This window comes from Rhinolophus sinicus, linkage group LG05 (assembly GCF_036562045.2).
Source record: "Rhinolophus sinicus isolate RSC01 linkage group LG05, ASM3656204v1, whole genome shotgun sequence".
Classification (NCBI taxonomy): Eukaryota; Metazoa; Chordata; class Mammalia; order Chiroptera; family Rhinolophidae; genus Rhinolophus; species Rhinolophus sinicus.
The window spans coordinates 128,557,194-128,701,372 of record NC_133755.1 but is presented as its reverse complement, the minus strand read 5'-3'; the positions used below and the strand labels follow the sequence as shown (position 1 = coordinate 128,701,372).

General features: G+C 35.4%; 2 protein-coding genes across 2 annotated transcripts; both read right to left on the bottom strand.

The window, feature by feature from the left end:
* Positions 1-35,454: 35,454 nt before the first annotated feature.
* Positions 35,455-70,144, bottom strand: FHL5 (four and a half LIM domains 5). The gene is made up of 6 exons (XM_019743389.2): positions 69,911-70,144; positions 49,737-49,907; positions 48,721-48,895; positions 47,636-47,805; positions 43,788-43,974; positions 35,455-38,885 (listed from the first exon to the last, which is right to left on the bottom strand). The coding sequence occupies exons 2-6, from the start codon at positions 49,893-49,895 to the stop codon at positions 38,722-38,724; spliced, it is 855 nt and encodes a 284-aa protein (XP_019598948.2). The 5' UTR covers positions 49,896-49,907; positions 69,911-70,144; the 3' UTR covers positions 35,455-38,721.
* A 6,271-nt stretch (positions 70,145-76,415) lies between these two features.
* Positions 76,416-112,389, bottom strand: UFL1 (UFM1 specific ligase 1). The gene is made up of 19 exons (XM_019743420.2): positions 112,217-112,389; positions 110,918-111,063; positions 109,839-109,867; positions 109,100-109,197; positions 108,444-108,558; positions 105,487-105,617; positions 100,528-100,586; positions 91,685-91,831; positions 90,228-90,403; positions 88,846-89,025; positions 86,989-87,109; positions 84,558-84,674; positions 81,465-81,582; positions 80,160-80,326; positions 79,945-80,075; positions 78,974-79,054; positions 78,578-78,663; positions 77,897-78,077; positions 76,416-77,058 (listed from the first exon to the last, which is right to left on the bottom strand). Exons 1-19 carry the CDS (start codon positions 112,291-112,293, stop codon positions 76,840-76,842), a joined length of 2,379 nt encoding a protein of 792 aa, XP_019598979.2. The 5' UTR covers positions 112,294-112,389; the 3' UTR covers positions 76,416-76,839.
* Positions 112,390-144,179: the final 31,790 nt, after the last annotated feature.

The following is a 144,179-nucleotide window of genomic DNA, read 5'->3' as shown; positions in this document are numbered from 1 at the left end:
TGCTACACTCATGCATTATCTTTATCAAATGTGAGGATAAAGTTTAACAGTTCTCAAAAAATGTACCTCTTCTGCACCTGTTCTTAGGCTATGTCAGTAAAATGAGATGATATAACTAGAAAGAAGAAGACATTGGATCTGGAAAACAGAGATCCAACCCAAGAGTTAGAAGAAGGAAATCACCAGTAGGATGGTGAATGGAGACGTAATATTGGCAGCAGTGCAGCTGGCCTGGGGTGGGACTGGTGGTGGCTCCATGGAGCAGGTCAAAAGTCTTCATGGAGCAGGTCAAAAGTTCCACTGAGAGAAGTCCAGTTGAAAGGACAGCTGAGCTGTTTGAATGTATTGAGAAGATACTGACACAATAGGGGAGAATTTGTAGTTGAATTCATGACAGAAAAGTTAAGCAAATGAAACTTCAGAGGAAGCAAACTGTTCAGAGAAGGGAAAGACATCATGTTATGCTACAGAAATCAATAAAAGCATTTACTTAGTCAAAACAATGTAAACACTGATACAACCAAAATTGCAATGTATCTATATTTGAAGAAGGATGAAGATTGCAAAATATGTGATGAAAGCTGGGGAGAAAGAGAGCTAAATCTTCATCTATTGTGAGAAATTGATAGTCATAACTAATATTAAAAATTCAAGCAGGAGTGATATACACAGATTCCTTAAAGTCAAGGACACATATATGCCAAAAGAATCACTCAGAAGAGCTGAAAATAGTTGGCTCTGGAGATCAGGGAAAGGAAGAGAAAGGGAGTCTAAAATTAGGTGAAAACTTGAGTTAAGGCAGGAGCAATGAAGAAAGGAGATGTAAGACTAGAATGAGAGAGATGTGGTAAAATTAAATGTAGAGGACTGGGCAACTGGTGGGTTACGGAAAAAGTCAGAAAAGGATGACAGGTTTCAGCCAGAGTAACTGAGAACACAAGGGAGTCACTAACAGAATTAGGAAATCCGGGGGAGACAGGGGTTATAATGGGGGCAGGAAAAAGGAGATAATGGAATATAACAGAAATGTAATGACCTGGAAGCATAAAGATCCTGATTCTGCCACTTTGCCTATTGGCTGTGGGCAGAGCACCTAACCTCCATGGGTTGCAGCGTCCTTATCTATAAAGCAGGAAAAACAGTAGAGCATAGTGGTGAAGAAGCCAGGCTCTGAATCTGGATTACTCAGGTTCAAATACCAGCAAATCCCATACTCCCAACCCATTTACTAGCCATGTGGGCGTTGGCTGGAAAAAAAAAAAAAAAAAAAAAAAAAGTAGTTCAATACATGTTTGTTTTATTGAATGCCCAATTACTCTACAATCCAAAAACATTGATCTATGTGCTTGAGGATAGCTGGAAAAAAAAAAGTAAATGACAAAAAGAAAAACAAATACAACAGAATCTTTGGGCTAGATTGGTTATAGGAATAACCAACCACAAGTTAGAATCTGACAATATAGATTTACAGTAATTATTATGGCATATTAACGGTCCTATGGTAATTAACATCTCAGCCTTTCCTTTCCATTTGATCATTTCGTGCTTCTTCAGAAAATATTAAAATATGTCATCATTCAAAAATGTTATATGTTAGAAATCAAGTACAAGTCATCTATTTTACCCTCCAAAATGGTCATGTAATCATAATTCTGGGCTTTGAAATTGTGCCTTTGCAGAAGTGGGGAGAAAAAACAGAAAAATTTTCATGTCCTGCTAATGTGTCACACTAAATGGGCCAATCTTAGAGCAAAAGACATGCAGACAAAGGGAGGCACTTCAAGTTTTACTGCCCACCAAAAAACTAAGTTCTGCTTCCAGTAAACCATAGTGAAATACCAAGGTATGGAATGTATGCTCTATTTTATACTCTAGGTTTGTGGCTTCTGGCAACAATGCATCTGGTTCTAGGTATTAAACCGATACTGATTGGATTAAACCAATACTCAGCACTAATGATTACTAATCATTAAATGTGCTGAAGAGATGTGGCCCAGACTAAGCTAGTGAGAAGGATTAGAGTGTCCTCCAGTAAGAAACAATATTTTGGTTATTATTCCAAGTCTTTTTGCAGTAAATAATGAATGGGTTATGTCCAACGAAGCACAGGCAGCGTTCTGGGGAAAGGGAGCATTGGCTTTGGAGGTAGAGAATTCATCTGCTTGGTGTCTCTGGCCAATACTTAAAGCATCAGTTTCCCTCATCTGTATAACGAGGATAATAATACTTTGCAGGGTTATTGTGAAGCCTAAATCATTAAACAAACAAACAAACAAACAAACAAAATGGACCCAACTCAGAGTCTGACATATATTTAGAATTCAATAAATTTTAGTTATTTTGTCTATTTCTCTGTGAATAGAAAAGAGAAACAGTCTTAGGCAATGACTACGGAACTGATTTTTTGTCTACCTGAAAGTGGAGAGGAATTTACCTTTGTAATCACATCAGCCCTTTTCCATTTTATTATGGCCAGAGAGGTGATCATTGCATGTTGGCCCTGCTAGCTTGAATCTCCATAATCATTTTTTCTGGCGGAGGGCTGAGAAACACCATCTTGGTAGCATGCCAGGCACTCTTGCTTGCTCAGTTGATGTTAATTAATCCTCAGTAGCAGCATTTTGGCAACAGATCTTGACTCGTGTGACCTTTCATGCTGGATTAGGAACTACTCTCGGATGATTCCTTTTCTCAGCCAAGCCCTTAGAAACCTTCTTTGGCTGTTGGCAGAATTCCATTCTACAGTTTCCTGAGAAGTCTGAAGTTGGCACCTTAAATGTGTTATTGCTAAATAAGTGGAATGTGAGACATTACATATCCCATTTTGGTGATGGAAGATACCCAAATAATTGTTGTAAATATGCCAAAATTCTCACTCCGATCTCTGCGGAGGCTCAGGAGGGTGGATTCAAGAAATCGTCTCCTTCCTGCTGCCTCCAATCACTCACAAGACCTGTGGTTACTCTGCGGGTCCACTTACGGTGACAAGGGTTCCTGCTGGCAAAACAACTGCTTCTCTCAGAGGATAAGCAGCTTAAACTCTATGCCTTGGGTGGCATTGGCTTTACATTAGTATTTAGTGCCCTCTCACTTTTTCTCCTGCTGTTTATGAAAAGGTTTCTTATTATGTGATTTTATTCTGTATTTGAAATGAAAGCAGCAGGAGTCACAAAGCTGAACCAAGGAGCTGACACTTCTAGCCCTACCTGGTCCTCTTTCTGCCCAAGGTGCCAGGGTCCCTGCACCGTTTGTGGCAAGGAAGGAGCACCGGAGGTTCTAATCATCTTTTGCATTCTTACAACTACATTTTCTTGTATAAGATATTTAATGCAATTTAAAAATCGACTGTGAAGATAATTCTCATGAAGTTGGTAATAATAGTTATTATTTTGTAATTGGAGAAACTGTTGCTACTATTAGGTTGTTGCAAAAGTAATTGCTGTTTTTGCAATTATTTTTAACCTTTTAAACCGTAATTGTTTTTGCACCAACCTAATATTAATGCTATTTCTTTCCTGGAATTACACAGCACTTATTACAATGTGTTGAAATGGTCAGTTTACTTTTCTCTCTTCTCCACCATATTATAAGATTTGTTTCATTTTATCCCAAGCATCTGGAACTGTGACTGGTACAAAGTAAGCCATTCAATAAATATTTGCTGAATGAGTGCGTGATGAGGTCTTATGCAAGTCGTGGGACACGAATGATCGCAATGTAGCCCAAAATTTAGACTGAGTTTGATGAAAATTTGTATTTTTCGCATATGTTGTCCTTGCCTCCAACCTGCTCTTGGTTAACTCCAACTTTTCCTTCAGATAAAGTGTTTCTCAGGGAAACCTTTTTTTTTTTTTTTCACGCTCCTTATCTTTTATGCTTTATAAATACAGAGATCATGGTTACTTTTGTTATTTTTGCCCAAAATTCTATTGAGAGCCTGGCATGTTATAGACACACAACTATCGGATTTGTTGAAAACTACGCTGCTCTGACTGCTCCTCTGTTTTCTGCAACCTATCCAGTTGTGTGGGCACACGTCATGCTTCCTTTCCATCACTTCAATCATCTTCTTGCTGGACTTCCTACATCCACCCACTCCCCATTAAAATTGGTACTAGGCACAGCTGCCAAATAATTTTCACCAAGTTGTGCTTAGGCCATAAACTTTCTTTCCATGCATTCCTTTCAAATTATTTCTATTTATCAACTTATAAATAGGACTTTTAAGTTTTACACCAGTTGCTCTCCACAATCTTTTAAATTCTCATTTCTCCATAGAAATTCTTTCTATTGCTCACCCATTTTTGCTTTGTGTTTAAATTTATACATCCTTCTCTCTCGCCATACCCAGTCTTTTGCCTTTCCCTCCATCGTGAAGGTTTAGGTCGCAAAGTCATGTTTATAGTGCATATTCCATGTGCCTTATATGTGTCAAAAAGACCTAAGAAATAATTTATTGTCCATGGAGGGTGAACTCTCCATGGAGGTAATATAAAAACAGCAAATAATATGAGAAATAAACCACACAGAGTGACTTGAAATTATTGAATAATCTGAATGAAACTCTAAAATAAATGTATTTAAACTGATCATAGAAATAAACAGCTTTCCCTTGCAGCAGGGAAAGAGGAAAGAAGGAGGAATCATGGTGTAGGACCCCCCACTGTGCTGTATCACTGCTACCTCACTGATTCTCTGAGCTGGAGTAGCGCTGGATGGAGGTGTGAGTCTTGGAAGTGAGTGGGAACATGTGGGGGTTAGGGTGGTAGATAGGTAAATAATGGCAGATAAGGATAAACTCAGTAATGTTGGTGGCAGCAGTGATTTGTTGCTGGAAACAAGGGGACCAGAGCCTGGTGAGAATATTCAACCACAGTAGAAAGAAATCAGAGGTCTTGTTTAGTATAATAATCTCAAGATCCATTTTTGTTGTCACAAATGGCACTGTTGCATCTTTTCTTACGGCAGACTAGTATTCCATTGTGTATATAACTCAGACGGGAAAAGTCGGGAATCATGATTTCAATGATATATGGAATATAAAACTGAAAACAAGATAAACAAATAAAGAAAACAAAAACTCATAGACATAGACAATAGCTTAGTGGTTACCAGAGGGTAAGGGATGGTAGATGAGGGTAAATGGGGTCAAATATATGGTGACACAAGGAGAACTGACTCTGGGTGGTGAACACACAATGTGTTGTATAGATGATGTAATATAGAATTGTGCACCTGAAACTTATATAACTTTACTAACCATTGTCACCCCAATAAATTTTAATTAAAAAAAAAGAAATCAGAGGTCTGTCCTTGAAATCGTGGAAAATCTCTCAGTCAAGCTATCTTACTAGAAATTGTATACTGCTCAAAATGTGTGATGATGTCCATGGTCTATAATATTTTTTGCTCTTTTGAGATAGTAGTTTGCCTTCCAAAAAACAACTATTGCTATCTTGAGACTATAAGATGGAAAGTACACATTTCATTCACTGGGGAATGTCAGTGTACTGTTAGACTAAAAATATTAACTATCCAGATAGTTTTTCTTCTCAAAGGAAATTATAAATATTAATAGAATTTGTAAATTTTATAATGAATGTAAAAGAAGATACAATATTGAGCCATGAAAATCCTGACTGTGTTTCCTGAAAATAAGACCTAGCCAGACAATCAATTCTAATGTGTCTTTTGGAGCAAAAATTAATATAAGACCTGGTCTTATTTTACTATAATATAAGACCAGGTCTTTAACATAATATAATAACATAATATAATATAATATAATATAATATAATATAATATAATATAATATAATATAATATAATACAATATAATATAAACCAGTTCTTATATTAATTTTTGCTCCAAAAGACACATTAGAGCTGATTGTCCAGCTAGGTCTTATTTTCAGGGAAACCTGGTGAGTAGCTGTTTACAAGTGTAGGTACCATTGATGAGAAAAATTTCAATATTATGACATTTTTAATTACCAAATCTTTGAAAATCTATGATGTAGATTCAGCAAAACGTATAATCAACTTATGTACCAGATCAAATTCTTTTTGTGTTTTTTAGTTGATGGTCTCTGAAAAGTTGTTTATTAATGAACTTGGGTTTAATGGATTATTGACATTAGACACAAGGTGTAGGAGAGAATTGGAAATGCGACTTTCCTCCATCTCCATAGAGCTAAGGTTCTTGTGGTATATGGCTTTATTGTTCCTAGCTTTTCACCCCTTTTTAAATCCAGGCCCTTTTCCATGTTGAAACTGGATGAAGGGCAATGATCATTGTGGCAGGCTTTTGGCTATGAAAATCAGAATTTCTTTATAGATCAAGCAATTTTCTAGTAGGCTGCCAATATATGTCATTACCGGGGACACATTTATCTCCTAGTCATCACCAAACATCCCTATGGGTCAAAATATTCTAACCACTAGTAGGTGTCTGAGCCCTTTATATTTAAAGTATCTACCTTGTCTTTGGCAGTAAAGTGCTGCAGTTTGATCTCTGCTACATTGAAATCTCCCATGTAATGAGGGAACCCATCTCAATGACATTATACCAAAGGTTATTACTGGTCTAGAAATGAGAGAAAATACAGATTTTTAAAATTAGTTTCAGGTGTGCAAACAGTGTAATGGTTAGACATTTATACCCCTTACAAAGTGATAACCCCCCACCCCAAGTCTACTATCCCTCTGACACTGTACTTAGCTATTACAATACTATTGACTATATTCCCTATGCTGTACTTTACATCCCATGACTATATATATAGTATGTATATATACAGAGGGTGCCAAAAAAATGTATACACATTTTAAGCGAGGAAAAAACTGTATTAATATATACCAATAACAAAAGATGAATACAAGTCATGTTTGACTTCTACAATTGCAAGAGGTGCTCAAAATGGTTACCATCTGCGTCCAGACACTTCTAATTATGGCGAACTACTACTTGAAACTGGACCAATGAACTGGACCAACATTGAAACTTGAGCAATGTTGACCAAAGTGTTAACATCTCTTAAAATGTGTATACATGTTTTTGGCACCCCCGGTATATATATATATATATAAGTATAAATAAGTATATAAATATAAATTGGTAGCTACAACTATATATATATATTTATAGTTGACATTCAATTATATTTTATATTAGTTTCAGGTATACACTGCAGTGGTTAGACATTTATACAATCTGTGCGGTGATCATCTTAATAAGTCTAGTATGCATCTGACACTCTACATAGTCTTTACAACATTATTGAGTATATTCTCATACTGTATTTCACATCCCCGTGACTAATTTGTAGCTACCAACTTATACTTTCTAATCCCTTCACCTTTCTCACCCATCCCTCAACCACCTTCTTATTAGCAACCATCAGTTTGTTCTCTGTATCTATGAATCCATTTCTGTTTTGTTTTGTTTGTTCATTTATTGCAAATACAGATATTTTTAAGGACATCCTCACTAATATATTTCTCAGAGTTGGTGACAGGAGTGTCTTCTGGGCCTTCTCACAGGAAATTGTTGGTGTGTGTGTCTGTGTGTGTGTGTGTGTGTGTGTGTGTGTGAAGCTTATACAGGATAAGTCCATTACAACATTTCTGTCTTCCTCAGTCTGTGCATTCCTTTCCCTACTTTGTGCTGGGAAAACACTGGCATCTCAATTTCATTAAACACACGCTACCACTGAGTCCAAATTTCAGTCAACCAATTAAACATTTTAGCTGTACAATCTAACACATTAAACTCGATATCTCTAGGAAGTGCCCTCATATCAAAGAATTCAGCATGATATAGTATTACAATCTGTCCTCCTTGGAATAACAAACAAAAATTTATTCACATACATATTTTTCAGTATTCTCCAATATACATTATCAAAGTATTGCAATTATTTTGGTATAAAACTGCTTCCTCTTGGGTCATACTTATATCGACCCCCTGGAGTCTGTAAGTTTATATTTGAACCTAGTTATGGCTCTTGGGGCAAAGCAATGGTTTGAGTGCATCTTGAGCCGGACAGGCATCCCTAGGAAGACATCTGTCTCAGGTGAGGTTATTGCAGGGTTTACAAGCAAAAGAAGGATACTCAGGCGAAGCAAGCTCATTCTCCTGATAAGAAAGGACGACTGACTCAGGCTTTGAAGATTCTCAGTTTTGTCTGAATCAATCCAGACACTACCATTCAGTTTCTAAATGTTTCCAAACACTACCAGTTTCTAAACAGTCCCATTCAGTTTCTAATTCCAGACACTACCGTTCTTTACTAAACAGTGCCCCAAATTTTACATGAGACACTTGGCAAAGATTCAAATTAAACTATTTTTGTAATTTTGCAACCCATATGTTACATTTTATATGTAATTTTAGTTAACAATTATTTATGTTAAAATTTTTTAGTTCAAATGACAGGTGTGATCTGTGTCTCCTGACCGGAACCTAACGAATACAGAACATAAATTACAAAATCATTTGCTAAAACACTGACTTAAAGTTAATGTCAGAATCCATTTAGAAGGACATTATACTGGTAATGATAACAAACAACATGGACTGAGATACGCGATAAATTCTATTGCATCCACTTAAGTTTTTACATAAAGAAAATGTCAAGCTCAACTGAAGTCACAGTCTGAGGACGAGAGAGTTCCGTAGCATTCCTAAAAGAATCTTTAATTTCTTTAAGTTACATAGTAGATATTGCTGGAAAAAAGTCTCTCTCCTGTAGTCTCATCTTTTCCCCTCTAACATCCACTATTGGTAGAGCCGAACATCAAGTCAGCTGGCAAGGAAGAAACGTAGTATGCAGATTTCAAATCAGCATTATAAAGTAGGGGAAAGACAGCTGGATTTGGTTCTGAGAGCCAACCAGAAAAGGGCTTATAAAACAAACTTATAATGGTACAGGTAAGCAGCTTGAACTTGATAGAAGTAAATCTAATTCTAACTGAAAAAAAATATTTCTCTGTGATTCATGAGCTTCAAGATTTGTGTAGAAAGAGATAAAGAAGAAATTCATTATTTAACCACTCAATTTTCTAATTATTTTTCTTTTTAAAATTTATTGTGTTTATTTTAATTAAAATTTATTGAGGTGATAATGGTTAGTAAAATTACATAGGTCTAAAGCGTACAATTCTGTAATATATTATCTATATGTCACATTGTGTGCTCACCACCCAGAGTCAGTTCTCCTTCCATCACCATATGTTTGACACCTTTTACCCTCTTCAATTATCCGCCCTCCCCTGTTACCCTCTGGTAACTACTGAACTATTGTCTGTGTCTATGAGTTTTTGTTTCTTTCTTTGTCTTGTTCCTTTGCTGCTTTCAGATTTATATCCCACATATCAGTGAAGTCATGTAGTTCTCGATGTTGTCTGTGTGACTTATTTCACTTAGCATAATAATCTCAAGATCCATCCACGTTGTCACAAATGACACTATTTCATCTTTTCTTTTGGCAGAGTAGTATTTGATTGTGTATATATACCACATCTTCTTTATCCAATGATCTATCGAAGGACACTGGTTGTTTCCATGTCTTGGCCACTGTAAATAAAGCTGCAAGGAACATTGGAGCACATGTGTCTTTATCGATGAATGTTTTCAGATTTTTTGAGTAGACCCAGGAGAGGGATTGCTGGGTCATATGGTAATTCTATCTATAATTTTTTGAGGAACCTCCACACTGCCTTCCATAGCGGCTGCAGCAATCTGCATTCCCACCAACAGTGTATGAGGGTTCCTTTTTCTCTACACCCTCTCCAACACTTGTTATTATTTGTCTTGATGATATCTATTCTAACCGAGGTGATATCTCATTGTGGTTTTTGTTTGCATTTCTCTGATGATTAGTGATGTTGAGCATCTTTTCATATGTCTATTGGCCATCTGTTTGTCCTCTTTGGAGAAATGTCTATTCAGGTCCTCTGCCCATTTTTTAATTGGATTTTTGGTTTTTTTGTTGTTGGGTTATATGTGTTCCTTACATATTTTGGATATTAGCCCCTTGGAGGCATTGTTTGCAAAAATATTCTCCCATTCAGTTGGTTGCTTCTTTATTTTCTCAGTGGTTCCTTTTGCTGTGCAGAAGCTTTTAAGTTTAAGTTTGATATAGTCCCATTCATTTATTTTAGCTTTTACTTACCTTGTCTTTAAGATCAAATACATAAAATCCTTTTTGAACTCAATGTCCATAAGTTTAGTGCCTATGTTTTCTTCCATGTAGTTTATTGTTTCAGATCTTTTGTTTAGGTCTCTGATTCATTTTGAGTTAATTTTGGTACATGGTGACTGAGCAGTCTAGTTTCATTCTTTTACACGTGGCTTTCTAATTCTCCCAGCACCATTTATTGAAGAGACTGTCTTCTCTCTATTGTATGTTTTTGGGTCCTTTGTCGAAAACTATAAAAATTGTACCCTTAATAGCAGTGATACATATAGATCACCACTTCATGGAATTTCAGAGATGGAAAATATTTTTTGGTTTTCTAGCCCATCTTCTTGTCTTTCGCATGCCTGGATTACAGGTATTGATATTAGCCCACTGTATTCAAGCCAAATTCTTTGTTTGTTTTGAGAGAACATGCCCATATGAGAATGAAATAAGGACCTAATGAGAGATTAATTAAGTCAAGTCAATTTTTGTTAATATTTATCCACCAGCTGGCTGTTTTTTTTGGGCAAGTATATTGACTTCTTTAGCTCTTGGTTTCTTTATCTGGTAAATGAAATTGTTGAGGTCTACTACCTTTATGACTCCACACCTATGAAAGTATCTCAGAGGATGTCCTCTCTTTCCACTGGGATTAGAGGAGGCATCTCTTACAATAATGAGTCAGAACCACATTTCCAGTTAACTGATTTACTGTCAAGCGGTAAAGAGAAGAAAAATTATTTTCAATGACCTATCACAACCTTTATATTTTGAGAAAGTACAGATGCACCAGTGTTTGTGGGTTTTATAGTAATGAGTCAGACTATCATGTGTTGGGATTTTTCAACGGTCAATTTTAAATGTATGATAAATGCTACTATAGCAGAATGGGAAAGCATTTAGTTCATTAAAAGACAGAAGGAGCAAGATAGTAAATTTCTTTTTTTAGATTGAACTGTAGCATTTGTGGATTTCTAAGGTATCAAACTTGACTGTTTGTGCATCCATATTCATGATGCTGTGTTTTATCTGTAAGTGCTACCCACTTACATTACTTTAGATGATCTTGTTAACACCCTGGCAAACAGTGAGCTTCTCATCTATGTGATTCTGAAATGTGGAACAAAAGATTTGGCGTGGTAGGGAGGGTGGTAAAAAGAGGAAATAGAGGGGGAGGGCTTCTATTAATGCTCCAATATCTACATGAAAAGATTTCAATGGTCAAAAATGAGTCTGAAATTTGGGAAAAATAATGGATAAGATACTATAGCAATTGGGGTATAGAATATTTAATTCACTACGTTAAATTGAGTTATTTCAGAGTACAAAAATATTTTCAACTATATTAGAGGTGTATTTCTCAAAGATTGTTTGGGTTCCTTAAAGGCTGCATTTGACTCTTTATTTAAAAAGACATAAATCTGAGCTCACTGAAGGATCAGTTATCACTCTTTTGACCTAGGACTTTAGTTTTGGTTACGTTATTTTCTACCATTCTCGTACAAAGAAAAACATTTTAATATGATGATGAAAATATGATGACACAGAAATTGGGTTTTGGTGACATTTAAGATTATCTCTTCAGCATATTGTGAATTCAGAAATTCACAATAATAACACAAGTGCTTGCAGCAAATTTACTACACTTATTAATTTAATTCTATTTCTGATGTTTAGTCATCTTTTTTTTTTCCTTTCAAAATGCTGGAGTCTGGGGTAGATTGTGTTTTGCTGTAAGGAAGAGAAGAAAATCATTTTTAAATATTGATCATAATCTATAAAATAATTAAGGTTTTTTTTTGCAATTCAATAATATTAGTAACATTTTTTTTAAAAAAGTACATTAAAACGCATCTAATAAGAAAAATGTCAGTGAGGGATTATATCATTAAATTGCTCACTAACTTGATAAAAATGAAGTTTGGATCTTTCTTCCACTTTGTATTATGTTTGACAGAATAGATGGCAGGTGTAAATTATTTCTATGTTCAATTTGAAGAGCATCCAGGACCTCTTTTTCCAGACAGCCCATAAAGGCCTACTACTGAGCTCTTCTGGTTCCATTTTGAGACTGAGATTGTAGAGTTCTTGAGAAAATAAATGAAGAGTGAAAACTTGGTGTAGAGACTTCTGATTTCAACATTTGTCATGCAAAGCATCCATTATTCTTACCAATGTAAAATAAGAAGTCCATACCCCCATTTATTCTGCTAATCATTTTCTCCACTGAGTCAAAAGAGTCTCATGGAAATTGAATTTTTATGGTAGCCTCCAGAGGTACTGAAGTGACAATGATATCTGTATCCTAGATAAGAACATCTGTTACTGACAAAATGAATTACTATGACTAAAACTCAAATGAATCTCATTTCTACTTCCTCACTACCTTCATAATACTTATTTTATTATTGTTGCTTGTTTGATTTTCTGCCTATGACAGTGTAAGCTAAGTAAGGGCAAGATCTATACACAAGTTGTTTTACACTGTTTTCATAGTACTTACTACAATGTCTGGTTCATGGTAAATTGTTAATGAGTATTTGTTAAATGTTATGTCTCGGGAGTAAATAAATGAATAATGTTATGATCTCAACTGCTGAAACAAAGCACTACTAAATGGGAGGCAAATTTTATTAAATAAGAGAACTAAAGTGCACAGTAAGAATTATCAAATTATCAATCCTCGACCAAGGGTCAATGGCTGAGCCAGTAATATTCAACCTATTGGAAAATTCTAAAACTTAGTAATTTGTTAATCATCTTTTGGAAAGCACTTATTGAACACCTATTAGTACGAGTTCCTAGAATAAGCTCTAGGACAACAATTCCCAATAGAAGCAGTATCACCTCCCTCCCTGGTGGTGTTTTGCCATTTATGGGGTATTTTTTTGTTGTCACAATCATGTTATTTAGTGGTCAGGAGCCAGTAATTCTAGACATCTTTCAATTTATAAGACAATGAAGAATTGTTCCACAGGATTTCTAAATATTTTGTACATTTATGTACCATATTTTGTTCGATATAAGATGCCATTGATTTTTTTAAACTGTTTAATTTCTATTTTTATTATTGAGGTTTAAATAAGTATTGCAGACACTCTTTTCACCACACATATTGTACACCAGGAACCAGGAACTGTTGTGTGGCTTTATGCAACTTACTTCCTCTCTACGCCTCGTTTTTTCTTTCTTTTTTTTTTAATTAAAGTTTATTGGGGTGACAATTTTTAGTAAAGTTACATAGATTTCAGGTATACAATACTGTATTACATCATCTATAAATCACGTTGTGTATTCACCACCCAGAGTCAGTTCTCCTTCCATCACCATATGTTTGACACCCTTTACCCTCTTCAATTATCCACCCTCCCCTGTTACCCTCTGGTAACCACTGAACTATTGTCTGTGTCTATGAGATTTTGTTTCTCATTTGTTTGTCTTGTTCTTTGTTGTTTTTGGTTTGTATACCACATATCAGTGCAATCGTATGGTTCTCTGCTTTTTCTGTTTGACTTATTTCGCTTAGCATTATAATCTCAAGATCCATCCACGTTGTCACAAATGGTCTTATTTCATCTTTTCTTACTGCTGAATAGTATTCCATTGTGTATATATACCACAACTTCTTTATCGTTTCATCCATTGAAGGACACTTTGGTTGTTTCCATGTCTTGGCCACCATAAGTAAAGTTGCAAGTAAAGCCACACTTGTCTTTATGGATAAATGTTTTCAGATTTTTTTGGTAGATACCCAGGAGAGGGATTGCTGGGTCATATGGTAATTCAATTCTTAATTTTTTGAGGAACCTCCACACTGAGTTCCATAGCGGCTGCACCAGTCTGCATTCCCACCAGCAGTGTATGACGGTTCCTTTTTCTCCACAGCCTCTCCAACATTTGTTACTATTTGTCTTGTTGATGACAGCCATTCTAACTGGGGTGAGGTGATATCTCATTGTAGTTTTTATTTGCATTTCTCTGATGATTAGTGATGTTGAGCATTTTTTCATATGTCTATTTGCCATTTGCATGTCCTCTTTGGAGAAACGTCTCTTCAGGTCCTCTGCCCATTTTTCAATTGGATTGTTGTTGTTGTTGTTGTTTTTTTTTTGTTGTTGTTGTTTAGTTTCATGAGTTCCTTGTATATTTTGGATATTAGCCCCTTATGGGAGGCACTGTTTGCAAAAATCTTCTCCCATTCAGTTGGCTGCCTCTTTATTTTGTCGATGGTTTCTTTTGCTGTGCAGAAGCGTTTAAGTTTGATATAGTCCCATTCATTTATTTTAGCTTTTACTTCCATTGCCTTTGGAGTCAAATTCATAAAATGCTCTTTGAACCCAAGGTCCATAAGTTTAGTATTAGTATTACTAATTATTTAGTATTAGTATTTATGTTTTCTTCTATGCAGTTTATTGTTTGAGGTCTTATGTTTAGGTCTTTGATCCATTTTGAGTTAATTTTTGTACATGTAGACAGATAGCAGTCCAGTTTCATTCTTTTGCACATGGCTTTCGAATTCTGCCAGCACCATTTATTGAAGAGGCTGTCTTTTCTCTATTGCATGTTTTTTTCTTCTTTGTCAAAAATTATCTGTCCATATTTATGTGGCTTTATTTCTGGGTTCTCAATTTTATTCCATTGGTCTATGTGTCTGTTTTTCTGCCAATACCATGCTGTTTTGATTATTGTTGCCTTGTAGTACAAGCTAAAGTCAGGGAGTGTGATACCTCCAGCATTGTTCTTTTTTCTTAGGATTGCTTTGGCTATTCGGGGGCTTTTGTGGTTCCATAAAATTCTGATGATTTTTCTGTTCTATTTCTTTAAAAAATGCCATTGGGATTTTTATGGGAATTGCATTAAATCTGTGTATTGCTTTGGATAATATGGCCATTTTAACTATGTTGATTCTTCCAATCCATACGCATGGAATGTCTTTCCATTTCTTTGTGTCTTCTTCAATTTCTTTTAAAGATGTCGTAATTTTCAGCATATAGGTCTTTCACATCCTTGGTTAAGATACCATTGATTTTAAGATTCACAATCACTTTATGTATAACTGAGAAGGCAGTAATACTACAGGTTAAACTATGAATGCTAGGAGTTAAACAATGCCTTTACAAAATGCCTTTATATTTCTGCATGAAATATAAATCAACAGCTCTTGTTCCTTTGAAATTCCTTGTACTTGTTCTGTGAAATCTACAAATTTACCTGTCATCTGTTGAATTGAGTGGCATGTGATAGGCAATCCTCGTACATGTTTCATTAAGAAAATATAAGCTACCATCTATTTATGGTTTCTTTCTTTCATCAAGAAGGAATGTACTCTTCCCTTTCAAGGAAGCAATTTAGATTTTCTTTGGAAAAAATAATATTGAATGATGGTCATTCTTATAATGAAGAATATTTTAAAATTTCAAAATGATGCCCCACTACACTGTTTCCATGCCTGTGAATAGCTATTTTTTCCAATAGTAAATTATGGCATATTTTTTAAATTGCATTTTATATAGTAATTAAACTCAGTACATGTAATACCCACAAAGCAGGTAACTCAATTGAAGTAATGACACTATGAGCAGCTGATTAAGTTTGCTGATGTTGACTGCCATCTTGTTGAAAGAGACTGTAAGAAGCCATTGTTAGATGCATTCCCTAATTTCAAAGCTGTTAAAAGTGAGGGAAAAAATGTACCCAGAGACAATAGGTGAAAGATTTGTTTTTGTAGTAATCTGAGTCCAGAGCCTACTCCATTTGATTTATGTATGCTGACTTTTGCAATAACGCAAATAGTATGTAAATCACAGTAAGATTGTACCTTGCTTTGTTCAGAATATACCAAGAGTTGTTCATCATTTTGGAAAGTCAGGTCACTGATAGAGAAGATTTGTGGTATTTGAGTCTTATACCACACATGTATAACTGACTATATTCAATACAAATCTTCACACGTTTGGAAATATCTAACTAATTCAAATTTTGTCCTGTTCAAGGATTTACATATTCACATACAACCTCCTTAATTATAAATAATTTCCTCTTGTTACTCCCTTATACTACAGTGGGGCATTTTGTTGATTTCTTTAGAATGCAGACTGTTACTTTATTATATTTATAACAATATTTATAAAAGATACATAATTTCAAATGACTGTAACCACATTATATATTATGATTGATAGTTTGTATATGTTGAAATAGTTATAGTGTTCAAATAATACTTGAAATTCACTGACATTCATCATACAGATGTAGATTTGAAATGTATCATCCACATGTTATTCTAAGGTTTATAAACTTTTAATCTGACTTTATTCATATTCTTAGGATTTTCACACATCTTAATGAGTTAATGAAGTTCGAGGATTTTTTTTTCCTAAAAGAATTGGCCTTTTTTACTAATACCATTTCACCTAAAGAAGCTGTTATCAATGATACATAGTTTCTGATAGGATACTGATGAGTTTTGACCTAGTTCTTCTCTCATTGAAAGCAAAAGCAAAAACTTGCACGTAGGCAACCAGGACACCTCCTAAAGACTGACTAGATCCTCAAAACAGAACTCCTTCAAAGGCATATCAGATAGCCATTCTCATTTTAAGAATCAGATGAAAATTCTGAATCAGGCTTCAATCTGAAAATCTTCAGCTTCAAGTCACTAATTATCTCAACGTTTTGAAGCTTATGAGCTTGAGAAAAGGTCTAATTAATTTTCAGTGGTTTAATGGGATTTGAGTAATAATGAGCATCTCCCAGAGTGTGTGTGGTCACTTGTCTTCAGGTCTGTGATGTGTGGGATTATGTAGGTGAAGCTGAAAGACCCCTGGGGACCCATGCCTCCTGTCCTGGGTAAGATTCATCGTTCACTGTAGACCTGGCAACTGGCATGACACCAGCACAATCAAAAGGCGATTTTAAGCACACTTGGTGATTCTTTTGTCATTGGGGTTGGTTTTTATTGTGTCAACAACCTTTGGCAGTTGGTCTGCTCCTCGACCTGTATAATCTGAATTCATGTCTTTGCAATCTATCCCAGTGACTCTACTGAAAAGCTGGTTCCTAATCTCCTTCTCCTGGTAGAGAATCCTAGACTGTGCAAAAAGATTTGGGGATCCATTGGCCTCTGATGTTTACTCCCTTAGAAGACAATTCTTTAGCACGTGTGGATGCCTTGATAAACCTCAGTAAATCCTGCAGAACATTCTCTCAGGATACACATTTGTTTGTCAGCCAAGGAAACTCCTCTGTTGGGTTGTATGATGCGTACACACTGAACACGGACAGGACACTGGTGTGTCCACCTTCCTGAAGCTGCAGTGAGAAAGAGCTCGACTTTGCCAGGATACTGCATTTGGCTGTGGGGCACAGCTCTGGTTATGGGTCCCAGCAGGCAGGTGTCAGGAGTCTGTGCTCGCTCCTGTGCAGCAGGTAGCATTTCAGCCTGCTGCAAAGGCCATGGGGCCTCTTGATATTTGAATGTATGTTTATGTAGGTTGCATTAACTATAGGTTTTATTTCAGGAAGGGAAAGAGACTAAATATACTTCTTGATAGGAGGACTTGGTCAGATAAATTTGGGAGCTACTGAACTATATTGGTAGCCAAAATAAAATAAAATAAAAAAGAAGGTTTGGAATATAAAGGAAAAGAAATTTCTCAAAAAAAAAAAAAAAAAAAAAAAAGAGTAGAAAAATTAGAGAAAAGAAGATATTTGGAAGATAAAGTTTCACATCTGACTAAGTTTCAGAAGTAAAGAAAGAAGAGTGAAAATGGGAGGAAGAAAATGATAACATGAAATACAAGAAAATATTTTAGATTTGAAAGATATGAATATCCATATTTAAAGGCCTTACTTACCAAGTTGCCAGTGCTAAGAGTGAAAATAACCCACACTAGGGCACTTTATATTGAAATTTCAGAGCACAGACACAAAGAAAATTTCAGGACACAGATATAAATATCTCCTGAGTATTAGGCCACAGGCAAAGGACTGGGAATCAGAAGAGCATCAGACATGTCAAGTCTGGAAGCAGTGAGACAATAGAAGGTGTTTCTCAAAATACTGAAGGAAAGTCTATCTACTTACCTACCTAAGTTAGCTAGCTGGCTATCAACTATCTATTGCTATCTATCTCACTGAGAACTTTATACTTAAACTTCCAAAGAAAAGTAGAGCAGACGAACACCTATTCAGAAAGTTTACCTACCAGGCAACATTTCTTAAGCTACCAATGGGGGTGTGTTCCAGCAAAATGAGGGAATAAATCAAGAAAGAGGAAAACAGAATCTAGAAAAACATGTCTCTAACAAAGAAGAATAGCAAAGAGAAGTGCCAGAATAAAAACTGTTCAGTAGGTCTAATACAACCAATCTTGTTGGGAATAGGAGAATGGAGTCCTCCATGTTGGAGAACTCCAGGAGAAACATAGACCCAATAGAATGCATAAAATAGTAGGTAATAAATTAGAGATAAAAGAAAATATTAAAGATTTTACATGGAAATTATGTAAGTAAAAATCTTTATTGTAATAATAAAAGCTCTATAGCATCTTGATAATATTCTTCTGTACAATGATTTCCTGAGTCATATTAATAAATTGATTCAACTGAAAGTAGCTTTTGACTATATTCAAAGAATAGGAGAGGAAAAGTGGGGGTATAAGAACTAAATACACACCAGTCATCAGTGGGAATCAGTAATATCTAAATTATTTATAGATCTAGATTTAGATGTATAAGCATATGTAGCAGCGACTTTTAGTTGTCATTGCAATAGGCTGTCTCCCTTTCTTCAGTGGTACATGGCTGGCGAGTGCAAGCACTACGTCTTCACCCTCACTTGCCACTAGGATGGAGTTTTGGCTAATGAGATGTTACGCATAAGTTTAAGTGACAGCCACCTGGAATCTCTCTTAAGGGAGAGCATGCTCACGTGCCCTGTGCTCCTTCTTTGTCTTTTTCTCCATCTTATGGTCTGAAACATGGATTCTACCTCAGACTATGTGGACAAAGATCATATTCTAGTGGTGGTGGAACATGAACTGGGAAAAGTCAGGGTCCCTATACTGCAAATCGTTTATATAAGAGAAAAACAAGCGAATGAAAAAACAAAAAGCCCTGTTCTCTTCTTTGAGGTATTGCTTCGAGCTTGTCAGAACCAAACCTAACAGTAGTTCAGCATATTACAAGAAATACGGAACAAACATCCAGAACCAAATGAAATGATTGTCTCTAGGGAAACAATGGCTGTCTCTAGGGAGCAGGCTTGGAGCTAGGAAGGGCCAAAGCAAGGAACTGTGGCTTTCCTTTATGAGTGTCAGTCAAAATAAGTTCAATATGAGATTGATACTTTTGTGTACTTAAATTAGTTGACTATCAGCAATTTTATATAGTTCAGTCTAATAGGTTTTTTAAACCAGGTGTGTGTATTGGTATGATTAAAACATTTGTAATCACACAAAAAAGAAAAATGAGACTTGGGAAGTAGACAGGCATCTAATCTTGTACATCATGGTAAGGAGTTTGCAGTTCAATGTGATCATATTGGTGTTTTGGAGGTAACTCCTGTAATAATGTGGGGATTAGAGCTTAAGGATCTAGGATCAATAGGTGTACCACAGAGAAAGAAAGAGGATTTTATAGTAATCAAACCACAGATAATGAAGACTAAACCAAGGCTATTGCACAGAGGATCTTGTCAAGAAATACTAGAGAGCTAGAAGCATTAGCTCTCAGCCAGAAGGAGAGGGTGGGAGATGCAGGAGAGGCAGTGCCAGAACGTGGTGAAGCCCCAATCTCTGAGTCCTTCTGTCTCCGTCTGTCACTCCATGTTTGACTTTGGCGAGGTCCTGTAATGATGCTGTGCTTCCTTACCTATAAAATGGGCATCATAATAATACTTCCTTCTGAGAGTTGTAAACGCAACATGCAAGAGCACGTCATGAAAAACTTAGCAAAGTGCCTGGTGCACGCTAAGTGTTGAGTGAATGACGGGTTGATCACTTCAGTCTGATACATTCATAGAGAGGACACACAGGAGGTGGCTCAGATGACAGAGTGGGAAGATCTTACATTCTATTCTGGAATGTGGAGTTTGAGCTACTGGACCTCCAAGTGATTTGTCTAATAAACAGGATTTATAGGAGAGAAATTAGCCTGCAAATAGGAATCATTGGTAGCCAGGAATTGGTCCAGGAATTTGGAGCTATGAGAATGATTTATTTCTGCATCTAAGAGTACTGCATGGAGTGAAGAGAGGGTGGAATTAAACAGGGGAGCACCAATATTTAAAGGAAAGGGTGATTTCAAAGCAATTAAGAATGAGAAATCAGAGATTTGGGAGGAGATCTAGTGGGCAACACACGGAAGTAACAACTTCAAGGAGGGGTTCAGCATACTCAAATGTGAAAGGCTATTAGACGTGTGCACTGGCTTTAGCACCTCAGGGGTGGATGCCAACCTTGGTTGGTCCAAGGATCCCAGAAGCCAGAGGGAAGAAAGCAGAGGGGCTGCAGCATGAGGAAAGGAAACTGGGCCCTGGGTGTGGACTACTGTTTCTAGAAGCTTGTCTGGGAATGAGAGAACTGGGGGGAAATTTGGGGATATTTACACATACAAATAAATAAGACTTTAGAAGGGAAGTGAGAGAAAATATGGGAGAAAGTGTACACATGAGAGAGCAGGTAGGCCCCTGAGGATCTGTACCTCTGATTTTTCTATTTTGCTTTCTCAGATAAATAGGAATTGTAAATCCAAAATGATGGATTGTTATTCTCGGCACTTACATAAGATCTGTTTTTAAAGCTCTCATGGGAGAGTGCGTTTTGTTCTGCTATACATACTTTTCCTGTATGTTTTCTTAAAATAAATAGCAACATATACAAAGGAACACTGAGGGAGAAATCAATCTGAAGTGACATCACATGTCAAGGGATTATTCTTTATACCCAACTAGAAATAACTCTTTTTGATAGCTTTTCCTATTAACATACCACCTCTAGGAAGAACAAGAAAGTGCTGTGCCTTGCAGTCAGAAAACTGTTTTCTAATTTAATGTCCCTAGATAGGTAACTGAGTAATTTCATCTGTCTATAAAGGTAGCAGAAGTGTCTGTGTGCATGTTTAAAAGAGTCTTGGGGGTGGGGGGAGTGAAATAGAAGTCTTACATAATTAAAAATATACATTTTAAATTTGCAGTGAAAACAATCACAGGCAGAAAAAGATGTAGTATCTGATCTCAGGATGTGACTCAGGTATTTCTTGTGACAAGCACTAAATGCACGCAGCCCCCGGGAAGTGGGGCCTATGCTGAGCTCTGGGCTCCCACGGTCCCGTGTCACAGCCTGCACTGCAAATAGAAACAGTGCTCTTAGGAGAACCTATGCTTTTCTGCATCAGCATCTGATTGATGCCAGGAAATGAACTGCTATTAAAGCTGAAGACAAGAATTAGATGATTATTTTTTAATTATCTTGAATAGGTTTTCAATGTATATATTGCTTGACATGTAAGGAAAGTGTTGTTTACACAGATCACTTTGAGAGAGCTGATGAAAAGCTCAATAAAAAAAAATTGCCTTTTTGATTACCAAAGACATGATTACATGTCTTACTAGACAAAAATACTGACTTATGCTCCTCATGTGAGTTCTGATTATTTATCAAGCACTGCGACTTACTTGAAAAACCTAGTAAAAAATCCTATGCCTCCAACACTAGTATCACCCCATTTAGGATGGAAGGAATTTGAGTCTCGATTAAATGACTATCTTACATTTTGAGACTTGGCATATGAAATTTAAAGCTACTGGTGGGGAGACCAGTTTTCTGAGCAGTTTGAAAATTACGTGATATTTTGGGGGCAAAAAGACTACGATATGAAAAATATATCCATGTAGGGGCATTAGCCATTTATCAAAAGAAAGTGCTTATTCCTATGGAATTTTCATCTTATCTAAAAAACTCAGCAAAGTACTGTTATTCTGATTGGTTTTGATTGATTTTTTCTGATTGGTACATGTTTATATATGTTATAGGACTGAAATCAATTGTTACATTATAGGGTCCTTCATTCTATGAAATTGTATATTACTCAAAAGTGTGCGTGTGTGTATATAGATATATACATATACATATATATGTGTATATACATACACATATATATGTATATGTATGTATGTGTATGTATATGTATGTGTATATATATATGTATACATATATATGTGTATATATGTGTGTATATATATGTGTGTGTATATATATATGTATATATATATATATATATATATATATATATATATATATATATATATATGTAGTCTAGTGGTTGAGAGGCTTTGAAATAGGACTAAGTTATCCATTCAGTGGGTTATTGAGGGCTTGTGTTAGTTTTGTGCCTAGCCCAAATAAGGCATCCTGTTGCTCTAGTTACTGTAAGTCCTCATTTTGTTCTGTGATAATTTTAGAAAATAGCCTTGACTCTCTATTCAAGGAAGGTTTACTTGAGTATGCAAGTTGTTTGTTTAGATGGTGAATGCCACACTGGTATAGAACTTTACCATTAATATGGTCATAAGTGGCGCCTAGTTTTAATCACACTTAGACACTTCTAATGGAAAAAGTAGGTTTTGTTTGCTTGCTTTTAATTTTAGAGGAATGCTATTTGTTTAGCAATGTCTGTCTGATGATGTTAGCGTGGGAAACACAGTACTCTAGGTCACATTTATTTGCAAGAATAACCGGTACAAAAGGGTAAATATCTTTCTGCTGCCCGGGGTAGTATATATAAAATATGAGTGGATGACCTTCACCTATTGCCAGATACTACACTTCCCTTCTTCCCACCCTGATATGAATCAGTCAAGTTGCAGTAGTCGAAAACTGCTACTCTTGGCTGTGGATGTATCATAGCTTTCCTGCTCAGCCCTGCAAAGCTGGCTGCGGCTCAGTGATTACACATCAGCTCTGCAGCAGTGAGCTCCAATATGAGGATGATGGATCCACCCAAACTCAATGGTGCATTGCTCACGCTCATTTTAAATGAGAGGACTTTTGCCTGTACACCATTGCTATCATCTTTTTTTTCTGTGCAAGAATATAAGTATTTATTCAAAATTTTTTAGTCAGGAACAAAGCATCAGGTAAGTAGGAGACTGCTTTATATTACAAACTGTGAGTCAATTATTTCCTTATTTTTATGACCAATTAATGACTAGTTTCAAGTTAGAAACAAACATTGATTGATAATAATATCTATTAAACACTTACAAATGGTAAATGCAGTATAAAACATATGAAAGCCATGTTTCCTGTCATCTAATGGCTCATAATCTAAGACAATAAGATAGTCATGCATTCACTCTTCTGCCTATCTTACCCACTGGATCCAAAGGAGAGTGGCGATTAGGCTGTGTGTAAAATAATATCTTCCCTGGTCATTCTTAATTAAATCAACCATTTGTAGATGATATTGGAGAATGTTTTAGGGAGGAACAATTGATTGCAAGTGGGCCCAAGGGAACTTTTTGAGTGATGGAAATGTCATATATGTTGATTGTGTTGGTCGCTGTATGAGTGAATACATTTGTCAAAACACATCAAATTACATATTCAAAATGGATGAATTCTTCATATATTTACATCATACTGTGCCTCTACTTTATAAAACAAGCCTATAATGTAAATCTCAGCTAACTGATAGAATGTTCTTCAAAGGACATGAACAATCAGTTTACAGAGAAGGAAATACAAATGACTCAAAAAATAAACCAATGCTAGAATCTTTTCAACACAAAGGAAAGGCAAATTAAGATAACATGAGATAGTTTTTACAACTATAAATTTGGTTTAAAATGATTGATGGCAAACACACTGTGTAGGAAAACAAATATCTGGTTAAACTATAAATTGGTACAATTCCTATGAATGGTAGTTTGGCAATAAATAACTAACAAAACTATGAATCCATATACCTTTCGAACTAATAATTCCACTTTTGGGGAACTTGTCCAACTGACATAGTTGCATGCAGGCAAGTGTATTACTTGTAGAATTGTTAATAATTGTAGATGGCTGTTTAAATGTCCAAAAATCAGGGACTGGCTAAGTGAATTATGGTACATCTATGCAAAGAAATACTATAGCTATAAAAATGAGAAAGTCTCTGTGTACTGGCATGGTAGCACTTGATATGTAAGTGAAAAGATAAGGTAAACTTTCCAGGAAGAAGAATAGATGTAATTTTCCTAATTCCTCTCTTAAATACAAATAAAAACCCTGGACATTATATATGTCAACAATGAAAAACATAGGAAGACTCTGAAAGTTGGAGAGAAGGCACAGCAGATCTAGGAATCATAGGACACAAGAAACAAATAATAGTGAGTGCCCTGGATTGCCTTTCTGCCTCACATATTCTAGACTTGTTGCTGAAAAAGCTGCCATACTTGGAAAGAAAAAGACAGTGCCAGAACAAAGATTAAGAAAACCAGACTCCTAAGTTAGACAAAAATAGGAGAAAAGAGAATTGACCATGGATCAGTTCCATGATAGATCGACAGATTTGAAATAGGTCTCTGAAAGAAAATATCAGATGTTTTGTATATCTGTTCAAAATAGAATATTTCACTCTGCTGAATTAATCAGTGCATAATTTTCAGTTAATTTTAGGCTGAAAGAACTATCACTTTATGTAGCCTGCTTTATTTCACTTCTCCTCCTATTTGGATTTCAGCTGTTGAAAGTGCACTCCAGGGACCAGAGACAAAACTAAGTGTCAAATCCCCTTCTAACTCTAGAATAACCGTTATGGCCCTTTGAGAATCTGAAAGATAGAGAGTCTTCAATTTTAAATTGTCTCCTTTTCTTCCTGAACCTCTTCACTTGATGAGGCCAGAATTTATGCCTGGCTCTCCCAGATAATTATTGGGTGGCTGCCAGTCCTAGCTAGGACAATGGTTTAGAAAACACTTCTCTCTTATGGATTTCAGGGAGTTTGCACATGCCATGGGGAATATGCTCCTTACCGTGGTCCACGGATTTTGTGGACCAAGAGACTGCACATAAGGCAACTCTATCTGGGAAGACAGCCTCCATGTTAATCCAGCTGTTGGCAAGGAAGTCTGAGCATGAAGAGCTGTTCTCAAAATCATCTCCTTGCTGAGAGTCCTCCCTCCGAGGTCAGCCTCCCTGCACTGCACTGTCCAGTTGCAATGGAAGTCTCTGCACAGCTTAAAAATTATCACTCAATCCATAGTTTTGGGGATGTACAGTAGACTTCCATGCTTTGTTAAATCACCATATTCCAGTATCGCACACAATGTATGCTACTGACATTTAACCCAAAAGAAACAAACTTTTCTAAAAGTAAATGGTTTCTAAGGAGATTACAACTATTTGACAAGAAACAAACTAGGCTAAAGTTTGGATGACATGCTAGAGGAAAATAAGGTAAAGTTTGGTGCAGTACTGAGGTCCTTTCTATTTTCCTGGTTAAAATTTGCCTGATAAACTACTTTCTGGAAATAAAAATTTAATTTCTCATGGTAACCCACAGTCCTCAGGGCCAGGGCATTCAATAATGTATGGGATCTAGATAAATGGGTTCCAAAAATGTAATCACTACATTAAGCATCATATAATGGTTATGTTTTCTTAAAAAGAGCCCTTTCTTTTAGATATACATGCTAACATATTTTAATGTGGTGTCCGGGATTTGCTTCAAAATAATCCATGTGTGAGGGAAAGGGATTAGGTAGAGGTATAGATAAAAGGCTCACTGGGAGTTCATAATTGTTGAATTTGGGTGATGGGTACCTGAGTGTTACCATGGGTACCACTCACTCTACCTTTGCATGTTTTGCATCAAACTTTTCCATTATAAAAAGTTAAAAGATAATATCACATAGTGGTCACCCTTAGAGACATTTTGTTCTTGTGGACATGATTACTCTCCTCAAAGACAGATCATCTAAAATTTCATAGCAACTGTACTTCACGCTTACTGCTTAGCTCTGCCCCCTAGGTCTTCATTTAGCAAGCAATGCTGACAAAAAGTATTAATAACTTTTCAAAGAGCTGCTCCAGGGAATTCAGCTTGATTTGCTGCGTGTGGAAGTATCTCTACCACATCCACCTTTGTTTCTAAGGAAGACCTCCCTACTGGGTCAGGACACCTACATGTTCAGATGTCATAAACAAAAAATGAAGTTCTAAAAAGAGAGCAGAGTGTGGACAGAATTCAGTTTTTATTAGTCTCTATGAGCCTAGTGTCAAACCCATGTTAATAGATGTTTGCAAGATTTACTTAGAGTTTTCCAGAAGATTCTAATAAGTACATTTCAACGGCTCGTCTTTTGCAAAATTACTGAGTTCAATTACAGTTTCAGCTAAGAAAACAACAGCACTCCCAAATGCACTTATATTTTATTTTATTATTTTTTAGAATTGGCTTCTGCTGTAGCCCAATAGCCGGACAATGCTGTGTTAATTTTCCAATCAGGTTGGTAGCTATAGCATAAATAGCAATGTAGAAAACATTAGTGTTCGTGCAGGTAAAATGTTAAATATATGTAGAAAAATAGAGCAATAGATACAGTTCTTTCATTAATCAAGTATTAATGAGGGCATTATGGAATAATATTATATGAGCAGATTCTGAAGCTAGACTGCTGGATTGAGTCTCAACTTTCCCACTTACTGTGTGGCCTTGGGAAAGTTGTGAAAACTTTCTGTCTCATTTTCCCCAGCTCTGTCACAGTGTTGTGGATTAACTAAATTAATATTCATAAAGGATCTAGATCAGAATTAGCGCTTACACTCATGGAGCTTATAGTAAGAGATATGCTATTAGACATCAATCCTAGACTGTTAGAGCTGGAAAAAAGACCAGAATGTCTCATCTAATGCTCTTATTTTATAGTTCAGGAGGTTTGAACAAATACCAATGTCCAGGCTCCACCGGGTAAGTCTAATATACAACCAGGAATGAGAACTGTCACTTGAAAGTTGCAGAAATCTGTCCTCTAATATCTGACACCTGAATGGAACAGTTTATGTGGGTTCTGGGCCCTTCTCCTACCATGTCTGTGTCTCTGTTCCTATGATGTGAAAGCAGAGCAACACAAACATATAATCAGCATGCTCATACCTAATAGTTATTACTGTGAAAACCTCTGATTTTTCTTTCTTAGATTGAAAATAGTCATTTGCTTTAAAATGCCATGTGTGAAAAGGCCAGCATTGTTCGGGGTAGAGGTGAATGCAATTTGCATAAATCTGAAGCTTAGAAAAGAAACTGCACGAATAATTCTGTAGTGTTGTCTTGGACAATAACAATTTTCTGCCATCTAGTGGATAGTTCAAAGAATATACCATGTTTTTATTTTTAGAAAATCAACATTATCACAAAACTGAGATTTCTAAGTGTCCTGTTGCTGAAAGGAAATGTTTTTGTGTTAGTAAGACAACTAGTTTTCCACAAAGTGTGTCTCAAATATACTCATTCATTTGGTTTATTCACTTATTTTTTAATGTAAAAAATTTTCATCATGCCCTGTTATTTCTCTTAATGTTGTTAAAAATTTGTGGACACATAAAATATAAATCCAAATGTGCTGAATTCTTAAAATATTGCATACTTATAGGCCTGTGACATATAGAAATGTGTTGATATTTGGTTCTTTTTAAATTTCTTCTTTTGCAATGTTGGAGGCAGTGGTGTCCAAGATTAAGAACATGGACACCAAAGCCAAACCTCCTAATTTAAAATGTGGGCTCTTTCTTGTACTTGTACTTGTACTTCCGGTGGGAACTCGAAGAACTTAACCTCTTTGTGCCTCAGTTTCCCCATTTGATAATGGTAATATCTGCCTCATGGGGTTGCTGGAGCGATTACATCCATGCAAAGCACTTAGCATTCAATGTCATTATTATTTTTACCACTGTGGTGGTTTATGTGTGTATCAGTATTTACTAATAATAAGGAAGAAGTTCAGAGTGGCTTGTACTGAGACTCAATTCAATTTAAAAAATTAACAAGCTGAATAAGACAGTGCCCTGTTTTTGAGTCAGTGTTCTTATAAACTAATGGGGAAGAATTAACTATAATTCAAAGAAAATATAATGAGTGTGACATCAGAATTATCATAAGCAAAGTGCAGAGAAGGGGCAGGATATTTCCAGCTAGAGTAATTGACTTATAAGCTGTAACTTAAATAATGGATACATTTTAATGGAAATTAAATTGTAAAAGTGGAGAGAGTAGGGAGGACTCCACAGTAGATATTTTAAGCAATGGAATCAAGTTGGAAAATTATCTAGGGTTCATTTATTTTGGATGTAATGAGTAATAAGGTCTTGCTAAAGCATAAAATTTCTTCATTCTTTCACCTAACTCTAATCTAAGCACCTACTCTGTGCCAGGCTCTGTTCTAGGTAGTACATACGTGATGGTGAATACAATAGACAAAGACTCTGCTCTCAAGGATGTATATTCCAGTGCAGAAGGAATACTGAGAGAGGTGACTGGGAAGAAAGAGTGGGGCTAGATTTTGGAAGCACCTGATGGAAAACCAACAAAGGTCGCTGAGTTAAATGTACCCATGATCAAGTGCTACTTGAGAAATATTTATCTGTTGGAGGAAGTGTGAAGAATAGAGAAAATGGTGCGGCCTTGAACGCATAGAAACATATTTCAATAGGAGGCAATCCAAAGAGTCCAGGTTGAGAGGTAATGAAGCCTTAAACTGTGGAAGTGCAAAAGAAAACACAGATTTAAAACACATTGAACATGTGGAGCCGGGCTTGGGACCTGCAGGAAGTGAGCATGATGGGATGTGATAATGCTAGGCTTGCTGCAAAGACGAGAGGCACAGTGTGGCCAGTGTAACTGGCAGCAGAGACTCAGCGGTCTGACCCACCTGTATCGCAATGACTCAAGGCGATCATTTTATGTCTTAAACCCTAATTTCCTCCTTAATACAATGGAAATAACTAAAAGTACAATTTTATTAGATTATTGTGGAAAACAAGGACAAGTCCTACTGCCTACATTAATGGGACATGGGGAGCTCAACCCTTGAGGCTGCTGTTTTGAGGCTGCTATTAGTGGATGTGAAGAGTCTAAGGCAGAGTCACCTACATTAGAATCAGGTGTATTTGAAAGAGAGGTTGCTCTCACCTAAGATGAACAATTATTCATAAAGAAGATAATTAGCTGAGAATTTTTCAATAGCTACTCCACATTAGAAAATGAACCATAAATTGCCAGTTATAAAAACAATCATGGAGATGTAAAGTACAGCATAGGGAATATAGTCAATAATATTGTAATAACTATGTATGATGCCTGGTGGGTACTAGACTTGTGGTAGTGGTGTTGGGGGGGGTGTGTGAAATCTCTTTGTAAGTTATATAAATGTCTAACCACTATGTTATTCTCCTGAAACTATTATACGTCAACTATAATTGAAAAACAAAATTTGTTTAATTAAAATTAAAAAAAAAATTAGTTAAAAAAGAAAAGAAACTACCAAAAAGAGCTTCATTTTGCATTTGGGAATCAAAATAGTTGTAAGTTTTGATATTATTCTCCTCATAAACTGGCAAAGGTTTTATTTCAGCAGTTAGAAATACACCTCTTAGGAGGGATGAAGAGAGATTTTATGAAAAACCTAAGAATGTGAATTAGACGAAAGTTTCAATACCCAGACTCAAACTCAGGCCTATCTCTGAATACATGCTAGCTATAGACTTTTATCATCCCATCCAGAGAAACCACATATTGAGTTTAATACAGAGGCAGTAGAATTGTGGGCATTGGTTAAGGAACAGGCAATACAGATCAAGAAATGTGCTTAATGTTTATTTGGAATTCTGTCCAAAGTAATTATGTGAATAGTCTGAATCTATGTCCAGAGGGAATTAATGCACAATAAGAGAAACAGAACACTGAAATAAGAGAGGTGAAATTGTCATGAAAAGGAGACGCTTAATATAGAAGACCAAAAGAAATGCTGTATCCTGGGAGGACTGAGCCCCCCCATGGATGCTGTTCCTGTACGATAAGCGAATTTGAGATGCCCAATGCTCCACATACTTAGTGATAGCTTAAAGGAAAATTGTCTGCATTTTTGAGACACAGGGAGAATGCATTTTGCAGTTTAAGCAAAGTAAGTACAATTACATGTCTAACTGTCCGTAGACACATGATACAAAACTTGGACAGATTGACACCAAATTTGGTAAGTATATTTGGGATGGTTTGGCTTAACATCAGAGCTATGCAGTGTATGCAAAAATCTACTTTGGGGGATGAAAAAGAAACTTCAAATGTAGGCAGTTATTCTCCAGAGCACCTGAAAATTAAATATCTCAAGACACCCATGTGAATGCTGCTTGAGAGAAGCACACTCTACAGATTAGCAGTCTATGGACAGAGGAAACACAAATCTTCAAAGCAGATGATTGAAATTGCAGGTGTTGATTTGCAGTCTAGTTGCTTCTTACATGGGCAACTCAGTATAACATGGTCAATGTGAGTAACCAAAGGGATTTGCATATTTATCATGGTTATTGACAATCAGCATAGGGACAATGCTAATATAGCAATAATAACTTTCACAACTGGAATTTAGTTCAGCAAGTATTTATTGGTTGTCCACCAAGTGCCAGACATTTAGCCAAGGACTGGATTTATAACAGATGAATAAATGCATAATCTAGGGGTAGAGTGGAGGTGGGAAGAAAGGTGAAGATAATTGACATTTAATAACTTTTTAATAAGTTAAATATGTTCTAGGTAGATGGGAAACAATTTGCTTTTATTTCATGTACTATTCACAGCAGCTTTTTGAAGTTTATGTTATAGACTCTCAATTAAAGTTTGGAAAACTGAGGCTCAGGGAGTTCAGTGACTACCAAATGTCACACACCAAGGAGATGGCACACCTGGGAAAAGAATCATTTTTCTGGCTCCAAAGAACATCATCATCTTTAATTAGATTGCCTCCCATTCCTAACTGTAATATAAATCAAGTTTTTTAAACTTCTCACAAAATTGTAAATGAAGTTGAAGAAAATGATTAAATTTTTCTAAGGGATATCAGTAAAGAGTTCACAAAGGGGGTAAATTTGATCTGAGGTTTAGAGGTTGATTACAATTTTGATCAACCAGGCAGGAAAGAGGAAGAGAATCCTAGGTACAGAAAATTAAAAGGAATGATATTTTGGGGAAACAGAAAAGCTTACAAGGGAAAATTTTTAAATTGTGGCTTTTCTTACAGGACTTATGGAGATGTAAGAGATTGGGGAGAGGGAGGAGCCAAGGTAGTTTTTTTTCCAATCGCTTTATTAAGATACACTTTACATATCATATAATTAACTCATTTCAGTTATACAATTCAGTGATTTTTAGTAATTCTACAAGATGGTGCAACCATCACCATGCACAAGCTTTAGAATATTTTATTCCCCTCTATAAAGATCCCTCATGCCCATTTACAATGAATCCCATTCCTACTGTCAGTCTCAGGATATCACAAATCTACTTTCTATCTATAAATTTGCCTTTTTGGACATTTCATATAAATGGGATCATACAATATGTGTCTTTTTTTCACTTCTTTCACTTAGCATAATGTTTTCAAAGATCATCCATGTTGTGGCATGTAGCAGTACTTCATTCTTTTTCATGATTGAATAATATTCCATTTTATGGCTATACTATGTTTTGTTTATCCATTCACCATTTGAATAGTTGGGTTGTTCCCCTTTATGGTTATTATGAATAATGCTGACTTAAACATTTATGTGGATATATGTTTTCATTTCTCTTGGGTAGATAGGAGAATTGCTGGGTTGTATAGTAGTTTTATATTTAACTTTTTGAAAAACCGCCCAACTGTTTTCCAAAATGGCTGCCTCATTTTACATTCTTGCCAGCAATGTATGAGGGTTCCTGTTTCTCTACATCTTAAAAGCACTTGTTATTGCCTGTCTTGTATAGCACAGCCATTGTAGTCCGTGTGAAATGGTATTTTGCTGTGGTTTTAATTTGCATTTTCCTAATGACTAATGGTGTTGAACATCTTTTTAAGTGCCCAAGACATAAATTCTAAAGGCTTTGTTAGGATAATGCATTAACTAAGATGTTGAACTTAAAAATATAAGTGGAATTTCTAGGAAAAATAATAAAACTATTGTAATCTGTCCATGTAATATTGAGTTGCAGATGTCCAGTGGATAGAGAGAAACAAGGTCTGGAACTCAGAAGAGAATTTAAGGCAGGACACATACACTTGGGCTCAGCTATAGAGAAAAGCCAGTGAAATCATGCAACTAGATGAGTTCACCAGCAGAGAAAAAGCAGAGCAAGAAGCTTGGGAATATTTAGGAATATCTGTTTTAAAGAAATATGTGAAAGATAGTGTACTAGTTAGGAAGGCAGAGTTTTAGGGGACATATGAGAGACTGGTGTCATGGATGCCACTGTAAGAAAAATATTTTATTTTGCTAATGTTAATATTTTATTGTACTTCTTTGCAGAGCTTTTCTTCACACGTAAATAAATTTAGCCACATTGGATATCATACACACTGTTTTATAATATTCTATTTACACTCAACCCAATGTCATGAATGTTTTTCCACATCACTAAGCAGTCTTAAAATTATTTTTTTATTGGCTGCTTTTAAACTATTCTATTGTAAATAGGTACTACAATTAATTTATTGTCTTTTATTTTGAACTTGAAGTTGGTTTCTTGTTTGGGGCTTTTTTAAAACAACACTGCAATAAACATTCTAGTTCTGAAATATTTGTGTGAATTTCCAGTGATTTCTCTGTAAAATTCTTAGAAATTGGAATTTCTTGGTCAAAGTATGTGAAAAAAATGTAAGGCTCTCTTTATGTACATTGCCAAGTTGCCTTCCTGAAATGCTTTTCTGTATCCAGCAGTGTTTGAAAGTAATGAGCCAAATGTATTGAACATGAAAAAAAAAAAAAATCATAAACAGGAAAATATTTAACATCATTACTATTTGAGAGGGTTTGTTTCCAAGATTGCTCTGAGTATCACCTGATGTGAGCATTCTGTTACTTTTTAATTTTTAAAATTATTTTTTAATAACAATTGGATATATTTAAGGTAGACAGCATGATAATTTGATACACATAGTGAAATGCTTACTACAGTTAGATTTGGAACAGGGAAGGCCAAGATGTTGACTTTGGTGGCTGCATATTCATTGGAGGCATCAGAAAAGTAATTTCCCTTGAGGGAAAGAGACAGATACCAAATTGTAGTACTCAAGCCCATATTTTATCAGCACCTGTTTATTTTGCCCATTTGTTTGCTTCTTTGGAAAATTTTTATTATATAGGAAAAGAGTTTTAAAAATTCAATTTAATTTTCTATAGTTCCAGGAATGTCAATTTTTTAAATCATTCTTTTTTCTTCTATTTCTCCCTTATTTATACTTCCTCAATTATTTCCTGTTTGAGTGCTTGGGTTGGAATTCTCTGATAAACAGCTCCATTAATGATGCTACAGAGACAAGTCAGGGATAGGCTGTCATTTGTATAAAGAATAAGCCTTTGGGATTCTATGTGTGGACTTCCATAAATGTAAAACTTGATTTTTGTTTTTGCACATGGTGGGAATGACATTTAATGTCACTGTTTGAGTCACTGAATGGATGTCTGTTGAGCTCATTAATGTTTCTCATTCAAAGAACCCTTTCTGGACATCTACTTCATAAATTTATTACCATTCCTGGGAAAATATTTGACCCAAATACTCTTTGCTCCTCTGTGACATGGATCATACATAATTCTATCACAGTGAGTGAGCTGTTCACTTTCTCAACCACAGAGATATGTAATCCTGTCGTTCCAAATACACATAAATCCCATTACTTCTTTTATAGACTCCAACTTGAGCATGACTCTCTTGTGTTCCTTTCCCCTCCTTTTTGATTCCTAATTTGAGAAACATCTTCCCCACTGCCATTTTTAACAGGGCATATGGTCTTAAAGCTAGTCATGTGAGAAAATTCAGAATGTTCAGAATTCTGAAAAAGAACTTTTCTAAATTTCTCTGGATAATGCATATTTAGGGCCATCTAGGAAACCGCATGGATGACTGAGTGGATGGATTCATTTCTTAAATTCTCTCGAATAGTTCAAAAGAAGGCTCTTGGTGTCCTTTTGTTATGTTGGCATAACTGAATCCAGAGACAGTAACTTCGGAGGAGTTGTAAGGTCAATCTTATGACATTTTCCCCAAGTCTTGATAGTCTCTACCTCTTCCTTGAAAGAGGACCTCAAAGTTCCCCCAACATGTCTTTACAGGTATCCCAGCTGACTCTTGAAAGGCTTCTGGTAGAATAATGATCTAAAGGTCAATGCTTCTGGGGGAAGAGGTTCAGGATAAAAGTAATATCCTAGCAAGTATAATTTCTGTTGATTTCCTGATTTTTCATTGAAGAAACACAATTCTAAGACAAAGTTTACCTCTTGAGTACCCATGAGAATTTCATTATATTTCAAAGCCATGTAATTTAAAAAATGAACTAGAAATGTTTGGTGAAATATGTTTTCCAACTATTTCTTTGTGACCCACACATTCTGGCATTAAATGAATTCTGAATCTAATGCAGCTTTGGATAGAACCCGACTAGTGTAGAGTAGCTAATGTTTCGTGAAGGCTTGTGTTACAGATACAAATGTTGTTTTAGATAAAATAAATAAGAGTTTAAAACCTCTAAGAGTTTTAACAATATCTCCAGTATAGAAATAAGAAATTAGCAAAAAATAGTCAAAATAGGGAAATCCAATTGAAGTGAGCTATTTGTGATAAAATATATTTAGAATCCTAAAGATGATAATTAAAAATAAAATAATTCTTAGTTTATAATTTTTAAATTTCAATCACTCTAAGAAAGGGCACAGATGTGATTCACAGAACAGACATTACTGTATGGGTCAGACAGAATTCATTTATATTATTTTTTAAAATTAATTCCTTGAAATGATACCTGACCATGTAGTTAATTTGGGTGTTGTTAAAATGATGAAACAAGAAGATAAAAGTCACCATACTCCCTTTATCTATTATATAACTAGTAGAAACACTAGGTATATAAGTAGAAACACTACAAAGTTATTCCATACCTATTCTGTTTACTGCACAGTTAATGTAAAAAATAAATATATAAAAACAATTTAAAAAATATGTACTATGCAAATTTATTTGGCATGAGAAACTTCTAAAAATCACAATTTGTAAAACAAGTAAAAACAATTTTATAATAATGAGCATCTATCTATAAATGTATTTGAGAATAATTTGTGGTCAAATATATCTAAAATAATGCAACAATCATGTTTTATTTAAAATATGAATTATTATTAACATCCCAAGTAGGTTAAAAAGTACTTTTTTTCATAAATTTGAAAAGGTATCACTAACATCAGACGTAATGTATTTGGGTGAATTTTTTATTTGTGGCATTACATTTTGTGGTGATTTTTAAACAAGGCTATTTGTGATCAGTGCTATGCATTTTCACAATGGTTGGCCAATCTTTCACTCCAATGTACAGCATAATTTTTTTTAAGTTACAGTGACTGTGTAAGTTTTGAACTCATGTTTATAGCACTGTCCCACTTCATTCAACTAACGGAAATTGATTGTTCCAAAGTCCATTGGTTAAGTGAAACCCTTGGTCCCCCTACCTGTAGCATGGAAGTAGAAATTATTTTCTACATTTTTCGTTGTCATATTTAACCTCAATGTGACAACATTAAATATTTTGATTTGTTGACTTGCATACTCATCTATATTGACAAATGTAACTCTTGGCCTGCATTACTTATAGCTTTTCTCTTTCACTTCTATTGCACTCACCAAACGTGTTACTGCATTAAATGACCTAGTCTTTGGAACTTTGCTCTATTCAGTTCTAGGCCACACAGAATCATTAGCATGATCTTTCTCAAATACTGTTGTAATGCTTTTTCTCCTCTATTTAAGGACAGTTAGTAACTTTCTATTTCATGTTATATCCAATAAAACCTTTCATTCTAAGAGGTAATATTCTCCCTTCATCTGACCCTTTCTCTTTTAGCAGTCTCATTTCTTCTTGCTCTTTGGCACAGTTTCTCTGTTACTTCCAAGCCATCTGGTTGTTATTAGGACAGGATTTGCTTCTAACTGACTCCCTGCCCAGGCAGATGCCACTCCTTGAGTAACTGGGAGCCCATGGCTTCCTACAGCAGTCAGTTCCATCTTTAAATGGGTCAGAGAGCTTTTCCCTTTACCGACCTGAAATTAATGATAGTATATAATATAAGATTTTGACTTTAATTGCTACATTCCAAGTGTAAAATTATTTATATATAAAAGTCTATATACTTTAGTACATATATCAAAGAATAGCAACATCTCTATCTTGGAAATGATTCTGTGAATTTTAATTGTACAGATTGAGTGCAAGCCTTATCACATGCATACTCACCCCCCCCACACATACACAGAACAAAATGCCTAAATATTTTCAATTGTTAAACTAAGAAAACATTACATTTCATATGTTTATATATAATTGGTTAACTGAAACAATGTTACATGTTGTATTATATTATAGATCTATCCAGACTTAGAATGGCTTGGTTTTCTAACTATGTAATGTACTATTATTTTCTAGATCATAGAACAATTGGCATATTTAGTTCCACATATGCAATTTCAAACAAATCAGGAAAAATATCAGTGGTTTTCTTATATTTTATAAAGTGAATATTACAAAATATCTTGACATTGTTAATACAAAAGAAGACAATTATATCTTTCAAATAGCCTATATAGCCCGACTTTTAATTAGTATCTCTAAATTGTTAGCATCTCCAAACGTCCTTGTATTTTATAGTATTTCAAAAATTGTGTTTCCATAATAATGTTCATTGAATCCCTTGTGATGCTATTTCCATCACTGTAATCAGGCACAACATATAATTAGATTTCAATCAGAACCTTTAATGCTATGTAGTAATCTGAGAGCAGACACAATCTATGTGTGTTTCTTCTCCTGACCTCCTTCTATCTTACCCAAGTGACACTTGACAAGGATGATGATTGACTATAGAGAGCAGAGGTTGCTTTCCACTTGTCTTATATAATGTCCAGGGGCAGTTAGGTAAGGTCATCCTCAGTTGAAGTCTGATAGAAAGATAAATGTACGGTGACAAGACTTTTCACTTGGACTGTTACTTCCCTTATGAACAATAAAAACTGACTTAATTTGCAGAATGGATGCTTAGGGTTAGGAATGCACTTCCGGGTCATGCAGGAGGTTAAAGCTCTGGGGCATGGTTGGATGTGTGAGGTGGGTGACACAGGTGTGGATGAACAGCGAGAGAGCTCATCTACAGCCCACATTGCTCTCCTCTGCTGCTTTACAGGTCCTGAATTACCAGCAGCAGATTATTCTTTTTCAGTTCTTACTACTACTAGATTTCTTTAAAGCCCACTTTCTTTCCATTAATCATCTATGTAATTTTAGAAGTCAAAATGCATGAGGCTCAGAGCTAATTATGCATGCTATTACGCCTGTAGTTATCTGGATGAAAGTCATGTTCCAACACTCAATCCCTTCCCTAAAACTCATTTCCACAAGTGATGATTTAATGATCTATTTACTTTAAAGCTTTGCCTTTGGGGACAATGATTATCCCAGTTAGCTCATTTGAAATAATAGACATTTTCTTTCATGCTATCTGTATTTAGAAAAATCATTGTGGGCGTTGAGAATACATTTAATATGAAAAGTGTTGAAGATAATGTTTTGACTATCCCCAGGTAGAAAGGACCCCTTCATATCTACGTAGAGTATGAGAACCATAGCATCCACAATTCTCAAATTCCATTGATTAAACATGGGAAACAACCAGCTGAGAATGCAGTGTGGATGAGGGTAAAAAGCAGCTTTGTTTTTCAAAGCCAGTATGTATGAGCAATAAAAGAATGATAAAATGACAGAATTCTTAAATGTGATGATTGCTAATCAGTTTTCCCTGATCACTGTTGTTCTATTCATAGCCAGTCTATCACATTATGTATAGCTGGCTTGCTAGGAATGCAAACATTAGTCTCACGTGTGCCTTTTAATTTGATCTCTTAATTTCCTTTTTACTCTGCAGTTTTGAAAAACATCCATCATCAGTAATAATGTCCATGGCTTCTATGTATAGGTTATGTACTTGATTACAATAAAGAGATATTTTCCTATCTTTCTAACAGCAGAGTGCAGTATCTTACAAGGAGAGGTGCCTTTGTGATTTAGTATAAATTCATTTCTGTTAGACGGTGCTTTTTTTGAGCTCTTATAATACAGTTGTCAGAATGTGTGCAAAAAACTCTTCCATTATAAACTCTACATTAATATTTTCTAAAAGTTAAGTCAGAAATACTACTTTAACCAAGTTCTGGATTTAGTGAGAACAAGAACAAGGTGGATTTTAGGTGGGGAAGGGCTATCTTCTTCTAGATGTCAGTCTTCACCCCAGAGCCACATTTGCGGCAGAAGATTTCCTCGTTCTGGGTCAGGAAGCCTTCCCCCACCAAGGAGACTGAGCACTTCCCACAGTTAAAACATTCGCTGTGCCACTGGCGGTCTTGAAAGCAGATGAATTTGGCACCTCTGAGACCTGTAAAGGAATTGGAGAGAAAGAATTAATCTGTTTTTTCCATGACTAGATTGAGCATTCTATTCAGGAACTCTTCTAGGAACTGGAGATGCAGCAATGAACAAGATGCAGCAATGAGCAAGATTTAGGTAAGTAACCTAAAAAAGAATGCAGCTCCCAGTGGCTCTGTGTCCATCTGGGAATGTCACCGATAGGCCAAGTCCCTCCTATGACATCCAGCCTGGTTCCCAACCAAAATTTTCCATCATCTCCAAAAGTAGATAGAATCTGGGTATACAAAGTACATATTTTTGGAACCAGATAAGGATGGCTAAAACAGATAAGAAAATGCAGTATAGTGCTGTGGGAAGATGGTATATATAGCTTTTCAAGTCAGAGATACCTAAGTATAAATAGCTTTCTCCTTTCTCTCTTAGTGCCCTTGTTTTTCATAGAGGCAAAATTAAGATAAAATAAAATAAATGTATACTTCTCAGCCTGATGTCTGATGTTTAAATGACTTTTAGTTCTCTTCTTTTTCCATGTTTGATTTTACTTAGGATAAAGTGCCATGGTCATATTATGGTTTGTGACACAATTTCCAAAAATCCCAAATAGAGAATTTCATCCAGACTCTCATGAAGCTACCCTAATGTGACGACCTTATTACCTTGTCCAGAGACAACTTCAGCCGAGGCTTGCGATCAAGATCTGTGAATCTGATCACTCTGGCCAGTGAGGCCCTGCTATCTAAGGATTAGTTTCTAAGAAGTACCTTGTCAGCCTCCACCACTTCAACTTGGGCCTTGTTGAGGCAGGGGATTCTAATCCTTTTGCTGCGACAGTTGGAAATATCTGAATGTATATTTCCATCCGCTGACTGCAGATGGAAACTTCCAGAAAGAAAGTTTAGGAAAACAGATGTACATTTTTCTATATTTTCATGTTTTTCAAGAATGAATAACAATAGGAAATTTTTATATATAAAAATAATGTCATTTATGTACAAGGCAGCTCAAATTGGTATTAAATGCATAAAATAGTCTAAATATCAACTTTTTATTTCTTGTGGATTTCTGAAACATTTTGGAAAAAAAAACTTGAAATCAATTAACTCAGTGAAAGAGCTAAAACATGGTAGCAGAATTTGAGTCTTCAGTGGGACTTTATCCCTAATTGCAATGCAGGGAACAGTTCAAGGAATTGATTTTGAGTAGTTGTAGAAAAGGAGAAAAGTTCTAGGAATTGGGGTGCTTTAGGTTTTGGTCTTTTTTATTTGCTAAGTGATCTTAGTGCTATGAACTTCCTGTGATTTGATTATCATCCATAGAATAAGGCTGAAATAGTTCATCTGTCGATTCACATATAATTTCCAAATGTTCCACTGGGATGGTGAAGTAAAAGGATGAATAAGTATTTTATTTCAGATAAATTCTTTAAATATGCTAATAAACTTATTTCCATCCTAGAAATGTCTTTACATGTAATTTATTAGTTCATTGATAAATTTACATCAAATTCCTCTACTTTCCTTTATCAAACTTTTATTTTCCTATTTATGATGCTATTATCACTTTCTAATAAAAGTAAATCAATAATAAACCAATTAAATTTCTAATGTAATTCAAAGCTGGCTGCAAGAATAATATTCTATATATATATATGGATGTAAAATCCTCTGTTTGTAAAACTCATTATTACACATTTAGCATTTTGATGTTTATCCGTCTTTCTTGATTTTATTATTAAGCCTGTACAAGTGGCAAATGTAAAAATCATTCTTCTAGAATTTTACAAAGAAGAAAAACAACGGGAGCATATAATAGCAGAAATTTGACACAGGCCTGACTCATCATGTGAGGTGTTTATAAATTATTTCAATTTTAGATATTTTCACTCTCTCTGGTCATGAGGGTAATTTGCAGTAAGAAACTTTTCCAGGAAAGAGGTCTCTGATACCTGTTTTATCTGGTTTCGTTTATTCCTGAAAATTCAGCAGAATAAGAGCTAGCGTTTGTTGAGCACATGAAGATGAACCAGTCACTATTTTAAGCCCTTTACATGTATGAGTTCATATAGCTCTCACCTCACCTTCATGGGGTAGATATTATCATCAACGCTACTTTGCCTACAAAATTTAACAGAGGTCCTGCCACTTGCCCAAATCAGCCAGCTGGTGAGTGGCAGCTCTGGATTCAATCCTAGGCCATCTGGTTTGAGAGTCTGTGCTTTTAACTGTACCAAATTATGTCTGAATTTATCTTTGGAAAAAATATAACCCAAAACATTAGCATTCCTTTCTGAAGGAATTAATGTTTGAAACTCCATTCAATCAAAGGAGTTGAAAGAAAGCTAAAATGTAATCCATTTTAACTCCTTATTTTGCAAATAAGACAAATGAGGACCTCAGAAGTGATTTACCCACTGTCACAGTGGTCATGGGCAGAAGCAAGACCAAGGTAATTTACTCTAGTACAGAGTACTTCTCATTCCAAAGTTTGATCGGTTAATCCTATCTTGGAGGAGGAGAAAAAAATCTAGTTATGCCTTGAGTTTGTTCAGATGAATCAAATTCATTGTGATGGGATTAAACAAAATTATACCTGATGACTTATAGATTTAGTTAATATAAAATAGTATTTTGAAAACATTCTAATGTAGTTCCTTAGGGTGACATATTGGTTACACAAATGTGCAACTTTCAGAAGAAATATATGGCAGTATAAGAATTCCCTATGGTACCTTAGTTCAAATAGCTCAGTGTTAAAGAAGCACTACTATAGGACTTACATATATGTCCAAGAGTCAGACACAAAAATATTAAAGTGTAAGTTGCAAGTTTTTGTAGGCATTTTAGTCTCTGGTATTTCTGTTACTGAGCTAAAGGAAGATTAACATAATTATCAAAAGACAGATTATTTTAAAGTAAATACATAGTCCTACATTTGGATTACTTTTTGGGTCAAATCTCTGCTTCCTGATCATCCTTACATTACACGCAGAGCAATGTGATTTTTCTGTCTGAATCTTAAAAAGCTGGGCTCAGTGATCGACCAGCAAGAACCCATCAGAAAAAAACTAGTTAGACAGATGAATCTGTTATGGATCGGAATTGAAACTCATTAAGTTCCAGGCTTGTGTAGGCTCTTTGCAGACTAGTATTAGCTATTTGGGTCCCCATAAAGTTTTCAAACCCATTTGAGTCATTTAACTTTCTCATTTCCTCACGGAAGCCCCTTTTTTCCTGACTAACTCATGAAAAATGTTCTAGAATAAGTAGACTGAATCCGTTGGGTTACGATTGCAGATTCTACTAGGAGACTTTGGAGCTCCAGCTACTGTTGCATTTCTGGAAGTCCCATTTCCTTGCTAAAACCAGTGAAGACAATGGTTTATTCTCTTGACTGCAGGAACTGCCAGATGTGTAAAAGGCAGGAGAGTAGAGTAGTTAAGAACCCAGGCTTTTGAGCCTGATTGTATAGGATTACCAGAGCAAGTACTCGAAAGGGCTGAAAGGTGACTAAGTGATGGAAACAAGGTGTAAGGAAACAGAGGACATGGCCATACATTATGGGGTAGCTGCTTAATTCTATATGGCAATGACCAGGCCAGGGACTGTGACGGTAATTGGCTCACCCCTGGCAGGCTCTTTAACTTTCGGCTGCGAGATGGATTTTATATTACATTACATTACATTACATTACATTACATTACATTACATTACATTACATTACATTACATTACATGTTTCCAAACATGTGCAGGCCACACAATACATGCCTGCTGGCCAGATGTAGCCTATGGGCAAGTGTGAGATTCTGAAAAATATGGCTCCCCCTATAGGCAATCAGGACCGGATTCTTTCCTCCGGTAATTCTTTCTCTCCCCTTGCAAGTCAGTGAAAGCCGGGCAAGCTAGGTTTGCAATGAAGCTGTTTTCTTTCTTTAAAGATGCATGAAGATTCAACTTTTATTTTGTGATATATTTGAATGTGGAGGAGGAGGACAGGGATACAATAATCTTTAATTCGATGTTACATAAATTGAACTAAAAAAATGAAATATGATCTAACAATACTAGGAATGGGAAGTTAGTTCTGCCACATTATTCAGTGACTGTAAGTTGCCTAAAGAATAGTTGCTGGATTTCTCAGGTGTCTCGTTAGCTTCAGTTCCTTTACCATAGGATTAACATTTTAGAAGTGTCTCTGGGGAAAATATAATGCATTTCTTGCTTTGAAAATCTATTTAACACAGATTGAATTACCATTTATGTTATTTTCAAATCATGTCACATGTGCTTTGATTCTTCAGCAGAAGGCTGTCTTGTTTTATTTCATCTATTTATAATTAAAACTTATTGCAAGTAAATGGAGAGAAAAGGGAATAATACGTTAGTTAGAAGCATATTAAAATAAAATTTAATCAATTCCTAACCTATGCTACCCTAATTAATACAGCTTTGGATTTTTGTGTAATAGTGATATTTATTAAAACTTTTTCTATTTCAAGGTCCCTTCACCCTTGTTTGGAATGAAGCTGGATTTTGATTTCTAAGAATCTCTTCCTCCCACTCAAATCCTTAAAGATCTAACTCCGATATCCTCATGAAGGTCTTCTCTGTCCTCTCAGCTCATCCTGCTCTCCTCCTTCCCTGGGCTATTATATTACTTAGAGTCAGTACCATTATGCTTAGCATTGATTACCTTCCATAGAGCATAGCTGCCTTAATTATACTCTATACTTGCCTTGAGGGGTCTGTGTCATATTTACATTTATAAATGGGTACCCATGTGTGTTTAGCTCAAAAGGAAACATAAGGAAAAGATTACCCATTTTTACATGCATTTCCTAAATTAACTCTATAGTATTTACCTAGTCATAACTATCTCATGGTAGGACCGTATTAAACTGAAGAACTCACCAGTAATGGGTTTGGTGCAGGCTGAACACATTTTGGCATAGAGATGGTTGTAGCAGTCCAAGCAGAATGGATAGTCATCTTTGGACATAAACTCTTCTTCACAGAGCTCTTTTCTACAGCCACTACACAGAAAACACTCTTTATGCCATGGCTCATCACGAAATGTTATCTCACCTGAAGTTATCACCTGCCAAAGGACCACAAAAAAGACAATGACCGTGGGAACCATTACAATTCAGACCTTTTGTGATTCTGTCCTATGTCCACAAGTGGTTCTTTAGGCTACACAATCACCCTGTGTCAGGATATTCTTTTCCTACGATTTTTTGAATTGATACGAGAAGCAAAAGGTTATAGGGATTAAATTGAATTGGTGAGAAATATCCTAATTTTCCCCCCATAATGGAACAGAAAAGAAGCAGGGTCATAATGAATCTAGAAAGATGAAAGCAAAGGTGGCTCTTGATTCCTTTGTTTATCTTTCTATGACTTTCTTGTTGGTCTTCAAAGACCTGCCAGTAGAGCTAAGATATTCCCTATACCATGCTCTTATTTCCTGATTTACCTTCTAAGGATGCTGAAAAAAGCTTTTTGCATTACGCCAGATTCAAGAATATCCAGCAATGGCAACTCTGAATGGAATTGATAAGCACTGTTATCTACTAATGACTAAAATTTCTTGTGTTTTTACAGTCCTCAGCCCTGTATTAGGCTGACCTCTTCTTAATATTCTCAATAAACTTATACAGTAGAGACTAGTATTTTTCCCCCTTAAGAGATGAGCAATTGCTTTGGGTTAGAGTGGTTAAGTCACTTGCCAATATCATAGAGCTAACATTCAAACCTGCACAATCTGACTCCACAGCCTGTGTTCCTAAATATTAATATAATTCCGAGGCAAGATTACTTTGTACTGGTAAACAGTTGATAAGTCTTTGTTGAATGAATGAATAAACAGCAGGGAAAAAGTGTTTGGAAAGCAACTCCAATATTGTATCTAATACAAATCGGATACTGTGGGCATATGTGTGAGTTTTTAGCTTTAGGCCTCTAAGTAATTAACACTGGTTGTACATTGAGCCTTAACGTATGATGTGCTGGCATTTTGTGACAGAAGGTTATTATTCCTTCATAATATAGTATTTTTTCTAAACCAGTTTAGTCCATGGATTCTACTTTTCAAAAGGCAGAGACAGATTCTTTCTTCAGAATCAGATGGGTAAATATTGGACGCTTCTTCTTGTGTGGCACTTTTTAAGTCATAGAGTCTTTCAAATCCATGGCTACTGAGCTCATGGAGTAGCTGTGGAACCTGGAATGTGTTCATGTAAATAAATGTCTTATAATGACTGAAGCAATGTGGTAATCAGAGATTATTCACGAATTGTTCGTATTCAAATTGACTAGATGCAGAAAATATAGAGCATATTCTAAGCCATTATATTGTTGATGAGTTAAAGAATGTTATTTGTCTATGATATGGACTTTTGAAAAGATTATTCTAAAGATATTTCAAAATCTTACAATAAATATATTAAAAATTAAATATATTCAAAAGAAAAGTTATTTTTTCCTAAAGGAATAAAGTATACTATCCTAAATAAGTAAATGGGAAAAATAATGGTGTGTGTGAACACAAGCAATTTAAAATACTCCCCACTGACTTCAAATGCCTTATAGCAAGCACGGCAGAATCTAAGATTCCTTTGATTTGTTTCATCAAATGGTTAGCAGGCACTGCTTCAAAGATGCAAAACTTGAAAAATGTATTCACAGCAAAATAAAATTTGATATGTACAGCAAAGACTGTTTAATTAAGGAGAAGAAACTTGGAACATTAAGAATAGTTTGCTTGCGATTATGTTCCTTTTGAAGAAGCAGAGGGACTAAGATAAAGTCTGATACCTAAGCTTGGTTTGTGCCGCTGATTGATCCCAGGATTTAGAACTACTTTCTTCTCTGGCAAAGTTGAGATGATAATGATTTTGTGCTCAGTAGATGACAGCTGACGAATTGCAGAATACTCTCTTTTAATTTTGAGAAGTTAGAATTTAAAGCATTGATAGTTTGAGGTTACTTGCTGTTTGGTAGAAAATAAATTTTAGTTTCACAAAATCTATGAAAAACGTACTAAGGGGGCCTGATCGTCAAGTAGTTTTTTATCTATTTTGTTTTATATTTTGGTCTTTGCAACTAATTGTTTTTCTTCAGTTTGGATCATCTTGATCAGAAACATTTATATCCAGCTTTCCTTAAAGAAAGTGTAGTTTAAAAAATTAAATAGAAAATAATCTGGTATGCAATGATCTGTCTACTACCCAATGTAAACATTTCATAAATTTTTGATGATTTCAAATCATGTCCTAAATATAGGACAGGTTTCCATAACCTGAGAAACACCAGTGCTTTGGCTTCAGATGTTGCTCAGAACTTGATGTTCTAGAGACTTTCCTTTCTTGAATTTTTATACCATTGAAAGAACTTTAGATGATTTTAAGATAATTCCCACAAATCTCAGTAATGTTTTAGCATAATTCTTTAAGAAACATAACCTAAAAATGGCCAACTTAGTTGTCCCTTAAAATAGTGAGATTAAAATAGATACAATCTGTCCATTGTATTTCCAGCATCTGTTTCTAAACGTATGTCTTGACTTTGGTAATTTTTTGGAGCTTCACATGTCTCAGGGTCATAGGGTCTGACTGTTGTTTGTAAAGTCATTTTCTAAGCCAGTGCTCCTGGTAAAGTAGTGGAAATCTCCAGGAAGAAGATAATTTTATATTATGTTACAATTATTTGTACATTTCAGCCATCATTATAGTGTAATTTAATAATTATAACTTGGGAGTTTTTTGATGCCTTTCAAATGTAGTAGTAGTATTTTAAATATACCTAGAAAATTACTGTGTGTGTGTTTGTGTGCACATGTATGTTTGTATATGCATTTGTAGAAAGTGGTAATGAGACCTCTAGCTGTCCAGATGCAAGCATACAAAAGGTCTCAAGAGATCTGCTGACGTAGCCCATAGATCAGAAGTGTTTAGAAACCACTGTACTAATCCAATATGTTTTCATGATTCAGCTTTCTCCTAGCAATTTATAGTGCTATTTTAAACTTATGATGCCTCACACATCAAGGATTTCTTTGAGAACATCAGTATATATTTTATGGACTACAGACAGATTTTATCAAGATGATAGAAATGAGAAACTTTTTCACAGAAAAGCTTAGAGGATAAAAAAGAATTGGACAAAGTTTACTTGAAAAAAACTGACTATTTTCTATTGGAAAATATGTTTTGAATGAGTATCCAAGTCAATACTCTGGAACTGGAAGTAAAGGAAACCACTCAAAGCTTTCTTTCTAATGAATTCCCCTGATCAGATCATCTCTTTCTTGAGCCTACACATCTACTCTTTAGAAACATTAAAGCTGCAAATCCACAAGACATTTACATTGCTGAAACATAACATGAGAAGTTAAACATCTTGTTTAAATTTGTTCACTTCATCACTCTGTGAAACCAATCTATATTTCTCTGAAACTAAATGGATAAAAAATTATTTTATATAAAATATTTTGTATTCAAAGAGAGATGTGTGCCCTCTGCAGCAGTTAATGGAACTGGAATATTAAATTCACGTACTGGATGGAATTTTATGGTGATAAAAATAGATGGCCATCCTCACTGTGACAGGTAATGCTTTGGGACATGTTGGAATTCAAATTAGCATGAATGTGTAAAGACAGATTAACATGATAGTATTATTTCGTTCCAAATATATAGTGTGGCTAAAAAGCAATGGTCTGGAAGGTTCCACAAGCTTCATCCTCTTTAGATAATTACCTTTTTACAAAAGCTGCAGTAGTGAGCAAACTCCTTCTGAAAACATGGCACACAATAATAGCCACTCTCTTTGGAAATCAAGGGTTTAGTTCCTATTGGCTGCCGGCAAAGCTCACACACAAAGCAGGTTTCATGCCAGTAGTTTCCCTTAAATTCCATTTTGCGGGAACCTGTACCCCAAAAGTAAGAATCTGTTAGTATTTTTTAAGCAAAGACATGCCAAATTACTTAAAATGTATATTTTAAATTTAAGATTATAAATTAATTGTCTGTATAAAAAAGAATGTTTTCTTGGTTTCCAAAACATTTATCTAAAAAAAAACAGTAAATAGAGTTCAGCTATGATGATGAATCAATCATCTTTCAGTGAAAACTCTAGAAGCTACAATTTTGAGATGTGAACGTAGTATAAGTGGAGATTCTGAAAGGCTGCATGTGGTTTAGGTAAAATGGGCCATAATCATCATTACAGGGGTATTAGGAATGCCAGGGAGCACAAACTCCTGAGATTGATGTTGTACAGTTACGGTCTCCTAGCAAATCTTTAAATCCATGATAAGAAAATGAGAGAATCGTGTTCTCATGCTTCTATCCATTGAGAAGAGGATCAAAAAATAGAGAATTAGTGCTTGCCTAAAAGTGTAATGATTTACATGGATCCTTCTCTTCCCTGAGAGAAAATAAAGATGACTGATCCTCAAATCAGTTGAGGGGGTCAAGCTACAAAATGGTGGTTGGCCCCATTCTCCTGTGCTAGATTATGCTTTTTGATGCCTTTGGTTATGTCTAGGACAACGTATTTAATGCAGTTTTAGTATTATTGTTATAGTTTCTCTTTATTCTACGGCTCAGATTCTGTTTCAACATGTTTCTTTAGGTTTATGAAAATAAACAGAACACTATAATTTACCTGTTCAAAACAGAAAGAAGAATCTTTTTGATTGTATAGTAAATGAGATCAAGAGATAGCAAGAAAGATCTCTTTCTCAAAAGTAGGGTTTCTTAGCTACTGTATTCTTCCTGTGCTTGAGCCTAATTCACAGCATTGTACTTCCAGCTACACGGGAAGTCCCTTGTGATCTTACCAGGCATGATGGTCTTCTTGCAGTGGAAGCATTTGGAGGAGCACTCATTAGAATAGCACTCAGAGCACAGCAGGCGCTCATACTTGGTAACAAAAGGCTTTTCCACCAAAGACTGATTGCATTTGGTGCAATTGAAGCATCCTTTATGCCAGTGCCGGCCTTTGTAATAAAGATCCTTCGAGACAAGGGATAAAAGTTAATTAAATGCGCTTGCAACATAACAGGCCATTTTCTAAGATAAAACTGAACACTCCTGGGACTCTGCTGCCAGTACTTGTGCTGGTAGCTTGAGGGAAAGTTGTTAATGATACTATTATCCATAGAGAGGAGAATGTCTGGGGCAGTTAAGAGCTAAGGACGGGGGCTTTCTTGGTTGGTCACTAAAGACAGATGGAAAAGAAATGGACTCCCCTCTTTCTTCAAATTTCCTCTACCTTCCTTTTATGAGCAAGAGAGGTTATTCATGGGATGATTTTTACTTTTAGGTTTTCATATCCTATTATTGCTTGAGATTTAACTAAACAAAATCTCAACATCACCTAACTAAAAGAAAGGCAAAAAAAAAAAGAAGAAGAAAAAGAAAAAAAATACAGTAATGTGCACTGTGGGATGAATGGGCTGTAGCTGTGAACGGTATCAGGGCACACTGGGTTTAGTCGGGGTGAAGCCAATATGAAGTCATAAAATACAGATTTTTGAATTGTTACACATCCAATTATGTATTTATTCATTCATACTCTTGTCATTCCAGAAATAACTCAACATTTTGGCTGTGTAACTTTGGGCAAATAACTCAACTTCTTTAATATTTAATGTCTTAAACTATCACCTAGGATCGTTGAGAAGATTAAAGTTATATTTCATAGTGCAAAGCATAGTGCCTGGAACTCGATTGATGGGAACTTATATCCAGTAGCAGAGCAATAGAGTATTAAGAGTCAACTAAAGGGAAAAAGGCATTCCAAAGCATGTGTCTGTTCATATGCAATAATTCTGTGAATTGGGGTAAGACTTACCGTGGAATCTGATTCAATTGCTTCTTTGCACTCCTCACAAAAGTTACAAAAGACACGATCATAACATGAAACGCAGTATGGATTTTCATCCTTTAGTACATATTTCTTCCCAAGAAGTGATGTGGTGCAGTATTGACAGTCGAATGGAGCAGTTGTCATTTTGGTTCAATCCTTGAATAAAAAAATGATTCATGTATATAAAAGCAAATTTTATTGATAAGAGAAATTATAAAACCTCAATACAATATGAGTCAAGCACTTGAATGAATTTATATTTTCTTAGGAGAAAATCCACTAATTTAGGAAAATATCCTGCAGTCATGGTGACACTTGGAGTAATTTAGAAAAGGTCACTCTTCCATGCTGGCAGTTCCTGTGTGTTTTGCTAACAAAATGCAACAAGCCAGCAGCCAGATTGTAAAACACATATTGCCTTCATCATTCACTAAATGTGGAATTCAGTGAGAATGTGATATATGTTGAAATAGGATGGTTTCATCTGAAGGATATAAATATAAACTGTTAATAGGACTTTCACTGTCATCACTTACTATCTTGCTGGAAGGTTCTGGATGCAGACTTCCATGGAAATAATAACAGTCATTTTTATTCTAACTGAAATAGAAATTAATAATCAAATACATTGCTTTTCCTAGGCCATATTTTTATTTCTCAAATCTTTAGTGGATATCTAATGAGGATTCTGCAGATTAGTCCTAAAATCTTCCTGTACCATATACTCTCCCTTGGGATATCTCCCTACCTGTGGCTTCAACCCCCCCAAATAGTCTGTTGACTCCAAAGCCTCTAGCTTTAGCTTGTGCATAACTTGACTCCTGAGCACCTCTGTTTAAATGTCCCACACTAAGCTGGTCAAATAAAACTCCTCAGCAGGTAGGATTCAGTTGAAGTGCCAGGTCTCTGTGACTGCTGTTGAGCAATTGCCAGATGTGGAAGTGCAGGTAAAACCATCAATGGTAGAAAGAGCTCTAGGCTTCTTTAGCCTTTAGGGCTAAATTAACTGTACACTGAATGAATAATAACAACAGCATCTTACAGAATGAAAAACTGATATGAAATATAAAGCCAAGGCCAGGATAAGAGTGATAAAAGTGAACTGGCATCTTCAAATGCTTAACCATGGAGCTGGGAGGACTGTGGGTGGAGCTGGGCCCCTTGTTAGCTCTCTGGTCCTGACTCCCTGTTGGACTTTGTGGTAACTACTGGGGGAGGGATGCGGATTTATAGAATAGCCATCTTGGAACCGGGATTATTCTTCACATTGGCAACCGGTTGTTGCCCCAGGTTGGAGGTGTGTGTTCCCGCGCTGCAGTGGTGGGTTTTGTTTCTTTTTATTTTCCCTAATAAACTGCTCTTTTGGTGGATTTTCTGAAGAGTTATTTTTGCCAGTCGACAGGTGTTATTTTGTAAATTTAGGAAAACCATTAAAGAACAAAAAATATAGATTTCAAAGGGTTTACCTGTACATGAGTTTTTCATTGTCACCAAAAGCAGTATCACTGATTTTCTTTGAAAATGAGATTTGTCATTTCTGGACTTCCTGGAATATCTTAGGAGCTGTGAATATTTTCTAATTTTCCACCTCAGAATTTTTTTTTTAATTTTAGCAATATCAGAAAATCAATGCATTATTATGACACTTTTACAGCATTTTAAATGCTAATTTTTCTTTGCTACATTCAAATGGTAGTTGCATATATTTTACTTTCTTTTATTTCAATAATGAAGTTTCCAGCAGAGCGTCTTGCTAAATATACTCTGTCATTAACTCTGTGCATAGCAGTTTTGCTATATTTTTCTTCACGAAGATAGAGAAAAGACTGAGGATTTGAAATACATGACTCTTTTCCAAGGAAATATGAAAGTTCCCAATGGAACATACCAAAATTATCTGCAAGGAACATTGAATTCTGAATTTGATTAATTCCACAGAAATGTCCCTTCCTAGTGAATACAAACACATTCCAAGAGTTACTGAGGGCTTAGAAACAGGAGGAAATAGATCTGATTCATTCCCTTGAAAGATTTTAAAATGTGAGTTTTATTCATATTTACAGTGATCAAGTGTTTATCTCTTAATAGTGAAATAAGACATATACCTTTAACTTTCATCACTTAATATGGAAAATGCCATTTTCATAATTAATATTGATTTAATCTTAGATGTATATGAATATAATAACACCATGAAGCATGACTTCTCAGGACCTGGAAACTATTTCCATTTTGTAAGACTTTTAGTATATTATAGAATGAAGAAACAACAAAAGACTTACAAAATTTGTAGAGGGTTTCAAATATATAGGAAATGTGTAATTAACTAAGCCAAATTGTTATTCCTTATACTTTGCATATATGTTAGAAATATTATTTTCTGTATACCATGTTTAACTTTTTAAAGGTTTTTAAAAATGAGTGGATGATAAATAAGTGGAAGTAGTATGTATTAAACCTTCCTTTCCTTGTTTGTCAACAGAGAAATAATCCAAATGGGTGTAGCAATATCCAGAGAAGGGCTTTGCATTCTGATGGTGGTCATGGAACTTGTCCCAAGAATGATCTGGGGTGCTGTAGGCTAATGCAAAGGGTCAACTGCTGAGGGGGACCATTATAGAAGCAAGAAAGGTGAGAGGGAACAGTAAAGTCTCTCTCTCTCTCTCTCTCTCTCTCTCTCTCTCTCTCTCTCTTTCTCTCCCTCTCTTTCTGTCTCAATACTCAGTTACCACAGAAATGTGCAAAGCAAGGGTATGGTTCCAATATACATGAGCTTCGTACACGAGCATCATGCAAATCAAGGACAACCTGCATGCATTCTAGCTATAGATTGATTGCAAGTTTTAAAAATGAGAGGGGGTTCTTTTCTTATGGTGGAGTTGAAATGTATTAGGATATAATTTGGTCATTCTGGTTTCCAATAATGTGTCTATGCTGACGTGTTTTTGAGGAATTTTGTTTACTTGAGGGAGTTGAATTAACCATATATCCCTTATTGTAAATATCAATTATAAGTTACTACATTGATTTGACTACAGCTTTTTGTTCCCCATGGAGGCAGGTAATCATTTATAAAATTATTACATTGATTAGATGTCTTAAAATAGGTGACATATAATAAATGGTATTTAAGATTACTTCTTTTTCTAATGCATGATCCACAAGTTTTGCTAACTAGATGCACATAGTGCCATAATCACGACTTTTGCATATACAAGTGTCAGAGTGCACGGTTCTTTAATTTAAAGTTTGCTTTCTGTCTTAATTTTCATCTGGTTACTCACAGTAGTTTCAGTAGCCTGTATAAATACATCTATGCTCATCTAAAAGTGCTGCAAATGCCCATTCAGGTCTTTCATTGATTCAGTAAAGCAAATTTGTTTCTGCTTTTCTTTAGGGAAGAAGTTGAAAGAATTTAGAGCCAAATGGCATTAGGAATATTAAAATGTTCTTGGGAAATGTTAGTAGAAAATATTGAAATATTTGAAACATATTTGATTGATATACTAAACTTGGATGGAGAGAGAAACTGGATGAAGAAACTTAATTTGAAGTATACCTAGCTGAATTCACCTGTGGTCATTTTCCTTTTTAGGATTTTAATCTTAATTGTTGCTCTGAGGGTAGACAGAGGGCTGATGGCCAGTCAAGAGCATTTGGAAGCCTCATGGAGCAAGGTATAATGCTGTATGCTCTAGAAAGAGCCATTGGAACCATCCACAGTGCCTAGTTATACAAGCCACCTGACTCCTAAGGCAACTGTTTCAGTCATTCTCTTCTTCCCTCCCTCCATCCCCTACACATCTTTATTGGGTACCACACATCTTATTGATTCCACTTCAGAAGTAGCCATTAAATTCTAGCTTAGGCCCTCCTCATATGTCTGCTGGACCGCAGTGGCTTACATCAAACTGAAGATATTATTAAAGATTTCTTACTCTGTTGAGTGGAACCAAGCACATTTCTAGTTCATGACTTTTGTTCTCTGATGATAAGTTCAATTTCCCCCCGGGAGTCCCAGAATATACTCCACAATGTTCAAATAGTACAGAGATCCTTTGCTAGCTTGTCTACTTAGCCTACTATTTCTCTATCCCATTCCCAATACTGAACTCTCTCTCTCTCTCTCTCTCTCTCTCTCTCTCTCTCTCTCTCTCTCTCTCTCTCACACACACACACACACACACACACACACATTCACCTATGCTTTGGCGACTTCCCATGACTTCCTGTTCTTCAAATACATTATGTCCTTTTATGCCTTTGAGCCTTTGGACACGGCTTTTCTTTCACCTCTAACAGCCCTCCTTCTTCTCCTCCACCGACCTTATCCATCTGATGATGCCCCTCATTGATCAAGGTTCAGTTAAAAATCCTTCTCTCAGTAGCATTCTCATGCCTCTCAGGACATAGTTGCTCTCCTTAATTCCTTCATAGATTTCTTTTTCTTTTGCCACATTTTGTAATAGTTTGTTTTGCCTCCAGTATAAAGGAATTAAGAATTTGTATGCTATAAATTTACTTGAGTAGTGGATTAATTTATTACATCTGTGGTAGATATGTCAAAGGACTGAGAATAAAGGTTAGAGAACAGGAGGTAAAACCCTAAGGGTCTGTCCATGGCAAGGAGAAGCTTTTCACTTTCCCTGTGAGGACAGATGAAGACAGTTGGAGAACTCTTTGAATAATAGCTGAGGAAGATATAAAAGAAACAGCAGAAGTAGGTGGTTGGTCTGTTATTATTAAAAGGTTTTTCCTCTAAACTACTGGCACCAATAAGCTTCCATTAACAGTTTTCAAACTGTTTGATCAGGTACTTCCATTTTCTGTTGGAAGCTATACCAGCCTTTCTGGATCTGTGCACAAGACATTCCAAAACAAACCATGACTTTACTGAGATTGCAAGGTCTTTGTCTTCTGATATATTAGCTGGAATGTTGTTTGACTGAAATGTTATTTGATTGACTGAATTTCACAAAATTTAGGGGAGTTAAATAAGATATATGAAAAAACAAACCATCCAGAATCTGCGTAAACTAGGCTAGGTGGGATAAGTATATGTTCTACAGCAGAAATGTTTAAAAGTCACGTATTTTTAAAATATGAAGGAGTTAGAGTAACTAGTAAAGAAGTTCTACTTTTACATTTTACTTTGGTTTGTTTTCCTGGTTCTGAGGATGGAGTTGAGCAGAACTATGTGTACTTCCTTCCTTCTCTGTGGTTTTCTTGTAACCCAAGACATAACATTCTGAGAAGAGCATTACATTAGAAATCAGAAGCTATAGATTGTTGCACTGGGCACTTTAGCAGTACTTAGCTACTGTTATGGAAACCATTCAACCTGTACGGCACTTCCTTCCCTTAACTGTGAAATGAGAACACTATCAGTTGCTTACGATCCCATTCTAGGATCAAGTGAGACTTCAGAATGGACAAGTAATGGTAAATCTGCTGTCAGTGTACTTGACTTGATGGAACATGTGCAATGATAACTGTAGTTCCCATTTATAAAAAAGAGGCTATTTTCTTCCCCCTCACACATGACTTTTTAAAAACTCAGTAAACAATGTTAAAAATAACGAAAGCCATAACTTCAGGCCATCAATCAAAAATAACCTAAAACAAGCACCACAGAATTGTGGTGGAATGTTTGAAATTAGTCTTTAGGGATATGTTCGCAAGCCCAGTTTGTTGGAAGCTGAATGTCTTGTGTAGAGAGGTCAAAGAGGAACTCTCCTGAGAGCTGAGGAACTATTCTCCCATGAAGCAAAACAGCTGACTAGAGCTTTCCATCTGGTTAATTGGTTCTGTGGATGCCAACAAAGAAAAAAAGTGTTTTGTATGATTTTTTTGCAGGGATTCCATTCCGAATCACGTAATTACGGCAGCTATTACTGAAATAGCAGTAAAATATAGTTCATGGTAATGTATAAATATAACCATATTTTATCGAATATTGTATTCTTTACAAATTGTTTTTTTTTAAAGTAAGACTCTTAAAATACATGTACCATCCTTGACTTTTATCCTCACTGGGATATAAGAAAAAATTCAAGACAAAAAGAGCATTGCTTTTTAACATGAAAGTGGATTATTTATTTAGGTCTATCTCGCCAGATCCCAACTTTGCAATTTTAAACCCATCATTAGGCTTTGCCTTTGCAATTTTGATCCCAAAGGAACTACAACCATTGCAGTAGGTTCTTCCCTTCTACTCCTTGAAAACTGGCCATTATGTCTGTAAAAGGGGTTCTGGAAGGGCAAATCTAGTTTTTCGTTGGCCTTGGGGTCTCCTCAAAGTCTCAACTGAGGTTCTGATTTAATGCTAGGGTTTTGTATATACAAGAACTGAACTAAAAAAGATAATTTATCTAAAAGTATGTAGCATAGGGTCAGCTCATGGTAGAGGCAGGATAAGTTTCTTGTATATGAATCCTCCAAATTAACCCATTTTTTTCTAGTGATGGAGACTACGAGGACACTGCAGGTCTAATATAAATATGAGAAAGTATTTCCCCCACCACTGGCTTCTTGGAAAATTGAACAAATACTTTATGGAATTCCCAAGTACAGTAATTGTACAATTTGTTTCTTTTTGGTCTTCCTTTCTATTTGAAGATCACTTTCTCGATCACACTCATTAACTATTATCAGTATCTGAATCCTAGTAGCCGTTTTCTTAGCAGTACAGAGGGAGTTCCATGGATCCATCTGTCTAACACTGTTTCCACCTGCTTCCCCTTGCTGTAATAACAAATGAAAGCTTATTTGGCAAAAAGCATGATTTGTCATCATTGTAAAACCTACGTCTGCTGAGGAAGGACTACATCAGTAACCTGGCCCACATCTATAACACATACTACCAAGTGAATAACCCCCACAGGGCCAGGTATTTGAGTTCTCAAGATCACATAAAAAAATATGCTGTCTAGGAGAATATTCTAGGGAACATACTTCATCGGAGAGGAACAACAATATCTTTTGTAACTGTTTTTACTTGATTAGTTTTGAGTTTAACGTCCTGTGATATAGGACATTATAAATTTATCCCTGTAAAACCAAAGTGGCTATTTTATTTTCCTGGATGTTTTAAAATAAATTCCAATTTCCTTCCATAATGAGTGATAAGAAATTTCAATCCTTACTCAATTAACTCACCTTAAAAGGATGACAAGCAAATTCAATTTAAAAGTGGCTTGAAAGCAGGTTAGGTTAATAACCATGCATCCAGGAATTCAGAGGAGCTGTGCTCCAATCCCTACAATACAATTGATTCATAGTAATCCTATAGGGTCTTGAAAAACCAAAAGTACATACTCTTTACAATATAAGAAAATCAAGCAAAAATTACTTTCTATGATTTTCTTTTAAACAAATATGCTTTTTAAATTTAAGAAATGAATCATTTTTATTTTGACAATACAGAGATCATATTAGAAACTGTCCAATAAAATGAAGAGGGTGCTTCATTTGGAGGGTGGTGAATTCTTTGTCTAATGGAACCTATAAAGTAGTCATTTATTTATTTATTTTTAACTTTTAGTGAATTTTAATGTTAATGTTGATAATTTTGACATTTTATTTGATTTTTAAGATTTTATTAAAAATATAGCTACCATATAATATTATATTAGTTACAAGGGTTACCATAGTTATTTGACATTTAATTGCCTAAAAAAGTGATCACCATGGTAAGTCCTGCAACCATCTGACACTGTACTATATTATCACAATATTATTGACTATATTCCCTATACTTTACCACCCCATGACTATTTTGTAACTAGCAATTTGTACTTGTTAATCTCTACACCTTTTTCACCCTGCCCCCCAGTGCTCTTTCATCTATCACCCCAACAAATCTAGTGCTCATTTGACACCATACAGTTGTTACAATATTATTGACTATCTTCCTTATGCTGTACCCTACAGCCTGATGACTACTTTGTAACCACCAATTTGTACTTCTTAATTCCGTCTCCTTTTTTCACCACACCCTCAATCTGCTTCCCATCTGACAACCATCAAAATATTTTATCTATCTATGAGTTTGTTTCTGTTTTGTTTGTTTGTTTGTTTGTTTGTTTTGTTTTGTTCTTTAGATTCCATGTATAAGCAAAATCACATTGCATCTGTCTTTCTCTGTCTGACATTCTCCACTCACTCAGCACAGTGCCCTCCAGGTCCATCTGTGCCGCCACAGATGACAAGAACCCATTTCTTTCCATGACTGAGCAATATATCATTGTATATATGTACTACCTCTTCTTTTTCCATTCTTCCATCGATAAACACTCAGGCTGCCTCTCCACATCTTGGTTATTGTAAACAATGTTGCAATGAACATATGAATACACAGGTCCCCTCAAGTAGCGTTTTGGGTTTCTTCAGATGAATACCCAGAAGTGGGATTACTGGGTCCTTCTTTGTCTCTTGTTATAGCCTTTGTTTTCAAGTCTATTTTGTCTGGTATAATTATTGCTATGACAGCTTTTTTTTTTCTTTTTCTTTTTCATGAAATATCTTTTTCCATATTTTTGCTTTCTGTCTATGTGTGTCTTTCAACCTGAAATGAATCTCTTATAGGCAGCATATATAAAGGTTTTGTTTTCTTATCCATTCAGCTCTCCTATGTCTTTTGGTTGGAATATTTAATCTATTTACATTGAAAGTAATTGTTGATAGATATGTAGCTATTGTCATTTTATTAGTCATAATTTACATTTTTTTCTTTTTTATCCATTTTAAAGAAGTCCCTCTAACATGCGTTATAATACTGGTTTGATGATGATGAACTCTTTTAGCTTTTTCTTGTCTGGGAAGCTCTTTATCTGTCCTTCGATCTGAAATGATAGCCTTGTTGGGTAGAGTACCATTGGTTGTATGCCCTTGTTTTTTGTTACTTTCAATATTTTGTGCCGATCCCTTCCAGCCTGCAAAGTTTTTGTTGAGAAATCCGCTCACAGTCATATGGGGACTCCCTTATAAGTTATTAGTTGCCCTTCCCTTGCTGCTTTTATAATTCTCTTTGTCTTTAACCTTTGGCATTTTGATTATGATTATATTATGATTTAATTATGATTTAATTATGGTGTGGGCCTGTTTTGGTTCATCTTGTGGGGCTCTCTGTGCTTCCTGGACTTGTATGTCTATTTACTTCACCAGGTTAGGAAAGCTTTCAGTCATTGTTTCTTCACATATGTTCTCAATCCCTTACTTTGTCTCTTCTCCTTCTGGTATCCCTATGATGCAAATGTTGTTACACTTGATGTTGTCCTAGAGGGCTCTTAAACTATCCTCATTTTTTTTTTAATTCTTTTTTCCTGTTCTGATTGGGTGTTTTATGCTGCCTTGTCTTCCAAATCGCTGATTTGATTCTCTGCTTCATCTAGTCTGCTGGTGGTTCCTTCCATTCATTTCAGTTATTATATTCTTCAATTCTGACTGGTTCTTCTTTATTGTTTCTATATTCTTTTTGATGCTTGCTATCTCTCTGTTGAAGTTTTCACTAAGTTCCTTAAACATCCTATTTATAGCTATTGTTTTGAACTCTGTTCCTCTAGTAGGTGTTTGCCTCCATTTTGTTTAGTTATGGAGTTTTCTCCTGTTCTTTCCCTTGGGTCATTTTTCTTTGTTTTCTTATTTTGACTATCTCTGTTTGTTTGTTTCTATGTATTTGGTAGACCTGCTATGTTTCCCAGTCTTGGCCAGGTAACCTTATGTAGTAGGTGCCCTGTGGAGTCCTGGCACAGTCTCCCTGGTCACCTGCTCCAGGTGCTCCAGGAATGTCTCTTGTATGGGTTGCATGTGTCCTCCTCTTATAGTTGAGCCTTGATTGCTACTGGCATGTCAGTGGGTGAGACTTATCCGCAGGCTGACTGGCTCTGGGGTTTGGCCACATCCACAGCTTATGTACTGTTGTACAGGGGGCTTACTCCACCTTGTGGATTTGCTTTTGCAGGCTCTGGTGCCTATTGAGATTGACTTTTGTGTATGCTGCTTGTGGGGATAATTAGGCAGTGCTGTGCTGTGGTCTGAAGCCAACCTCCAACTATATTCGTTCTGGGGCCTCTTGGGAGGGGCTTCAGTGCAGGCCCAGGTCACCCACTGCCTGTGACTGTCCAGGGACTACCAAGTCTAACCATATAATGTATTGGCTTTCATGTGTCTTGGCATTAATGGATATTACAGATTCTGTTGGTTTACAATCTTCTTAAATTCATAAAACATAATAATGAAAGAAAAGCTAATTTCTGGGCCTTCTAAAATAAGGAGAGTCTGTTAAGAAGTTCTATTTCACTTCTGACTTAAATCTTCAGATGTTTTTGAAATTTAAGGCATATGAGGGTACTTTTATACGTCGTATTATATGTTTAATGAAAGCCCTGTGAGTTTCTCTTAGCTATTTTTCATATTCTACCTTGTATTATAAATGCTTTGGAGGTTTGTTGTATTCCTTATCATCATAATGCAAGCTCACTGAGAACAACCATTGTATCTTATTTGTATCTGTTCTCCAATTGAAGCCAAGCAGTGCCCAAAAGTTGGTGATTTTGAAAAATGTCTCAGATAAAATCGATGGTAATTTTTAAAGAATTTCTACTTTATTGAAAGTGATGTTGGCTCAAGACAAGGAAAACAAGCAGAAGCAATGCCAGTTTTGGAATTTTCTGTTGGGAGGCATCATTCCCTAAGTAACTAGAAGCACTCTTGAAGCATGCTTTCCTTGGTTTCAGAAGGATGCTTCAAATACTCTTTCTTTTCCTCTGAGCTGGTAGGCTAAGTCAAAGGTTAACAAGTGTCCTATCTCTCTGCAAGTCTACCAGCAGTTTTGTAGATGAGTGCAGGTGTGAAGTAGGTATTTGCTATCTCTTTAGACCTTTTTATTAAAAAATAATGATCACTGCAGCCTTTAGATACTTACTGATGCTGTAGAGGGCTGGGGAAGGGAAGGTTAGACCTTTGACAGGAGCACTCCCTGGCCTTTCACAGACCTGGGGTTGGGGGGCAACCCCAGGCACTTATGTGAAGCCCAGCAGCTTGTCACTAAGGGCTGGTCACAAGCATATATACCCCTTGTCATATGCATGAAATTTCCTATCAGTCTCCAAATTCTTAAATTTCAGTTGATTTTCTTCATGATATTTTTGGGATAGGTCACAGTAACACTGATAAAATTACTCCGTTATCAACATCCTATTAGGCATTTTGGCAGCATCTAAATATGTATATTAAAAAGAAGAAGAATGAAGAAGAAGAAGAAGAAAAGAAGAAGAAGAAGAAGAAGAAGAAGAAGAAGAAGAAGAAGAAGAAGAAGAAGAAGAAGAAGAAGGAAGAAGAGGAGGAGGAGGAGGAAGAAAGAAGAAGAAGGAGGAGGAAGAGGAGGAGGAGGAGACAAAAAGAAAAGAAAAACAGCCACAACATTTATATTTTGCCTTGCAAGGTGGATTATTGTAAATTATCTCCATAGATGGTACTTTAGAGTAAATGGGATAATACATATCACAATACCTTAACAATTATTGTAAGCTTTGCAAATATAAACATTGCTAGGCAGAAAGTACATGGGAATTAAAGTAATGGTAGGTGGAAAATAAAATTAAATATACAAAGGGTGCCAAAAAATGTACACATATTTTAAGAAAGTAAAACTATATTAAAATTGTAATACTCAATATATACCGATAACAAAAGGTGAATACAAGCCACGTTTGACTTCTGCAATTACAAGAGGTGCTCAAAGTGGTTACCATCAGCGTCCAGACACTTTTGATTACGGCGAACTACTGCTTGAGCAATGTTGACCAAAGTGTCCACTTGTATATACTTTTTTGGCACCCCTGATAAATAAATATATATATATATATATATGGTTGTTGTTATCCAATGTTGTAACATTTGATACTGATCAAAACCAAACTTGGCTTCTCATTAATTGACGTTTACCTTAAAACACCTAGAGTCCCTCTTGAAGAAACCACAAGACAGTGTTACGAAGGGACAAGAAAGGTAGTGAGAGTTACTTTTCACTGTAGCCTTTTGTACCTTTTGAGTTTTATACCAAATGAATGACTGGCCTATTTTAAAAATTTAATGAAATCAACACAAATCAAAAGAAAATTTACTTCCCCTGAATCTCTTGTTCTTGATCATAACACATGAGAACTAGAAGAGATAGATCAGTTTCAACTCCTCATTTTATAGAGATAGAAACTAAATTCTCAAGAGGTCATTCTTCAACCAGTATTCCTTTCTAGAAAAAGATGAAGAAAAATAGAATATACATTCCAAATAAAATTTGTAAGTACTTAATAGAAAATACTCAGACTGATAATCAAAATAAATTTTAACAAGTTCTTTTTAGACTAGATTACTAGTTTGCAATGAGTGACCTATTTAGGACCAGATTGTTAAATAGAAATGAAATAGATTTTTTTTAAGATTGGCTGAAATTAGATGCCAGTTTGGTGACCCATGTGAAGAATCTTACATTTACCATAATTTTGGTAATTTTGCATAATTTATTTCTAAGCTTTTCTCTGTGTGGCCTCATTTTCTCAAGGAGAAAGTATTGACTGTTACTCTTCAATAAATTAGTAGCACAGACAGTCTTTTCTGTAATAATTTACCAAAGAAAAATTAAATCTCAACCATGAGGATAGGAGAATGAGAGGAAGGAAGTAAGAAAAGGAAGCGCGGGAGAGAATTGTAGGGAAAATCAGGAGAAGGAATCCCCTATAAATATAGGAAGATATTGAAAGACAAAGCCTCCTAGCGTTGCAGTCATTTTGATATTTTTCCTTTGCTATAAAGGCAGGTTTCTGACCCAGGCCCATTGCCATAGAACCACTAAATCTAGGAGCTGGGAGAGATTTTTGATATTCTCTGGTTTGCTTCTCTCATCTAATAAGTGAGAAAAAAGTTGAAATTAAAAAATGCAAACTGAGGTTTATTTATTTATTTATTTATTTTTGAAACTGACAAAGCAGTTAGTGAAAAAGCTTTAATCTGAAATTAGATTTCCAGGCTCCAAATAGAGGCCTTTTGTGGATATTGTTTTCATATATACATAGAAAAAAGTGTATGGAATGACAGCTTAGATTCCTGCTAGGATTTTCAGGAAAAAAAAAAAGAAATCCTCTCCTGTGTTTATCCTGCACTTCAGGTTTTAATGACTGACCAGGTAACAATGCCACCACATGCATAAACAGAGAGGTTCTTTCCATGCCTGAAGCCAGACTGCACTAACTGTACAAAATGAACCAGTTATCCTCAAAACCAAGGATATGTCCCTTGCAACATTCAAGGCAACTCAATTTCTATTGAGTTTTGTTTATTATAGTTATTAGTTTACCATAGAGTTGGGAAGAAAAGCCCCAAACCACACTCGGCTTTATTTGCTGGATTCTCAACTAAAACATGAGGTCGTGATGCATATGCGCATAGGGTGTGTGTGTTTATGAGTGTGTGTGAGTATGTGTGTCAAGTGGTATGTGTGTGAGGGGAGTGTTTGGGTCGAATGGGGGTAAAAGTTGATGTTAACTAGTTTTCCCAGTATTTATGCCTAAAGCAAAACAATGATTTTTTTTTTACCAGAATGTGATTTAAAAAGATAGAAAGCAGAACTGTGTCCTGTACTCTGATGATAACATTTATCAATAATTACAAGCTACTTTCTTGACAGTTTAAAAATTTGTTGGTGATGGAGGGGATGACCATTTAAATTATCACATGGAAATATTTAAAACCAGCTATAATTTAATTTTTATCAGTTCCCGGTTTCAGAGATTTAGACAAAGTGGTTCTCAGCATCCATCAAAGGAAAATGATGGTAGTCAGAGTACACACAGCCTTCAGTCAGCAGTTGTGGGTTTATAGCTTTGGAAACACAATGTGTTGATCTCAAGCTATGCTAATTCTGTGTATAAAGTAAAGGGAAAAATCTGTTATTGTTCTCTTGGAAACCAAATGTTCACGGTATAAGTTGACAAATATTGGTTATGATTTAGTGTTATTTTCATTTTTACCCTAAGCACCACTCAGTGTGTGAATTATTTTAAGGCATGTGAAAGTGTCAGACAAACTGAGCAGAGGCCTTTTCTGCCTTGTTCGGGGCTGTGTCCCTGGCACCTAAAACAGAGCCAGACACAAATATATGTCGAATGAATGCAGGAGGAAAAAAGTCAGATGTTTGGTGATAGAATAGTAAAGGTTTAGAGCCAAACAGCCACCCCGCTTCCGTTTTATAAAATAGAGGCTGACCCAGAGACTTTAAACGACTTGTCTTTGAATCACACTACTTTCTGTGACCCTCATAATCCAAGCTTTTTAGCATAGCATTTCAAAAGACGTTTCACAGTCTGGCCTTTGTCGTGGTCTGGCTCGTTTGCTTTTAAACCCAACAATATCAAGCAGCTAGCTCTTTGAACACAGTGTACTTTAATTTGTAGGTTTCACAAAGAACTTTTGAATGCCAACTTTGGGCCATCCACGGAGCTTGGCAGGTAAAACTAGTTATCTACCCATGGAAAGCTTCCATTCTGGCATGGGAGAGACTCACAAAAAATTTCTTTACTCCGTCACTCGTATGCCAGATTAGGACCCTGGCTGTACATGTTCATGGCCCTTGGTGCTTCAGCCCACATGGTACACATTAGCCCTAATCACCCTTCCTGCTCAACAATGAGCTTCCAGCAGGATAGATGCTATGTTAGCACTAGACTGCTGGCTAGCTTATTACCAGCATATGCTGAGCACTAGTACATACTGTGGATAGAAGGGAGTGAGGGAAAAAAGGAGAGAGGACATGTGGAAATGCATGGACAAGTGCATAGGGTGTTCTGGATATTTCAGGAACTTTCCAGAAAACCTCAGGTAAAGCTTCTTCTGGAGCCGTAATTTGATGACTGAAGAAAAGCCAGTCTTTAAGAAAAGGTGGGTGAAGGTTCTTAAGCAGTGGGGACTCCACAGAGTTGCGGAGGTGGAGAAATAGCCAGAGGCGTGGACCACAGCCAGAGAGCACTGCTAGAACTGTTTGCCGGACCCCACCTGGAGTGCAGCATTTCGTTCAAACTAGGATAATAGAAAGATCACATATGAAACTAAATACTTTCACATGACAGAAGTTTAAAAACTCAACTACACATTGCTATGAACATATTTGACCCCCAGTTTTCTTCCTGGCCAACTGAAGACGACACTGTAGAAGTAGATCTATGGCATATGTTGTAAACTAAAAATCTCTCTTACTTTGCATTGCAGCAATGTATGTTGATGACTTAAATGTATAAGAAACTGGGACTACTTTTTTGAATTAAAAATTATATGACAGAATTTCTCATTCCCCCAGGTTTCTATATTTGTTATTTAAAAGAATGTCTCTCATTTGAAAGTGTTGCAGATAAACCGTCCATCCTTTGGGCTCACTGACTTACTCCGCTTGAGAAGTGACATAACTGATAAGTAACTGGGCAAAAGGACCCTCTCAACGGTACCCCACTCTCTCCCTTGCTCTGGTGGAAATTGCCATTGCACTGGCCCAAACTCCGTTGCCATCCCAGAACGGAGTCCATTGCAGCTGCCCAGCCCCTGCAAGAGTCCAAGTTCTCTACCCCCGCTGGGAATAAGTTCAGTTCAGGCTGGGTGGGGCCATTTTTAGTAAAAGCTCTGTTTTCCAATCGGCTTTAACAATGATAATATTGATATGACACCTGTATCCATTTTGCAATGGTCTTAGAACTCTGAAAGGAGAGGCCCATGATTAAGTGGAACTTTCAAATCCACACATGTTATATTATACGATAGAGGTGGTTTTATTGAGTCTGTTGCATTGTGTATGTATGTGTATGTAAGAGGAAGGGAGAAGAAAGAAAGAAAATAATATACACAAAAGCTTACATTAATGAGGATGTTAAATTACAATTATCTGATTATGCTACCTTTGTAGTTTCAAACTTAACAAAAAGTAAATGAAGGAATTAATAGCATTATTTCTAACCTCTTTGCTTAGTAAAAACACAAACAAAACAATGAATATTCTAATTACCTTGATCAGAATAACCGTTAACTCTTATTTTAAATGTGGTGGAGAATTTTACTTGGTATCTATTTTTTTTTAAGGTTATAATTTATAGGATTTTTGGATTCGAGTATTCATTTCCCTGGTGGATTTTGATAATGGCATACATTTATTTCTATTAATTAGTAGCGTGTGGAGTGTATGTATGTATGTGTCCATCCATCAGTGCCATAGTAAAAGTTGGTTTGGAGAAGAATATAGAGGTTAAAGTATTCAGGGTCAGGATTAGTAATAATAATGACTAGCACTTAACACTTATTCTGTGCAAGTAATTTTAATACGTTTATTTATCATAACAAACCTAAGGTATACCATCATGGTCATTTTATATACAAGGAAAATAAGACACACAGAGGCTAAGTGACTTCTCTAAGTTCCCAGACCTAGTGTATGACACAGCTGGGACTTGAGCTTCAGCTAAGTCAAAGCATGACTCATGGACTAGTATATCAGCATTATCTGGGAGCTTATTAGAAATGCAAAAACTCAGGCACCAGCCCAGACCTACAGAACCAGAATCAGCATTTTAACAAAGACCCAGAACTGCTTCCCGAGCACCTTCATGATTGAGGAGATCTGCTATAATCCACTATACAATACTGCTTCTCATTAACCTGGAGAAGGAATCTAGATATTATCCTAAGGCCAGTAGAGGGGCAGGGAAAGGTTTGAAATAAGTGATTGGTAAAATCCAATTTGTTTTTAGAACAATTGTTTCAGTCAATCACTCTGGCTACGGTATGGAGAATGCAGTAGAAGAGGGCAATGCTGGAGGCATGGATACTGGTGAGAGGCTACTGTTAAGCCAGTGAAAGACGCAGGCTGACATATGGTGGTGGCAGTGACAAAGGGGAGAAGTAGGTTACTGTATGAGGTAGCACTCACAGAACTTGGAGATTCTTTGGGTATATGATGAAAGGAGAAAAGGGCTTAGTTCACCCCATGTTTCCAGCTTGAGCAATTAGTTGCATCATAGTATCATTTACTGTATAAGACTATACTTGGGGGACGTAGGGTGGGAAATATTGAATTTACTTTTAGATTAAAATGATAAAATTTGAGAGAACTGTGGGATAGCTAAGTAGAGCTGTTCAGCTGGGACCAAAAAGATGGGGCAGAGAAACCATATAAATTACTTGGACATTTTGGAAGAGGTCCTACGGCAATTTCTATGTCAAAAATTTTACCCAGCTTGCCTCTGAAGTTTCCTCCCTCCCCCATTGTATTCGCTGGGATCCAAGCTTGCTCTGGGGCCATCCTGTACTCAATAGACAATAGGCTATATATAGGTCTGCAGCTTAGAAAGGTGTCTTAGCTAGAGAGAAAGATTTTGGATTCATAAACATATATATGATAACTGAAGTAACAAAATTTCCCAGAAAGAGAAAAGGAATCTAGGATATAGGAGATAACACAGAGAATGTGCAAAACAGAATGAGAATAGGGGTCTCAGAGGTGGGAGAAAAACCAGGAGTTTGATATCATAGAAATCCGGGTAAAGAGTGTTTCAAGATGGGGAAAGAGGTGAATAGCGTAAAATGCGAGATAACAAGTAGAAAATTTAAAAAAAAGTTCTGCTGGAATTAGCAATACACTACTAATTGATAACCTCAGTGAGCACTGGGGGAAAGTAATGAGAACAAAAGCCAGAATGCAATAGATTAAGAAGTGCGGGCTAAGGAAGTGCACATTCTTAGTACAATGTAGACAATTCTTTGAAGAGGTTCATCTAGGAAGCTCAGGAATGAGGGTAACTGGAGGAGCTCAATAATGGAGAAGCTTTTCAAGATGGGCAATTTGAACATGTTTAGATACTGATGAAAGGAGCCAATAAAGAAAGAAAGATTGAAGACTGTGATTCCTGAAGTGGAAGGTATAAGATAATGGGCATTAGTTTAGATCTTCCCTTTCATGTTCCAATCTACCAATAGGTTTGTACAGGGATTCGGGAAGATGGCCAACAACACAGGAAGGTCCCACTGCGGTCATCCTTCCACATTCTGGGGCCTTTGGAGCCTTAATCCTGTCACCCTTCCATTCTAAGCTTTGCTTCCACAGAAGGAACTGTTCTACTACTTCAATCTTTCACTTTTAGTTCTATGACACTGCCCAGAGCAAGGGTACCCATGCATTAACTCAGCACCTGCTTTGAAAATAAACCCTTAAACTTCGTCTTCAGCTAAAATCTTTGTCTTAACCTTACCTGTTCTCAGGTGAAGAGAGTTTAGAAAGACAATTTAGGCCTATTTCCACTCTAAGTCTTTTAAAGACTTAGTGAACCCGCTGGACCCAGGGTTTGTCTGAACCTGAGGTCCTCAGCTCAATGGAAAAGAGTGGTTTATAATGAGGACCCCAGAGAACACACGAGGACAGATTTCAGGAGTCTACCAATCCCAACAATGTCATGAAAAATCGATTGCAATGGACTTTTTTCTGAGAAGAGGGCTCATTGATTCTACCAGAGTAAGGGAATCTGTGATCCCAGAAGTGGAGTGATGTGGAGATAAATGCTCAAGCAGATCATTTTGGAGGGATTTAAGACGTTATAGCAGGAAGGAGCCCTCCTCCTCCTTCCCTTCCTCCTCTTCCAGGGTAACACAAAAGAATGATGACAACCAGAGAGCAAAAAGACAATTACAAGAACATGGAAATGCAAGTTTGTTTAACTGACGTCTGACTCAGAACTTCCCATGTGAACCCAAGTATTTGGTTTTCAATTCTAAAGACATCATGTTCGCTAGATTGAAAACATAAAAAAAACAAATCAAGGTTTCTCCAACTTGTTCTAGGAAAACATTTATTTTCAATATTATAGTAGAAAGTTACTAGGCTTGTCTAAGGAACCCAAATTAATCCAGCTTTACTCAAAATATTGTTGGCAAGTATAATAAAAATAAAAGGTAAACTTGTCAGTGAGCTGATGTTACATTAAAATACAAATCTGCTGCTCTTGTTTAAGCAGAACAGTCCCAGAGTTGGCAGCTAATGAGAACGTGTGGGAATAAATAGAACAAGTGTAGAAAACAGACATTAGCGTTTACCTTCCCTGTCAAGCAATTTGAATTATGGCTTTAGGCATATATCATAGCAAATCTGCTAGGAAATCTCTCATATGATACATATGATGTTTGCAATACTTACATTACATTTTAATCCATGTACTTTGGTAATAAAATTGCTAGAATTTCTACGTGACAGTATTGTGGCTGTGAAATGATGACTAAAATGATTTGAGGATTCTCTTACATTGAGTTTAAAAGAATTCTACATTTTATCAATGATTCTGTTTAATTTTCACAATTCTGAAGCCTGTATTAACAGCTGAGAAGTTGCATTTAGTTTTCTAATGGATGTCAGGCATCAAAGAGGGTCTGACTAAAATAGTGAGGGAGAAAGCACAAACAGGATGCATACTTCTGCTTAAGGAATGCCCTCTCAGTTTCAAGAAGCAATGCTGTAGATTCATGTAGCACATTATATATCTGTCTAGGGCAGATGCACAGGCATTTTAATCTTACAAAACCTATCATTATGGATTGTCTCTATGCCTGCTTCTGAAAAGTAGGCAGATTTTTCTTGAAAATAGCAGGAATCTCACTCACTCACTTAAAATCTGTAAATAACTTCCAATTGTACTCTGGATAGATAAATCCAGCTATAAAACATCCTCAGTGATAAATTTGTCGTTCAAATACATTCATCCAAAGAAAACCCCAGAGTCTCACCACCCCCTTTTATGACAATGAAGCTGTGCCCCTACGAATAAAGCCCATTGTCAGAACTCAGGAGGCCACTCCAAAGTGTTACCTGGCCACTGTGTTGCCTCCAGGTATGTATCATCAAAATGAGAAATCTGAAAGCTCGGAATATAAAGTTTGATAACCGATGGCTCAAATGGCTTTGAAAAAATTTCTAACAAACTTCAAGATCTATACTTACCTGCCAAGTATAAGTTTTTTCTTAAGTAGTCACTAAGAAGTATATAAGAATCTCTTGTACTTAAAAAAATAACAAATAAACAAGCCAAACTACTACACAAAAAACACATAGGAAACATTAATGAAAAGAAAACAAAACTTACTTTTTCTTAAAGCTGCTTCTTCCTGTAATTTAAACAGTATGAAAGGAGACTATATGATGATTTTTTTTCCCTCTGACATATGAATATGTCAGCTCCAAAAGGAACAGAATGAGCCGCCAGAGCTTCTGAGGATGCCTCCTAATTGCAGCTTTATAACTTTGTAGAACAAAATAGGAGGGTTAATGGGTTTCCTCCAAGTCTTGTGACGTGCACATAGCTGACTCCTGCTGGAATGAAAAAGCACTCGTCAGTTTTACTTAAAATTACACGTAACAAGTTCTCTGCAAGACATCCTTAAAGGGCAATCCTGCCCGGTTTAGTATTTGAAATATCTGGATAAGCTCCAAAAAGTTTAAAATACAAACTGCACATACATATTTGAGAAATTCCCACTGCCTAGATGAAATTAAGGGACATTGAAATAAATTTAAAAAAAATTACATGGTAATCTATTTTCTGTTTCCTTGATTAATCTGTTTTCTGTTTTGTTGTATTTATTTTCTGACTAGCAGAACCCCTCTTTTAGGTTAGAAATGGCTGAACTATAGAGCTTTCCTGTTGAACTATCTGGAAACATGAGGCCCCATGTTCTCACCTGCAGAGACTTGGGTAGCTGTGAGAGATGAGGCCTGGGCGGTGGTCTCTATCACTGCCTTCTTGGGAAGTTTGAGACCTTGAAGGCTTGGATTTGACTAGAATAACTGAAGGGTTGTTACCTGCTTCCTGCACCGGCAGTGTGGACTGAGGAAACCCCTGCTTGTGACGTCCTATAAGCTGGCAGCTATTGTTATGTCACATCCATGGTTGTGTGACTTCATTGAAGCACAGACTCATCTGATCTTTTGAAATCTTCAAAACATGAAAAGTGGATGTTGATATCAAGAGTAGGATCTACAGAAATGTTTGAGTATTGAACTGATCTACAATAGGAATTCTTAGTGAGTCAAACTGATTCACAAAGCAAGTGACATTTGCTCCTAGAATCTCTATTTGAGGTCATTTCTTTGGTTTATAAGGTTGGGTGAGAGAAGAGAGATTCTGTCTTAACTCCACTTATGCCCAGACCAAACTTAAACTGTCCTTGTGCTAAGTGTCTAAAGGAATGATATATGAATATTTTCTGAGGTCAAACTCAGGTATATACAATTAAAAAAACCTGAACTAGAGAAACGCAAAGCCAACCAACTCTACATTGCGTTATTCATCTGACTTTGATGATTAATATATGATGAAAGTGAAAACATGGTGATTAGCAGCAACAAATTGATTCAGTGAAAGGACACAAGTACGTTCAGTTACTAACAGATTTTAATCCTCACGATACCACTTCAAGACAGGCATTATTTTTCTCCTTTTATAAGTGAGGAAGTGGAGTCTTGGAGATAAAAAATTGCATATGTCCCCATATAATTCTAGGGGCATTACTCTCTTTGTTTACACCTCTGCTTCCGGAGAGGGTAATCTATATTCACTGGTTCAACTTCTGATCTTCCTGTTCCCTCCTCAAACTGTTGCAATTTATCTTGCACTTGAACCATGCTACCCCCCAAAAAAAAATGCTTCATTAAGCTCATAACATATATTGATTAGGACCCCAAAGAGCACTGTCTTTAATCTTACCAGAAACTTCTCATCTCTAGCTATGTCTATTTCTTTTTTAAATTCTCTTCCCTTGGTTTCACTAAATTACTCTTTTGATTTCCTCCTTGCTCTTAGATCCTCTGCCTCCTTTCCCTTTATACCTCATACTTCCCTAGAGCTTCATCCACAAAGCGCTTCTCTGTACACTCTCAATGGGTGTGACAACAATTAGCAATTATATATTATGACTCCCAAACTGGTATTACTCTCTATTCTTAACTATTATCACTCTCTAAGGTTCCAGGCATGTATCCTATTGTCTATTGGCCATCTTTATCTAAAGGTCCCCGGGCATCTCAAACTCAGTCCCAAATAAACCTCTTCATTTTCTTCGCAGCCAAACCTGTTATTCTGCTGTATTTCCCATTTCAAGGCATGGCACGATAGTTCAACCCGTTATCTTAGACTCCTCCCTTTTCTCATTTACTCTCCACCATGCCCATCATTCATCCCTAATTTCTATTGATTCTACTTGAAGTATCTTTCAAATTTGTCATCACCCTGCATTCAGGTTCTCACATTTCTCACTTGGATTGTTGTATCAATCATAGAACAATTGGTTGCCTTGGTCTGATTGCCCTTCTATCATTTCTCTACATCACTATAAAAGAACAGTTATTTAAAAGTACTAGTTTATCAAATTATAAAATGCTTCTTACAGAAAATCTGGAGTAAGTATTGAAAACGTTTTTAAAAATTAAGATGACTTGCAATCCAGGATAGCCACAGCCCAAATCTTCACTGAAATCTCTTTAGAATATTATGTATGCACACATATAACCACACAAGAAAATGTTTATGTATATGTTTTTATGCAAATATGTTACGTATTTAATTACAAAACCAAGACTACATTGTATATAATTCTATATTCTTTTTTACTTAATATACTGTGAATGATTTTCCAAATCAATTAAGTATTTTTAAAGTGGCTGTGAATAATGGCTACAATATAATGAAATACATTATGGAATAGTGTGCCCTCTTTTTTCTCTCTCTCTGATTTATTTTCTTCAACACTAAGCATTACCCTAAGCATTTATAATGTATGAATTGCAAGGCCTTAGATTTAGGTGGGAAAGAGGAAAAAAGAAAATATATACAACACTCACTCAATTTACATTTGTTAGACTATTTAAACAACTATATATTCTGTGTATCATACCTTCAAGCAATTATTCAACATGTACGTCTATATAACAGTTAGGTTAAAGCCTACATTTTAGATGAGTAAAGACCAGCTCAGTAGGAAAACCATTTGATACAATGCTTTTTCTTCTCTACATTGAATTAACAATAAACATAAGAGAAAACCTTTGGGGCCTTTGTCTTAGCTTGACTAGTCAGAGGATTTTTCTTGGTGGACTAGTATCTAAATAAACAAAATTATTTCAGAGCCAAGCAGATTGCCTCCTTTCTGTGCAAGACATGTTGCCCACGTTTCTCTTCACCAGAGGTTGGGGAAAAGACCTGCACATGTTTTTTTATGTCCACTTCTTAGAAAGGGGAGATGATTTCACAAATAATATAGGTATTTTAAAGGATTTTGGTTAATTGTCAAATTGCTTTCCAGAATGGGTTATCTTTCTGAAAGACAAATCATCACCTATTTTCCTGGTTAGTCGTATCTTTTAGACTCCCTTGTTTTCAGGATAATGGTTCAACATTTTAGCTTAGTGTGTAAAGCATTCATGATCCCTCCTCTGGCCTCTCCAGCTTTATCATACCCTACCTCCCCAGACCATTTATTTCTTACGTCAGGGTTTCTCAAAGGTCTCATTTCCTATCAATGCATGTCTTAGACCTTCTAAATCTTTTCTCTGCCCAGAAATGTCTGTTTCCCCTTCCCTGGTCTTCACCAGGCTAGTTCTACTTTTCTTTCAGGACTCAGTTCAGGTTATCTGCAGCTTGTTCAATTCCCCTCCCAGCCGGGCAAGACAGTTTGACTTTCATTTCTTCTCCCACAGCAGTCTCTGATTACATCTCTGAAAACGTTATGTATATTAAACTATAATTGTTGAATTTTGCCATCTTCATGAAAGCAAGGCACATTTTTAAGATCTACACTAGTATTCCTGGTACTGAGCTGTCATCCAGGATCCAGGAGATTGTTGAGCTGAGGAGTTAAATTCACCCTGTCCTCCTTTCTTCCATCACACCACACAATGCTTTCCTTCCTGCTCTTCAGATACACATGCAGGTTAAGTTTTACTACTAATCACTGAGGAGAAATAGAGGTCAAATAGAGGCAAGCCTGGTAAAACAAAACACAACACTGGGAACTTACAAAGATTTAATACATGTTTAGTTATTCCTTTTTTAAAGTGATGTAAATGGAATAAACACTGTGATTCTGAAAGCCAGAAAATCTGGGTTTATTTCTTAGATGGTTTGGAAGAAGTCTCTCCTGGTTTTATTTATTCTTTGGTTTTGCTTAATGTGACCTTCAAGGTAGAGCAATTTGTATGAATCTGAAGGCCATTTTCACCTCGACTTTAACAGTGCTTCCAGATTTCTGTGGAAAATACATATCCCAGAGTTTATATGTGTTTTTATTTCATTTCCCACATACACTGGGGTAAAGGCATCATAAGTATTAGTCAAAGAAAGCAAAACTTCCATTGTTCCCACCTCCTATTCAACTCACATAAGTTCTTAGTAGAAAAAAATTTTACTTGGCCCTGGGTCGAGTGGAATTTCTGAGGAAGGAATGAACTGTTCCTTCTCAATCTACAGGCCGCCCTATATTATACTATACTTTATTTAGATAATTGTGCTTTGACCTCGTCCTTGGTGCTTTATGGTTTGACTAAAGCACATTCTCCAAAAGGTTCAAGATGGTTCTACATTCAGATTAAGCAACTTCATATTTATTATTTTAAAATAGCATTAAGGTCTTTTCTAAAAATATACTGTGATTTTGATAAGATATGCCACTCTTCACTGAATCTTTCTGATGGTTAGAAGGTGGTTTCCTTCACTCTTCAAAAACACATGGTGTGGAGATGGAACACACATGAAAATGAATAAACAAGCATGTTATTCAAGTATCTCTGCTGAATGTGTAATAGAAAGAAGTAGTAGATAAGAGCCTAACTGTACATTTGCTGAAATCGAGCTAAGTGAAAATGTTTACTCAGGTGAAATACTCCATAAATGGCAAACTTTCAAGGAATGAAAGACAGTGAGGACTATGGAACTATTTTTGTGTAAGAAAAACAGAGCAAAATCCTTTAAAGATGTTCAGAATAAGAATTTAAAAGGTAAATACACATAACACATGCATCAATTAATCCTAGTAGTCTTCAAAGTACCACCAAACTTAATAGAAACAGGTAACTTTATTTTTAATAACATTCTTAAATTTGCCCATTAAGAGCATTGCAGATAAACATTTAACAATTTTTATTTTATTAAGGAAATTAAATTGGTACATACAAAATCATCTATATAATTTACAAAAAATAAACTTATTTACTGTGAAAAACAAAAAATATTTAATGCAAACAAAACAGAATAGTTTCCTTTTTGTTTCATCGTCTCTTCTACTTTTATTTTCACAAATTAAGAAAGTCTGAAAAGTCTGAATGCTTTTTTTTGCTTTATTGTCTGTGATCTAGCTTGACAAAAACATGGATTACTTTGGTATCTTTTGAAACAAATGATAAAATTCTTAGGCAAAGATAAAAAATTATGTTGAGTGTTTAATATTTTGGAAGCTGAATAAACAAAACTAATTGGAGTGTGTGGTCATAAAGTATTGGTCATATTTCTTCCTTTGCCTATATGAAATACATTAGCAAAAAATTATCAATGAAAAAACATTTTAAATTTATTACATTCCTATCAACTTTTATACGTTTGCAATTATATACCATGTTTCCCCAAAAATAAGACCTAGCCAGACCATCAGCTCTAATGCATCTTTTGGAGCAAAAATTAATATAAGACCCAGTCTTATTTTAATATAAGGCCAGGTCTAATATAATATATGATATAACATAATGCCAGGTCTTGTATTAATTTTGTTCCAAAAGACATATTAGATCTGATGGTCTGGCGAAGTCTTATTTTCAGAGAAACATAGTAATTCCTTTCGCTCATTGTTAATACTTTGTCTAGAATTAGAGTAGACTGATCTTTGTATTCAAACGTTTTCAAAGAGGGTTTCAAATGCTATATAACGAATTATATAAAATAGTACTTTTTAATATTCGAGATTTAAGTTACTATTATATTTCAAAATAAATTGCTTTCTGATATAAATTCTTGATTAAAATTCATTATGTTGAAATGATACTTCAAAGAAATATTTTGGTTTTAATTAGTTTATTTAATTTAATTAGTTATAACTACTAATCTTTAGGGAAAAAAGGATCTATTTTTTATAAGGGTTTCTTTTGATTTTTGAAAAAAGAGGTCCCAATGATTTAAATGCACTTATAAATCCCTCTACAACAAATTATTAGGTGCTACAGTGACTACTGAGATAATAAATGAAATTTAGAAACTAGGTTAAAGAAAAATATTTGCATAAAATTCTTAATTATCTCAATGTTAACATGTGCCTTATACTTACTAGCAGTAAATTTTACTTCTTCTCTTACTCTTGTCAGTATCGTGTTTTAGAATACAGCGCAGCAATGCATGGGCCCATCAGGTGTTCTACGCTTGCAAGGGCATCCCTGAAGCCCCCAACCATATAAAAGCTCACTCCTGTGGGGGAGATGGGAGGCCCTCTATCTGCCAGAAATAGAGCGAGGGCTTGTAATAAAATATATATATATATATATATATTGCAAATTTCTGTATATTAGGTTTAAAGCATTTTCTATTAATTTTAAAATAAAATACACAATTTTAATTTTTGACACCAATGGGTTTTTCTTTTTTTAAAAAATATGACCACATTTTATGTTTCTCTTTAATATGTATAAATATAATGATGTTACTTGAAATCTAATAACATGTTGAATGAGCTGTATACTAGAAAGGAAAGATATCAGAAAATTTATTCTTCACTCAGCATCTGGAACAAAAATAAATCTAAAACATATAATTTTTAGAATTATAATGTCAAAAAGAAAGGTTCCACGGAGAACTCAATTTACAAAAAGTCACATTTTTAAAAGATTTACATTAAAAATAACACCATTGTTTTAACTAAATTGTATGTGTGTGAGTGGCTATGAGGGCAGTGGGGATTGTAAAGTGAATATGTTTTATAACCACTCACCAATAATTTTGGGAAAAAATGTTTACTATATGGCAAAAGTAAATTAAGATCATTACTCTTCTGTCACAGATGATTTTCTAGATTTGAGAACAAGGTCTTTAATGGATGAAGAAAGTTCTTGAAGCTCTTTACGAGTAGTACTGCTGATATCTTCTTGTTCTTTGTCTAATTCATCACTCAAGGGATCATCTCCCTGCCCAGTCTTCTTATTTTGATTAACTAAATGCTTAACAACCAAACCTTGATATTTTAACAAAAGAGTGTGCTGGTCCTGTGAAAAGAGAAAGGAGAAGAAGTTAAACATGATTTAAATTTCTGTGGAACAAATTAGGATTTGTTCAACCAATACACATCAAAGGTCTTCATCTTTACAAATCACTAGACAGGTAAGTAGAAAGTTGAATCTGGCAAGATCCTTGCTCTCAAAGAGTTCAGTTTAGGAGAGAGAAAACATGAATACAGATTATTTTAACAGTTGATTTAGCTAGGTTCTATACCCAAAGATATAGTCAAAGTGATGAAAGTTCAAAGAAACCAAAATTACTTTTAGCTGAGCCGTTTCTCAGAAGAATTTCTATAGCATAAGACTTGTTGAGCTGGGCCTCAAAGGACAGTTTAAACCTGAATAAGATGAAATTGAAGACTGGCCATTACCATATCTTTTCAAAAAGCTAATTTCCAAATTCAGAATATTCTTTATCATGGATCTCATAGGATCCTAAAAGATTCCTGAGCTATACTAAGTTTTAAAAATCAATCTCCTAATTCACTGTTTTCATATATGGAAACAGGAAGATGATGTTACCGTGTTTCCCCGAAAATAAGACCCAGCGGGACAATCAGCTCTAATGCATCTTTTGGAGCAAAAATTAATGTAAGATCCGGTATTGTATAACATAACATAACACTGGGTCTTATATAATATAATAATGTAAGACGGGGTCTTATATTAATTTTTGCTCCAAAAGATGCATTACCGCTGATTGGCTAGGTCTTATTTTCGGGGAAACACGGTAATGTCTTACTGTTTGCAATGATTCACATCTATCCATTTAAAATATTAGAATCTAAAAGCTTTAAAAGTTTTAAGTGCATCAAAAGTGTAATACCTCTGGAATTTTGCTATTAAGAAAAGCAATGATCTGCGGGACACATCTTCCAGGTGCATGGAGCATGCTGTGGGTTGAGAACTGAAACAACAGGACCGATGTGAGGTGCAGAATAAGAGCAGGGTCTTCTGTGACTTTCAGCTGTTCAGCCAGGGCTTGTCGATGCTGGAACAGCATCTGCCTAAACAAATAAAAACACAAATTCTCACCAATTTCAGTTCTTACCTTCTGTATTCATTTTTAACTGCTCTAATTTAATTATCTAGTTCCATAAATATTTAAGGGACTTTTTAAATACGGGATACAACCTAAGTGCCATGGATAATATACTAGAAAATGATAGGAAAAAAAAACAATACTGCAGGGACACTTAAAGTATGCCATTTGAGTTGTTGGGATCAAATAGAAGTGCACTGATTTAAATAGGTTTCCCGTAAAGAAGGTCTCAAAGCTAATAAAAAGTTTCCAGGCTTGATCAACTGCAGGGTTAAGGAACTCTGCTCCCATATCAAGATGGGTCAGGGAAGGAGACTGAAATATATTAAGACTGAATATGCCTGAAGGTTTACAACCATTTAGATACAACAGTTCTCTATGCAAGATTCAGACAGTGAAATTCCAATTTCAGATGTGACATATAACACATTTAAGAATTTATTAATAACATAAATTCAACGTTACCTTTCCCTTTTTTTGTCTCCCCTTTTCACCATAATATCACAAGTTTCTGCTGCAGAATCCAGACAAGAAAGAAAGTCTTCTATGCTCTGAAAAGTATTTAATATCACAATTTATAAACAGATTGACAAAATAAATATAGCCATTTAATCATGTTTTATTTTACTTCCTAAATACAATTTTTTAAAAAAGGTTATTTTGTCATTAAATTTGAAATTCTGATTTAGGACTTTAAAGAGGGTAAACTAACCCCTGCTTGGTCTCCCCCTTCACCTCCCAAAAAGCTATTTGAGTGCAGAATGCTGGTTTTCGATTTAGTTTACAAATATTCTGATAAAAATCTACTCAAAGATCACAAATTCTAGCTCTAATATCTAAACAGAATCAAATTTTGCTTACCTTTTCATTCAGGGAGCTATGGAGTTTTGTGAGGGCTACTTTAGTTTCTTCTGATAATTTACTTAAAATTTTTTTTCTTACCTATGGGGGGGAAAAAATTCTTCAGGATTGTGTCTTTGACATGTGATGGATATAAGACCAAACAAAACAAAAGAGAAAAGTATATTTATTACTATAAGACAAGGTTGGAGTTTGTCTTTGTTCTTCAATTTTAGGTCTCAAACTAGAGATAAAAATATGCTAAAAAACATTCTCAAATCAGAGAGCTAGCCAACAGCCAGTTAACCAAAAGAAATCTCTTTAGAGATTAGATTAATTCTCTGTAGAATTAGTCTAAATATTGAAACAAGATAGTGACACTAAACGAAAATGACTGCAAAGTTATGGAATCTGCCATTAACACTGTTAAGGGACTTGCAACTCAGCAGGAAAAGGGGATGTGACATAATGATAATTAGGAAAAAACGAAGCTATTGATTCCAAAGTAATTAAGCATCATTACATTTTTTTAAATAAATTTTTTATTTTTCAATTACAGTTGATATACAATATTAGTTTCAAGTATCAACATAGTGAGTAGATAATTATATAACTTACAAAGTGATCACTCCGATAAATCTAGTACCCATCTGACATCATAGTTATTACAATATTACTGACTACATTCACTATGGTATACTTTGTATCTCCTTGACTATTATTTTTTTTTGCTATTTATAACCATATATTTTTAAATTTTGTGTTTTTCTTCCTATATAATCTTATTTAATAGACTGGTTATATATTACTAATCCTCCTAGCAACTGTATATACATTGTACCAAACTTTACCTAAAAATTTTATAGATTTTTGTCCCTAACCCTTTCCTGTATTTTATTTCCCTTTTGGACTATTTCAGATGTGAGAAACTAAAATATGCTCAGATTTCAAAACAAAGCACATCAAGAATGGCAATAATATCACTAACATACTTCACTTGTAATGGCTGAAGGATCATCAACTGCCATCATTAAATCCGAAGCTAAGAAGTTGAAAATGAGATTAGTGACATCAGTACAGACTGTCTTTAGCAAGTGCTTGGTAAGAGCAGTCTGTGTATCATCTGAAAAATAAAGGTGCTTTATTAAAATGAATATCCAAGAAAAATTATGAGAACCAATGAATGGGAAAATAGTATTAAGTATACCTGTAAAGAACTTGATCCCTTTTTCAAATAATCGAATATTATTGTATAGATTTGAAACCTCTTCTTGCAAGTCCTTGATTGTGCGCTTTCTACCAGTTCCAGAGGCAGAAGTTGTTGAAGACATGAATACTGAACGTACCACCTCAAGGTAAATTTTATTCAGAGGTCTACACAAGATAAACATATTTTGCTTATGAAAAGGTACTGGATTTACATAGATAAACAATTTTTTCTTCTATGGACATAAGGCTTAAGAAAACACCTCTAGTTTTTTAAACAAATAAGATTAATTTGGAAAATAGTTCACAAGAATTTGTCCTCCAATTCCAGGAATTCTAACTTAAATGAACTCTTTTTTCAATTTTAAAGTACTCAAAGTTACGGCATTAAAGACAACAAAAACAGTAACACAAAAGCTTCAGTTCAAATTCAATTCAAAGCAGCTTTTAAAAATTAATTTGGAGAACAGTAGACTATAAATCTGTTCCCCATCCTCAGGAATAATAACTTAAATTCTCAATTTCTAAAGTACTGTAAAGGTAACGTATTTTTTAAAAAACCCTATTTATGTTCAACTCAGAAAAGATTCTTTAAAGACAAATGACAAATGATTAGTAACTATTTCACCTTCTTACAGATGAAAAATATGATTATGTAATATATTCATGCACAAAAACTATTCACTTAAAATAAAATCTCACTAGAAAAGCTAAATTTCTAAATTCAAAAAGTTAGATGCATTGGGCTACTGGATTGCATTTATAGCAGCTTACACATTGGGACTAATTTGTGGAAGAACACCTGAGTTAGTAATGGTCAAGTTAAACACAATTTTTTGATTTTCTGTATAAAAATAATTAGCCTGGCTCATTTCAAGTTAGTGCTGTCTAAACTCATTCTCTTCAAAGGCATGTTGTGACTTTATCTTCTCCCTAAAAGTGCATTGTGTCAAATCCAGATAGAGAATGCTATTTTCCTGCTTTTAAACTTGACTTTTCATACTATGGAAAAGACCAGCCAGTGATTAGTGCTGGTGGTTTCCTCCCAACTAGGACAGTAAGGTCAGTGGATGAGGACAACTCCACACTCTCCCCTTGTATTTCCCATCCTGCCTTGACCAAAGCACTTACATGTTTGTTGAACTGCCTTTGTAGGCAGAGTCTGGAATTTGGTGGCTAGATTCAATTCTAAGTTTTGAAAAGAAAACACCTAAGATATGTTTTCTATCATCTTGGTGAAAATTTTATTTAATAACTCATTGAATTTATATCACCAAATAGAAAAAAAATATGTTTTTGTACTTGCTTTATTAAATACTCGGCAAGTTCAGAAATAAACTCCTCAGGAGCATCTTGTATGCGTTTACTTAAAAAATCTTCAATTTCCTCCTGGAACATAAACGTGATCTCTGGCTTCTTCTTTCCTGTAATAGAAATGAACAATGAAAAAAAGTAACAACGAAACAAATGAAACAACCTGAAAGCAAATAATTTTCCATTAACATATTTCATAAGGTAGTAATTCACTGCCTATCATCCAGACTGATATTAATTTTTATGTGCATAAAATTGCCAATGTCAAATACCAATGACTTTTAACAATTTAAAAAATAGTGTACATAGTGACATTTCTTCTGAGTAACAATTTTCTAATCTCATTTAATGACTGTTTTCTACAAGTCAACCAGAAAATAATAAAGATGCTTTCCCCTGATTTAAGTTGGATACCGCAAATAGTTAGATATTAAAACAATCAACCAAACGGGAAAAAAGTCTTTTAGGAAAGAATGAATTCTCTTCGTTGAACAATGGATACTGAGCAGAATTTTTTATAAAACTAAATATTTACCAAAAATCAAATCATCCTTATAATTTACATAAGAGCTTTAGGAAAAGTCTTTATAATCAGTCCGCAGCTCAAGTAGAATTAAGCTAAAAATTATCATTTTTGCAAAGGCATAAATAAATAAAAAATTACAATTTTACACCCATTATTTATTTTTGCTATCACAAAGATAATTCCATACTAAGGAAAATTTGTATGCAGCTACTGTAATGAAAATAATTGTTAATTATGGAAATGTTATATCTACTCATTTACTTGGAGTCGTATAAACTGAAGATAAAGAAAGTTAACAGTATTTCCCTTATTAATTATAAAAGTATAAAGGTGATGATATCCAGCTAAATTAGTTACTGAATCTAAAAATAAAACCTTAGAAGTAAAAATAAAATAGCTCAAAAATCAATTTCACTGTGCATCAAGATGTAAGTAGTTGAGATCACAGATTTAAAATAGATGGGTACTATTCTATCCATTCCTGATCTTTGACACCAAAGAGCTTCTGATTTTTCTGTTTGTTTCATGCAGGCATTTAAAGTTATTAAATTGTATTTCCTTCTAGTAATGTTTCACACTGCGTTGATCCTACATTTTCGCTGAGAACCTAATTACATCCCCCATTTCAGAAATTACAACATGACCGTTTTTCGAAAGCAATGAAATTACATTTTTTAGGTAGGATGGTTTTACTATGATTTTATAGCCCTTCTTCATAATCTATGTATAATAAGAGTATCACATGCCCCATTTAATAATTACTTAAGGCCACAGATATTAGAAAAGTTTTTTTCTTAAATGCACCTTCATTCCCTCCCCTACTGCATCTGGGGAACAGGGAAATCCATTTATGAATGAAAAATTAAAACTCACATAGGACAGTCTTAGTATTATTTTAATTAAGGGTAGAGCTAGTAGTTTCTGTGAAGATACTTCTCCTTCAATTAATATTGTTTTATGCATGATGAGAATAGCTGTTTTTACCTATCTTAGAATACTTTAAAGACAGATCTTAAACAACTATGCTATTGCAAGTACTAGTCAAGTAACAGCTGAAGCCATGTCACTTGATATCTACATCTCCCAGCTTTAACCTACACATAATGAACTCTGTGAAGGAGGTAAAATCTCAAATTATCATCATTTCAAATTTTTCTCCTTTTGCTGGGGAAAAACTATAATGGAACTTATAGTTCCATTAATTTATTTTAAAAATTGAAATATAAAATATTGTAATTTTATTTAGAAAAACAAAGTAGGATGTCTCTTCCTAACTTAACCACACCAAACACTAACAAGTTTTATACACTTAATTATTATACACTTAATTCTCCCCCTTAGACAGAAGTAACTAACCAATCAAGTGTTACATAAAAAAGTAAATGTGTACAAAATTAATGCTTCTTACTTAAATTTGCAGAAATACTTTTCATAAAATACTGTAATTTGCTTTGCAAAGCAGTGGGACACCATAAAAGTGACTATGCAGCTGAAGCTATGCAAAGTTCTTAATAAACAATGGGAAAATTTACGATTGCTCTATGATCTTTTAAAAAAGTCTGTAAAAACATTAAAAGCTCTTACTGATGGTTATAAATGTATAGGGAAATGAAAAATAAAACTAATATTTATAATTTAGTACATTATAATTTAGCTCAGAAACATGGACAATGGAAGTGTTATTTATTTGTAAAAACTCATAAGGTATAGTTTGGGCAGTGCTTGCTTTGTCCTCACCCTGTAATTTATAATCCAGAGTAAGCATTTATGCCTTGGCAAGTTGTCATACTCCTTTTTTAACTCTAGGTCTGCTTCCAACATTTTATCCTTTGCCCTTTCAACGTTGTAAAGTTCTCTGCCAACTTCACATCCTCTAAGACATTTTCTTCCTTTTTGTCACAATCACTTTCCTCATTTGCGTCAGTAACTACGCCTTTACCAAGTTCCTCTGACTGCACAGCTACAGTCCCCTGAACTGTGGCAATGTCAACATTCCCACAGTCGGCTATTTTTTCTGTAATTCCTTTTATTCTTGATTCATATTTTATTTCCAGTGTTATCACTTTTCATTTAATTGCTGTACTTTCATCTTTGTTAGCCAATTCCCTCTTTTGATTATCCATTTTTGTAAAATGTCACATTTATTTATCACTGGGAAAAAGGAGGCAACCCAACTACATGTTTTGTTGTCTGTGTGTGAAGTGAATAAGAAATGCACAGTGATCAATCACTGATAAACTGAAGTAAGTGATGTGATTGTCATAGATCATGATGCACATCTGTTATTTATGTGCCGATTTATGGGCTGAGGACCTAGCATGAAATTAGTACTTTATACAATTACTCACCATTAATATACCCTGGTAAACTGAAATATAAACCATGTTGTTGGGGGATTAATATCATTTAACCAAACTGTGGTAACTGATATTTACGCCCAATGAAACTGCAGAGCAAGGACTTCCTGTACAAGCATATACACCTAACCATATACATCTTAAGAAAATGTTTTAAAAAAATCATGCATATACAAAGGAAGAGTAAAATAATGTTACTAACCAGTGTGAGATGACTCATCATCACTATCATCATCTTTCCTTCCTTTCTTCTTGATTTTTTTAATTTTGTACTCTCTGGCATTGCTACCACCTCCTCCTCTCACACTTCCACTGCCCTCTGGTGGAAAATGACATTAGTTAGTATTATCTAATTTAACTACTATTTTTAGAAAATGATGACACTATATGGTCATATTTAACTTTACAGCAGAAAAAAAAGCCAAACAATTAAACTTTTTGTCACTCTTTAATGTCAAAATTTCTTTATTAAAAGTTTTATAAATTTAATAAAAATATAATAAAATATGAAATTTCTTGAATTTGAGCAACGCACTTAGATAACTTACCTGCTCTAAATGCAGTCTGTTCCTCCTCCTCTAGTGACACCTCTTTTCTGTAGCTTTGTCTGACATTTTCTTGGTCAAACCCATTCCTTTATCTCCTTTCCAACCTTCCCCAAAGTAAGTGTGCCCTCATTTGCTCATCTCTGTGGTAACAGAGATGAATATCCCCTATTACAGTATTTCTCAAATTGAATTATACTTGGTTTTGACTTCCTGGTTGAAAAATTATTACCCATGTTTACAAGAGACATCCTGATTCTCCTACCACCCAACAAGACAATGAACTTCTTGAGAGCAGGAAGCATGTCCCACTAATATTTGTATCCTTGGGGTTCATGTAATTCTTGACACATAACAGGAGCTCCATAAATATTTATAGAGCACCTAAAAATGTGGAGCAAGAATATTAAATTGGTTATGTAGAAAAATATAGATATCAATCACCTACTGGTTAAATGAAGACTAAAAAAAGAGATTATGAAACTAAAACACCATAAAAGTAAAAAAATGTTATTGATCTATTTCTCTATTACATATTTAAATTTAAAATATCTATTCAACAAAATATGTATATAATAGTGGGATTGAAACATTGAAAACTATTAAAACTATATTTTTTCATAAAAGATTCATTTTTCAATAAAATAAAGTAATTTATATAAAGATCTTTTTGTAAACTCTAAGAAGAATTCCTTTAGATTTCATCAAATCCTACAAGGTCTATTATTTTTCTTTGTTTTTATGATAAAAAATACAATTTTCAAAAGCACAAGTGTAAAGTGAATGTGCTTTTTATTACATTTGGGAACAGGTTTCTAATGAGGAAAACTTTTATGTCTGACATCATTCCATGCTTTGTAATTCAACTATTACAATATAATAGTACTACCACTCAGAATAAAATACCAGATGACTGAATTTTTAAAAGGAAATAAAATAGACTAGTTATACTGACATTTAAATGCAACCAATTAATCAAGGTGAATTTATAACTATATCTTTAAATAATATGATAAAATATGTACGACTGTGAATACTGTGATTTATTCGAGTAATTTACTATATAGTTTTCCTATAGAATAGAAAGAAATTTAAAAATATCATTATTGCAAGACTGTAGAAAAAGGCTTTGAAGAGGAAAGAAATGATTTTAAAAAAATAGAAAATTCCCACAGCAAATAAAAATTAAGTTTTTATAACACATGTTCAATATACCTGTGTTTTTTAATGAAATATGTTGAATATCTAATTTCTGTAACTCTGATATAGCTAAGAAACTAACATTGTTCCTAATATAAGTATTGTAAAAAATACATGTTAGTTTCCAAATGCAAATTACCAGTATACCAGTGCTACCTAGAATAATTTCCAGTGGCTAAATTTAAAAAAAGAAATTTGAAGAGAAAATATCTCCTTGGAAAATTCATTCATACAAAAGAATATTTATAGAGAATCTAAAATATGCCAGAGGGCTCTAAGTACTAGGGAAACGAGAAAAAAGTGATAGACAAGGTTCCCAAATAATAAAACACATCGCAGTGATAAAAGTGATGGAAAAAAACTGGCAAGATAATATGATGGGGAGTGACTGTGTCTACTATTCCGGTGGTTAGGGAGGGCTCCCTGAGGAACTGACGTAAAGTTGATTTCTGAATGACAAGAAGAAACAAGCTACTTGAAGTTCAGGAGAGAACATTCCAGGTAGAGGGAACAGCTAGAGCAAAGGTTGTGCGTGAGGTGAACAAACACAAACTTGTCAAGTGTGAGAATCAAAAAAAAAAAAAAAAAAAAAAAACAACAGAAAAAGCTAAAAAGCTACTGGGCTCGAACAAAATGGGTGAGGGCGGAGAACAACAGGGGTTGGGCCAGGTCATAAAATTAACTTAGTTCTCACAAATAAAACATAAAATAGTCACCAATATTTCCATTTTTATGATCAAAATTAACTCCATTAGCAAAAGATCTGGTTAATATTAGTAGTTAAAGGTGAATCAACCAAATAAAATGCCTTTCAAAGGGCTTAACAGATGCAGAGTTCACTGCAACAGATAAAAAACTCATCTATGAATCTTCTTTGTTAATAATTACCTGTTGCTTTCCTTCTTCGTTCATCTTTTTTATCCTTTTTACTTGTATTAATGCTTTCTAAAATGGAGACTTGTTTCAGATCTTCTTCAGTGATCAAATGAACAGGATTATTTTTCATTTCCTGAAATAAAACATGCTTTTTTTGGTAGGCAAAAGTATATAGCATTACAAAATGCATGAAATAAAAGTTGTTTATGTACTCACATCCTAATTATTGTTAGGTTTCATTGATAATAGTTATAGAGATTTGTCTCACAGTTGCCACTGAGACTATTTCTCTTTGCCAAAAATCAGTCTCTTTACTATTCTTGACTTTTTTTATTGTCAGCTAATGAGAAATCCTATCTGGTCACTGAACAACTGATCACACAGCATCAGATGCAATCCTCTTCAGCAGTTTATTGGCTGGTTTTCCTGCTGCTTAACAGGTGACCCTTGCTCCCTTTGTTTTTGAGACTCCCACGTCCAGTACCATACTGGATACCTGGGATTACTAGAAAGGTAAAATTTCCACCCCACCACCCCACGATAATGCACATATATGAATTGCACACTTAGTCATATAATTGGATTCATTCTTGACCTCTGGATTCATTCTTGATTCTGTTTTTAAAAATTTATGTTAATAACAATGAACTATTTCCCAGTCCAGAAACCAGTTCTTTATCATGGAAAGGTGTTCTAAATCTGTAGTGACAGAAGTCCATTTTCATTTTAAAAATGATTATTTCCCTTTTGATTTTCTAAAGAAAAATGTTTAGAATGTTGACAGTTCAAACGATAGAATGTCCTTTTTTTCCTGAATTTATTTTGGTGGTTGGAGGGAGAAGCACATGGAAAAAAAATAAATAAATCGATGACCACGTTAAGTACTTAAGGTCACAAATAAAAATAATAATATAGCCATTTAGTAACTGGTAGCTAAGACGTATCTGGAATTTTACATGCATTATTCTTTGATTTACATTTATCCTTTTGAGAGTAGGCATCACCATCCTTTCTTTGAAAATGAGGAAACTGGAGGTCTATTTGTCCAAAGTCAAACAGAGAATAAACAAGTTGAGAAAAGAACTCAGGTTTACGGATATCAACCCTGTGCACTTTTCACTCCTCTCTGCTGCTTAGCAGGCCAAATGTAGAAAATTATTTCATTTTTTAAACTATTCAAGAGCTTAAAAAATGAATATAGATAAATACAAATTATTTACATATTTAATAAACTCTCATGAATTTATTAACAGTCTAAGATAAATGGGGTATTTGTGAGGAGGGTTTATAAGTAGATGGTGCTGCTAATTAGAAACATGAGTTGAATAGTCATTAAAACGGACCTAGCATGACCTCTGCTTTTAGATACTTTGCCAGTAGTTATTCTGAGGAACTAATCGATTTTGATGGTAACAAAGACTCTCTTTCCTCAGTAAGTTATCTGGTTTGTATACCCCAAGTAGTAAAAATTAATGAGACTCTGCCAGATTTAGAAAATATAATATGTAGTGATCGATAAATACACTGTGTACTTATGTATATAATCCAAAGATATTGTTTTTGTGGAGTTTAATGTTGGGCCAATACCCTCAGGTGACTTAACTGTGAAGTGTATAATTTCATTTATATAATTTTGATTCATAAAATCAGCTCCCTAAGTTCTAATTTGTATGTCCTGATGGGAATGAAGAAGCAGAAAAATAAATCCAGGAAAGGAAATAAAAGGAATGATGTAGTAAAAGAAAATAACATATAAAACACAGTGTTCATTTTGGATTAGGCTGCTTACCCCATTTTTCAAAATACTCCAGATGATTCTTATATGAGAATTCCTGTTAAGATTAGTAGGTGAAAGGAAATCTGGCATACCTTTTCAGCTTTTTGGTGCATCAGTTCATTGAACAGTTCTGTACAGTCATTTATGAATTTTTCACTGACTACAACAGTGTCGCTAAAGACTACAGCTGAAGGCTGTTTGCTGAATGCTCGCATCACTTGTTGAAGCAACATTGCAGCATCTTCAACTGATAAAGAACTGGGTAGCAGAGGCTAGAATTACAAACAAAATGAAAATAAATATAAATGCAACATAATACAGATAACTTTACATATGTGCTCTCCCTAGATGATCTCATTAAGTCCAATGGCTTTCAGAACCATCTATGTACTGATAACCTCCAAAATTACATTTCTGCTTTTATCATCACTCTGAGTTCTGAAATCATATATCCCCCTGCTTTCCTAACCTTCCCCCTTGTATGGCTAATAGACATCTCAGACTTACCATTTCCAAACCAACACTGATTTGCACCCACCTGCCTCCAGACTCCCAGCTCCTATCTACACTCCCCATTTTCCCCATCTCAATGGTACCACTCTTTACTCACTTGATCAGGTCCCAACCCTACAAGTCACACACAGTTCCTCTCATGAACATACAAAAATTCCACTATCAAGTCTTGGTAACTTTACCTCCAAAATACATTTTTTTCAGCTCTTTCTAGTATATGAAATTATCATTTTTATTAACTATTTACCCTTAATGAAAGTACCCCTCCCTGAGAGGAGGAAACTTATCTGGATAACACACTGCCAGCAAGTAAAATGGTGCCTGGCACACAGAAGGCACTTAATAAAATTTGTTGAATGAATAAACAGACACTTATATCTGGAATCTTTGTGAACTTGTGTATCTAAAACAAGGAATTTTCTGCTATATAAGGAGTCTGGGCCCTGACTAGTGAATAATGGATTGTTTCATTCTCTTCACCTACACTTATCTTTTTGGCATAATAAAGGCAGGTCAATACTGAACCCTGAAGTAAAACACTATCAGTGCTGAAGCAGCTTGTGTTAACATATTAGCAGAGATTAATAGATAAGGGATAAACAAATGCAACACGATGCCTGATGGCAGTAAAGTTGTAAATGCTTGGAAAAGATTGTGAGAAGTCTCATCAATTTTTTATGGCAGGGCTTATATGAGCATTGTATTGTTTGCTTGTTTGTTTTGAGATTTATAGGATTCTGGATGTTGACTATCCACATATAAAAGGTACCCTATTTCAAAAGCTAGAACATTTTTAAGCATCAAATAATTAAGATTATTTTTGTTATAACCATGACTGCTAGGATTTGGCTCTAAAGCCAACACTACATTTATGTATCCCCATTCTTAAAATGGCTGCATATTAGTGAAATATCAGTTGTAGTTAGTTTATAGAAAAATTAAGAAAAAGAAAAAAACATACTGCAATATCCACCCATGTTCCAGAGCTGATGGCTTCTTCCACTGATGCTTCGACCTGATCCACGAGCCCTTGGCCAACACAAGCTGCTTTCAGAAACAAGAGTTGTGTAGTCTTGTATCTTTTCTTTATGTAGCTCACAGCATCGGGGATTCCAAGTCTGGACAAAGCATCAAATTCTAGAAATATATTACAAAATTGGAATAGAGTTGTCAAGCTTCACACTTAGAAATCTTAGAAAAAGTTAAATTCTACCAAAATCTATTCTTAGTGAATACACTGTATTCTAATATCTTTTTTAAGAATAAAGCATAGAAATGTACCACAGCCTATTCCTTGCTTATGTTACCTTCCCAAATTTTTCACTACTAAATCTATTTGTAGAAAAACTGGTTCAAGTAATTTCTCAATCCCAGCAATATTACTCCCTGTCCAACTGAGGGATCAAAGGTAAACATGAGAACTATATAGCAACAAAGTAGAAAGGGAGGTAAAGGAGAATGTAATGATTTAAGTAAAGAAACAAAAAACTGGAATCTACTTGGCTTATGACCATTAACTAAAGGAACTGAATTTATTTTTCAAATGTTTCATCAACTTAGGACAAAGTAATTCTCCAGTCTAAATTAAATTAGCAAAAAAGATTTAGGATATAAGATAAAAGTAAAAAATGAAGACTTAAATTTACAACCATTGAAATTATTGGAGATAGCTACCATCTTCTCTTCATCCCCAAATAATCATTAAATGATGTATTCTACCATGCATTTAAAATGTTTGAACACTAATGACTAACAACACAGGTTTTTTACTGAGAAAGCAACTGATCTGTTACGTGGTTTCACTCGGGTTATAAAATATATATTATATATATATATATATATATATATATGTATACGTATATATATACATATATATACAAACATATATATACACATAACATATATATATGTATTTATATATATATTTGCTAATTGTTTTAATAACTAAATTCAATCAATCTACATTATATAAATGACAGAACCTCAGAAACTGAATTTAGAATAACTTCAATGTTTCTGAAGTACTGGATAAGGAATGAAAATGAACACTATAAACGTGATAGCCAATAAAATATTTCTAAGATATTGTTAACTGAAAAACTGGGCAGCTTCATAAAATATAATTACTTTTTATGAATTAAAAAATACTTAAAGTTGTAATAATATCCTATCACTGGATGTTTGGTAACAATCAATACCAGCTTTTGGCATTTCTACAACTGTTCAATAATTGTGGAATGAAACTCAGTTCCAAGACCCACAAAAACCTGCAGTCTCTTTTATACTTAAAGAGAACCACTAAAATTTGCTGGACACCAGTAAAGTACGTGTTTACTCCTAGGGCTAGTACAAAACTTTCTAAGAATGTGGGTAGTATTAGAAAGCAGCTTTAGTTTCAAAGAAAAGAAAAAAAGTTACCTAGATAGCCATTCTGCCTAAAAAAGGAATCCACCCAAGTACTCTGTGTTCTGGAGTACATGTCAGGGATAAACACCGCCTTATCCTGTCTTCCACCAACCACAGTGCCTCGTAAGCGTCCACTATTAACAAGTTCTTCAAGCACAGCTTAAAACAAAACCAAACAAATAGAAATAAATCAGAGCAGGTATAAATCTCAAAAAAAAAAAAAAAAAAGACCAACCCCAAAGCTTTACTATTTTACAATCTATCCTTACCCTTTAGAAAGGCAATTTCAAGTTTAAATTGCATAAATGAAGACATTATATATTAGACAAAAATTTCCTGCCATTTATGAGAATAGTCAGGCCATAAATTGACAAAATTTTGGCACCTAGGTAAAGGTGCTGAACTTGTAATTCAAACTAGTAAACTAGTTAACATTGAATTTTTAGTTTGAGTAAGTTTGGGAAAAAAATATGCCATTACTTATCTCATGATTTGTTTAAAACAGGATGACTAAAATACTTTGAGAATAGGTAATATACAATCACTAATGCTACTAAGTTCAATTTTCTCATATTTAGAAAAATCAAGATACCCAGATCATATTAGAACCAACAGTGAGATAAAGCCATGGAATTTTTTTTTTCTATTTTTTAATTAAAATTTATTGGGGTGACAATTGTTAGTAAAGTTACACAGATTTCAGGTGTACAATTCTGTAATATATCATCTATATATCACATTGTGTGTTCAGCCAGTCAGTTCTCCTTCCATCACCATATATTTGATCCCCTTTACCTTCATCTATCACCCCCCCTCCCCCCTTACCCTCTGGGAACCACCAAGCTATTGACTGTGTCTATGAGTTTTTGTTTCTTCATTTGTTTGTCTTGTCCTTTTGTTGTTTTCAGTTTTATATACCACGTATCATGAAATCATATGATTCTCGACTTTTTCTGTCTGATTTATTTCAGCATAATAATCTCAAGATCCATCCATGTTGTCGCAAATGGTACTATTTCATCTTTTCTTATGGCAGAATAGTACCCCATTGTGTATATATACCACATCTTCTTTATCCAACCATCTATTGAAGGACACTTTGGTTATTTCCATGTCTTGGCCACCGTAAAGCTGCAAGGAACAATGGAGCACATACGTCTTTACGGATAAAGGTTTTCAGATTTTTTGGGTAGATACCCAGGAGAGGGATTGCTGGGTCATATGGTAATTCAATTTTTAATTTTTTGAAGAAACTCCACACTGCCTTCCACAGTGGCTGCACCAATCTGCATTCCTACCAAGTGTTTGAGGGTTCCTTTCTCTCCAAAGGCTCTCCAACACTTGTTACTATTTGTCTTGTTGATGATAACCATTCTAACTGGTGTGAGGTGACATTTCATTGTGGTTTGTATTTCTATTTCTCTGGTGATTAGTGATGTTGAACATTTTTTCATATGTCTATTGCCCATTTGTATGTCTTCTTTGGAGAAATGTCTCTTCAGGTCCTCTGCCCATTTTTCAATTGGATTGTTTGGTTTTTTGTTGTCATTGAGTTGTATGAGTTCCTTATATATTTTGGATATTAGCCCCTTGTTTGCGGCATTGTTTGCAAAAATCTTCTCCCATTCGGTTAGTTGCCTCTTTATTTTGTTGATGGTTTCTTTTGCTCTGCAGAAGCTTTTTAGTTTGACATAGTCCCATTCATTTATTTTAGCTTTTACTTCCCTTGCCATTGGGGTCAAATTCATAAAATGCTCTTTGAACCCAAGGTCCGTAAGTTTAGTACCTAGGATTTCCTCTATGCATTTTATTGTTTCAGGTCTTATGTTTAGGTCTTTGATCCATTTTGAGTTAATTTTGGTATATGGTAACAGATAGCAGTCTAGTTTCATTCTTCTGCACGTGACTTTCCAATTCTCCCAGCAACATTTATTGAAGAGGCTTTCTTTTCTCCATTGTATATTTTTGGCTTCTTTGTTGAAATTTGTCTGTCCATATTTATGTGGGTTTATTTCTGGGTCCTCAATTCTATTTCATTGGTTTCTGTGTCTGTTTTTCTGCCAATACCACACTATTTTGATTATTGTTGCCCTGTGTACAATCTGAAGTCAGGTGGTGTGATACCTCCAGAATTGTTTTTTTTTTTTTTTCTTAGGAATGCTTTGGCTATTCAGGGTCTTTTGTGGTTCCACAGATATCTGACAGTTTTTTGTTCTATTTCTTTTAAAAAATGCCATTGGAATTTTGATGGGGGTTACACTAAATCTGTATATTGCTTTGGGTAATATGGCCATTTTAACTATGTTGATTCTTCCAATTCATGAACATGGAATATCTTTCCATTTCTTTGTGTCTTCTTCAATTTCTTTTAAAAACGTCTTACAGTTTTCAGTATATAAGTCTTTCACATCCTTGGTTAAATTCTTTTTTAATATTATTTTTTATTTTTTTTAAAATTTATTGGGGTGACAATTGTTAGTAAAATTACATAGATTTCAGGTGTACAATTCTGTATTACATCATCTATGAATCCCATTGTGTGTTCACCACCCAGAGTCAGTTCTCCTTCCATCACCATATATTTGATCCCCCTTACCCTCATCTCCCACCCCCCAACCCCCTTACCCTCTGGTAACCACTAAACTATTATCTGTGTCTATGAGTTTCTGTTTCTCATTTGTTTGTCTTATTTTTTTGTTGTTTTTGGTTTATATACCACATATCAGTGAAATAACATGGTTCTCTGCTTTTTCTGTCTGACTTATTTCGCTCAGCATTACACTCTCAAGATCTACCCATGTTGTCACAAATGTTCCTATATCATCTTTTCTTACCGCCGAATAGTATTCCATTGTGTATATATACCACAACTTCTTTATCCATTCATCTATCGAAGGACATTTTGATTGTTTCCATGTCTTGGCCACCATAAACAAAGCTGCAATGAACATTGGAGCACACGTGTCTTTATGTATAAATGTTTTCAGATTTTTTGGGTTGATACCCAGGAGAGGGATTGCTGGGTCATATGGCAATTCTATTCGTAATTTTTTGAGGAACCTCCACACTGCCTTCCATAACGGCTGCACCAGTCTGCATTCCCACCAACAGTGTATGACGGTTCCTTTTTCTCCACAGCCTCTCCAACACTTGTTACTATTTGTCTTGTTGATGATAGCCATTCTGACTGGGGTGAGGTGATATCTCGTTGTGGTTTTGATATGCATTTCTCTGATGATTAGTGATGTTGAGCATTTTTTCATATGTCTATTTGCCATTTGCATGTCCTCTTTGGAGAAATGTCTCTCCAGATCCTCTGCCCATTTTTCGATTGGGTTGTTTGTTTTTTTGTTGTTGAGTTTCATGAGTTCCTTTTATATTTTGGATATTAGCCCCTTATCAGAGGCACTGTTTGCAAAAATCTTCTCCCATTCAGTTGGTTGCCTCTTTATTTTGTTGATGGTTTCTTTTGCTGTGCAGAAGCTTTTAAGTTTCATATAGTCCCATTCGTTTATTTTAGCTTTTACTTCCACTGCCTTTGGAGTCTAATTCATAAAATGCTCTTTGAACCCAAGGGAGGGGCTGTTGCCTGAGCTTTTGCCTAGTGTGCTCTGTTCAAAATTAGAATTAGTGTTTGTACAACTAACTGATCTTCAAGGAAGGATGATCAGTTGCCGCCTATCTGAAAGAGAGCATTATTTTGTAGTTGATAACTTTGAACTGACAACCTATTTTTAGCAGTACACGGACTGAGGTTTTTAATGTAGTTTTGTCAAATTTCATCTTTTCAGATTTGCTCTTTCAGTTACGTGACTAGCGGCTTGCTGAACTGCGCCAGACATCACAGTGACATCATTAGCCCCAAGCCCTAGGAGGAACTAATTTATGTTGTTTAAATTTATAGAGTGTCTTTTCCTTTGTTTCATGTGAACAGAACCACTAACTACTAGGAAAAAGCCCTTGGTTAAATTTATTCCTAGGTGTTTTACTCTTTTGGTGGCAATTTCAAAAGGAATTGTTTTGTTTTTCTTCTATTTCATTGCTAGTATATAGGAATGCAGTGGACTTTTGTATACTGATTTTGTAGCTGGCAATTTTACTCTATTTGTTTATTGTTTCTAATAACTTTTTGGTGGAGTCTTTAGGGTTTTCTATACATAGTATCATGTCATCTGCAAAGAGTGACAATTTAACTTCTTCATTCCCAATTTGGATGCCTTTTATTTCCATCTCTTGCCTGATTGCTCTGGCTAGGACTTCCAATACTATGTTGAAAAGCAGAGGTGATGGGAACACCTGTCGTGTTCCTGAACATAGAGCAAAGGGCTTCAGTTCTTCATTGTTAATTATGGTAGTAGCTGAGGCTTTGTCATATATGGCCTTTATTATGCTGAGGTATTTTCCTTCTATACCCATTTTATTAAGTGTTTTAATCATAAATGGACGTATCTTGTCAAATGTTTTTTCTGCATCTATTGATATAATCATATGATTTTTGTCTTTTATTTTGTCACATTGATCGACTGGCATATACTGAACCATCCTTGTGCCCCTGGAATGAATGGTACTTGGTTGTGATGTATAATCTTTTTAATGCATTGTTGCATTTGATTTGCTAGTACTTTGCTTAGGATTTTTGCATCTGTATTCATCAGAGATACTGGTCTGTAATTTTCTTTTTTTGTGTTATCCTTACCAGGTTTTGGTATCAGGGTAATGCTGGCCTCATGAAATGAGTTAGGGAGTATTGTCTCTTCTTCAATTTTTTGGAAGAGTTTGAGTAGGACAAGTATTAGATCTTATTTGAAGGTGTGATATAATTCTCTAGTGAAGCCATCTGGTCCCGGACTTTTGCTTTTGAAGGTTTCAGATGACTGATTCAATTTCCTTACTGTTGATCAGTCTATTTAGATTTTCTAATTCTTCATGATTCAGCCTAGGAAGACTATGTTTATAAGAATATGTCCATTTCTTCTAGGTTATTGAATTTGGTGGCATATAATCCTTCATAGTATTCTTGAATGATCCTTTGTATTTCTGTGGCATCTGTGGTAACTTCCCTTGTCACTTCTGATTTTGTTTGTGTCTTTTCTTGTTTTATCTTAGTGAGTCCAGCCAAGGGTTTGTCAATTTTATTAATCTTTTCAAAGAACCAGCTCTTTGTTGCATTATTTTTTTCTATTGTCTTTTTATTCTCTATTTCATTCAGTTCTGCTCTGATTTTTATTATTTTCTTCCTTCTGCTGACTTTGGGTTTCATTTGTTCTCCTTTTTCTAGTTCTTTAAGGTGTACCGTGAGGTTATTTATCTGGGATTTGTTTTGTTTCTTGAGATAGGCTTGTAGTGATATAAATTTCCCTTTTAATACTGCTTTTGCTACATCCCCAAAATTTGGGTAGTATATTTTCATTGTCATTTGTTTCTATGTATCATTTGATCTCTCCTCTTATTTCTTTGACCCAGTTGTTCTTTAAAAGTATGTTGTTTAATCTCCACATATTTGTTTGTTCCTGCTTTCTTTTTCCAATTGATATCCAATGTCAAAGCCTTGTTATCAGAGAATATACTTGGTATGATTTCAATCTTCTTATATTTGCTGAGGCTACTTTTATGTCCCAGTATGTGGTCTATCCTTGAAAAGGTTCCATGTACATTAGGAAAGAATGTATAGTCTGATGTTCTAGGATGTAGTGCTCTATAAATGTCGATTATGTCCATTTCATCTAATGTATCATTTAGGGCTGATATTTCTTTATTTTCTGTTTGGATGCTCTATCCATAGCTTTCAATGATGTATTTAGGTCCCATACTGTAATTGTGTTTTTGTCAATTTCTCCCATTAGTTCTGTTAGTAGTTTTTCGGTATATTTTGGTTCTCCCTGATTGGGGATGTAAATATTGATGACTGTTATATCTTCTTGTTGTATAGTCCCCTTTATCATTATGAAATGTCCATCTTTGTCTCTTGTTAACCATTTTTATCCTGAAGTCTGTTTCATCTGATATCAGTATGGCTACACCTGCATTTCTCTGGATACCATTTGCTTGGAGTGTCAATTTCCACCCTTTCACTTTTAGCCTATATTTGTCCTTGTAGCCGCAGATGTGTCACTTGGAGGCAACATATGATTGGGTTTAGTTTTTTGATCCAATCTACTACTCTTTTTTATTGGTGAGTTTAATCCACTTACATTTAGCGTGATTATTGATATATGAGGATTTCTTATCATTCTATCTTTGGTTTTCTGGTAAGACTGTGTCTCCATTTCTTTGCCTTTTTATTGCTGTCTATTATTTCAGTGTTGTGGGTATTCTATGATTTTCCCCTCTGTTTCTTCTTTTATTATGTTATATATTTCAATTCTGGATTTTTTTTTTTTTTTTTTTTGAGTGGTTACCATTAAGTTTATGTAAAAAGAAAGTTTCATATTTAGAGTATTCCATTTTCTTCAGCAGGCTTACTTCTCCATTCCCTTGTGCCAGTTCAGACCTTTACTCTCTCCCCTTTTATGTTTTTGTTGTCACAAATTATGCCTATTTATGCTGTGAGTTGATTTCTGCGCTGCAGTAGCAAGTTGTCTTTTTCCTCTGTTTACAAGTTTTTGTTTTTTTTTCCCCCTTCTTTACCTTGTATGTCATGTTAAGTGTATAGCGTCCTATTTGGTGTAGGGGTTGCCATTTCCTGCTTCTGTCTGTTCATAATACTACTCATCGTTTTGTATTCTTTTGTGTTTTTGTTTCAGGTCAAATAGCCTCCATCAGTATTTCCTGTAGTGCAAGTCGTGTCTTAGAAAATTCCCTCAGCTTCCGTATGTCTGGAAAGGTCTTTATACCTCCTTCAGATCTAAAGGATATCTTTGCTGGATATATTATTCTTGGCTCATAATTTCTCTCTTTCAATAGTTTGAATATTTGCTTCCACTTCCTCCTGGCTTGTAGAGTTTCTGTTGAAAAATCTGATGATAATCTAATGGGCTTTCCTTTGTAGGTTACTGTCTTCTTTTCCCTGGCTGCTTTGAGGATTCTTTCTTTGTCATTAATTTTTGACAGCTTCAATACAACGTGCCTTGGAAGGCCTGTTGGGATTTAGGTAATTAGGTGTTCTGTTTGCTTCTTGGATTCGAGGATCCAGTTCTTTCTACAAGTTGGGAAAGTTCTCGTCAACTATTTGTTTGAATATATTCTCTGTTCCCTTCTCCCTTTCGTTTCCTTCTGGTATGCCCGTTATTCTTACATTGTTCTTTCTGATGGAGTCAGAAAGTTCTTATAGAGTTCTTTCATTTCTTTTAAGTCTCAAGTCTCTCTCTTCTTCCATCTGTGTCATTTCCAGATTTCTATCTTTGATGTCACTGATTCTTTCCTCCATCTGGTCAACTCTACTACCTAAGCTGGCTATTTCACTCTTCATTTCTTTTATTGAGTTCTTAATCTCCAGAAATTCTATTTGGCTCTTTTTTAGAATTTCCATCTCTTTGGTCAAGTGTTCATTTTGTTCTTTGATTGTGTTTCTGAGTTCATTATACTGCCTGTCTGTTTTCTTGCATCTTGCTCAGTTTTTTAAGAACTATAATCTTGAATTCTCTGTAATTTAAGTCACATATTTCCATGTCTTTAAGTTAATTTTCTGGAGACTTCATTTTCTTTCTGAGCTGTCTTGTTACCTTGGTTATTCATGGCAATTAAAGAATTATTATTTCTCTTCCTAGGCATCTACAGGCATGGGTTCTGCAACAGGTTGATAGGAAGAGGTCTTTCTTTTGTTTTCCAGTAGGTGTTGGTAGAGTGTTTTATTTTCGCTCCGACTTCAGCCTTTTATTCTCTCTTACGCTGTAGTGTTGTATTTTCTCTGCACGGTTCCGGCTTCTCACACAATGGGGGGATTGCCTGGAAGCCAGGCTCCTTCTCTGTGAACAGGTCCCCTGGGTCACAGGGCACCGCCTCTGTGGGGGGATGTGGAGAGCTTCTGAAGTTCCAAAGCTCTTCCTGCACCAGTTTCAAAACCTGTGTGTTTCAACGGCTCTGTTTACCCCTTTAGATGATCTCAGTTGCGCACTTCTAGTCTTCTAGTCTTGCCTGTCTGCTGCACAGGGAGTCCTTTGTGGAATTATAGTTGTTCAATTTGTTGTAAATTCCAGGGGAGATTTCAAGAAGCTCACCTCATGCCACCACTTTTATGACATAATCTGGAAATTTTTATAAGTTATTACATTTTCACTGTTTAATTTGGAACAACACATTTAACCCTACCTATAAGAAAAATATAACGCTGTGGTTGAGGATGGATCTGTATTCAGGGAGCCTAAGTTCAATCCTCAACTCTACCTCCTAGTAGCTGCAAACACTGGCAAGTCATTTTACTTTTGTCTCCATTTTCTGATCCACGAAATGGGGATAGTAATAATACCCATTTCATAGAGAGGCTGTATTACAGTAAAATGCTTGGGACCATAACCAGCACGTAATTGCCATTATACTCTTTGTAAAAATTTCTTAGACAAACACTATTTACGTCCATATTAGAAAATTTAGAAAAATCTGTAAGAAACAAAGTGAGAATTATTCTTAAGACTACAATTTTAAATCTCTATATATATATGTATAATTACGGAGTATTTTATACACATGTATACACACAATTTTTTGTTTTCATTCCACTCCTCTGGTGGTAGCCAACACTAAATGTTTGGTGGGTATAACACATACATGAAAATTGGTATAGAAACTTTTCAACAAGAAATATTTTCTTTATGTAAATCTTAAGATGAAAAGAGGTATAAACATTAAAATTAGTAAGTTTTATATTAATAGTCTATTCAGCAGCTAATTAAGTGATATGTCATTTAAACCAAACTCACAATAAAGAAGCTGCTCTTGAAATCCATATTTTGAAATCAAAGAATTCACTGCTGTAGGCCTTTATGAAAACAAAACAAAACAAAACAAAAGCTTGTTATACAGTTATACATATTTATGAATTAAAAATAAGATAATTAGTTTATTAAAAACAGCAATTAATTTAAAATTTAAAAATGAAGGCAAAAATTGCATTAGATTTTGCATCCTTACTCAAAATTATGCTACTAAAATACCAGGGGAATGGCTCTGTCTTCCCAATCCAGGATCAATTTACTTTCCCACCAAAATTTTCATCTATAGTGATTTTTGACCATCTGCCTTGCCCTGTATTGTACGTTTGTTTTTCTTTATTCTATTCTTTCTGTCTGGGAGGCTCCCCACCTGGGAATAGTCAAGTGAATGTTATATGATTCTACGCTTGAAGAAAAATGAGATCATGGATGAACTAGAAAGAATCAGAAATTATATATTCCCAGATTAGGTGGGTGACTGGTAGGGATCCACTTAAAATGCTCATTTTTGCTTATCAGTATTTTCTGTAATGACTATGCATTTAAAAAAAAAAAAAAAAAAAAAAAAAAGCTTTAATGAGGTATACTTTATATATCATAAATCCAACCAATTTTAAGTATACAATTAAGTGATCTTAATATAGAGTTGAGCAACCATAACTACAATCAGTTTTAGAACATTTCCGTCACCCAAAAACTTCCTTCATAGATGTTTGCAGTTATTCCTGCTGCTATCCCTAGACCTAGAGACCACTCATCTGCTTTCTGCCTCTATAATTTCCCTTTCTAAGGATTTCACAGAAATGGAATCAATATGTGATTTCTTATGAGTTGCTTCTTTCACTTAGCATGTTTTTGAGGTTTCTGGACAATTAAGCATGAACCAGTATTCATGCTTTTTTATTGCTGAATAACATTCCGTTGTATGGACGTACCTCATTTTGTTTATCCATTCATTATTTGATGGACATTGGGGTTGTTTCCAGTTTGGGGCTATAACGAATAATGCTGCTATAGACACTTGTGTTCAAGTCTTTGTGTGGTCACATGTTCTCATTTATTTGGGGTAGATTCCCTGTGACTGCCTTTCTAATAATTTTTTTAAAGTAAGGAAACTAAAAAAAGCATCTAGACTTTTTCTGACTATAATTTTTTTCCCTATTCATTTTAAGCCAATATGCCTCTTCTCAGGTTTAGGTTTAGTCTACGTTTTTATGTTTATGCATATAATTAAGAGACTTTTAACTTATTAAAGCTATTTGATCCTCTATTGTTGATAATTTCAGATGTTATAAATTTTCTCCGCGACAAATTTGGGAGAGGCAAGACAGTTGTCTGAATACAAATTGATATTTAAAACCCCTGTTTTGCGGTGTTTTGAGTAGATTATTATTTTGCCCAAATTATTATATGGATCAATTTAGTTTTTATTAAATTGTTTTACCCAAATTTTTCAGCTAAATCATTTAGAGACCCCAAACCAATTAGATACTCTGCTCTCTTCTGTTTATGTTGAAATGATTGACAGCTTTCTCATGTTTTGTTTTCTGTTTGCTTTCTTTCCCCCTTCTATCTGCACACATCCCTAGAAAATGTAGAGGGCTCCTTGAAGGACTTTATCTTAAAATTTCTGGGTGCATAACTTACTGTGGGTGTTTGGGTGTTCAATAAATGTTTAATTGAATTGAACAAAACTTCTAGTTTATTTTGTGCAATGAAACTTAGCTGCTGAATTTTTATTTTAATTTGGAATACAATGTAATTTAGTATACCTACATACCTCACTAATAATTTTCTGCTCTTCTTTCTGGCTACCAATAATAACAATAAATATAAACCCTTTTAAATCAGAGATGCAGGTATTTTCTCTGAAGTTAGACCAGAAAAGTGGGGTGGTTCCTTATATTTTAAGAGGCAAATATGAAAACATGGTGCATTAAATGGAACTACCTGCAAGCCACATAGCGTACCAACATTTTTTTAGGCTCAGAATTTGTTTTGCCCTCATGGTTTGACATTATCTCTATATAAAGAAACTCAGGGCTACCATGAGTCATAAAAATATTATTTATTGTATCCGATAACTATACTCACAGTAATTAGTCAAAAAAATTATCAACAGGACAAATGTATTTTTAGGTTTTATTTTTTGACTAGTAAGTCATAGGATACAAAAAAGTTACAGCTACTCAGCTCCTCTCCCAGAAATAACTCCATTACCAGTTTCTTGTGTTAGGAGGGTGATCTGATGGAAGCTATCAGAGCCCATGTGGAGTAAGGAGGGTATCCACACAGGAAAGAGAGCAATAGCAGCAATGGGAGCTCAGTCATATACAAGAGAATTAATCAAGTAAGTAAATATATTCAAGGTTATGGAAGCTAGGTTTCTCAGTCAGAGAAGGGAGTTACAAATATGGAAAAGGAAAAAAAAAAAAAAACAGAACAAAACTTAGGGTATTGGAAGGGAATTAGAGGTATTGCGTGAATTCATGATTTTTGATACACGTAGATAAAGATATAGGAATATATATATATATATATATATATATATATATATATATATATATATGCATGTGTGTGTAGCCTGAAGGGCCTGCCACTAGCTGAACTGGAGTCTATTTGAAAATCTAAATACTAATGATAATAGATTATAATCCAATGAATAAAAGGGGGGAACCATGAGTCTATAGTGATTTAAATAAATAAATAAACTGAGAGTTTGAAGACAGGATAATTTACATGATCTCAAATTGCTCTCCCCACAAATATTTAATTTTAAAGGAAAAACAAGTATCATTACGAGAAGCCTAGCATGATAAGGTATCTCCTTATTAAGAAATTACAATGCATATCATCAGTAACTGGAAAAAATCTAAATTGTATGCCATCTGATAGGATTAGATAACAAGAATGCAGACTCATTTCTGTGATATTCCTGCCAAAGATGTGTAACCTGAATACCAGAATGAAAAAAATGGGAAGCAAAACCAAACATTCTACAAAATAACTGGCATGTGATCTTCAAAAGTGTCAAAATAATGAAAGTCAAGGTAACTAAGGAGACATGACAATTAAATACAATATGTGCTCCTTTTACTATAAAGGATATTGTTGGAACAATTGATAAAACATGAATGGGATCCAAGGACTGGAGAGTATCAATGTATCAATGTCGATTTTCTGATTTTGATGTTTGTATTATAGTTATGTAAGATAATGCCCTTGTTTGTAGGACATACATACTAAAGTATTTGTGGTGATGGGACATAATATCAGCAATGTCCTCTCAAATGGGGAAGAAAAACAAAGGTTCTCTCTCAACTTTTCTGTAAGTAGGAAATTATTAAATACATGAAAAAAAGAAAAAAGAAAATTGTTGCATTAGATTCCAAGCTCTCCCTCCTAACCTGCCATTCTTTTGTACCACCAGTGCCTTGCATGTATTAGATGTTCAATAAATGGTTTTGATTTGTTAAATGGCAAAAAGAAATTACTGTGGCTGCCATGTAAAAAATGTGTGGGAGGTAATACGAGTAGAAGAAAGAGACTATTAAAACAGTCCAGGTAAAAAATGCAGTGAAATGGTGGGAATGGAGATGTTAGAGAAATTATGATTACATAAATATTCAGAATATGGAATTCAAAAGACTTTGTGCTCTGAAAGGGAGGTGAGAGAGAGAAGATGTTAGAAAGGATGACTCCCAGGTTTCAGGCAAAACAAACAGGATAATAATATAACTGGTAATAGAAACACTAGTGAAAGAATTAATTCAAGTAAGGTGGGGAGTGCAATAACCCAGGCAGTGAGTTATTTTAAATATGTTGACTCTGAGGCACTTGTAAAACATTTCAGAAGAGATGCTGTGTAGGTAGTATGAATCTGGAATTTAAAAGAAAGGTAAAAATCACCTTAGAGAAGTGCAGGACTGAGAAGATGGCCTGTAACAAAACTTTAAAGGCTAGGGAATGGTGGAAGAGCCTGAAAAAGTGACTTAGAAGGTACAGCCAAAAGAGTTAAAGAGAAACCAGTACAGTGCAGCATTTAAAAAAAAAAAGAAAGAGAACATTTCAAGAAGGAAGATGTAACTGGAATTAAATGCTGATGCAAAGTCAAGTAACACAAAGACAGAAAGCACCCACTAGATTCAATGATATACATCATTGCTATAGGGTAGATGTCAGATGGGTGAGTTGAGAAGTGATAGAAGGTAAGAAAACTAAGACAGTAAATGTAGACATCAACTCTTGAGAAGGTTAACTTTAAGAAGCAAACAAGAAAGGAGATGTAGTGGAATATAGGGTTCAGAGAGGAATATGGGAGCAATTTGGACATATTTAAATGCTGATAGGACACAAAAACTACTGAGAAAGTTAATGACACAGGAGAGAGAAGATAATTGAGAATGTAGGTGTTCTTAATTTCAGACTGGAGTTTGTCACACAGGCCTAAAACATTTCAGAAATTCTTATTTTAGAAAAGTTAAAGTGATTTTGAAAGTAATAGTGTTATTAATTAGAATTCTAGAATGTTATTTAGTAAAAAGGGTTCTAAAATAATCTAGCCCCATCTGTGGCCCAAAGAAGTAAGGTGACTGACTTATGTGCTCAAGGTCATACGGTTACTATGTAACAGAGCTATGAGCCACAGACTTCTGACTGCATGCTCTTTCCACGATCCTAGCTGATTTTATACACTGATCTGAGTATTCTGCAGAAGTGCATCGGCGGCCATGCAGGTGGTGAAAGTAGTAGGGAGAAGATGTGGGTTAGAGAAGATTTCCGCTACATTCTAGGGCTCTGGAATCCCCACTCTTGCTTCACATAAGTTCTCCTTCTATTTTTTAATAAACTAGGCTCCTGAATGAGATTATGCTTTAAAAAAAAGCTGTTGGAAAAAAAAATGCAAACCACGATCAGAGAAATATATAGACTTTAAAACATGCTTACCGGGTAATAGCACTGAACAGTCCACGGATGCGTGCTTTATGTCGAGCTACAAAAGCTTCAGTAAATATTACTCCTCTGTTATCAAGATCAATGTGTCCGTTAATAATTCTACCCAGTCGCTGAGTTAGTGCCTACGGTAAAGATGCAAATTTATATTAATTTGAAAGAACAAAATTACACATATACATCTGTATAGTCTTAGTTGAGTCATGCTGCATGCTGATGTTGTATTAAACATGTAACTGAGAAATTTCAACAAGCATAAGTAAGATACATAACCTAAAATCGAAATTTAGGATCTAGGAAACATCATAATCTCATGGTAGACCGAAGAACTGAATGAGTCAAATAGCTGATACGTTAAAAGGCTTAGCTACTTGTTAACAAGGGCTATTTCTAATATAAAATAAAAATGATTGATTAACCGCTTTTCTAGATATAGGCAGTTTGAAACATTCAGAAAGCCAAGACATACACGTACATCTTGAAGAAGACTCTCTCTTCAGCTTCTAACACTAATGGAGATAAATAAATTTTGAAAACTAGGGAAAAACAAGACCTGAAAAGTTACCTTCTTTGATGAAAATATTAACAAGTTATCTGTGCCCAGTGATCTACACTGGCAGAAAACCTGATTTTTCAGTAACCTCAAGAGAGTATTTCTCCATAGCCACATTATGACTGCTTCAGGAACATCTGAAATAAGACTGTACGTGTTTCACATCCCAAAATAAGTGAAATCTACTCAAGTCAGCCTAGCTGATACTTTTTATGGTATAGAAAAATCCTTTTCAAATAACTTCTTAACAAACTTTTAGAATACTGCTTGTGATAGCCAGAAAAATTAGAAATGAAAAACATTAAGAAACCATATACATTTCCAAAATGTTATCAGTAGCATGGTTTTATAAAACATCACTTAGATCTGTTCTGATACTTTTAAAAAATATTTAAAAAATGTATTTTTGACCTTTTGTGATTAACATGTATTTGTTCATTTAAAATAGACACACAGAAACTGAAAGCAAAAGAATTGAAAAAGTTATTTCGTGAAAATGGAAACAAAAACAAAACGCTGGGGTGGCAATACTTATCCCAGACAAAATAGACTTTAAAACAAAGGCTATAATAAGAGACAAAGAAGACCAAGTGATCTCATTTCTGGGTATTTATCTGAAGAAACCCAAAATGCTACTTTGAAGGGACATGTGTATCCATATGTTCATTGCAGCATTATTTATAATGGACAAGATGTGGAGGCAGCCTGGGTGTCCATCAATGGATGAATGGATGAAGAAGTGGTACATACAATGGAATATTACTCAGCCATAAAAACGAATGAAATATTGCCATCTGTAACAACATGGATGGACCTAGAAGGTATTGTGCTGAATGGACTAAGTCAGACAGAGAAAGACAAATGTCATATGATTTCACTTATATATGGAATCTAAAGAACAAAATAAATGAACAAACAAAACAGAAACAAACTCATAGATTCAGAAGACATTTTGATGGTTGCCAGATGGGATGGGGGTTAGGATTAGTGAAGGAGGGGAAGGGATTAAGAAGTACAAATTGGTGGTTACAAAGTTGTCATGGGGATGTAGGGTATAGCATAGGGAATACAGTCAATAATATTGTAATAACTATGGTGTCAGGTGGGCACTAGATTTACCAGGGTGATCGCTTCAGTAAGTTATATAAATGTCTAATCACTATGTAATACACTGAAACTAATAAACTATTGCATGTCAATTGTAATTGAAAAATAAACAATTATTTAAAAAATATAAAAATAAAATAGAACTTAGGCTCCTGAAATGTTATGTAAAATAGATCTATTTTAGAAATCACTCTCTTAAAATGGGTGAATAAATCTGTTTGTACTACAAATTAACTTCATGCAATTATGGTTTGGTAAATTTTTGTAAACTGGATTTTCTTAACATGACATATATCTAAAAAGAGATTTGGCTTTTCCCTTATTCGTTCCAGTAAGTATAAAACTAAACCATTATCAGTGAGTGCCTCCATTGTGCCAGACATTTCACTGGGTATTCCATGTCCATAACCTCACTGAAGTCTATGAAAAAGACATCTATTCTCATTTTACAGATATGTAACTTGAAGCACAAAGGAGAGGAAATAATTTTTCTAACACTGAATAATTAAGCAGTGGCATAGACAATTCAAATCAAGGTTTAACTACAAAGTCCATGCACTTTCCACTGTAATAAATGTACTTCTATAATCCTAAAATGTCAAACTATTTTAAGGAAAAAAGAAAACAAACAAACAAGAAAATAGCCTCTATTTTTAGGTAGCACTGCTATCACACTATAAATCAAAATATTTGACACAAGTACTAAAATTGAGAGACTATGAGAGATTCCTTGGTTCTTCTTCCTACTACACTGACAGTTTAGAGGAGGAAAAAATGTGATATCAAAAGATGTTGGTACTGTTGACATTTGGGTAAAAAATTCTTTGTGGGGGAGGGTGGCGTGTGCATTGTAGGATATTTAGCAGCAGCTCTGAACTTTACCCTACAAGATACCAGTAGCTCCCCCTCTAAATTATAATCTTCAGTTACTTCTTAAAATATAACTGGGCAATCAGAACTGTAGATAATACTAGTACAGCTGATATGAGAATCGTTAAATAAATCTATGCACTCATGATATTCTTGCTATTGCATCAAAGCAGGCCTAGAACATAGTCTATTAATTGTTTTTAGGGTCTCTCTAGGTTCAGGAAGATTATAATCATTTCTAAAGAGTCTCCTCAGAGCCAATAATCAATAAGAACTATCCCCAAAATATGTCGCTACAATAGCAATAATCAACCACTTGCAAAAAATCAGTTAATGGTAAGAAAGTCTAGTTTTTTTCCCTCCCATTAAAATTCTTGTTTATTTTTCTAAAACGACACATTGTACTATAAAGACAACATACCTGTGTCAGAAAATTTCCAGGAAGATCATAAGTTTTACACAGTTCTGATATGGTTACCTGACCACTTTCTTGCAATTTGTCATTAACCTCTTCTGCTAACCGATCCAAATAGTTCCTAATAGTAAAAACAAAACAAAACAAAATAATTAGGATTAATAAAATTATTTTCCTCTATCTTTTATGCTTAATTCTGTTGCAATAAGGTATGCCCCAAAATTAATGAATAGGGTATGTTTAGATAAACATTACTCATTACTCATATTCTGAGAAACATTTTTTTTTCTTATCAAAGTAACTGAATGTACAATTAATCAAATGATAAATTCTGGGAATCTTTTAAACAATGGAAATTCTGCATTTTTCATTAATATTGTTGGAACAAATTTGCTTTCAGAGCTAAGATCATATAGGAAAGATTGTAAAAATTATGTGTTGTGTTGCTTTTAGATAACAGAAAAAAAAATCAGAGTTTATGTTATTTCCAAGTACTTCACATAATTAAGCAGTTACTTTTTAAGTAATGATCCTTACAATGAAAACCATATAAGAGTTCTAAACAAAATATTGAACTGACCACAACTGTTCTAAATTTAAACACTAGTTTTTGTTTTTTTTTAAAAGAAACACAACAAAGTGCTCTTAAATATTGTTCTTACTCATCTATCAGTTGTCCCAGCACTAGCTGAACATGTTTTTCTGATTTAATAATGTCACCAATCCTATTTTCAATATGAGTCAGATCCACATTAATTACCTGGAAAATAAATACAAATTCTATTAGTAATAAGTTCATATTGTTTCTTAAGTTCAAAATTATATACTAGAACTATCTTCTTAAAGACTTACTCTTAGTTTGATTTCAAATTGTTTTGAAATACTGTAAAAAGCCTCAAATAAAATATCAGAGGCTTACTGCTCATTTTTCATTTCTGAAAAGTTATACTTGCTAGGAAAGTTTGTGTTAAGAAGTTACATTTTCATATAATGGGCACTATTTCACACAAGATTCTCCAGCTTTTTGTATGTAGTGTACTTTGTTGATATGTGTACTTATATTTTCTAAAAATATCTTCTACTTTTTAAATATTTCTCTATTATTTCCACATACTAAAAACAAGTAAACATGTAGTTAGTAATTTTTCTCCCAAATTTACATAAATGCTATAAATAAATAAAATGATAACTATGAGTTTACTTGGTAAAGAATAAAGAATAAGCAAGACAACAGAGAAATAAGAACTTATTAAATCAATTCAATATATCAGGACTTATTAAATTGACTCACTATATCAGTGAGAAATACCAGTATTAGGGAATACTTAAGGCACTAAAAAAATTCATAGTATCAAAAACTTGAGCAATCAAAGGAAAAGATTTTATGAATCAAAAATTTACCTGTTGCAGATCAACAATGTTTACTCGACCTTTAAGAAAAAACATTCATTTATTTTAAATTATGTATAAGTACACACTAGCTCAAAACTGTAAATTTCAACAGATTTACATTATGGACAGTTGAAGTCTTCTATACAGCTACAGTAATTAACGTCTTCGAATACGAACCACTAGCTACATAAATCTTCATGGCTGAAGGCATGGGCAATAATTTATTTTGAAAGTATCATTTGCCACATCAGGCCAATTACAACATCAACTGATACACAAGATGACCAGACCTATGGCGGGTATTTATCTCCCTTCACAATTTATCAACTGTGACCAAAGAGATATTGACAACTAAATTCAGATGAATTTTTTTCAACTATTTAAAATTGGTAGACTTCCACCTATTAGCAAAAGAAAATCTGTTAAGCATTCCAAATTATAGCTAATATGTTATAGCAGTATGCAGGAATATAAAGAAAATAAAACACCAAGGATTTATCTAATAACATCTAAAGAAGAATTGTTTCTGTAGTTGCTTCTATTTTAATAAAATAGTGTTCAAATTTGCCCTGTAGTTTGTTCAAATTTTTAAAAGAAAAACAAAAACAAAAACGTCGCGTGTGCTTATAATAGCATTTCCTACCATATAATACATGTAGCACCATATTGAATTATTTCCTAATTTGCAAATCCTTAAAGTTAAGTTAAAAATAAAGGCGGAGCGACATGGTAGTACAGCTTTGGGTTTAACAATCTGTAATCCTTTAAAATCTGTTCCCCCTTCATAATTACCACCTGATAACCCTCCTTGAGTCATGCAATAAATTCATGCACTGTGCAAAGAAACAATCGATTATTCACATACAGACACATAACTACAAATCATAATGCTTTTTTGTAAAGTGACAATATTTGACTTCATTTAAATTATATGCTCATGTTTAACTGAACCTGTTAAAAATATTAAGGCTGTTATATTGACAATTAAGACAGGCATCCTATAACCTCGGAATAATTTACTCTTATGGTTTTAAGGTTTTTTTTCCCTTCCCAAGAACCAAAAGAGAAAAAAAAAACTAAGGACTTACCACCTCGGACATGTAGTTCATCTCTCATTTCTTTACTAATTTGGGCTGGAGTAACATATTCTTTCCCATCAAGTGTGTGAACAACTTCTAGCTGTTTCTGAGCAATCAATTTAGTCACAATCTCGATGCAGTTCCGCTCTGACAACCTGAGGGAAACAAAAAAAGTTTTAAAAATGCAATTGATACATTTAGTGCTCAATAAAATTAACAGAATGTATGAAGACGGGCTTTTAAAAAAAAGTTTGGGTAAAGTCATAGGTTCTATAATACAAAATCCGTATCTTTCATTAGTATAACAATACTAGTTCAATAAGTTAAAAAAAATTAAAAAACTTGGGAGTAAGCAGGTTCACATGCATTTAAATCATGTACTGAACTGGTACAAATTATTCAATTATGGATTTCAAGTTTGCTTTTTCTTCTAGTCCTGCTTCTAATCTTCAAATCTGAATAGAAAAGTGAGGACATATAATTTAGGTAGGAAAAAACCCTGCCCTACTTTCATACAATTGATCTGCAGGCAGGAGATCTGGATTAGGAAAACTGTAACTGCAACTGTTAGTTACCCAAGCACTTAAGTACTGTATGTGCCCTAGTTTGCTCTGTGCTTCAAAATACAGCATCAAGTGATTAAGGTCTTCAGCCCTAGAAGGAACAAAAACACCAAAAGCAAGAAATAGACAAGAGAGAAACAAGGATTCTGTTAGCATTGTATATGTGTTCTGTTAAAAAGCAGGGTGCTCTGGACACATCCCTCCAAACTTAAGGGCTTTGTAGGAAATGTCAGTGTCCGGGAGTCCCTAAACATGACAGATGGGACCATGGGTCTGGCCTAGCACATCTGTTATGATGGTCAAAAAGGCAAAATGTTTTAAGAGTCAACACAGTATCTGCAAAGTACTGTATTTTGATGTTAGCCTCGCCTTTCAAGCTCGTTTTAGGTCGGGAAGTGTATAAAAGGCAATGATGCCACAGTGACTTGATGACGGGTAAGGATCAGAGGGACACTATGACAGCTCGGAAGTCACCGGCCTAGGCCATCGTGGGGGTGGGGCACGCGAGCACCTGGCTGGGGTTTGGATCGGGGTTCTGGATCACAGTAGGTTTCGGGGTTCCAGGCCAAGAACTATACTCGGAACCGCAATCCATTCTCCAGGAGGAGGGGTGAGGCGGGAATGGTGACAGAGGTTGGGAAGGTCCGGGATCAGGGGCCCAGAGCCAGGGACCTGAGGCCTCAGATGTTGGAGTGGCCGCCCGGGGGCTATTTTGGACGCCACAATAGAGAGGGGGGTCGAGCACCTCTGCGTGGCCTCGGCGAACTGCGCCCGTTGGAAGTCAGCCGCCAACCGCCTGATTTCTTCCCAGGCATCCGCCATCACCGCCTACTCGCCAAGCCGCGGCGGAACAGCGGACACGTCAACCCTAAGGCGGCTGGAGCCTGCGCGAAACAGGCCGCGCGGAGGGACAAGAGACTCCGCCCCTGACGCATGTACGGAACGCGCGAGTCCCGCGCCGGCGGGGGCGGGCAGAAGAGCCGTAGCTCCACCCACCCCGTGAGGGAGGTGTGTCCACTGCGGTACGAGCCTGCAGCGCGAGTCGGGCGTAGCTTGCTGGGACGGAAGTCCTCAGATCTCGGCAAGGCTGCGGGTGGGTTGCAGGACCGGCCAAGTTAGTAAAGTATTACTTTAATGTGTGTTTGCATGATCCCTAATGTTTCCGCGCAGTGATAATCAAATTAACCACTTTTCTTTTTCTTCTGTCCTCCATTTGTTTTGGGGGGCAGGGGTGGAAGAGATGTGCCTGTGCCTGCAATTAGCGTCCCCTCTACTCTGGAATGGTAAGTAGATCAGTCCTCTTTGCATAGGGAATCAAGTTTTTACGTGGGCTCAGAGCAGACACTTTTTAGGAGACAAGTAAGGGACACAGCTGAAGGTAATTACTTTGTTTTCTTGGTTCTTTGATTTATTTATTTATTTAGCACAAAGATGAATAATTTGGTTACCATAAAGGTTAAGGTTTGCTTCCGTGTATCTAGACCCTTTCCTGTTTCTCTTAAGGGGATGATTAGCCCCCATCAAATAGTGAAGAAATACAAACATAAGGTAGTAAGTGCCTATGGCTACAGAAGAAATAGAAGCATCAATGGGAATGTTTATTTTGTTTTCCCCTACATTGAAATCAATAAAACGTAGAAATTTACTCCGGAGTACCTTTCTTGTTTTCTTTTACTTTTATACCTCACTTTTCACTTAAAAATTCCTTTTAACCACATGCCCTGTAGAGTTGGTGAAGGGGGCTTATTTCAGGTCCTTTCCTATCTCAGTATTTTATTCTGGGTGACTCAAATCAAGTGCCACAAATGTACTTCTCTAGTAAAGTCCCCAGCTTTGTTTAAAATACAGAGAGCACAGTCATAAAACCTGGCACTAAATACTGCCACCACACAGCCACACTGTCTGACAATGTGATTTCCAACCAAGAGGTGGAACACCAGAAGTCAAGTCAAAGGGGTAACGTGAAAGAGAGTAGATGGTGTGGTTCCAAAGGGTGTCAGACTTCAGAACAAGCAAAAATATTCTTATAACATACTTTCTGATTCTCTATCAGATGCCATGGAGTACAGTGGTAGATAAGGCAGACATGATCTTGCCAGAAACAACTTAGAACTCTAATGAAGCAGCAGATTTTTTAAAAAAAACGTATTTAACATAAAGAATACAAATTATGCCGTTACAAATATAATGTACTAGTATGTGACAACCTGGCATTCAAATTTCTTACCATGTAAGACTCATGATCAGGTGGCAGTTTCCTTGCCAGCAGCATCCTCTGCTACTGCACACCACCTGTGGAATAGCTTGCTGAGTCCTAGACACACCAAGCCCTTTCAGGACTCCATATCATTTTGGGGATGTCTGTTCTCTTTTTCACTTCACCCTGCCCCCATTTATTTTGTAACTTAATTCTTCCATGAAGTCCCTGCTTAAATAAAACTTCAATGAAACGTTTTAAAACTCGTACAGTTATTCTATATAATTTGTCCCCACAATTCTTTATTTAGATGTCTCTAATAGCAAGCAAAATTACATTTAAGTTTTACTGCTAGTACATCTCTCAATAGCCTGCGTCCTAAATGTGCCCCTAAATGCTCCTTAGATATAATAAAACAACTAGTACATATTGCCTGCTATATTCTATAAATGTTAAATAAATAAGCCAGTATAAATGTTTTGGTGCAGCATTACATGTTGTATAGTAACAACATTTACATTTATGTCTTAAAAGGGAATAATTTCTAAAAAAGGAATAATTCATTATTTTATTTTCTGTAGAATAGACTTTTGCTGTGTAAAATGGTAGCCACTAGCCAGATGAAGCTATTTAAATTGAATTAAAATTAAATGAAATTTAACAGCAATGAGTAAGTAGAATTTAAAATTGAAAGCACAATGCCATTTACGTTAGCAACCCCCAAAATGAAACGCTTAGGTATAAATCAAATATGTACAAGATCATTATGAGGAAAACTACAAACTCTGATGAAAGATCAAAGAACTAAATAAATGGAGGGTATTCCATGTTCATGGATGGGCAGACTCAATACTGTCAAGATGTCAGTTCTTCTCAAATTGATCCATAGATTCAATGCAATCCCAATAAAATCAGCAAGTTATTTTGTGGACATTAATAAACTGATTCTGAAGTGTATGTGGAGTGGCAAAAGATCCAGAATAGCCAACATCATATTGTAAAAGAGGAACAAAGTTGGAGGAATGATATTGTCTGACTTTAAGACTTACTGTAAACCTATGTAATCAAGACAGTGTGCTATTGGTGAAAAATAGACAAATAGATCAATGGAACATAATAGATAGCCCAGAAATAGACTCACATAAATATAGTCAACTAATCTTTGACAAAGAAACAAAAGCAATACAATGGAGTAAAGATAGTCTTTTCAACAAATGGTACTGAAACAATTGGATATTCATGTGCAAAAGGGTGAATCTAGGCAGAAACCTTACACCTTTTATTAAAATTAACTGAGCATGGATCACACACTTAAATGTAAAACAAAACTCCAGAACTCTTAGAAGATAACAGGTGAAAATTCAGATGACTTTATAGATATAACACCAAAAGCACAACACATGAAATAATTGATAAGCTGGATTTCCCTAAAATTAAAAACTGCTTTGCAACAGTAAATATCAAGAGAACAGAAGACAAGCCACAGACTGGGAGAAAATATTTGCAAATGACACATCTGATAAAGCGCTGTTATCCAAAATATCTAAAGAAGACTTAAAACTGAACAACCAGAAAACAGACAACCCAATTAAATAATGGACCAATTAACAGATAACTTACCAAAGAAAATAGACATGGCAAAACAGCATTTGAAAAAATGTTTCACATCATATGTTATCAAATAAATGCAAATTGAAACAGGGAGATACCACTGCACACCTATCAGAATGGCCAAAATCTGGTACATTGACAACACCAAATGCTGACAACAGGAATTCTTATTTGTTGCTGGTGGGAATGCAAAATGATACAGCCACTGTGGAAGACAGTTTGGCACTGTCTTATAGAACTAAACATACTGTTACCATGCAATCTAGCAAACTTACTCCTTGGTATTTACCCAAAGGAGTTGAAACTTACGTAGACAAAAACCTGCACATGGATTTTACAGCATCTTTATTCATAATTGACAAAATGCAGAAGCAACTAAGATTTCCTTCGGTAAGTCAATGGATAATAAACTGTGGTACATCCAGTAGTGAAATTACACAGCTCTAAAACAAAATGAGCTATCAAGTCATGAAAAGACATGGAGGAATGTTAAGTGTATATGACTAATTGAAAGAAGCCAATTTGAAACGCCTACGTACTCTATAATTCCAACTACATGACATTATGGAAAAGGCAAAACTATGTAGACAGTAAAAAGGTCAATGACCTCCAGGGATTGGTGAGGAAGGGCTCTAGGTGCAGCACAGAAGCTTTGTAGGGCAGTGAAAATACTCTTTATGGTGGACGTGTGTCATTATACATTTACCCACACGAAAGAGGGCACAGCGAGTGTGAGCCCTAATGTAAATATGGACTCCAGTGATTATGACGTGTCAATGTAGGTTCATCGATTGTAGCAAGGTACCACTATGGTGGGGGATATCACAACGGGGAGGCTGCACATATATGGGGGCAGGGAGCATATGGGAAATCTGAGACCTTCCTCTCAGGTTTGCTGTGAACCTAAAATTGGTCTAAAAAAGTAGTCTTTTAAAATAGTAAATACAATTTAAAAGTTAGTCCTTTAGTCACAACAGTCACCTTTCAAGTGCTCAGTAGCCATATGTGGCTTATACCTATCTTATGAAACAGTAGAGAAAAACTAGTTTCATATTACAGAAAGTTCTATTGGACAGCTCTCATTTAGACCATTGATGAGGGCACAGATTTGTTCAGACACTAAGATATGAGACTCAAAGCAGCTATTTCCACCAGTAACCATATACCCCAGCTGCAGTTTTCCTCATTTTGAATGGGGCATAAGAGTTGAATGGGGAAGGTTTCAGTGTTTAACAACATCTGATACAGATCAGAGAAGCTTTAAGTGAAATAATATATGATTAGGATAATGGTAGAGAGCACAAGTGACTTTTGAATGAGAGATGAGAGATTTCTTTTAAGAACAAGCTTTGTGTGGATTTGGAAAAATAGAACTTCAATTATTTAGAAAATTTTCTAACAGCTTGTGTCTACAAATTTAAGTCGAATTTTGACATGTATGTTATGTGGGAAGGACTCAGTCTTTTTGTCTATTCTTAGTATATAATTGTGACATCATCCTCAGATTTATTTTAAATTCAAAAGCTAATAAAATATTCAAACAGATGTAATGTGGATTGATGGTTTCACTGATAAAAGATGTGATCCTGTAAAGTTCCTCCATGATAAACATTTCTTTTTCTAAAATTTGAAGCATTTCTCTTGTTTACTAGGAAAATAAAACAATAAAATTTGAAGTACTTTTTCTAACTCAAGTAGGAAAATAAAACTAAACAATTGCAAAATGGGCATTGTCAAACAAGTCAGTACAGTAGTGCCCCCTTAACCACTGGTTTGCTTTCCATGATTTCAGTTACCCAAGGTCCCCAGAGTACCAAAAATATTAAACGGAAAATTCCAGAAATAAAAAATTGGTGTTTTAAATTGTGGGCTGTTCTGATTGTGTGATGAAATCTCATGTTTGCCCATTCTGTCGTGAGATGGAGCTTGGGTAACAGTAGCCTTCTTGGTGGTTATATGATCAAGTGTCATTGAATCACAGTGCTTGTTTTCAAGTAACCCTTATGTTGTTCAATGACCCCAAAGCACGAGAGTAGTCGTGCTGGCAATGTGGATATGTTAAAGAGAAGCCCAAAACTGCTTCCTTTAAGTGAAAATGTAAAGGTTCTCAACTTAATCAGGAAAAATAAATTGTATGCTGAGGTTGCTAAGACCTAAGATAAGAAAGAATCTTTTATCTGTGAAATTGTGAAAAAGGAAAAAGAAATTCATGCTAGTTTTGCTGTCACACCTCAAACTACGCATATAAAAGTTACAACCACAATACAGGGTAAGTGCTTTGTTAAGATGGAAAAGGCTTTAAATTTGTGGGCAGAAGACATGAACTGAAAATGGGCTTTAATGGATGGCAACATGTTGTGCCAGAAAGCACTGAGCCTAAACAAAAACTTCAGCAAGGGATCGGTGGAAACGAGTAACAGCAAAGCCATTTACTGCAGGGGATGGTTACACAGATTCAGGAATAGGTTTCGATTGAAAAATATAAAAATTACTGGAGAAGCTGTGTATACTGATGAAGGAGCTGGTGCCACATTTCTGGCAGAGTTGAAGAAGTTGATTAAGGTGAAAGGATACCATATAAAACAAGTTCAATTGCGATGAAATTAGGCTTTTCTGGAAAAAGATGAGCACTAGAACTTACATTCATAAAAGGGCAAAGGAGGCAGCAGGGCATAAAACATGGAAGGACATACTAACTCTGGTATGATGTGGCAATCCTGCAGGGCATATGATAAAGCCAGCCGTAGTGTACAAAGTGAAGAGCACATGTGCTCTCAAAAACAAAAACAAAAAGTACCTGCCCAAGTTCTGGCAACATAGTAAGAAAACGTGAGTGACAGCCATCTTGTTTATGGAATGTTTCCACCAGTACCACCAGAAGAAGAAGGGTGAGTATAGTACAATAAGATATTTTTGAGGGAGAGATAGAGAGCAAGCTCATGCACATACTATATTGTTGTAATTATCTATTTTATTGTTACTTATTGTTAATTTTTTACTGGTCCTAATTTATAAGTTAAACTTCATCATAGGTATGTATGTGTGTATAGGAAAAAACAGTATACATAGGGTTTGGTACTTTCCATGGTTTCAGGCATCCACTGGGGGTCTTGGGACATATAGCCCACAGATAAGCAGGGACTACTGCATTTACTATTTGTCATTACAAAGGAATTACAAAAATATAGACAATATATATATTATTGTTCACATTGTCTTATTGTAGTTAGGAATTTATTAATACACTAATCCCACTATAAAATTGTTAGTAAAATCCTACACATAGAAAGCATCAATTCTTTAGAAAACCACTATTATTCATGGGTGGAAGAAGAGAGAAAAAGGTTAGTAAAGGAGTAACTGAATTTGAAGAAATAGAAATAAGGGAAGCAAGAAGGTAGAGGGGATGGAATAATTAAGAATACTTCTACAGAGTCAAAGACAATGAAAATAAATGCAAATCCAGTGGCTATTAGAGCTAAGAGGTTGTGACTTGTAAGGGGATATTTTTTGCCTTCTATGTTTGCAAAGGAAGTCAGATGGTTGAGCTACATCATGAGCAAATGAGAATAATAGGAGAAAGAACAAAGACATAGTCATGTAATAAATGAAATGAAGATAGGTCAGTGAAAAGAGAGATTATGATGATGATGAAGAGGTAGGCAGCAAATCACTCAGTAGTCATAGAATCACAGAATATGAAGTTAGAAAAGGCTCTTCATCATACATGTTAATATCCACCCACAGCAAAATTTGTCTGCAAGGCCCTGGTAGATTATATATCTACATTTTGCTTGAACACTTAAAGTGATGAAGCCTTCCCTTCTTTGCAAGGTAGATCAATTCATTTTTTGACAGATCTGTTAGAAATTCCCACCTTGTACTAACACAGGATCTGTTACCCTATAGCTTCCGTATTCTTTCCTGGGGTGATCCATAGAATGACCCTAATAAATCTTTCTCATGACAACTCTTCAGATATTCAAAGCATGTTTTCTTTTTCCAAATTAAACATCTCAGATCCTTCAACTACGTCTCCTGACAAGATTTCCAGATCTCTGACTATCCTGGCCACTCACCCTCTCTCATTGAACTCTAGTTTGCCAAGGTCAGCTTTAGAAAGGGATTCCCAAGGAATTTAGTATTTTACACATAGTCTGACTAGAGCGGGAGACAGTGAGATTAATTTTCCCTGGTATTATAATTCTGTTAATTGGACTCTTGGCTTAAACTGAGCTGGTAACAAACTGTATCTGACTGGTATTTATCTAAATTGCTATCAAATCAGGTTTAGTCTATTCTGTACCTGAACAAATTAATTTTATTTGATAAATTTCACCTTGTTAGTTTTGACCCATTCATTAATTTATTCTTTATTCTTTCAGCAAATAGTATTTGAGGTCTAATATATCCCAGACTTTGTGGTATGCCCTGAAGATACCAAGGAGAACAAACTGCTCTAGTTGAGCTTATTTCAAAAATTAAACGTGTTGGTCAACATGATTATTTCTGCCATTACCTGTCATCTATAAATTTGAAATGTATGATTAAGACTTTATTCAAGTTAATAACAAAATAGATTGAGAATAAAGGATGTATTTCTGTGATAAGCTGGTTACAGTGATACATTAGGATCCTAGATTTTAAAAAGTGTACAGCTAGAAGGGACTTTAGGGACATCTAACAGTCTGATTCATTTACTTTATAAAAAGAGAGTTACCATGTACCTGGATATGATTATCTTAAATAGTTACCATGTACGTGGATATGATTGTCTTAAATACCATGTTTCTCCTTTGTTTAAGGAGAAGATCATGGAATGCTACCTTATTTATGGAATACCAGATTCAAATTTATCAGTCTTAGAAGGGGTACATTTTTAAGACTTACTCTTAAGAAACTCTTGCTATTTCCTAATAATCATCATTTTCTTTATCTAAATCCTACAAATCCATTTATTTTATAATCTATTTTTAAATATTTCCTGCTTTCATATATTTTTATTTTTCTTCCTATTCTAAAATGATTTTTAAAATTCCCTTTCAATGTATGTAGGTTTGATTTGGGGTTGAGACAGCAAGTTTCTGCTCGTTGTGCCCTTTCCCCGTCATCAGTAAGGCACTCACTGACATTGCTTCTGTTTCACATCAGTGTGTCATTGGTACATAATCTTTGTATTCTGAACTATGAAGTCAAATGCATATAAATGTAAACTATAAAATTCTATATAAGTTTGTGCCACCCCCCCATTTATTCCTCACTGGTGCTATTTCAGATGATATTGTCAGAATTTCATTTTAGAAACACAGCTTTGGGAAATTTGTGCTATATATATATATATATATATATATATATATATATATATATATATATATATATATATATATATATATATTCCTAAAGCACTAAGTATTCTTTTGTTTCCAAGGGAACAAAATCTATATTAGTCTTTCCTGGTTTTGCTTCCCCTGCCCCCCTCAATTCCTTTACAATGCTGTATTTAGAGCCAGATTTATTAGCTCCAGGCTTCACTTGCTTTCCTGTGTACACTTCTTCACAGTATAATCTCCAGGCAAAATGACAAAAAGGCAAATTCGCAAAGGGGCAACTTAGTGCTCTTGTCAGTGCTGGGCCTTGTAATCAAAGGAGCTGAAAGTTCTTCTATTTCATCAACAAAATGTGATTTAAAGGAATATATTGCTAGCTTGTATCACTGCTAAAGCAGTGGTGTATAGAGTTAATAGTCATAGGAACACATTCTAAAGAAATGTATAGTATCTGTGCTTGCTGCCAAGAGAGGTAAAGGTTGGACTCAAATCTCCAGGAACAACTTGTGTCTTTCTTCTTTTTGTTTTCTTTTTGTAACTTTGACTACCTTCACCCATTTTTCCCACCCCCAACCCCTCACCTCTGGCCATGACCAGCCTGTTCTCTGTATCTATGATTTTTTTTTCTCCAAGTCTTATAAGTTAATTATTAATTACACCAATAAGATGATATGTTGTAAAGAAATTGAGGACTTGTAGCAGATGCCACACTGTAGCAGCAGCAGTGATGACATCTGGAAGTTGTCAAGAGCCACAGCTGGCAGCTCTAAAATTTACCTTCCTAAATTTCATTCTGAAGAGATTGTTTCTGAGTGTACATTCTGGCCAAAGTCCTAAAAGTGCCAAAGTCAAGGGTAGCTGGTATCTATACTAGTTTATGTGAAAGGTAAAAATGTTTTTTAATATATAAGGCTATGTTATTGCAAACCTCTAAAGCAATTCTTATGTTCTTTTAAATTAATTTGTTTCTTTGAATCTTAAAATCTATTCTTTTTTTAAAGATTTCTATTAAGAAATATAGCTAACATACATTATATCAGTTTCAGGTGTACACAATAGTTCAACATTTACATACCTAAAGAAGTGATCACCATAAGTTCAACGACTATCTGACACCATACTATGCTCTCACAATATTATTGACTATATTCTTCGTGCTGTGCCTTACATACTCATGACATATTTGTTTTATACCTGGAGATTTGAGCCTCTTCCCTTTCCTCCCCTTTTTTAAATTTTTCAATTAGAGTTGACATTCAACATTATTTTGTGTTAATTTCAGATGTACAGCATAGTGGTTAGGTATTTGTATAATTTAAGAAATGGTCCTCCTGACTAGTCTAGTACTCACCTGGTCTTATACATAGTTATTAGCATATTATTGACTATATTACCTATGCTTTACTTTACATCCCCATGACTATTTTATCACTACCAACTTGTAATTCTTAATCCCTTCACCTTTTTCACTCTTTCCCCCAACCCCTAGGAATATAGTACCCATCTAACTCCATACATAGAGTTTTATTGACTATATTCCTGTGCTATACCCTATATCCCCATGACTGCTTTGTAACAACCAAATTGTCTTTCTTAATCCCTTCCTTTTTCTTGCCCACCCTTCCCAACCGCCCTCCATCTGGCAACCATCAAAATGTTCTTTGTATCTATGAGTGTGTTTCCATTGTGTTTGTTTATTTTATTCTTTAAATTCCACAAATAAGTGAAATCACATTGCGTCTATCTTTCTCTGTCTGACATACTCCACTCAGCACCCTCCAGGTCCATCCATGCCACCAAAGATGGCAGGAACCCATTCTCTTCCATGGCCAAGCAATATTCCATTTTATATATATACCACCTCCTCTTTACCCATCCTTCAATCGATGGACACCCAGGCTGCCTCCACATCTTGGCCATTGTAAACAATGCTGCAAAGAACATATGGATGCATACGTCTACTAGAAGTAGTGTTTTGGGTTTCTTTGGATAAATACCCAGAAATGGGATAACTGGGTCCTTCTTTGTCTCTTGTTATATAGCCTTTGTTTTAAAGTCTAGTATGCCTGGTATAAGTATTGCTACTGTAGATTTTTTTTTTCCATTTACATTTTCATGAAATAAATTTTTCCATCCCTTTACTTTCAGTCTGTGTGTGTCTTTCAATCTGAAGTGAGTCTCTTCTAGGCAGCATATGTAAGGGTTTTGTTTTCTTATCCAGTCAGCCCTCCTATGTCTTTTGATTGGAGCATTTAATCCATTTACATTGCAAGTAATTGTTAATAGATGTGTAGCTATTGCCATTTTATTGTTCATATTTTTGATCTTTTTTTTTTTCTTTCTAATCTTAAAGAAGTTCCTCTAACATTCCTTATAATGCTGGTTTGGTGGCAATGAACTCCTTTAGATTTTTCTTGTCTGGGAAGCTCTTTATCTGTCCTTCGATTTTAAATGATAGCTTTACCAGGTAGAAGTCTTAGTTGTAGGTCCTAGCTTTTCATCACATTGACTATTTTGTGCCAATCCCTTCTGGTGTGCAACGTTTCTGTTGAGAAACCAGCTGACAATCTTGTGGGAACTCCCTTATAAGTTACTAGTTGCCTTTCTCTTGCTGTTTTTTATGATTCTCTCTTTGTCTTTAACCTTTTTACATTTTAATTATGATGTGTCTTGATGTGGGCCTGTTTGGGTTCATCTTGTTTGGAATTCTCTTTGCATCCCGAGCTTGTATGCCTATTTTCTTCACCAGGTTAAGAAAATGTTTTATCATTATGTCTTCAAATAGGTTCTCAAGCCTTTGCTTTCTCTCTTCTTCTTCTGGTACCCCTATGAATGCAAATGTTGTTACACTTGATGTTGTCCCAGAGGTCTTTAAACTATCTTCTTCTTCTTTTTTTTTTTTTTTTTTTTTTGATTCTTTTTTCCTTTTGTTGTTCTGATTGGGTGTTGATGCTATCCTCTCCTTTATCTAGTCTGCTGGTGATTTCTTGTAGTGCATTCTTCATTTCAGTTATTGTAGTCTTCATTTCTGACTGGTTCTTTTTTATGGTTTCTGTGTCTTTTTTATGCTTGCCATCTCTTTGTTGATGTTCTCACTAAGTTCCTTGAGCATTCTTATAACCAGTGTTTTAAACTCTGTCTCTGGTAGGTTACTTGCCTCAATTTGGTTTAGTTCTTTTTCTGGAGTTTTTTCTTGTTCTTTCATGTGGGATGTATTTCAGATTTTCACTGCCTCTCTGTGTTTGTTTCTATGTATTAGGTAGATCTGCTTCGTCTTTCAGTCTTACTGAGTGTGTTTATGTATTAGGTGCCCTGTAGAGCCCAGTGGCACAGTCTTGATGGTTACCTGCTCTGGGTGCTCCAGGATAGTATCCCTTGTGTGGGTTGTGTGTGCCCCCATGTTATATTGCTATTGGCATGTCAGTGGGTGGGATTGACCCTCAGACTGACTGGCTTTGGGGTTTGGCCACTGTCATTCAGGGAGTCACTCAGGGTCACGTAAGGTGTCATCCACTATATTCTCACTGGCGGCATCCACCTCTCTGCAATCCACAATCCACAATCCGCCCTTGCTAGCCTCCATTTTTCCTGCTAGCTAGCCACAGCAGTTATATTAGTGGCCAATGGCTCACTGGTTATAGCCGACGGCCAACTAGCCACAGCTGATGGCCATCCAATCACAGTAGATGGTCATTTACTACCAGAGCCAGCACCTTTCCACATGAGGCCGAGAGCCTGGGAACTGCACTCCTGGCTCTGTCCCCACAGCCACATCCACAGCTTACGTGTGGCTGTGTAGGGGACTTACCACACAGAGCAGGATTCTCCCCAGTGAGACTGCCCTTTTTGTGTGCCACTCATGGCACTAATTGGGTGGTGCTCTGCTATATGCTGAAGCCAACCTCCAAGTATGTTGGTTCTGGGCCCTCTTGGGAGGAGCTCCCGTGTAGACCCAGGTCAGCCACTGCCTGTGAATGGCTGGGGACCATCGAGTAAGAGCTATAAAGTGATTCACAGTTTGTTGCTGCTTGTGCTAGGCGTGGAGATGCGTGAGAGAGGGCACACTGAAAACTGAGGATGGCTGCCACCAGTACCTGGTCTGGGGCAGCTCCACAAAAAGCCAGGAAGGACACACTGAGGCCAGCTGCAGTTTGCCAGCTCCTGTCAGATTCAGCTGCTAATAAAGCCTGATGTGATACAGAGATGCGTGAGGCGGGGTCTCTTTGAGTCATCAGGGTGGAGCATGCAGAGCTCCAGGCCAATCAGATTCAGATTTGGCCTGTGGGGGCAGGCTAAACACAGAAAATATGGCGCCCATCTGCCATCTACACAGGAGGAGGACTTCCCCAGGGAAACCGGCGACTATCGTCCATCCCCCCTCACCAAAGCTATACACCTTAGTCTGTACCACATTTGTCTCTGATGCCCCCCAATTCACTGTCCCTCGACCGGAGTCCAGGGTAAGTGCCTAGGAGCGAGTCTTTGTGTGCCCTTTAAGAGGATGTTTGGGTTTCCCGCAGCCTTCTGTCCCACCTGGATGGTTGGAATCCCCACTCTTTCACAGCCAGATTTTGTGTGGGCTCTTCTTCCCAGCACCAGCACTGTGAGCTGGGGAGTCTGGTGTGGGAGTCTAGGATATTTTGCTCTTCCATGGGGAACCTCTGTGGTTGAGATATCCCTCTGTGGGGCTGGAGCCAGGAGAGCAGTTTCCAGGCTCTCGGCCTCCCGTGGAAAGGTTGTGGCTTGGTTATTAGATGGCCATCAGCTGTGACTAGTTGGCCGTCAGCTGTAACCGTTTGGCCATTAGCCACTAATATAACTTATGTGGCTATGCTAGGGTGTTGGTTGGTTGGCAGAGAAGTGGACGGTGGATTGTGGCTAGCAAGTGTGGTTAGCAGGCAAGCAGATTGCGGTTAGCAAGCGTGGATTGCAGCTAGCAAGTGGGGTTGGTTGTCAGAGAAACAGTCGATGGATTGCGCATTGTGTGGAGCCTGCTTCCTGTATCTCCAACCCAGCCGCCAGCCAGAATATAGAGGTATGCATCCCCTATCCATAGCTCCGTTGGTGTTCCTTTTTGGCCTCACCATATCCTGCGTTCTTATACAGGGAGCAGGACCAGAGACCCCGCATGACACCTAATTTTCATCTGCTACACAGAGGTTGGGGCCAGCCGGTTTTGTGTCTCCGCCCTTCCTACCAGTCTGGATGTTGTTTCTTCTTTATATCCTTAGTTACAAAACTACTTCTGTTTAGCTAGACTTTAGATGGTCCTCCAGGTTGGTTGTTCTATAATTTAGTTGTAATTTTGATGTGTTCACAGTATGAGGCAAGCACAGCATTTATCTATTACCATCGTGGATCCTAGATCATTCTTAAAATCTATTCTCATATTTTAACTGGATTGAGTTCACTTACGAACATGATATTATTGCTAATACTTGATCACAGTAACTATATTTCTGTATAATTTTTATGTGGACTAAACATTGTCTTGCCCATAGTGATTGCAATTGACTTCACAGGGTCAACAACTATACATCACAGACCTAACACTCTTCCTTCTAGCACCCAGGGTAGACCACTAATTGCTTATGACATTTGTCTTGCTAAGCCCTGAAATGCTCAGAATCCTTCTCAAACAATGTTCTAGCCAACCACTAACAATATATCAGAATGGGCACTTGCTATAAAGTATATTTGCCATTCCAAAGCAGGGCCATGCTACTGAGATGTCAAAAGACCTCTGGTAATGACATCAGAAATATAACAGTCACCAATGGGCTATGGTCAGAAATCTTTCTGAATGGGGAATTGTGCCAGGAGAATCAAATAGAGATTTTAATTTCTCAGGAGCCAGCAATTGAGAGAACATAATTCTGGTTTGGACTTGGAGTAAATGTAAGATGGAAGTGAAAAGAGAAAATATATGCTGGGGCTGTATCTCTAGATCTATATAGTGTCAATCTATATAGCCCTCACTCAGAATCCTTTTATTCTACTGAGCATTTTGTGTATGTGTGTGTGTGTTCGTGTTCTAAGATCGTTGCCTAATTGTGACATCGTGGGTGTTCTTTGGGACCAGTGGTCCAAAGGAGTATTGAAAGGGAAAACATTTGTTTTTTGTTTTGTTTACCTACAAAAAGAGGAAGGAGCTTCTTATTTTAAGCTAGAAGCTCTCACATTTTCGTCTCAGGGAACTTTTGTAGCCTTAAACATTTTGAGGATTTTCCACAGAGCTTTTGTATATGGGTTATGTCTATCAATATTTACCATGTTAAAAATTAAAACTGAAATAAAATAGTTAATGAAATAACTATAGTAAAAGCCTGTTAACATAAATAATATATATATATTTTTTTGTAAAATTATCTAATCTAGAACAAAAACTTTAGTGAGAAGAATGGCATTGTTTTATGTTTTTGCAAATCTTTTTAACATTTGGCTTGTCAAAAGAAAACAGAGAACTTTACTTGATATGAATATTTTATTAAGCAAGAAAGAAACTATTCACATATTCATTAACATGAGCCTTCAAAACTAAAAGTGGTAGAAGCTTGACTTTTAGTAGTTACAGCTCAGTTCATAAAGCATATTGAGGAAGTACACTGTTTTCTATTGTGATTGGTTACAGCAGTATCACTGCATAAACTGATTTGTTTGTATATACACTTACGAGTACTTGATTGGCTAGGACGCTATAAGGTCTTGCTGATTTAAAGAAAGAATAAATTTCCTTTAAGATCAGAGTCAGTATTACATGGAAATCAGGACAATTTTAAAATTTGGTTATGTGTCTATAAGTGTTTGGTCTAAAAGTACTTTCAAACTGTGCCCTCCATCTTGGTTTCTCTTTCACAAGCTTAATAGATGATAGCTAGCTTAATTCGATCTATTATGATACCACCTACAATATAGCTTCTGGAAAACTTCACTATGCATACATGAGAAAAATGTGAAAAAGGCAAACAATGTTTTAGGATTATTTTGAATAATTTTGGCCTCACAGTCCCCTCTGAAAGAATTTGTGGACAGCAGAGTTTCCCAACTGACATTTTCAAAACTGCTGCCTTAACACATTCTGTGATGACTACTGACTTGATGTAAAATGAATGCAGAAAGCCTCTTGCTAGGGCTGTCCTTAGCATTTCATCATTCAAAAAGTATCAGGTCTGTGGAAACAATATACATCAAATGAGATCATTCATTCAAATAATAGTTTATTAAAAATATTTTTGTAATTGTAATCTGTACATTCATCATTTATAGAAAATAAATGCCAGATTTATTGATACAGAAATAATTATTGCATCAAGAATAAATAGAAAATAATCATGTACAGAGAAATACAATTGAAAATGGGAAGTCAAAATCTGGGGGAAAAAGTAACAGTGCAGATATTTAGGCCATATCGCCTTACAGCATTGGCTGATTCATTTATTTAATATGTTTGCTGAGTACCTGTACTAAATATAGGTGATGCACAAATGGCTAAGAGAGCCTTACTTGTTACCCTCATTGAGCTTACATTCTAGTTTTATAACTCGAATCCCAAATACGGCTTTTAAGTAAAACAAAAACAAAACAAAACAAAAACAAATAAATATGTCATTTACACGACTATCATTGACCAAAAGAGGAAAAGCGACCCTCAGGGGAAACAAAGATTTTTGCAGATGAACTAAACAGTTTTCCTATAGTAAATGTCATAATGGATTTTATAAAGCTTTTTCTTATAACTTCCAATGATGAGAGCTGAGGACATGAGAACACAATGCAACTGAGAATATCACAGAAATGGCTTTTTGTGATGCAAACATCATTATAATCCATTTGCTGCCAGTCTTAAAAGACTCTAAAATGAAATTACTTTTTTTTGTTATATCCACATTTTTTTAGCACAAGCCCCTACTGGTTCATTAGAACTGTAGTATTGCCTACGGAAAATTAGTCCCAAGGCTCCATGTTATTGCAGGAGGGCCAGGAAATGTGGAGGAGTACAGGGTATTTGATGGGAAGTAAATGTCTGATACAGCTGGTACTTTGAGGGAGTAGTTCTTTAGATGGAAGGCTCTTGTTTGTGTGTTTGTTCCAGAATGGGAAAGATGGTTTATATATGGCATAAATTGTGTTCCCCCCAAAGTTGTGTTCTAAACGCCAGTACCTCAGAATGTGACTGTATTTGGAGATAGGATCTTTAAAGAGGTAGTTAAGTTAAAATGAGGTCATTAGGATGGACCTAAATAATGTAACTGGTGTCCTTATAAGGAAAAGAAATTAGGACACAGAAGTATACACGGGAAGACCACGTGAGGACAGAGAGAAGGCAGCCATCTACAAGCTAAGGAAAAAGGCCTCAAAAGAACTAAGCCTGCCAACACTTTGATTTCAAACTTCTAGCCTGCAGAATTGTGGGAAAATAAATTTCTGTTATTTAAATGACCCAATCTGTCATAATTTGTTATGGTGGCTCTAGCAAACTAATACAGTATGATTATATGATGCAGGGAAGGAATCATTGAAGGGGGAGGAATAAAAGATAGGAGGGGAAAGGAGAAGGAGGCAGGGAAAGGGGTGGGAATCAGAGGGAGAAAAGTCTCAGAAGTGGAAGAAGAGTATGAGATAAAAATCACAGATAGTGTGTGGTGGGCTGAAAAAATAGCCCCAAAAGATATCCGTGTCGATTCCCTGGAACCTGTGAATATTGCTTTATGTGACAAAAGATGTGATATAAAGATAAAGCTTTTGAGAGGAAATGTTTGTTTTGTATGATCTGGGGGAACCCTACCTGCATTCACATGTATCCTTAAAAGAGAGAGGCAGAGAGAATTTGGGGACAGACTCACACAGAAGAGGAGAGGGTGATGTAATACAGCCTCAAGCCAAGGAATGCCTGCAGCCACCAGACACTGGAAAAGGCATGGTGAAAATAAATTGCTTTCCCTTTATGACACAAGTTTGTGGTAGTTTGCTACAGCAGCCACAGAAAGATGGACTAATAAAGATGGACTAAGCTTGGATATCAGAGGGCATATTCTTTTTTTCACACATGAGGTACAAAAGTAAGGATGTTTATACACTGGTTATCTTGGAGGTGTTGGTGATACATTATTTGAAGCAATTAGAAAATTCCATCATGTAAATAATGATGCCTCAGGAAATTTTCTGATTTTTCATTTGGTAGAGAACCCAGAATTTAGACTGAATCCCAAATATAATAGAAAGCATTGTGTTTAAAAAAGAAATTAATCTTTTACAGGGACTAACAGGAAAGCTTATTATGCTTCTTTAAGTATTTAGTTATAAATGAAAAAAATATCGGACAGTAAATAAAGGGTCAATAATGAAATACCCAAATCCTCAAGGTACACATAGTGTTTCACAAACTAAGTTAGAAATTTCCATTTTCTTTTCCTGAGGTTGAAGCACCTTTCATAACAAGATTGCTTCTTTGAAATACTGTAACAGTACAAGGTTCTAGATTAGGAGATACCGCAACATATTAAAGTCTAATGGATTTTCCTCAAAAAAATCTACAACATTGCTATGATTGAACAATGCTCCAGACCTTGGTAAATACATGTTTTTCTAAAATCTTATATTTGTTACCATACTTTTTCTGGTGGGTGGAGTGAAATTTGGTTGAACGTTTGTTGTTAACAGAAGGATGAATTAGTTTTGCAGCGAGTTGGCATTCTGTAAAATCCATTCACAAAATAATTGCTTACTGGAGTTTTTCATCATTATAGCGGAGAAAGAGAGGCACATCTGTGCTCCTTGCAATATGAACATTTATCTTTCAAGCAAATGATGTACACTAGAATAGAATAGATTGGGATATGGGAGAAAAAAAAGATTCAATAGTTCTACTTGAGATCATGATTCCAACACTAAAGGCAGAACAGAGATTCAACTCTATAGCTATACCCTGAAAAGCCACAAAAACCCTGTGGAGGCTTGACACATTTTACTTCTGTCTATGATAGCTTTCTTTTGGATAATTTGGTAGAGAAAAACAACGTGAAAAAAACATGTTAAGTAGTTCTTAAAGTATTACTAGTGATAGAGGGATCTGGTCCCCCTTGTGATACAGGATTCTGGTTCCTGGTGCCTGGAATTCTTGGGGTCATGTACCCAAAGAATGAGAATGCAGACTCGGAAGGAGAGGCAAAGGAGCAAGATTTATTAAAGTGAAAGTACAACTCTCTTGTGAGAGGGGGTACCCCAAGTGGGATGCCCACTGGCTAAGGCAAAAGCTCTTATTCTTATACCTTCCCTTGCCTGCTTGGGGAAGGGAGCTGGCGCCTCATTATGGAATTTGTCTATCAGATTTGCTCTGTTTGTCCAGCCTGAAGGGATTTATGAGATAACATTAACCTTACAGAGTAATTACATTTTTTTCCTGGAGTGAATGAGTTATTTCAGAACCTGGAGTTTCAGGATATATGGCTGCCTTTGTGTATTCCATCAGGGACTTTCCTGTCTACCTAACAACATGCTAACTAACCTGTCTCACTAGTTATCTATGGATTTGGCTTCAGAAATTTGATGTTGCCATCTTAAACACATAAGAAGTCCTCTAAATATACAGTATGATATTGTGTTCTAAACCCAGCAGTGTTTTTACTTCCTAATGACATTTGTTCACCAACACACAAGCCCAACAATGGAAAGGGACATTGTGTGTGTGTGCGTGTGTGTGTGTGTGTGTGTGTGTGTGCTGCGGAGGAAAACCAACCACCTTCTTTTAGCGCCTCTTCAATACCAAAGATTCTTTGCTTCTAATCTCTGACATCCTTTACTCCCTTTCAATTTTCTCTATAACCACCAGCAACCTGTCTTATGAATTACCTGGGTTTAAGGACCATGTCATTCATTTTTGTACTCACATATATGTACATAGTACAGTGCCTTGAGGTGAAATACTAAGTCGTCACCTTACATATTGATTATTACAATAGTCACTTAACTGTTTTGCAGATTTCAGTTTACATTTTGACAATGTATTTATATTAAAAAACGTAACTGTATTAAGAGCATAGTTTATGTCATACCACTTGTGTTTTTTAAACCACATAATGGCTCTTTGTTCATCAAAGAAATAAACTACAGACTCCTAGAAGTTTCCTGAAATAAGCCTACACAATCTATCCCCAAATTATTGCCCCAGTTACAGCCTAGTCTTCCTCAGCACCCTTCACAAAGGCTGGGATCCAGCCACATGCCACATTTTTGCCCTTCTCAAAACCTGTAGGATTCATGTAGGGCTCTGAATATTTGCACATGCTATGCCCTTGTCCTCTTCCTAGCAAAGTAAGTTCCTCCCTCCTCTTTGCTCTAATAGTCTTTATCGTCTCTTCTCTTGAATAATATAAGGACCTTAGAAAACTTTAATTTTTCCACTAATATGATTTTAAAACTTTTAAAATTTTTCCACTATTTTCAGTTTCCAAATTAGTCAAAGGCTTAACATTATTTTCCCTCTAAGTTTCATCTTTCATCTACTCCTTCTTTCTTGATTCAAATTCCTTCATTATGTAGATCCATTGACAGTGCCCTCTGCAAAGAGCAATTAATAGTAAAACTATCATAGTCTTTATTTTTTCATCAGCAAATCCCATCAGATCTTCAAAATATCCTCAGAATCCAACCACTTTTCCCAACCTCCACCACCACCATCTTACTCCTCTTCCAATGGGTGATGGGAGCACCTTGCTAACTAATTATCCTGCTTCTACGACTGTCCTCCCAGTAAATATTGCTAATTACCTCCTCCAAATCCATTGTATCCTCTTTTGTTAAAAATTGTATCCTAGTTATATTAGAACGACAAAATAACTAGGTAAAAAGTTACAATTCTTCACCTGTCTTGCAAAAGAGGGGTTGAGGAGATGACAGAGTTTTCTTTAGGTGAAGCCTTAGGGAAAGCTCTTCAAGGGAGTTGTATCATCTGGGAGGATCACTCTTTTCTCTTGTGTTTCTCTCATTTTAATGTCTACAATGTGGATGTGCTAGCAAGAATTTCAACAGCCTCTGAGTCCAGAAAGGAAATCCAGGTGCATTGCTGAGATTTTGGTACTGACATCTTTGAGTAATAGAGTCTATATTAGCAATCTCCTAATTGATGCAGTTTATTTAAGACTGCTGCTGACACAGTAAAGAAATCTTTGAAAATATTGGTTTATAAGAGAAAACAAAGTTTTTTCATCTTTAGAATAGGCAAAAATTCTTTGTAAAATGCCCTTCAAAATTCTAACTGAAAAGGGAAAAAATGACAAACTGAAGTACATTAAAATTAAGAATTTTCATCAAAAGATACTGTTAGATATTTAAAAAGCAAGGCAGGTGGGAGAAAATATTTTCTTTCTTTTTTTTTTTTAAATTTTATTTTATTAAATTTATTGGGGTGACAATTGTTAGTAAAATTACATAGATTTCAGGTGTACAATTCTGTATTACATTATCTATAAATCCCATTGTGTGTTCATCACCCAGAGTCAGTTCTCCTTCCATCACCATATATTCGATCCCCCTTACCCTCATCTCCCACCCCTCACCCCCCACTCCCTTTACCCTCTGGCAACCACTAAACTATTATCTGTGTCTATGAGTTTCTGTTTCTCATTTGTTTGTCTTGTTCTTTTGTTGTTTTTGGTTTATATACCACATATCAGTGAAATCACATGGTTCTCTGCTTTTTCTGTCTGACTTATTTTGCTCAGCATTACTCTCTCAAGATCCATCCATGTTGTCACAAATGTTCCTATATCATCTTTTCTTACCGCCGAATAGTATTCCATTGTGTATATATACCACAACTTCTTTATCCATTCATCTATCGAAGGACATTTTGGTTGTTTCCATGTCTTGGCCACTGTAAACAAAGCTGCAATGAACATTGGAGCACACATGTCTTTATCTCTAAATGTTTTCAGATTTTTTGGGTAGATACCCAGGAGAGGGATTGCTGGGTCATATGGTAATTCTATTCGTAATTTTTTGAGGAACCTCCACACTGCCTTCCATAATGGCTGCACCAGTCTGCATTCCCACCAACAGTGTATGAGGGTTCCTTTTTCTCCACAGCCTCTCCAACATTTGTTACTATTTGTCTTGTTGATGATAGCCATTCTGACTGGGGTGAGGTGATATTTCATTGTGGTTTTGATTTGCAAGAAAATATTTTCAATACATATATCTGTGAAAAAGAATTTATATGCAAAAATATAAAGAACTTCTACAAATCAATTAAGAAAAATATTACAACCAAATAAGAAAATGAGCAAAAGACTAATAGGCACTTCAGAGGAGAGAATATCTAAGTGACCATTAAGTATATGAAATGTGCTCAACCTCATTACTTATTAGGGAAATGTGAATGAAAACTAAATGTAATGAAAACTGAAATAATGAAATACCAATATATATCCAGCAGAAAAGCTAAAACTAAGAAGCTTGACAGTAGAAAGTGTTGATGAGTATGTGAAACACTGCTGGTAGAAGTATGAATAGATACAACAATTGAGAAACACTTGCATTATCTATTAATGCTGAACATAAGGAATATCTTATACTTCAACAATTTCACTTTTTGATAGGTAAAGTCCTATCAAAATGCATACATATTATGGCAGACTGAATAGTACTCACCTAAAGATGTGTGGTTAAGAATATTGAGACGGGAAGACTATTTTTGATTCTCTGTTGGCCCTGATGTAATCACAAGGGTCCTTATGAAAGGGACACAGGAGGAGTCAGTCAGAGAGAAAGCAATGTGATGACTGAAGCAGAGTGGAGTGATGTGGCCATAAGCCAATGAATGCTGGTAGCCTTTAATAGCCAGAGGGGCAAGGAACAGATTCCCCTGGAGACTACAGAAGATACTAGAACCTCTGACACCTTTACTTTTGCCTCATTAACTTCATTTCAGCTTTCTGACGTCAAAAGTATGAGAGTGGGAACTTGTTTTCATTAATACTATGTCCCTATATCTAGACAATATAAGTACTCAATAATAATTGTTGAAAAAACAATGTGTGAGTGAGTGAATACAAATGTCTTTACTTATATTTCACTCTTATTTTGATGGGTAAGTTGTCATTGTAGAAAACTCTAGGTTGACAGTTATTTTCTTTCAGTACTTTGGAGAGTCTTTTGGCTTCTCTCTTATCTCTAAGTTCTCTACTTTTGCAACTTTTACTGCATGTTCTAGCCTTTGTGTCTCTAAACTTCTTCATTGTATCCATTTCTATTTCCTTTTGCTGTTCTTTTGGTGGTTTGTTCAAATCCATATCAAGTTCGTTAATCATCTCTGTTTAACTCATGCACATAAAGTGCACAAATCATAAGGAAAATCTCAATGAATCATTACAAAGTAAACATACCCTGTAACCACCAGCTAGGTGAATAAATAGAATTTTGCCAGCATCCAGAATCCCCTCATGCCAGGAGCCCTTCACATTAATCTTCTTCCTACCTAGAGGTAACCATTATTCCTTTAATATTTTCATTAGTGGAATTTACTAACAAGTCTACTGGCAAAAGCTTCCCTTGTTTTCTCTGCAAATAGTTTGACTCCTCAAAGATATTTTTAGTGATTATAGAATTTTAGGTTGGCAGTTATTTTTCTTCGGAACTTTGCAAATAAAATTCGTTGTCTTCTGGATTTAATATTTAATTAAAAGTCAATGATGTGTCTTATTATGAATCTCATCAAGCTAGTCTTTTTGCCTTCCCTATAACTGGTTTTATGATTTTGTTATTTTTCTTTGTTTTTCATTGATTTCACTATGATGTGTCTACGTGTAGCTTTCTTGGTGTTTATCTTTTTTTTTGGATTTTCTAATGCTACCTGAATCTGTGGCTTGATATTTTTTTTGCCAGTTTTGAGAAATCCATAGTCATAATCTCTTCAACCATTTTTCTGCTTCTTTTCTTTCCTCTTCTTGTGAGATTTTAATTGCACATCTGTTTGAACATTTTGCTGTATCGCCTATGAATGTCCTGGTAATTTTCTCTATTTTTCCCTCCTTTGGTTTCTCTGTACTTTGTTCTGTACATTTTCTTCTGATCTAGTTTCCAAGTGACATTCTTTTTTCATGTATTGAGCTATTAATGTTAAGTCATTGCATTTTTATATACAGAATTTTCATTTGATTTTTTTAGTTTTTATCTGTCAATATTTCTGATTTTATCTTTAATTTCCTTGAGAATGTTAAAATCTATTTCTAATAAACTGTTATTTGGATTTCCTGTTAGTGTGTTTTTGTTATGTGTTTTTCTCTTGGCTCTGATCATATTGGCTTGTTTCCCCTATATCTTGTTTATTTATTAATGTAAACTGCACATTTATCCAAAGTAATAGAGATAATTTATGAATATGATGATGTTATTTTTCCACCAGAGAGGATGTCTATTTTTTTTCGGTGAATGGTTAGAAATCCCAGATCATCTTACATCAATCAAATTTTGAGATAATTCTTATTTTGGCTTCAGTGCTTGACCCTCACTCTTAGGGTATATATCATTATGCTCCCAAACCAAAGTCCAAGGTGTTTATTTTGACTCCTGTCATGGGCAGGTAGTGAACTCTAATTTTCGTTCCATGAATCTATTCAAAATCCTAAATTCTTGATTCTCTCAGATGTCTCTTCCAGGAAAAGCATATACCTCAAGGAAAAGTGGCCCCAAATACAGAGCTTTTCTGTCTTTTTATTTTGTCCCCTAGATCTTGCTCTTTTGATTCATTCCTACCTCTTTAATCTTCAAATAGAATCAAGAAGATTTAAACAAAAAAAAATTGACAGCTTTACTTATGTATTATTTTATTTTTAGCATGAAGTTTGATCTGATTTAACTTTGCTTAGACTTATTGGAAATTAAAATCATGAGCAAAGGCAATTGCTAGTTTCTTCATTTTTATAAGTTTTATTTTATTCTTCTTAAATTTTCCTACACTTTAAACTTTTCTATAGATTTGTCTTTATTTAGTATGTCTTAGATTCCTTTTACATGCCATTTATTTTTACACTAAAGATAGTTATTTTATAGTGTTTACTCAATAACTACATTATTAGAAGTTCTTGGTGGATATTATCTTACTGTTTCTTGTGTTTTTTGCTTTGTTTTGTTTTGTTTTGTTTTTTCTTTTTTAAGAGGTTGGGGACTCTGGATTTGCATACTAGATTTATTCCCTAATTGTGGTGTGATCTTAGGCAGTCTGGTTATATTTTTAAGGCTTAATTTTCTCTGTCTTTTTGAAGTGGAATATGTGTCAAATATAATTTTCATAGTTACCTGTGTAATGTAGATTTTTATTTTTACCTGTTCTGATAATATAAAAGTGAAGAACCTTGGACTAATTTTTTGCATTTTTGTACCAGAAAATGTTATAATATAAAAGTTTTGTTTTGTATGTATATAAAATTTGGTATTTTGGAGCTCCTGGTAATCACAATGATTCAGTTTGTTATTACCTTGACAGACAGGACTCCAATCTTTACTGCTAGGGAAACTTCAGGATTTTTTGCTCCTAGCAATGTAGAGGGCTAGATCACCTAGTATAAAATGTGCTGGATATAATGCAACAACTTTTTAAAGTTCACAAGGGAACTCTTCATTGTCCAAAAATAAAGAAAAAGCAGGACTCTGGTGTGGTAAGCCAACACCAAATTTGTGGCTGCATGAAGATATTTTCTGACAAAAGGAGACTTGTGTTTTTATGGCTCAATAATACCTGTTCCTTGCAGAGTAATTCCTATAGTTAGTTCCACCAAAGGAATATTTTCTCAGTGAAAAGGCAAGCTAGGAAAAAAAAAAATCTTCCCACCAGCAAAGATACATGACAAGGTCACTTGTTTGTCCTTGGCTCTGGCTCTCGTGGGCAAACCTAATGTATTTTTTAAGAATTCCTAAATATAACCCTGACCTCATGTGGCATTGGTATTTGGACTTACATAATCCAATTCTAGAAATTAAAATAGTGCACTCACGGATATCTGGCAGAAGCAAATAGATTTATTCTAGAAAAATCCACACTTAACTCCAATCCCCTCATTATTTCCATGGATTAAGATTAACTCAGCTCAAAATTCAAAATTATAAACCACTCAAGAAAGAAACCACCATGAGTGAGAGTCTGTATGAACAACAAACAATATAATTTAAAATGTGCTACAGCATAAATGGGAGTTTTTGTTTTTATGTTTTCCTTTGCTTTTTTTTTTTTTTTTTTTTAAGATGGAATAGATTTAATTATGTTTCTAGATCAAGAGGAAAAACAGATTTAAGTTGGAAGAGTCAGGGGAAATAACTGATGGAAATTCTATTGTATACCAGAAGAGAGATTGAGAGCAGAAGTTGAAGGGAAAGGACCCACTTATCCCCTGAGGAAGGGAAGCTGATGTTGAAATGTTGAATTAGGAATAGACAAGATCTTGACAGATTCATGGTTCAATTTTCTCAATGTAATAGGCAGACTGAAGGACGTAAAAGTGGGTGGTAGAATTGGAAGCTTGAGGGGATGGGTAAAAGCTGAGATTCTGCATGGAGAAAGAGAGGAAGATGATCAAGAAAAAAGGACTGATCAGTGTTGAGAGCATCTGAGTGTGGACATGAGAATTTGAATTATATTCGTTTTGTGAGGTTGTGGCATTTTCTGTTGGCCCTGGAAAGATGGAAAAGCTGTAAAAATCACAATTACAAACTAAAGACGTTATTTAGAGCAAAGGTAAATGAGTAACTGGAATTTTGCATCAAGAAAAAGATGAAATTCTATTCTAATTTTAAGAAAGTAATTGTGTATAGGAATTTTGAAAGCTTTATTGAAAGCAAAGTGATTATAAACTTTAAAGTTTTTCTGCTAGAAAGAGTAAACATTAGCTGTCTAGAAAGTTTACTTAATGGACAAATAAACTTACTGAATTTCTTTACTTTTTATCTGATTAAATCAATTGCCCAAAATTTTTTAACTGTTTTTCTCTTTTTCTAAATGTATTTAGCAAAGCATGAAACAAACAAAAACATATCAACCTTAAAACTCTTTCAAATAATATATTCAGAAACTGGTAGGTACTAGCATGTTAAGTTTGAAATCTTGACAGCCAAAGAACAAGTGCATGTATAAATTTTAAGTGGTTTCCTATATCACCGTTTCAATGCCACTGGAATCATTCACAGTGTTAGGTGTTCTAATCATTTACTGCTCTCCCATGGCAGCTGCAACAAAAGCCCTACCGCATCCTGTTCAGAACCGCTGTTGCATCACAGCACCAGCTGTGAAGAAAATTAAGTATGGATGAGAGATCTTTGTTGATTTCCCTCCCAGCAGGTTCCACATGAGAAACAAATATTTTGGTTCAGGAGATCCTGAAACAAGAGAGAAAATAAAGAGAAATGAGGGGGATCTGAAGTAAGAAAAGGTAAAATGAGTTGAAAAAAGTAAGGAAGACAAGAAATAATTTTGAAAAATAGTGAAATGCAGAGAGAATAAGAAAGAGCCTCTCCAGTAATGGTTTGGTGAGGGAATTAGACTTGAGAAATGCCCAGAATCAAAGGAAGTGTGAATTGATCTGATTCCAGTGGGCTTGGCATGTCCACAGCTCTTTGGCAAGCAAGTCTTTTCGGGGGGCAGCTAACTGCTTAGTGCCCCTCAGAGGGAGTTTATGGAGAACATTAGGTAATATAGAGCCTTGTTTAACTTAGTTGCTACATTCAGTTTGGGTACTGAGGATTCCATAGTTTGCCAATATTTTCTTTTTCTTATTTTAACATTTGTGTGTGTGTGTGTGTGTTTTGAAAGGCAGAATTAGAATGAGGTCTATTTTAGGCCTAAAATATTATCAGGGCCAATAATCTTCTTACCAAAAATCTTTTAGATGCATTATTTTCCCTCACCCTAAGAAGCTCAAGGAAGATACTATTTCCAAACCACCCAGTTATTGTTACCTGCTAATCCCTTGATAGCATGCTGCTTCAGTTAATCTATGCCTTACTTCTGTTTCTGCCTTGGGAAAAGGAAATACCTAATGCAGGGTAACAGAAATCAACAGAAACACACTCAATGAAAATATGGTTAAGGGAAGTAAGTTTTTAATTAATGAATGTGACAAATGTTACTGCTTTTTAAAAATGTTAGTGGTATAAAATAAAAATGGAGATTCTGAAGAGAAAGGAAAATAGCATCTCAGTGTCTGAACTTCACAGCATAAAGCCCACGTGCTTTATTTGATAGGAAATCCCCTCAGGTTCTCATCCACAGGTTACTTACTGTATTTCATGTAACATTTCTACCTGCCTGATTACCTACTTTTTCAGCATTCAAAAGGTACATAAAGAGAAATCTACATAACCCTGAGAAATATACAGGACTGCAACCTCCATGAGGGCAGAGACCATGTTTATTCAGTTTTGAATTTCCAACGCCTAGCATATAGTATATGCCTACCACATAGTAGCGGCACAAAAAATATTTGTTGAATAGATCAATGATGAAAATTAATTGGGATTAGCAGGAAATCTAGATCTTTCCTGTGAACCAGAGGTGTGACATATCCTGAGAGAACTGAAAATCTCAGTTGTGATGCTAATGGCATTGCCTTTTAGTGCTATTTGGAATGGAAGCTGTTTCACTTTTATTCTGAGGTCTGTTAGCTCTGTCTTGGATGACCTAAACTGTCATATTTATGACTGAAGTCATTGTCAACTACTTAGATTGAAAAAAAGCTCAGCCATAGTCACAACACTGACCTCCAACTAGAAAATTGATATCCTTTTATTAGCTTTTTAAACCAGGTTTATTTTCACATGTTTAAAACACAGCCCTTGTCAAATTTAACTCTAAATTATAATGCATATGATCTAAATATTGTGTCAACCAGGAAACTTGTGATGTAAGTAACAAACTACTTATTGGTTTAATTCAACATAAGGGAACTGTGGCTAATCCCACAATAGCTAGAGGCCTTGAGTAGTGTAGATTCCCTTACTTCTATTTCTAAAGAAAATTTTTTAAAAAGTATTAAGACAACTGAAAATAATGGAAACCTACTCTCTTAAAATGTGCTTTAAAATGAAGTTAAAAACATTTCAGAATATTATTATTTATATGTGTTATAATCAGGGATATGCCAGGGAATAATCTATTCATCTATAATGAGAAAGCTAACCATAAAGTGTATTGATTAAGAGTACAGACTCTAAAACCAGACTGAAGGGCTTAAACTCTGGCTACACTACTTAGCAGCTTTGTGACTTTAGTAGCACTTACCTTTCTGGGCCTGAGATTCTTCATATGTTAAATGGTGGTAATATTACCTATTTAATAGGATTGTTGGGAAGATCAAATGAGTTAATATAAAATTCACAAAAAGTGCCTGGAATATAATTAGTGCTAGGTAAGTATTTGATCTCCTGTCCTTTCTAAGAAGTACCGCAGAACTTTCATCCTTTGGAGAAACTTATGTGAAAAGGGAGACTGGCATGTAATGATATCAACATTAATTCCATCAACATCTTGGCTGTATTCTCTGTGAAACTGGGCAATCTTTTTACTACTGGTCCTCTCCCAAGTGGACTTGGAAGAGATTTAATGTTACCCCTCCTCTCCAATACTTTAGTGCATTCTTTAGAAACCAAACTCTTTAGTGTGGTTCTCTCTTGGCTTAGACTAATATAGTCTATCTGAGCAGTCACACACTCAAACAGAACAGTTATCCCCCAGGAGTTTAGCTTTTCATCTCCAAATTCTCTTCTGAGGCCTGTTTTTCCTTTTAGATGAGCATTTTGGAAAGGACCCAAGTCAACTCCTAAGCTTATTCTCTCTAATATGTGGCCACAATTGTCCATAAAAAAACAGACATGCATCTTTATGGAAGCTAACCCTAAAGTAGTAGTATCTTTCCTTTTTGCCACCATCAAAGCAACCGGTCAGAACGCTCTGACCTTCCAGAGTTCCTGGGCAGGGGTCAGTTACCAGTCTGCTGGGCCCTCCTAGCTCTCGGGAACATAACAAGTTCTCTTGGTGCTTCTACTGAAAAGCCTCTGCATCCCCTTTTGCTTGCAGCATCCCAGCAACTCTCCCCATGTAATCCTCCTCCCAAATCCTTTCTCCAATTCCACTGTTTACCCATTAATACTCTCTGTGTAGGTTTTAGAGTTGTCTAATTCTGGTCCACATCACTTTGAAATGTTTAAGTTCTACTTGGTGTTGCCGCTTAACTCATTTTAATAGCTACGGTGTTTCTCCAAAAATAAAACTGGGTCTTATATTAATTTTTGCTCCATTAGGGCATATTTTCAGGGGATGTTTTATTTTTTCACTTACAACAATCTGCATTTATTCAAATACAGTCATGTCATCTTCTTCTGGAACATCGTCATAATGTATTAAATGCATCCATCTGGCTGATGATCTTAAATAGGGCTTATTTTCAGGGTAGGTCTTATTTTCGGGGAAACATGGTAGTGTTCATCATACATCGGTGCTTTAAAATTTTCTATTATATACTGTTATACAAGCAAAACTTAATTAGTTCTGTGAGTATATAAATAATAGATTTTAAAGTTTGGTTTTTATCTAGAATTTGTTTCCTGAAAATTCCTTTCTGTATGGTATGTCGTTCTCTGCTCTTCATCTTGAAACTTTTCCTCAACAGTCTGGTAGTCCCTGATGGTCTGCTTGCATTTCAGAGGGAGACACTAAAACCTGACGAGAAACTCTCTCTGCATGTGTGTAGATTATACTTTTGACTAGTGGGCTTCTCTGTAACATGATCCAGCTTGGCAGTTTCACTGCAGAGTACTAATGATAAGGGATCGGTTAAATCTTTCCTCTAGGGATGGTCACTCCAACAAAAGAATCCTCCAGTCTGCTTTTGAGATGGTGGTGGATTGAAATTGCATCACCTGTTTTCTCCAAGCCAGCGAGAAAAGTACTAGGGTTTCACCATTCATAATATAGTACTTGACTAAAATAATCTATGGAATTAGCTCTACTGTCTTTGTGGAAGTGGCATTTAGGTAAAAACCTGGAGGTTAAGTGAGGTGATCCATATTGGGAGTATGGAAGGCACTGGTGTAGTGGAGGGAGCAGCATATCTGAAATTATCGAACTGGTATGTTGTTTGCTAAGTTCACGGATCTGGGGTGTTTCCAAAATGCGATGGACAAATAGGAGACCAGGTAAGATGGGGTGGAAAAGATAGGCAGGAGACAGGTTATGTAAGTTGTTAAAGGTTATATTTAGAATTATGGATATGATTCTAGGTGTAATGAGAAGACATACCAGGATGTTAAGGAGAGAGGCATGATTAAAATTGGGCTTCTAGTAAAATAACTCTGGCTGCTATAGAGAGAGTACATTTGAATAGGGCAAAATTATGAGTCAAAGAAGATTTAAAGGCTCTTAAGAACTAGCTAGAGGCTCTTGCTATATAGTTCATATAGTTCAGTGACAACTTGAAAACAAATACCAAGAATGGAATTCTAATCCCAGTAATTGCAGAGAATTCAACTGACAATTTGACAGATAACAGTTATAATACACGTGTGTGTGTGCATCTACTTATGTGCATGTAATTTGAAGGCGTTGAAGAGTGGCCAGAAGCAGACAGAACTTAGAGAGGGTTTAATCCTTAAAAGAAGATGCCCATATGTACTGGTTGAGAGTCATATTTATGTGACTTTTTTTTTTTTACACATCACTCTGCCACTTGCATGATATAGAACATAAAAACTTAAGCAGAAAATCAGAATTCTATTAGCTTGAGGAATGAGAAGATGGAGCTCAAGAATGCTAGCGTGAGTGAAAATTTAAAGACCCCCTGTACAGAAGGAATTCATAGAGAGGGAGAGGAAAACCAAGACTAAAATATGAAGATGAATTCTCTTCAAATTGTTGGTTGACTTTTGAACTCTGAATGCATGAGCAAGATTTTCTAAAGCCCTTTAGAAGTAATAACTGAAAGGATGAAAAACTGAACAAGGATTTAGATGTGTCTCAAGGCAGTGAAGGCAGAATTTGGAGTCCGAGGCCTTTTAAATTAGTGAGCTTGGTGAACCCCATGGGTTTTGCACCCATTCACCCTAAAAAAGCGTAACACCCAGCCTCCGCAAGTTCTAGGTATCATCCAGTCACTTAACACCCTTCCAGAACAAAAATCAATACTTTTCTTGGGAAGATAATAGATGCCAGCATTTCAACACGAAACACAGTATCTGACATACAATTCAAGTTTCCAAACATACAAAAAACAGAAGAATCTAACCATAATCAAGACCAAAGGACTTTAAAGTTAATTTTATAAATATGTTAAATAACTTAAGGGAATCAAAGGTTATAAAGAGTGAACAGATAACAAATCTCAGCAAATGTTTGTTCTCAACCTAGGGAGTTCCCCAGGGGAAATTCAAAACTGGCAGTTATATTTGGAACCAAAGAAAGAGGCGGGCCACTCTAGATTGGTAGGCAGCAGTTTTAAAAAACAAGGAAACTTACCTACAAGGCTTGTCTTGGGTGGCTGTAAGACAAGTAGATCTACGCACCACCTGCCAGAATCTTAAAGTTTATATGGAGGCCT

Bases quoted from the DNA above. Each gene is read 5' to 3' on its own strand.
- FHL5 (XM_019743389.2), bottom strand. From the start codon at position 49,895: ATGACAACTGCTCCATTCGACTGTCAATACTGCACCACATCACTTCTT. The intron at 48,896-49,736 runs GTAAGTCTTACC...CTTGTCTCGAAG, and splicing joins CAATTGAATCAGATTCCACG to GATCTTTATTACAAAGGCCG. The intron at 47,806-48,720 runs GTAAGATCACAA...TTTGGGGTACAG, and splicing joins CAAGAAGACCATCATGCCTG to GTTCCCGCAAAATGGAATTT.
- UFL1 (XM_019743420.2), bottom strand. From the start codon at position 112,293: ATGGCGGATGCCTGGGAAGAAATCAGGCGGTTGGCGGCTGACTTCCAA. The intron at 81,583-84,557 runs GTTAGTAACATT...TTTCTATTACAG, and splicing joins TGATGAGTCATCTCACACTG to GAAAGAAGAAGCCAGAGATC. The intron at 80,076-80,159 runs GTATACTTAATA...TTTATTTTTCAG, and splicing joins AGGGATCAAGTTCTTTACAG to ATGATACACAGACTGCTCTT.